Source organism: Aquarana catesbeiana, linkage group LG03 (assembly GCF_042186555.1).
Source record: "Aquarana catesbeiana isolate 2022-GZ linkage group LG03, ASM4218655v1, whole genome shotgun sequence".
NCBI lineage: Eukaryota > Metazoa > Chordata > Amphibia > Anura > Ranidae > Aquarana > Aquarana catesbeiana.
This window is the reverse complement of record NC_133326.1, coordinates 345,914,871-346,059,049: the sequence shown is the minus strand read 5'-3', so window position 1 is coordinate 346,059,049 and position 144,179 is coordinate 345,914,871.

Here is a 144,179-nt window from a genome sequence, read left to right as displayed (position 1 = left end):
ATGAATAAATCAAAAGTGCCTTTCTTCTTTCTTTATCTTTCATTACTTTAGGTAAATGTGAACCGCTCACCCATAAACATTTGTTCATTAGTCATTTAACATTAATTTTAAAATAATGAACAATTTTAAATTAGAAAAGCAAGAATAAACTAAATATGGGAATATTAATTAATGCTTAATGAAAATGCACTTTCTATCCCAGTATAATTTGAAAACATTTTGTAATATTTGAAAATCAGGACAAAAATGAGAGAGAAACTAAAACTACATTAGTTGTTAAAAACAAATGAAAAAAATAAAACTGTCAAGATACCTATCCTCCCCTCTCACTTACTGGCCAGGAGAGGGTGCTGCACTGTAATGACACCAAAGAGACACACTGTGGCTCTGACCCCCTCCACCCATTTCCTCTCCATGATTTAAGAGGTGAGCACTAGGCTCTAGCCACCACAGTTGTTCCCAACGAGACCATTACTCCGGGTTGCCTCTTTTACCCATGCAATGCTGGTAAATATTTGATTTTTTTTCTTTTTTTTTTCAGTTTTGTTTTTGGTACCACTCTGGGAAATTTGGCTACTGCTTGGGGAGTCAATTGCCTAAACAAGGAAACATTTCTCTTATAGTGGATTATATTTGAGATATATATTGCTCACAAGTTGTTTACCTCTAATATGATTCAAAATCCATATTTCCTGGACCTCCTCATGTCAGCTTACAATGGGTCAGCTCCCTTTGACCCCTCTAGGACAACCTCTAAACGAAGCTATAAAGTATGGCTTTCTCCCATAAGAAATTTTTTTTTTTTCGTCCTCGCTCCAGACAACTCAAAAAAGAAAAGGAAAAAAGTTTTTGTTTCAAGCATTACCTTTCCTTATTACCTTCCCAGATTCAGCCTCTCCTGGGCAAGAAGACAAGACCCCCTGTTTTGGGCTGTAAATCTCCCTTGATGGTGGGTACCCTTGGTGCTGGTGTGGATGGCAGTGCAGTATATATTACTGCGTTTGATTCTGAAGCCATCAGTTGACATGTAAACTCTGCCGTAGTTGCTGCTTTTCAATGGGGGTTCTTTCCTGGTTGTTTGTATAGTATACATGATTGTATTGAAGCTGGCTGGTGCTTTAGTTTAACAGGCTCGCTGGCACTTGTAGTCCGCTGGTGATGGCAGTTCCACGTGCTCCGGCATGGGGGTGGGGAACTGGTGTGAAGCAGGTGACGTGTCACGGCCAGATTGGCTGGCAGAGAGGAATAGCCAGCTCGGGATTTCCCTGGTTGCTGTGGAGCCGTTGGGATGCTTGTGATCAGTGGAAGCCACCTCTGGGTTTGTTAGGCTGGCCTTCTTCTCCCTCTACTGCAACTGCACTGTATTCAACCCAGGTCTCTGCCGTTGCCCTCTGAGTATATGCCCAGTCTTTTCTACTAGAAAAAGGAGAGGCTCCCATCATATCACATAGAGCATGGTGGTCCCATCCCCGTCAATAGGAACAAAGAAAATAACCCCCTCAAATGGGACTTTAACAGACCACCCACTCAAAAATATATAAAAAAAGCAATCTTTAATGATATAGAATAAAAAACATATAAAATCTGCATATGACGACAAAGATGCACAACGTATATTACATGGAAAATAAAACAAATGCTGTACACATGATTATCATAAAATGTACATGCCCAAATGCCCGACGCATTTCCAGTATGAAATGTTCAAATACCTTCCTCAGGGGCCGAGGGTTCAAAAAGTTTTTTTACATACATATAGATTCTAGAATTACAAAAAGATATGACAGACAATACATACAGTCAGAGCGTAAATATGTCAGATAATGCATACAATCAGAACATAGAGGGTCATGCACGAAGGACTGTAGTTGGATAAAAAATATACAAGCACAAAAAAGGCACTGACCAGCAAGGAAATAAACAAAGAATACAAAGGCAGACTACGAACATACCCAGTGTGATGATTCCATGTATAGACAGGCACTGAGGACAGAAGAGTCCATACTGGTATTACATTACTCGTAAACTGTAAATATTGGGCACATTCTCAAGGTGCATAATATCTGCAATATCTGCATAACGGAGAGAAAAAATATTATAAATTTCCTTGGTAAAAAATATAATGTATGATGTATAAATGTGTAAGATCTGGGCAGGTGTGTTGGTAATAACCAGACCGTGAACGGACGGACAAAAGTCAGAAAATGAATAACGGGTCCTAGCTCTCCAAGTTATCCAACAGAGAAAAAGGGACTAAATGGAATGGGTAATATGAATATGACAGGGGCCACCAAAAACCTTAAAAAGAGGGGATACTATAATTAGATAAAGATCCCCTTCAAAGAAGATGAGCCCAAGTGAGCCCGCAGGTTAGACATGCTCCACACGAATCCCAAATGGGGGGAGGGAATGGGAGAATGCCTACCCATCCTGTGATGTATGCCCATATAGTTCACATCCAGGTATGTGGGACAAACAGTTACTGGAGCCTGTAGTGTTGGCTGAATAACCAAGGGATAAATGTCCAAATGTCCCACCGCAGATGAGTCCTAGGTATATAAATGTAAAATTGTGAACAATCAGTCTCATGGGGGATATGGAGGTATTTAGATAAGAATCAATTCCCTGGGTATACAGAACCTACTTACGGGTATAGCAGTCTGACGTGTGACGTGTGGTGGCTGGATAAATGCCTGGAAAAAAATGGCCCACTCATCGTCTATATATGCCGGTGTAAAACGCTGGTGCATGCGTCCTACTGCACGCAGCGGTGATTGATATGAGAAGGGAGATCACCGCCGATGCATGCCTGCATCACTCCCCCTGACGTGTGGGAAGGGAGATCACCGTCAGTGCGTGCCTGCGTCACTCCCCCTGACGTTGTCAGTAATGAGCCGCAACGTCAGTGGGATGTGTACAGTCAACAAGGGTGAAATGAAAGTGGGAGGGGACAAAGGCAGTGGTGAGTCACACCGTGTATAGGGTAAACAAAACAACATAATCAGAGTAGAAATCAGAAGATCCGTACTCATGCGGCTGCTTAAAAAAGGGTGAAAAGGACGCCTGTGAAACAAAATGCTAAAAATGAATACATAAGAACGTCTGTGGCATGAATTTAAAAAAATGCAGATGCAAATAGAATTATGCAACAAAAGAATGTAGAGATGGTTAGACAACATCTAGTGGAAATTAATGAGTAACTACACCCACATTCATTCATATGGAATCACCCATAAGCTGGATATATTCCCTGAGACATAAATCTAGCGAAGCTATATAATAGACAAAAGTAAGTAGTAAGTATCAGTGTGTAGTTGTTGCTGATAAATCCTGTATATACCTGGTATATACTCAATTAGCAGTGACACAAAAAATAGATAGTGAACCCTGCAGGTATATAGCTTCAGATGTATGTGGGCACTAAGATGTATGTGTTCGTAGAACTCTAAGTTACTATTTATTCCTTACTCTCCTTTAAGTTGTCCATCCCTCATTTAAATGATGGTGTGGTTTATCAGTTGGAGACCTACAAGGGATCATACCTGGAAATCTAAAGGATGGCAAAAAAAGGAGGGGGGTAGTGTTTATCCCTGACCCTCCCATGTTCCCGATGTGAATCCCTCCAGGAACGGTCGGTAGCTAATGCAATCCTTCAGGCCAGGTGGTAATGTGGCTTGTAGGGCCACTATCCACCTGGTCTCCTTTTGTAGTAGGATCTTATCCCAAACACCCCCCCTCCTACTGGGATGTATCCGGTCAAGTACCAAAAATGTAATTTGGTACATCGTGGGCATGTCGACCCAGGGGTAGATCGGGATTGCAAGTGCGGATGCTCGTTATGTGTCTACCCATCCGCATGTGGAGTTCAAGTTTCATTTTACCCACATAGAAACACCCACATGGGCATGTCAACAGATAGATAACCCCAAAGGTGCAACAATTTGTAAAATGGGATGGTTTATATCTCTGTCTATTCGGTAATATGACATTTTTGTCCGTATTCATAAATTGACATCTAGGACAACCTCCGCATGTGAAAGTTCCCAGACGGTTACATGGATCCCTCTAAATTCACCCGTGTATTCACTGGTAACCAGTTTATCCCTGAGGGATCTTGTGCGTCTAAACGTAACAAGAGGATCCTCAGGAACAAACTGATTAAGTATAGGATCAATACGGAGAATGTGCCAATGTTTACGCAAAATCTTTTTAATTGGTGCGTCTTGGAGAGTGTTGGGTACTTTTTTTGGGTTATCCAAAAGTAAATTTTGTCTGTTATTTTCTCTCGCTCTTCTAAAAGCTTTCTTTAGACAAGTGGGAGAGTATCCATGTTGGAACAATCTCCTCTGGAGTTTTTTTGCTTCCATGAGGAACATGTTTTCATCAGAGCAATTTCTCCGAATGCGGAGATATTGTGTGTAGGGGATTGATTTAATCAATGGTGCTAGGTGGAAGCTGGTTGCATGCAAGATGGTATTTCCAGCTGTTTCTTTATGATATAGTGTACTAGCTAGTTGGCCATCTGGACCCTTGTAGATGGTGACATCAAGAAGTGTAATTCTTTGGGGGTCACATGTCATGGTGAATTTCAAGTTGAAATCATTCTTTCCCATGATCAACATACAATCGTTGAGATTGTTTAGTGACCCATTCCATATGAAAAAAATGTTGTCTATAAACCTATACTATACTAGTATCTGGTCTGTATATGGGGCCTCTGGGGATAAAAAAGTGTTCTCCCATTCCCCCAGATACAGGTTGGTGTAGGATGGGGCACAACATGTCCCCATCGCCACCCCCTGTATCTGGAGGAAATGGGAACCATTAAATGCAAATGCATTATGCAACAGGATGAAGTGTAGCGCTCGCAAGATGAACAGATGTAAAGGTTTATCGTCTTTATCTGACTGTGAAATGAAGTGTCCCACAGTTTCGACTCCCTTATGGTGTGGGATAGAACAATATAGTGCCTCCACATCCACTGTGACCAAAATCGAATTTGGTGGGATCCATACATTTTCTAAGTTCTTTAACAGCTGAGAAGTATCCCTGATGTAGGAGGGTAGACTGGTGACTAATGGGCGTAATTGTTCGTCAATATCGTCTTTTCTACTATGCCTGTGTCTCCTGCTTTGCTGTTCTGCTAATACTATGCAGGTTCTATGCAGAAGCATTGGGTGGAGATTTTATAGGGAGGGCTCCTGTTTATGAGTTTCTTTTAGGATAATCTAAAGCCCTGCCACCAGACTCAAAGCACTGAAGATTTATAGGAAAGGAATTTATGTTTTGATTTATTTATTATTCATTTTATTTAAAAAAAAAAAAAAGTGCTGCATGTGTAAGAGACCAAGACAGAATACATTTTGGTCAGCTGGTTGCTCTGAATAGACCTCTTGTGTCATCCATGAGAATCGGCTTGGTCAAGGTCGTGTCACCTAGAGATTTGCCAAAAGGCTTGATCGGCTCATGATCATACCAAAAGGTCATCTGGGTCTGCAAGAGATTTGTTCCTGTGCCAGCTTAAGGTGGCTGCTAGTGGGACCTGTTCGGCTCTATCTTGCTTGGAATATTGATGTGTGGTGGCCAGAGGAGTGTGTTAGAGCTGGCCTAAAGCACTGCGCAAACTGTTGGCGCTATATAAATCCTGTATTATAATAATAATATTAAAAAAAAGAGGAAGACAGAGGATCTCCCTCTCATTACGCTATATATATATATATATATGTATGTATATATATATATATATATATATATATATATATATATACAGTGGGGACAAAATGATAAACGTTGGTGGACAGCCATTTTTAGGTCTCTCCAGAGATGCTCAATTGGGTTTAAATCAGGGCTCTGGCTGGGCCATTCAACACAGTCACGGAGTTGTTGTGAAGCCAATCCTTCATTATTTTAGCTATGTGCTTAGGGTCATTGTCTTGTTGGAAGGTAAACCTTCGGCCGAGTCTGAGGTCCTGAGCACTCTGGAGAAGGTTTTCGTCCAGGATATCCCTGTACTTGGCCGCATTCATCTTTCCCTTGATTGCAACCAGTTGTCCTGTCCCTGCAGCTGAAAAACACACCCACAGCATGCTGCCACCATCATGCTTCACTGTTGAGACTGTATTGGACAGGTGATGAGCAGTGCCTGGTTTTCTCCACACATACCATTTGAATTAAGGCCAAAAAGTTCTATCTTGGTCTCATCAGACCAAAGAATCTTATTTCTCACCATCTTGGCGTCCTTCAGGTGTTTTTTAGCAAACTCCATGCGGGCTTTCATGTGTCTTGCACTGAGGAGAGGCTTCCGTCGGGCCACTCTGCCATAAAGCCCTGACTGGTGGAGGGCTGCAGTGATGGTTGACTTTCTACAACTTTCTCCCATATCCCGACTGCATCTCTGGAGCTCAGCCACAGTGATCTTTGGGTTCTTCTTTACCTCTCTCACCAAGGCTCTTCTCTCCTGATAGCTCAGTTTGGCCGGACGACCAGCTCTAGGAAGGGTTCTGGTCATCCCGAACGTCTTCCATTTAAGGATGATGGAGGCCACTGTGCTCTTAGGAACCTTGGGTGCAGCAGAAATGTGTTTGTAACCTTGGACAGATCTGTGCCTTGCCACAATTCTGTCTCTGAGCTCTTCAGGCATTTCCTTTGACTTCATGATTCTCATTTTCTCTGACATGCACTGTGAGTTGTAAGGTCTTATATAGACAGATGTGTGGCTTTCCTAATCAAGTCCAATCAGTATAATCAAACACAGCTGGACTCAAATGAAGTTGTAGAACCATCTCAAGGATTATCAGAAGAAATGGACAGCACCTGAGTTAAATATATGAGTGTCACAGCAAAGGGTCTAAATACTTAAGACCATGTCATATTTCCGTTTTTCTTTTGTAATAAAAATGTCAACAATTCTGTGTTTTCATGTCAATATGGGGTGCTGTGTGTACATTAATGAAGGAAAAAAATGAACTTAAATGATTTTAGCAAATGGCTGCAATATAACAGAGTGAAAAATTTAAGGGGGTCTGAATACTTTCCATCCCCGTTGTGTGTGTGTGTATATATATATATATATATATATATATATATACATATATTCTCTCAAATACACTGCTGCCACTAACTAACCTACCTGCCTAATCTAGCTTAATCTATCTCCATCCACACACTATACATGACTGCTATGTAAGCAGCCTTATATAGTGTGGGGCGTGGACTTAGTCCCCCTTAGCCATGATTGGCCAAAGGCACCCTGCTTTGGCCAATTATGCCTCTCTCAGCAGAGTGCACTGTGATTGGCCAAAGCATGCAGGTCAGGTGCATGCTTTGGCTAATCATCATACAGCAATGCACTGCGATCTCCCAGTGCATTATGGGGTGTTCCGCGGTGCTCAAATTTCCTGCGAAGGCCCCTTATGTTCGGCTTGTTTTAGAACAAACGAACACCCGATGTTCGAGTCGAACGTAAACCACAGGCTCATCCCTACACAAGATGAATGACACTTCAGAAATTTGAAATATATAAATGTATTCATTTTTAAACATATAATTAACTAATTCATTTAGACTTAATTTACACACAAAGTACACTTAGTACATTTCAATTCAGAAGTGATATAACAATAGATATAGAAAATCAATTTATAAAAAACAAAAAACAAGCAAACAAAAATGGTAGGTCAGGTCAACAATTAGCTAGCATATTAAAAGTGATAGCTAAAAGAAGTAATCTTCCTGTAGTCTTCATTTTTGCAGCAAATTTGGCAGGATTTTGGGGCTCATGCACACAAAGCTTATTTCTTTTTTTCAGCTTGTAAAAGCACCTCTGTGTAAACATAGGTGCCTATGCACACATAGACATTTACAGGTGTATTCGAAGAGGCGCATATACAGGCCAGAAGAAAAAAAAAAACATCAAAGGCGCGTTTATGAGAGGAGTTTAAAGTGGTTTTAAAAGCAGAAAGTTTTTTTATCATAATGCATTAACCACTTCAGCCCCAGAACGATTTACCCCCTTAATGACCAGGCCATTTTTTGCGATACGGCACTGCGTCACTTTAACTGACAAGTGTGTGGTCGTGCGGCATTGTACCCAAATACAGTGGGACAAAAAAGTATTTAGTCAGCCACCAATTGTGCAAGTTCTCCCACTTAAAAAGATGAGAGAGGCCTGTAATTGTCATCATAGGTATACCTCAACTATGAGAGACAAAATGTGGAAACAAATCCAGACAATCACATTATCTGTCTGATTTTTGAAAGAATTTATTTGCAAATTATGGTGGAAAATAAGTATTTGGTCACCTACAAAAAGCAGGATTTCTGGCTCTCACAGACCTGTATCCTCTTCTTTAAGAGGCTTCTCTGTCCTCCACTCATACCTGTATTAATGGCACCTGTTTGAACTTGTTATAGGTATAAAAGACACCTGTCCACAACCTCAAACCGTCACACTCCAAACTCCACTATGGTGAAGACCAAAGAGCTGTTGAAGGACACCAGAAACAAAATTGTAGACCTGCACCAGGCTGGGAAGACTGAATCTGCAATAGGCAAGCAGCTTGGTGTGAAGAAATCAACTGTGGGAGCAATAATTAGAAAATGGAAGACATGCAAGAGCACTGATAATCTCCCTCGATCTGGGGCTTCAGGGAAGATCTCACCCCATAGGGTCGAAATGATCACAAGAACGGTGAGAAAAAATCCCAGAACCACACGGGGGGACCTAGTGAATGACCTGCAGAGAGCTGTGACCAACGTAACAAAGGCTACCATCAGTAACACACTACGCCGCCAGGGACTCAGATCCTGCAGTGCCAGACGTGTCTCCCTGCTTAAGCCAGTACATGTCCGGGCCCATCTGAGGTTTGCTAGAGAGCATTTTGATGATCCAGAAGAGGATTGGGAGAATGTCATATGGTCAGATGAAACCAAAGTAGAACTGTTTGGTAGAAACACAACTCGTCATGTTTGGATAAGAGAGAATGCTGAGTTGCAACCAAAGAACACCGTACCTACTGTGAATCATGGGGGCGGCAATATCATGCTTTGGGGCTGTTTCTCTGCAAAGGGAACAGGATGACTGATCCGTGTACATGAAAGAATGAATGGGGCCATGTATCATGAGATTTTGAGTGCAAACCAAGGGCCAATGCAAGGGCATTAAAGAGGAAACGTGGCTGGGTCTTTCAGCATGACAATGATCCCAAACACACCACCCGGGCAATGAAGAAGTGGCTTCGTAAGAAGCATTTCAAGGTCCTGGAGGGGCCTAGCCAGTCTCCAGATCTCAACCCCATAGAAAACCTTTGAAGGGAGTTGAAAGTCTGTGTTGCCCAGCGACAGACCTAAAACATCACTGCTCTAGAGGAGATCTGCATGGAGGAATGGGCCAACATACCAGCAACAGTGTGTGACAACCTTGTGAAGACTTACAGAAAACGTTTGACCTCTGTCATTGCCAACAAAGGATATATAACAAAGTATTGAGATGAACTTATGATATTGACCAAATACTTATTTTCCACCATAATTTGCAAATAAATTATTTCAAAAATCAGACAATGTGATTGTCTGGATTTGTTTCCACATTTTGTCTCTCATAGTTGAGGTATACCTATGATGACAATTACAGGCCTCTCTCATCTTTTTAAGTGGGAGAACTTGCACAATTGGTGGCTGACTAAATACTTTTTTGCCTCACTGTATATTGATGTCTTTTTTTTTTTTTCCACAAATGGAGCTCTGAATCTAGAGTCAACTTAAAACCCAACTATATAATAGAATGGGAAAGGGACCTATCACAAGAGTGGGACATAGCGGAATGGTACACTGCGATATCTAGGGTTTATCGAGGAATCCTGAACGTTTTGTTAATTGAACCACACCTCAAGGTAATAACGCAATGGTACTTAGTACCTACCAGGTTGGCTAAATTCTACCATACCTCCTCCCCCCTTTGCTTTCGCGAATGTTCCCATATAAGCTTCCTGATTCACATCTGGTGGGAATGCCCAAAAATAAGAAGCTTCTGAAACAAAATATTTGCCCTGGTACGTAAATTTACAGGCATACAAGTGGCCAAATCCACACACATAGCTTTACTGAATTTCACCATAGCAGAGACCTCTAGAAATGCGGGGCGACTTATCCATTTCATCTTTCTTGGGGATAAATTAACAATAGCCAGAGCCTGGAAGCGACCCTGTGTATCCCTTGCCATGACGAGAAGAGTGATTTTGTGGATCATGGCTCAGGAAAAAATGGTCAGCATACTACAGGAAAAAGTAAGGAAGTTTGAAGACACATGGGAACCCTGGGCTAACTATATTTGCAACCCCCCCTCTGATCTTTCCACCCCCCCCAAGTCTTTTCCTCCCCCCTACTCTTTATCTCCGACCTCTATGGTTATGTTTTCACGAGCAATCACCCATGTATGTTACAGTTATGGTTCACTTTGGATTATACTCTGACAGTGATTTACGCATTTAGTTGATCAGAACTGGGGAGACGAGGGTTGACCAAACTGCCCTGGACACAGTTTGATGCCATTAGGGATGTCGGGGGGGGGGGGGTAGGGTCATCTCCGATTCCTCCCGTTACCACAACAATCAATATCCAAAGGGTTTTTATGATCCAAACCTAGTTAATCTAATGTTTTATGTCATTCTACATTATAAATTCTGGAATGATTACATGTTTATGTATACCTTGTTCTTTCTTATGATAAACCCAATACAAAATTATTGAAAGAAGAAAAAAATTGGCCAGTTGAGTGGTCCTGCAAGGAAAAAGCTTGACATTGTCAGAGTAGAGAATCCTTGCACAGGGAGAGTAACAGACTCCTTTAAAGTGTTGTGACTACCCATAGCAACCTGTTGGTCACTGTCATCTTGCTCCCTGGATGCCTGAACAAAGCAGGACAGTTGTTTGTTTGCCAGGTGAGAAAAAAATAAAAAAGAGGGGTTAACTACTGCTAAAGGAATACTGAAACTGCAGGTTCTCACATTAGAGCATCACTACACAGGTGATTCATTAAACAGAGCCTCCAACAGAGAAAGAAAAAATGTGCTTAAACAAACAGATAATTATTCAGGACAGAAGGCAACTGCACCAAACTTTGATAAAATGCTGCAATGCACATCAGAGCATAGACATTTCCCATATGCTTTCATTTTGGTCATTATTTCTTTATTTTTTAACATGAGTGAAGTTACTCCCTAGCAGCCCGCATGGCGTCTGGTCCCTTCTGCTGACCTCAAGCCAAAAATACTCGCGTATACTGGACCTCTTCCACATCAATGCATCCGTAGGGTGACCTGGATCCCAGAGGTAGGAACAGCAGAGCACGCCACCATGCTGGGCACACTTTAGAGGTCACCCGCTGTAAGCAGGGCATCTGACCTAGCGCAAATGCTCGCTGTTGGCAGAGCTTCTATTATTAAAGTTGTCAGTCTTCTGAGCATGTGTGCCATTCACCATCCCGCTGTTAGCTGGGGACTCGGTGACTACTGGAGCCATCCTGGAAACTTCTGGACACCACGGGATGCTCCCAATACCCCCACAGACCCAGTCGCTGCATCTTACAAAAGGTAGGAGACTTCTTACAAAACGGTCCTATGAGTGATGAGGAAAAAAAGTAACGCAGCCTCTGGCTCAGCCTGAAAATTTATGGGAGTGGATTCCTATGGGGTAGGAGCAAGGGTGGGGCTACCCAAGCGTATGCTGCCATATAGCCTTTCAGGAAAATACAATTTATGCATGTTTGGATGGTTGCAGGTCCCACCAATCTTTACAAGACACAAAGTAAAACAACATTATATTCCAAACTCCATTAATCCTTGCATACCTAGCCAATTAATTAGTTTATATATACTGTACATACTGTATATCCAGTTTACCTACTAGGGTAAACTATAGTTCAATAAGGGGTTAAATAGAAATAAATTGTCATTAAGTATTACATACTATATTACAGATAATAAGTATTACAAAAAACAACACCCTTATTTTTTTTTTTTTTTACTTATGAGGTTGCATTAATTGACATCATCTGCAGATCACTCATCCCTTTGAGCTACAGTAGAGTAGATATAAAAGTAACAATGTACTTTGTATACCTCTCTTTCTGAAAGGTGTTGATAAGAGTCAAACCATTTTATTTTACAGCATCAGCTGCTAGAGCTGCTGTATTCACACAGCAACTCACAACTCTGATTAACCAGAGCAGAGAATCACCAAGGAGTGGTGAGGGGGTAGTGGCAGCAGGCCAGTAACATACCTCCCAACCGTCCCGGATTCCGTGGGACCTTCCCGTGATTTGAAGTAAGTCCCGGGGTCCCGCGGATCAGGGCTGGAGTCTCGGAACCCAGGGCTGGAACAAGCTCTCACACACAGCACCATGTGAGGATTTTTGGGAGAATATCTGGCCAGCAATCTCTGCTCTTCCCTCCTCCTCAATGCAGTCACTGGTTGTTAGGACTGCCGGCGTCCCAGCAACCGATGACATCATTTGCAGGTCACCTCTCAGCTCTGCCCCCTTTCGGCTCTCAATCCCACCTCTCAGCACTCTCCATGCCGCCTCTCAGTGCCCCAATCCCGCCTCTCAGCTCTCCCCATGCCGGCTCTCAGTGACCCAGACCCCGCCTCTCAACAGCCCCGATTCTGCCTGTCAGTGCTCATGAAAGGAAAGAGGAACTGAACTCTTTTTCACACAGAAGCGCTCCACCTGCTTCTGTGTGTTAGCGCCAAGCACCAAGGGGGGGACATGGCCCACATTTTCTGGTGGGTGGCCTGGGTCCCAGCGCCACAACTGCCCACATTGCTGCCCTCACATTGGAGATGCCGGATGTGTCTTTCCCCATTTGTCAGAACAGTAGCATGGAGCCGGTGAAGTGCTGTGAAACTCCTCATGGGCTCCATGCTTCAGTCCTGACACTCAGAGCTGTCAGAAGCAGTGTGCTTAAAAAAGCACAGGGATTCACATTAATCTGCATTTTTGAGAGCTGGGGGGGCATTAGTAGGAGAGGGAGGGTTGGTCAGAGAGCTGGGGGGGGCGTTAGTAAGAGAGGAGGGGGGGGATTTGTGAGAGGGGGGGCATTAGTAAGAAAGAATGGGAGATTGCTGAGAGAATTGGGGGGAATTAGTAAGAGAGGTGGTGGAATTGGTGAGAGAGCTGAGGAGCATTAGTGACAGGGCTGGGGGGGCATTAGTGAGAACTAAGGGCATTAGGGAGAGCTGGGGGCATTGGTGAGATAGCTGGGTTTTGTTTAACCACACCCCTTAGGCCCCTCCCACAATTAAGACTTTGGCCACACCCACATTTTGCCGTTACGCGCTTTGCAGATCACTTACTCCCTCAATTGTCCCTCATTCTGAAGTTCAAAAGTTGGGAGGTGTGCAGTAGGACTAGGCACACTACACATGCCATGTGTACTTTAACCACTTTAATACCAGGCACTTTGGCCCCTTCCTGCCCAGGACAATTTTCAGCTTTCAGTGCTGTCGCACTTTGAATGACATTTGCGCGGTCATGCAACACTGTAACAAAACTAAATTTTTATCATTTTCTTCCCACAAATAGAGCTTTCTTTTGGTGGTATTTGATAACTAACCACTAGGGTTTTTATTTTTTGCTAAACAAACTAAAAAAGACTGACATTTTTGAAAAAAAAAAAAAAAAAAAGTTTTTCTTTGTTTTGGTTATAAAATTTTGTTTTCTCCTTCACTGGGCACTGATGAAGCGGCACTGATGGGCACTGATGAGGCAGCAATGATGGGCACTGATAGGTGGCACTGATAGGCGGCTGTGATGAGCACTGACAGGCGGCACTGATTGACACTGACAGGTGGCACTGATGGGCAGCACTGATGAGGTACTGATGAGGTTCTGACAGGAGCTGTAGGGCAGGGGTCTCAAACTCAAATTACCTGAGGGTTCACATGACAAATTTTCATATTCCATGGGGGCCGCATGCAAACTTTCAATCTTCAAAAACAATAAACTATATACAGTTGTAGTTGCTGCTTGCTACCAGTCACTGCTTACTGCCAGATGCTTGGCAGTGTTTGCTCTGTGTTAGATGAGCCAAGTTTGCTCTTAGTGATGGGTGGGCTGAGAATCACGGGTGGGCTGAGAGAGAGAGGTAGGAGGGAGGGCTGAGAGAGAGGGGGGTTAAGAGAGGGGGGCTGAGAGAGGGAGGGCTAAGAGAGGGGGGCTGATAGAGATGGGTGGGCTGATAGAGACAGGTGGGCTGAGAGAAAAGGGAGGGCTGAGAGAGAAGAGAGGGGGCTTAGAGAAAGGGGGCTGAGAGAACAGGGTGGGCTGAGAGAGGGGGGCTGAGAGAAAAGGGAGGGCTAGGAGAGAAGGGAGGGGGCTTAGCAAGAGGGGGGCTGAGAGAATAGGGAGGGCTGAGAGAGGGGGGGATGGCTGAGAGAGACGGGTGGGTGAGAAAGGAGGGGGCTTAGAGAGAGGGGGATGGCTGAGAGAGCGAGGGGGGCTGAAAGTATAGGGATGGCTAAGAGAGAAGGGAGGGGGAGGACTGAGAGGGGGTGAGAGGGGAGGGGCTGAGAGAGAGGGGAGGGTGCTTAGAGAGAGGGGGATGAAAGAGAAGGGAGGGGGGCTGAGAGAGAAGGGAGGGGCCTTGGAGAGAGGAAGGGCTGAGGGAGAAGTGAGGTGGGCTTGGAGAGAGGGGGCTGAGAAAGGGGGAGCTGAGAGAGAAGGGAGGGGAGCTGAGAGAGAAGGGAGGGGGGCTGTGAGAGAGGGGGGCTGAGAGAGGGAGAAGGGCTGAGAGAGAAGGAAGGGGGCTTGGAAAGAGGGGGGCTGAGGGAGAAGTGAGGTAGGGTTGGAGAGAGGGGGCTGAGAGAGGGGGAGCTGAGAGAGAAGGGAGGGGGGCTGAGAGAGAGGGGGGCTGAGAGAGAAGGGAGGGGGGCTTAGAGAGAGGGGGCTGATAGAGAAGGGAGGGGGGCTTAGAGAGAGGGGGCTGAGAGAGAAGGGAAGGATGCTAAGAGAGGGGGGAGGGGGGCTTAGAGAGAGGGAGGGGGGAGTTGGGGGGAGATGAGAGACCCCTAGCCCTGTTCCTGCAGTCCCACCTCTGTCCCAGTCTCTGTCTGCAGGTGTGTATGATGATGACAGACAGTACCTTCCATACCATGATGCTAGTCTCCTGCTTTGATCCGTCCAATTCCAGCAGCCTGCGCCTCCTGTCCTCTGTGACAGCTCTGTGCCCCCAGTGAGCGGCGAGCCTGTCCTCCAGCTTCGGGCCTCACATCAGAGCGCGCAGAGGAACTTGAAGCATGGGGTACGCTGCGCCCGCTTACCTCCTAGGGAAGGGGGGGAGGTCAAGGAGGGGGCGGTGCCACGGTGGAGCTCTTCACCCGAGTCCCGGGCTCTTGGGCTTATCTGCCCTCGGCCGGCCCCTCGCTGTTCACTGCTATGTAGCGATGGATGCCCGGCCGCCCACACCTCCCCAACTTCACACATCAGAGAGCACCCTGGGGGTTGCTGGACAAGTGACACTCGCTGGCTGATATCATGATAGGAGAGCAGAGAGGGGGGATTACTGTCTGGACTGGAAACACATTAGAGCGGAGAGCCAGGATGGGGGGGCAGGGGCGCTGCTTGACATGGCTCTGTGGAGGACAGTGCAGGAGTAAAATAGCCAGCAGCCGGGTGCCCTGCTCGGCAGGCCATTTATAACCAGTCCGCGGGCCGCAAATGGCCCGCGGGCCGGTACTTTGAGACCACTGCTGTAGGGCATTGATTGGCACTGATTTGGGCACTGATTGGCACTGTGATGGCACCTAGAGATGTTTCTGATGGGACACTGAATGGCAGCTGATGGGCACCTTTTTGGCAGCTGTGCTGGCACATCTGATGGGGCTCTGCTGATAATCAATGTGCTAATTATCAGCACAGATCCCCCCCTCTCTGACAAGGAGAGCTGCCGCTTGGCCTTTCCTGTCAGCGCGAACTGAGGAATATGACGCCCAGTCAGGATAACAGAACCACTTCCCGGCCGTCATTCTGCTATAGGCTGGGCGGGAAGTGGTTAATGACATTTTTGGGGGTTTGTGTGGCACACCCATTGTCCTCAACTAGGCAGGCATGTTATTTAAAGACAGTTTGCATTTTTGATGTTGACTCTCAAGCATTATTCATTTGCTGCATCTCGACAAATAAAATGTAAACAAACAAATATATATATATATATATATATATATATATATATATATATATATATATATATAAAATTTGCTTTGCTACTTGTTAATCAAGGCAGTGCCACAATCCTTGCCTATTAGCCTAGAAAATGGCCATTAATGTTTTTAAACATTTGACTTCAATAGGATTCAGATTTGGCACCCTAACTTTAGTAATGTTCTGTGAATCTGCCTTGAACTGAACATAGGTACGTTCGGCTCATCCCTACTAGTTACACATAGGGGGTTATTTACGAAAGGCAACTCCACTTTGCACTACAAGTGTACTTGGAAGTGCAGTTGCTGTAATTCTGAGAGGTAGATCTGAAATGAGTGGAAGCTCTGCTGATTTTATCATCCAATCATGTGCAAGCTAAAATGCTGTTTTTTATTTTTCTTGCATGTCCCCCTCGGATCTACAGCGACTGCACTTCCAAGTGCATTTGCAGTGCACTTGTAGTGCAAAGTGGATTTGTCTTTCGTAAATAACCCCCATAGTGTGTGTTTCTGCACATTCAGAGTTCATTATTCCACCCTCACTGCGGTGAAGCTCTTAAACTTGTTTTTCTTCTATTTATTTCAACTTTTATAGGAAAACCCACCCATTTTTTCTTCCTTATCTAATTGATATTAAATTGATTTTCCAATTGTTCTACTGGCTTTCACGAGAAAAAATGAGTTATCTTGTTTTTCACACAGCTCCTAGTAGACACATTCAGCAATTTTAGCTTTCAGTACAACTTCCTTTTTGTGCAGTGTGACTCATTCATTACAATACAGTGAGTACCTTGACCTCATTATCGCATGTCTTCTTTCTGTACCCCCCTGTTATCTCGTTTTTTATGATTTCAAATGTACAAGTAGAGAATGTCTTAAAAAGTTTAATTCAAAAGTAAAAACAGCACATCAATTTCCTTTAAAATGAAGGCGAACAGCTGAAGTCACAGATGAAATATGTAAATTACCTGCTCAAAATAAATACAAATTTTGCTCAGTTTTCTAATACAGATGTCCTTGGGGGTGATAAAAAAATGAACCTGGGTTTTAAAAGTAGTTGTGAGTTGCTGTAACCTAGAATTGAATGATCATAACCAAGTGGCACCACTCCAAGAATCAAACCCCTCCTTCCCTGTGGATATATTGGGTGCCAGCAAAATAGCCCATCCATGCCCCTGGTGCAGAGAATATGATAGAAAGTGAGCTGTATGCCAAGGACATCACCGATTCATAAAACTCTATTGTGTCACAACAGTACACAACATGTTTGCACCATTTACCTGGCTGCCACCTAGAGGTGCAGTAATCTGCAGCAGCCTCTCAAACCTTCCTGTCGCTAAATGCTAGGGCTTTGTATAGGGCAAAATTGACACTTCCAGCTCATATCAGAGCATGCCTGCTAAGCCACACCTCCATAATATCCTATCGGCCAATCGCTATGATGTCTCACTAGCTAAAATAAATGTGTAGGAGGCAGGAAAGGTAGCCAAGCTTCAGAAAGTGCTAAGCTTTGCTTATCAGAATAGCCTAAAACTTGCTTGAGACAGAAAAGTTTGGGAGCCTGCTACAGGTGCCTACAATTCCTTCCTGTGGTAGTTTTTCATCTGTCTCATTGATGTTTTTTTTTAATAAATATGGACCATTTTATATTTTCCTACGCTTTGCTTAAAGACACTAAAAAGTTCTGCATTTACAAATTGAAGAAATATGAAGGTATTTCAGTCGGCCTGGTTTTGTTTATTTTATGTCCACTGCTGCCTTATTTTGCTGTTAATTTCTGACAAGAGTGGAACCCACCATCTCCCAAGTTTGGCTTGTTGTGCATTAAAGATTCCCTTTTGCCTACCAGTGTTGTAAAAGTCGTTACTTGAGCAGTTGTGGTCCTTTTGTCAGTTTGGACAAGTAATCCATTCTACCCAGTGATCTTTCATTAGGTGTTATCACCTTCCAGAAATAATGCTTACTTCTCTGCAAACTCTGTAGACTAATACAGGATAATGCCAGGAGGCCAGTCTCATTTTCAGTGAGTCTGACCAAACTGGTAAAATGGCTATGCACCTTATGATCTCATGGAACAATTATCTACATGTAGTCTGAATAATACAATGTTAATTTAAAGAAAGAGAGATCTTAAGCGAGGTGGTGGTGGTGGTGGTGGTGGTGGTGGGGGGGGGGGGTGATGTGTGTGTATTGCATGCTTTTTTTGCTGCCTTTTCTCTACAATTAACTCCTCTGTACTGCTTATCCCCACCATCAACTGCCTTCTCTGTACTGCCTATCCCCACCATCAACTTTCCCCTTTGTATTGCCTGTTCCCACCATCAACTGTCCCCCTCTATAATGCTTGTCTGCACCATCCATTGCCCCCTCTGTAATGCCTATCCCCATCTTCAACAGTCCCCCCCTCCTTTGTACTTTTTGTATTTTTTGCTTCCACTGACATTGATGCAGGGACATTTTTTCATTACACTGATGCCAAGCATTTTTTCCTTCCCTGCTAATAGCAATATCTTGTGGGTACACCAAAGACAGCATATGTGGGCAGTGTACCGTATAAAGTGAATCATTCCCCTTTAAGGCACTCCAACATTACACACAATATTGCCATACCCACTATTCACTATGGAACTCCAAGCATGCTGCAGAATATGTTTCTGTTTTCTATCCCTGGGTGCCCCAAATCATTCATAACCTTAGTCATGTGTTGTCACACTCTTTTGACTTTTCAACCATAAAGGCAGGCAGACTACCCCTATAGGGAATGTTCACATTTACATATTGTTTATACTGTTTAAATATTAATTAAAATGGGGGCATGATTTTTTATATTTGCCTAGAAAGGGGGTGTGGTTTTGATGGGTGTGGTTAAAAGTGCACGTGGTATGTTAGAGTGCCCCAAGATTAGTTTTGAAAATCTAGTTACCTTATTGTATAGGCTATATATATTCTTGTTAGTATAACATAGTTGCCAACATTCTCAAAAAAATTATAGGGGCACTTTTTTTTTGTCTGTAGGTGGAGTTCTATTATAATTAGGAGGTGGGGCATTCATTTTTAGACATGGTGTAATGTGGGGGAAAAAGGTGCCGCAGCTAAAAAATGGGTGTGGTTTAAACTAAATATTGGGCATGAGGTGTGGTTAGAGTCTGAGATGAAAGAGGGATGGAGGGAAAAGGAAGAGAGGGGTGGAGGGAGAAAGAGGAACAGAGAAAGAGATAGGGAGAGAAGGAAGAAAAGAAAGAGGGATGGAGGAACAGCAGGCCTAGATCCTACACCTCAAATAGCAATATGTGTTTTCCAGAAAGTTTAACAATCAGTAGATAAATATACTCCAAACACCTGGTGTTAGCACTTCAAATATCAGGGCACCATGGTTGATATGGTGTCAGGATGATTAAAGTGCATTATTTTTATTATTACATTGTAAAATAAATTGAAATAGTTCAACTCACCATAACGCAGAATAAGTGGGAGCCCTGAGCGTATCACTTGCTACCGTCGCCTGCCACTAGATGCAGCTTTGTCACTTGCAACTGTCGCTTGCCTCCAGATGCAGCATGTCACTTGCCATGGTCGCCTGCCACCAGATGCAGCATGTTACTTGTCACCATCGTCTGCCACCAGATGCAGCGCTCATTTGTCACCAGATGCAGCTTGGCTCACTTGTCACCAGATGCAGTTTGTGTAACTTGTCACCACAGATGCAGCTTGTCACTTGTCACAACAGATGCAGCGTTCTCTTGTCACCACAGATGCAGTGCTCACTTGTCACCACAGATGCAGCACTTACTTGTCACCAGATGATAAGACATCACCTCCATGCTGCTCTATCAGTGATTTAGCCTCCGCGCCATTTAGAGAAGACCAGCTCTCGTGGAGGCTGAAGGGAAGAAACAAGAGGCAGAGCCTGGGTGGCAATGAAAGTGGCTGCCAATAGAAATGGAGCTGCCACCAACCCCCTGCCCCGCGGCCTGGCCTACAACAGGTCACGGATGGCAGCAGGCTGCGGGGCGGGAGGTTGGCAGCAGCTCCATTTCTATTGGCAGCCACCAACCTCCAAGTCACCAGTGCCAGCCCAGGACCTCTAACGGCTGCTTTGGTGATGTAACTGGACAAAGCCAATTTCCCGGGAAAAATCGGGACTGCTGGCAGCCATGATATAATATTATTAGTGATGAGTGAAAAGGCCTGGCTTTAGTTCACTGGATGATCAGGAAACCCAGCCTGAAATTCCAAAATCCAAACAAGGCACTTCCACCCCACTAAAGTCTAAATCTAGGAGCCAAATCTTGTTTTTTTTTTTTTTTTTGGTTGTTTTTTTTTTCTGGCTCCTTGCAAAGCCAATTTGTAATATGTTAAAAAAAAGTTTCAATGTTTTCTTGTCTTGCTGGTTAATAAATGTGTTCAATGACATGTTTGTGATTATCATGCATCAGTTGCACTGATGGATTGATTCATATATACAGTACATGCTTTCTTGAGTAAGACATGGCTACATCCATTGGAATGGTTCAGGGGACACTAAGGGTCTGGTATGGATTTTTAGGGGGACCCTACACCTCAAAATACATATCAGACCATTAGAAAGGATAAGGTGCTGGCAGGAATTCTATGTAGGGGGGAGGGGGCTGTCTTTATTTTTTTGTTGTTATGCATGGGATCCCTCATAAAATCCATACCAGACCTTTATCCAGGTGTTTTTATTGTTTTGCTTTGTTTATTTTTCATCAGAGCATGTGGCCTGGTATGGTTCAAGAGTGGGGCTGGGGGAAACATGCTCACCCCCCCCCCCCCCAGCCTGAATGCTTGGATAAGGGTCTGGTATGAGAGGGACTCGATGCAAAAAAAACAAACACAAAAAAAAATCCACATGGGTCTCCCCCAGAATCCATATCGGACCCTTATCCTTGATGAGAGCCTGGTACAAATAACAGAAAAAACAGCATAGGATGCCCTAAAATTGTATACCAGACCCTTCTGCACTCCTGAACCATATAAGGCCCCATGCACTCAGTATGAAAATGGTAGCTTGCCAAGGGGGGCCCCTATGAAGATGGAATGTACCTGCCAACTTCCCAACAGGTACAATAATCTGTCACAAGTCCCAACATTTGTTATGTAGAGGTGCAAGGGGATTCTAAAGAGGACCTATGACAGTGTTTATGAATTCCAATAGAAACTAGAAATTATTATTATTATTATACAGGATTTATATAGCGCCAACAGTTTACGCAGCACTTTACAATATAAAAGGAAGACAATACAATAAAATACAAGAGGATTAAGAGGGCCCTGCTCAGAAGAGCTTACAATCTAATAGGGTGGGGCAGGTGGTACAAAAGGTTGTAACTGTGGGGAATGAGCTGTTGGAAGTGGTAGGAGATTAGTTGGAGACGTGATAGGCTTTTTTGAAGAGATGAGTTTTCAGGGATCGCCTGAAGGTAGCAAGAGTAGGGGATAGCCGGATAGATGGAGGTAGCGAGTTCCAGAAGATGGGGGAGGCTCTGGAGAAATCCTGGAGACGAGCATGGGAGGAGGAGATGAGAGAGCTTGAAAGCAGGAGGTCTTGAGAAGAGTGGAGAGGTCGATTTGGGTGATATCTGGAGACAAGATTGGTGATGTAGCTCGGGGCAGAGTTGTGAATGACTTTGTATGTTGTGGTTAGTATTTTGAATTTAATTCGCTGGGTGATTGGGAGCCAGTGTAGGGATTGGAGTAGAGGGTTGGCAGACACTGAGCGGTTGGTAAGGTGGATAAGTCTGGCAGCAGCATTCATGATAGACTGAAGAGGGGATAGCCTATGGAGAGGTAGGCCAATGAGAAGGGAGTTGCAATAGTCAAGGCGAGAGATAACAAGGGAGTGAATGAGGAGCTTGGTGGTTTCATTTGTTAAAAAGGGGCAAATTTTAGAGATGTTATGGAGGTGAATTCTACAAACTTTTAACAACGATTGGATTTGAGGCTGAAATGACAAGTCAGAGTCTAGGATTACACCTAGTACCCTGGCGTTAGGGGAGGGACTGATGGTTGCATTGTTGATTTTGATGGAAAAGTCATGGAGGGGGGAACAGGCGAGGGGGGGGATATTAATAGCTCAGTTTTAGCGAGATTTAGTTTAAGGAAGTGGTACGACATCCATGCTGATATGTCAGTTAGTAAGTTAGTAATGCGAGAGGAGACTGAAGGAGTGAGGTGAGGAGTAGACATATAGATTTGGGTGTCATCAGCGTATAAGTGGTATTGGAAGCTGTGGGGGGTTATTATGTGACCAAGGGAGGAGGTGTAGATAGAGAAAAGAAGGGGTCTAAGAACAGGGCCTTGGGGGACCCCCACGGAAAGGGGCAATGGAGAGTTGTAGGTGACACTGAAGGAGCGCTGTGATAAATAGGCAGAGAACCATGACAGAGCAGAATCTCGGAGGCCAAGGGAATGTAGTTTATTGAGAAGGAGCGGGTGATCAACAGTATCAAAGGCCGCAGAGAGGTCAAGTAGTAGGAGTATGGAGTACTGGCTGTTAGTTTTAGCAGTTAGTAAATCGTTAGTGAGTTTTAGTAAGGCAGTTTCCGTGGAGTGCTGCGAGCGAAAGTCAGGCTGTAAGGGGTCAAGAAGGTTATTTTCACTGAGGTAGGAGCTAAGATGGTTGTAGAGGAAGCGTTCTAGAAGTTTAGAGGTGAATGGGAGCAATGAGATTGGTCTTAAATTGTTCAGGTTGGTAGGGTCCAGTGAGGGCTTTTTAAGAATGGGAGTGATCTGCGCATGTTTTAGAGGGGAGGGGAAGATGCCACTAGAGAGGGAGAGATTGAAGATGTCGGTGAGGGAGCTTAGGATAGAAGAAGAGGGTGACCGTAGTAGTTGTGAGGGAACAGGATCCAAGGAACAATTGGTTAGTTGGGCATCCGAGAAAAGTTTTGTAACCTCTTCAGTAGTAGCCAATTCAAAAGAGGAGAGTGTTGAATGTGCTGTTAGGCAAGGTATGTTGGGTAGGGAAGATGTACACACAGTGGAGGTGTCCTCACGAATTGCATCGATCTTGTCTTTGAAGTGATTGGAAATCTCTTGGGCAGTGAGTGAGTTAGTGGGTAGAGGGGGTGGGGGACGAAGCAGAGAGTTAAAGGTTGAGAAGAGCCGACGGGGACTGGATGACAAGGAATTAATAGAGAGACAAAGTAGGCTTGTTTGGCAGCATGGAGGCATGAATTGTATTTTAGAAGGGCAGATTTATATAGTGTGAAGTCTTGCAGGCATTTGGTTTTACGCCACAGTCGTTCAAGAGCACGGCAATGTCTCTTGAGATTTCTAGTGTTGTCAGTTTGCCAGGGTTGTAACGGTCGGGACCTGATTCTGTGTGTGGTTAGAGGAGCAAGTGCATCTAGCGATGATGAAAGTGAACTGTTGTAGACAGAGGTGGCCAGGTCAGGACAGGACAGGGGAGAGATTATGTCATATAGGTGGTCAGTAGCAGAATAGAGAAGAGAAGGGTTAAAGTGGCGAAGGTTTCTACAAGTAATTGTTTGCTGCTTGGAGGGATGGGTGGTTGGAGGCAAGGATACAGTGAAAGTAATGAGGTTGTGATCAGAGAGAGGAAAGGGGGTGTTGGTGAGGTTGCCAGGGTTGCAGAGATGGGAGAATACAAGGTCAAGGGTATTACCATTGGAGGGAGTGGAAGTATGTGTCCATTTGGTTAGGTCAAAAGATGAGGTTAAGTCGAGAAGTTTAGCTGTAGTTGGGATGTTAACATTGACGGGAATGTTGAAGTCACCAAGAATAATGGTGGGTATTTCAGAGGAGAGAAAGTAGGGTAGCCAGGCAGCAAAGTCATCAAGAAAGTGCGATACCGGTCCTGGAGGCCGATAAATTGCTGCAATCCTCAGAGAAATGGGAGAAAACAGACTAATACAGTGCATCTCGAAAGAAGAGAGGGATAGAGAGGGAGGGACAGGAAGGAGTTGGCTTTGTGGGGATAGAAGGAAGCCAACTCCATCTCCTTTCTGTCTGTTGGGTCTGGGGGAGTGAGTCCAATGGAGACCACCATGGGAGAGGGCAGCAGGAGATGCTGAGTCAAAATTTTGAAGCCAGGTTTCTGTTATGGCGAGTATGTTAAAGCCATGAGAGATGAAGCGGTCATGCACAGATGTTAGCTTGTTACAGATGGAGCGGGCGTTCCAAAGGGCGCATGAGATTGGTGGGCTGCTTTGAGGAAGCAAGGAGATAGAAATTAAACTGAGTGGATTGTGGTGGTTGCCAGAGGGGGAGGGGGAGGGGTATTGGATATGTGGCTTGCATTTGGAAAATGGCGGACCAGGATTAGGAGAAATGTCACCTGAGACTAGGAGAAGGAGGAGGGCGAGGAAGGCAAGATGGCAGTGGGATGTGCATGAGCGCACGTGTCTAGTGGCCCTGGTGTTTATGTCAGCATGTGGGTGCAGCAAATGCAGGAGATGATGGGTGCCATAGTAGGGAGAGGGTAGGAGTGAGGGTGATATGTGCATGCTGCAGGGAAGAGAGGAGGGGTAGAGTAAAGATAATTTTAGGATAGAAGACACCAATGTGAGAAGGAAGAGAATAAGGAGCATGTTAGTGGATAGAGAGAGGGAAACTAACTTAATACAAAATAAATGTCAAAAGCTGGTTTGCTTGTCGTCTTGTAGAGTGGAGCAGAGAAGAGAATAAGGAGCATGTTAGTGGATAGAGAGTGGGAAACTAACTTAATACAAAATAAATGTCAAAAGCTGGTTTGCTTGTCGTCTTGTAGAGTGGAGCAGAGTTCTTGTTGTTCATCCAGCTTTAGTTATCCTGCTTTCGTTAAACTGCATTGATGAAACTGCGCATCACTCATGACAGAGCCACTCAGGACAGAGCCATGATGTCTGCGCCTTGCCCCTGTCTGTGCCACCCCATAAGCTGCTTAAAATTTATAGGGAGACTAAGAAGGGATGCATTTCTCAGTTGGTCATTATTGGGTCTGATGTGAGACACCTGAATATGGGGAGGAGATGGCCGGGAATAGACCAGCTACAGACACAGGCTAGGGTCGTAAAGCTAATTACCTCTCTTGATCACTCAAGCCACATGGAGTTGAGAATCAATCACCAGTAATATTGCTATTGCAGTGTGTTTGTTATAGAGCTAGCATTAAATATAGAAGTTTAAAGATATGGAAGCAGGGGGCGTGGCCTGGACGGGCATGTGAGCGGACGCTGTACACGGAGCTCCCGCTACTGATCCTTCATAGATCCTGAACCCGCCACCGATCCGAACCCAGAACCGACCCACCAGCACAGCTTAACCTCGCAGGACGCCCCATACCGCCGGCGAGCTGTTTCGGAAGCCCAGAATGACCAGAAAGGGGGAGAAAGAAGCAGCAGCAGCGGCAGCCATGGATTGCCAAGATGGCGCCGGCTCTCCTCTACCCCAGCGTGCGGCTCGCAGCACAGACAAGACACAGGAACCGAGCGGTAAGGCAGCAAAGTCTGGCAAACAGTGGGGGAAAGAGCAGCCCAGGGACATGGTATACTATGCCCAAAAGATGCAGGGACAGAGCGGTGCTCCCCCCCCTGAATCAGCAGTCACTAGCAATGGAGACTGAGGGGCAAGAAGGCGCCATGACACTAGATGACACGCTGCCATTAGAGGGCTCCCTGATCCTTAATGCAGATGGCTCTGAATCCATGCAGGAAGAGGTGCAGCAGCCTACACTAAGTGATATTCTGCGGGCGGTGCAGAGCTGCACAGCGTCTGTAAATGGACTGAAAGTGCAATTTGGGAGCCTCACTGAGACTGTCTCTCTCCTGCGTCATGACATTCAAAAGATCAGGGAGAGAACCACAGCGGTGGAGGGAAGAATCAGTGAAGTGGAGGATATACTACCCCCCCTCACTAGGGATACTAGGAGTGCACTACAGCAAGCAGCACAGGCCAATGCCAAAAATGACGACATCGAGAATCATCTCAGGAGGAATAATGTACGCATAGTGGGGCTCCCGGAGAAGGTGGAGGGTAGGGACCCCACAGCGTTTACAGAAATGTGGTTACAGCACATATTCGGCAAAGATGCTTTTACCGCGCTTTTTACAGTGGAGCGAGCACACCGTACACCACTGAGACCCCTCCCTCCAGGCAATCCACCTAGATCCATGCTGGCCAGACTCCTGAACTATAAGGACAGAGAAATAATACTTCGACTGGCCAGGGAAAAGGGTGCAGTGCACTATAACGGAACGAAAATTTCATTCTATCCTGACTTCTCTGCAGAGGTACAGTGCAGAAGGGCCAAGTTTGCAGAGGTGAAGAAACGACTGCAGAAGATTCAAGTTACTTATGCCATGTTGTACCCAGCCAAACTACGCATTACAGCAAGAGGTCAGTCAACATTCTTTGAATCTGCAACCGAAGCGTCCGCCTGGTTGGATCGCAATGAACAGGATCTCAATTACAGCATGCAATTCAAGCACAAGGGGCTGCGACAGATTGGTCCCAATCCCCCACACCGGTTTTTCATATAATGCAGGAGGCGTCAGAGACTAAAGGTATAATTTCACAATGCTATAACATGCTATTAGCGTCATTGTTAGAGGGGTACCCCACAAAGGCGGCTGCTCAGTGGGAGGCGGATGTGGGCCCCTTGTCGGGGGAGGTGTGGGAAGAAGCTTTGCAAGCGTTTAACACCTGCTCACTAAATGTGGCGCAGAGGGTCTCCCAACTATATATCCTATTGAGAGTACATTATACCCCTGTAAGGTTACATAGAATGGGCAGAGCTCCAGACTCATTATGTGGCAGATGCAGGGCAACAGCTGGGGACCTGATTCACCTCCTTTGGCGTTGCCCCAAACTCCATAGGTACTGGACAGAGGTCCTGGCTACACTAAATCAGGTGTTCCAGGCCAATGTCCCTCTAGATCCATTGTGTTGTTTACTGGGAGTTCTGGAGGGGGTAATTGCAGAAGAGGTGACGAGGGTTGCCTTTGCACGGGCATTGTTTCAGGCTAGGAAGGTAATACCGATGGGATGGAAGTCTGCTACGCCACCTAGTAGTAAAACATGAATACGAAATATGGGAAAAACACTTATAATGGAAAAATATATATACCAGCACAGGGGTAGCCCTGGAAAATTTGACAGACTGTGGGACCCGTGGTTGGATGTGCCTGGAATAAGCCCCATGGAATTGGTACAGATGAGACTGCTAAGAAGTGTTTAAAGATATGACATGTAGATGCTGGGAGTGAGTATTGGAGGATGGAGGAGGAAGGTGTGTGTCTACTGGAGAATATATTGCCGGTTTAATCAGATGGGACACATAGTCCGAATGCTGACAGTTTTAAGTTGTTAACTATAACACCTAATAGATAGCTATATTACTACATGGAAAAAGATATGGCAGCAGGAGACAATTACCACAGATGTTACAGCAAAGTCAGTTCAGTAGAGATGTGCAGATGGATAGGAGACAATTACCAAAAATGTTACAGCAAAGTCTGTTCAGTAGAGATGTACAGATGGATAGGAGACAATTACCTGTAAAAGAGCAGAGAAGACATGATTAGACTTGATAACTGCGTCGGTCAAACTGCGCATCGCTCGTGACAGAGCCACTCAGGACAGAGCCATGATGTCTGCGCCTTGCCCCTGTCTGCGCCACCCCATAAGCTGCTTAAAATTTATAGGGAGACTAAGAAGGGATGCATTTCTCAGTTGGTCATTATTGGGTCTGATGTGAGACACCTGAATATGGGAAGGAGATGGCTGGGAACAGACCAGCTACAGACACAGGCTAGGGTCGTAAAGCTAATTACCTCTCTTGATCACTCAAGCCACATGGAGTTGAGAATCAATCACCAGTAATATTGCTATTGCAGTGTGTTTGTTATAGAGCTAGCATTAAATATAGAAGTTTAAAGATATGGCAGCAGGAGACAATTACAGCAAAGTCAGTTCAGTAGAGATGTACAGATGGATAGGAGACAATTACCTGTAAAAGAGCAGAGAAGACATGATCATAATTGATAACTGTGTCGGTGAAACTGCGCATCACTCGTGACAGAGCCACTCAGGACAGAGCCATCATGTCTGCGCCTTGCCCCTGTAAAATTTATGTAAAAACATTACCCCTGTCAAATTTATGTAAAAACATTACAATTTATATTTGAGAATTCTTTGTTTGTTGCAGACCTTGTGCATACAAGGCATGCCTAAAAAATAAATAAAAAAATAAATAAAAAAACATAGCTGTACCTTGTTCCTTCCATGCTGCAGCCACTATGCCCAATTAAATCATATGGCTGGTTGCCAGTTTAACAAAGGTGCCTGTACTTAGTTGCACATGCAAAGACAAGAGCTTGTGTATATGTAATGTTTTCAGTTCAAATAAGTGTTAAGAACATAACTCAGAATTTATATCCACAGAGTAATTCAGTCATCCTTATCCAATCATCAAGGAATGTGTCAAGGAAGATACTTGACTAACTAAGACCAGCTATACTAAGACCTCAGTAAATGAGGACGTTTAGATTTGTCATTCTTTTGTAGCATTATGTTAAAAAATACACCAAGAGTTTTTAAAAAAACCTTTACTTCAATTGTAAATAACATCATCATTCTTTGTTGTAGAAACTTAATATTATTTGTTATTATATATATCACAAATAAGAGCGTTTCCATGCTAGGACTCGGAGGAAGACTGGCTAATTAGGATTTGGTTATAGCAGCTGGGGCAGGCAGTGGAATAAGCCTCTGAGGCGACACAGAGAGATTTGAGGAATCTTGGTTGGTGAGGCAGTAGAAGTGGACAGGCAGATAGCTTCTGGCACCAGTGGCGGAGAGCTCAGGATGCCCACTCATTCAGTAAAGGTGAGAGTCTTCTAAAGGACAGAGGGAAGAAAATGCCTGATCCTCTCAAGTGCACCCTGTAAGCTCCCAGGTTGTGGCCCTCTGACTCACCCAAGCAGTAGTAAGTCTTAGATGAAGAGGTATTGGGTACTGGAAGCATGACCAGAGTAGAAATGTTTAACAATTGACAACAATTAAAAAGCAAGAACCATGTCATTGGTACATCAGTTTTGGCCACCTTGAAACAAGGGTTATACTATTATCACCATTCATGGAGAGTGAAGAATAAGGCCAAGACAAAGACAAAAACATGCCGGTATATGACAGGTGAGTCATCAGCCTACCACCTCTGGGGGGCTTGTTAAGGCGATTATGAAAATAGCGTAATTTTCAATAGGTAGAGGACCAGTATACGGTATCTCACAAAAAGTACCCCCCTCCCATTTTTGTAAATATTTTATTATATCTTTTCATGTGACAAGACTGAAGAAATAACACTTTACTACAATGTAAAGTAGTAAGTATACAGCTTGTATAAAAGTGTAAATTTGCTGTCCTCTCAAAATAACTCAACACACAGCCATTAATGTCTAAACCGCTAGCAACAAAAGTGAATACACCCCTAAGTGAAAATTTCCAAACTGGGCCAAAAGTGTCAATATTTTGTGTAGCCACAATTTTCTTCCAGCACTGCCTTAACCCTCTTGGGCATGGAGTTCACCAGAGCTTCACGGGATGCCACTGGAGTCCTCTTCCACTCCTCCATAATGACATCACAGAGCTGGTGGATGTTAGTGACCTTGCGCTCCTCCACCTTCAGTTTCAGGATGCTCCACAGATGCTCAATAGGGTTTAGGTCTGAAGACATGCTTGGCCAGTCCATCACCTTTACCCTCAGCTTCTTTAGCAACCCAGTGGTCGTCTTGGAGGTGTGTTTCAGGTTGTTTTGTTGGAATACTGCCCTGCAGCCCAGTCTCCGAAGGGAGGGGATCATGCTCTGCTTCAGTGCTTGACACCATGTGAACCAAATGATCTCATCAGACCACAGGACATGGTTCTAGTAATCCATGTTCTTAGTCTGCTTGTCTTCAGCAAACTGTTTGCGGGGTTTCTTATGCATCATCTTTAGAAGAGGCTTCCTACTGGGACAACAGCCATGCAGACCAATTTGATGCAGTGTATGGCCTGAGCACTGACAGGCTGACCCCCCACCCCTTCAACCTTTGCAGCAATGCTGGAAGCACTCATACGTCTATTTCCCAAAGACAACCTGGTTATGACGCTGAGCACATGCACTCAACTTCTTTGGTCGACCATGGCGAGGCCAGTTCTGAGTGGAACCTGTCCCGTTAAACCGCTGTATGGTCTTGGCCACCATGCTGCAGCTCAGTTTCAGGGTCTTGGCAATCTTCTTATAGCCTAGGCCATCTTTATGTAGAGAAACATTTCTTTTTTTCAGATCCTCAGAGCGTTCTTTGCCATGAGGTGCCATGTTGAGCTTCCAGTGACCAGTATGAGAGAGTGCGAGCGATAATACCAAATTTAACACACCTGCTCCCCATTCACACCTGAGACCTTGTAACACTAACGAATGACATGACACCAGGGAGGGAAAATGGCTAATTGGGCCCAATTTTGACATTTTCACTTGGGGGTGTGCTCACTTTTGTTTCCAGAGTTTTAGACATTAATGGCTCTGTGTTGCCTTATTCTGAGGGACAGAAAATTGACACTGTTCTACAAGCTGTACACTCATTACTTTACATTATAGCAAAGTGTCATTTCTTCTGTCTTGTCACATGAAAATATATAATAAATTATTTACAAAAATGTGAGGGGTGTAATCACTTTTGTGAAATACTGTATATACCAAATACCAGCATAAACAATTTTGATCAACCTGACCTGCACATGATATTTAAATAGAAAGAGAGAGAAGGAAAGAGGAAAAAGAGGGAGGGGCTGCATAAAAAGGAAATGGTAGAAGAAGGGTAGAAGAGGGGATACGGAGAAGGAAGGGTAGGATATGCAGGAAATGCTAGGTAGAGAAGAGAGGAATTGGATGCTCAAGCCCCCCCACAGATTCTGTGTTGCCTCATTTAGATAGCTGACTGTAGTAACCTAGTAGTCCCAATGTTTGTTAAATCCAGGCTGTTTGTTCCTTAAAATGCTGGCCAGTTTTTTCTATTGGAGCACGATCCAAGATATTTTATTTTTTGGTGGTAGCATAATTTATTACCAGAGTTTTCCACGCTCAGACGATAGTTATTGTGTCAGCCATAAGAATAAATAAAATGAGAGTTTGTGAATGTCTGAAAGGTCATTGAAAAGCAATTAAAATGTCTTATAATTTTTGGCTATATTGACACGTTGATTATGTTGGTTACTGAGTAAATAAGGCTAATACATCCAGAATCACTGGAACTTTGGACAGGAGCACCAAACATGATGACCTTCTCAAGTCTGCCAACATGCATAGGTACTGTCGAGAGTCACTTTGAAGATCCCCACCCCCACAGCAGTGGTACTTGCAATCCACGCTAATTTGCCTCTCACCCCGTATCACCAGCTGCAGGTGTCCACCTTGTTAAGTCCTGGTTTTGGAAAGTGTAAAAGCCTACTAGGGTGGATGACTTTACAGCCTATCCTGTACCCCGCACCCAAGTGCTCCCATATGGGGTAGGTTATATGCTACCTCTTATTACTAGAAAGCCTTGATCCTTTGCAGCAAAAGGCTCCTTCAGAACAGGGTGGCAGTAGGGAAGAACTGACTGAGGAATATTCCTTACTGAGGGTGTGAGGTCAGGGGTAGGCTATTAGAAGGCACTATCACTTTACCCTGAATGTGCAATGTGGAAATATTTGTTTGACACCAAGGAGAGTAGTTCTTTTACCATTGCCAAAGGCCAAAAATCTTTTTTACATACATATCTAAAAAAGCATAAAAATATACATTCCCATTAATTAAGAAGTGTGCTGTGTTCTCATATGTAATCTTATGTTTTTTGATTTTTCACAGACATCCAAAATAAATCATTATTGCAACCTGCAGGGTAACTATATAACAGCCCTTTCAGCAGTATCCATGCTCACATGGAGTGTTTTGATGACATCATGTTTATAGAGAAAATAAGCTGTCTGGCAAGTGATCATTGTATTGGCAGTTTGACCTATGCCCCAACACTTTTAAGTTTGAAAATAAATATTATAGTCTTTAAGTTAACTTCAATCTAAACGTTGGTAAGCAGCTGAACTGTCATCATGACACTTGAACTGAGTGATTGATGTATGCTTATAGCTTACCTAACAGGGTTTCTGTTTAGATGTAAAACTGAAGCATCTGTTATTATAAAAATAACACATTACTTAAACAAACACATAAAGTACTTTCCTACTTTTCTTCCACTATGAAACTTAACAGATTTGTTGACATCATTGTGCATTTTGTTTTCTCAATGTGTTCACGAGTACAGTGACTTCAGAAGTGTTCACATTTTTACATATATAAGTTTTGTATAGCTGTAGTTTGTTCCTGTGTTGGTATTACTTTACTTTATGTGAATGTAATTTCTGTGATTAGCCAACTATGATTGACGTAACAATGTACAGGCTTTACCATAAATGTCTTGTAAGGTATTTATGGCTCTATGGTGACACAGTGTCATCCTTGGTAACAGAACATTCAGTAATAATATGTGTCTAATGCTCTACTTATTTCTACTTATATTTTTCTGCTGTGTCCAGCTGATACTTACTGAAGAAGAACTACAACATGTTTTGTCTTAATCTCTTTTTACATTTAATATAACTGATACCTGCCAAAAAATGTCACTATACAAATGGCTTCTTTACTTCAATTAAGCAGGTGTCATACAATTTTCCCAGCATTTTCTATAGCAACCAATGAAAGCACCTTTGGAATCCAAATGTAAAATATGAAATCATGTTTATTCAAATGAAAGAGTGATGTGTGGCCTAATAAAAAATATTTATGTATTTTTGTGTGTATATATACAGTGCCTTAAATATATTCATAACCCTTGAAATTTTCCACATTTTCCACAAAAATGTAATTGTATTTTATTGGGAATTTATGTGATAGACCAACACAAAGTGGCACATAATTGTGAAGTGGAAGGAAAATGATAAATGGTTTTCCAAATGTTTTACAAATATGTGAAAAGTGTGGCGTGCATTTGTATTCAGCCCTCCTAAGTCAATACTTTGTAGAACCACCTTTCGCTGCAATTACACCTGCAAGTCTTTTTGGGGATGTCTCTACCAGCTTTGCACATCCAGAGTGACATTTTTGCCCATTGTTCTTTGCAACATAGCTCAAGCTCTGTCAGATTGGATGCAGAGCGTCTGTGAACAGCAATTGTCAAGTATTGTCACTGATTCTCAATTGGATTTAGGTCTGGACTTTGACTGGGCCATTCTAACACATGAATAGGGATGAGCCGAACACCCCCCTGTTCGGTTCGCACCAGAACATGCGAACAGGAAAAAAGTTAGATCGAACACACGAAGGCCGTGGGACACGAACATGAATAATCAAAAGTGCTAATTTTAAAGGCTTATATGCAAGTTATTGTCATAAAAAGTGTTTGGGGACCTGGGTCCTGCCCCAGGGGACATGGATCAATGCAAAAAAAAGTTTTAAAAACGGCTGTTTTTTCAGGAGCAGTGATTTTAATAGTGCTTAAAGTCAAACAATAAAAGTGTAATATCCCTTTAAATTTCGCAGCATGGATGCGGAGCGGCCCGGAGAAGAAAATAAAGAAGAAGACGAAGAAGAGAAGAAGATGAAGAGAAGAGTAGGAGCCTCCCCCCATGCCCTGGGTGCGGAGCGGCCCGAGGAGAAGAAGATAAAAGACGCCGCGGAGGAGATGCTGGACGAGAATGCCGGAGGAAGAACCAGAAGAGCCAGAAGAACCAGAAGAAGAAGATGAAGGAAGATAGAAAAAAGAAGAAAGAAGCATTTAAATAAAGGAATTGTCAAAAACCGTCTCTTGTCATTTTTAACACTTTTGACAGTTTTTTAGTTAAATGGTAGGGATACTTTTGTACCCCCTTACCAGTTCACACAGGGGGGGCCGGGATCTGGGGTTCCCCTTGTTAAAGGGGGCTTCCAGATTCTGATAAGCCTCCCGCCCGCAGACCCCCACAACCACCGGCCAGGGTTGTGGGGATGAGGCCCTTGTCCTCATCAACATGGGGACAAGGTGTTTTGGGGGGCTACCCCAAAGCACCCTCCCAATGTTGAGGGCATGTGGCCTGGTACGGTTCAGGAGGGGGGGCACTCTCTTGTCCCCCCCTCTTTTCCTGTGGCCTGCCAGGTTGCGTGCTTGGATAAGGGTCTGGTATGGATTTTTGGGGGGACCCCACGACGTTTTTTGTTTTTTTTTGGCGCGGGGTTCCCCTTAAAATTCATACCAGACCTGAAGGGCCTGGTATGGAATTTAGGGGGACCCCCACGTCATTTTTTTTTTTTAAATTTTGGTTCGGGGTTCCCCTGTGGGGAATTCCCATGCCGTTTTTATCAATGAACTTCTATGTGTATTGCCGGACCGACAATGCAATAGCCGCGAGTAGTTTTAAATGACTTTTTCCTTTGAAATGTCATTTTGCTGTCAGACTGTTCTAAACATGGGAAACATGCTCCCCTTTACAGGCATACTATAGACACCCCCCAGCTATGAAATTTAAAGGGATATTACACTTTTATTGTTTGACTTTAAGCATTATTAAAATCACTGCTCCTGAAAAAACGGCTATTTTTAAAACTTTTTTTTTGCATTGATCCATGTCCCCTGGGGCAGGACCCAGGTCCCCAAACACTTTTTATGACAATAACTTGCATATAAGCCTTTAAAATTAGCACTTTTGATTTCTCCCATAGACTTTTAAAGGGTGTTCCGTGGCATTCGAATTTGTCGCGAACACCCCAAATTGTTTGCTGTTCGGCGAACTTGTGAACAGCCGATGTTCGAGTCGAACATGAGTTCGACTCGAACTCGAAGCTCATCCCTACTGGTGACGCACAAAAGGGATAAAACTTTTTCATGGCCACTCATTAAAATTACAAGAAAATAGGTTGAACCTTAAACTATGTAGAGGATTCTTTACTGTAAGAGCGGCAAGGATGTGGAATTCCCTTCCACAGGCGGTTGTCTCAGCGGGGAGCATCGATAGTTTCAAAAAACTATTAGATAAGCACCTGAACGACCATAACATACAGGGATATACAAGGCAATACTGACATATAATCACACACATAGGTTGGACTTGATGGACTTGTGTCTTTTTTCGACCTCACCTACTATGCAACTATGTAACTATGTGTCCCAAGTACTTGCAGCCAATTTGCTAGCAGTACACCACCAATTGATTTTAGCAGGCAAATTTCTCTACCCCGTTGCTCAACCGTAAAAAGAAATTCAGTCCTAGTCATCCACACGCTCAGCGTCTAAATGCTAGCTTGGCCATATTACTAGCACCTAAACTACTGCCTTTTCAGCTGGTAGACTCTGCCCCTTTCGTGAATTTGTGGAATGTGCTGTACCTGAGTGGCAGGTTCCAAAACGCTATTTCTTTTCACGGAAGGCCATTCCGGCTCTCTACCGGCATGTGAAAGGCAATGTTTTGGCCTTGTTGGACAGGGCGGTCAGCAGTGAGGTTCATATTACCGCTGACTCACGGTCCAGCAGGGCAGGGATGTTACCTTTCCTTCACAGCACACTGGGTAACTGCTGGCAGCTGGGAAGGATGCAGGACAGGGTTCAGTGTTGTTGGAGCTTGTTCCGCTTCCAAGCCTCCAAAATGCTAGTGGCGATTCTGCCACAGCTCTCTCCTCCACCCCTCCTCTTCTTCTTCCTCCATGGACTCTTCTGCAGATTTGTCCTCTGAAGCGTTCAAGGGGCTACTCAAGCAGTCAGGCTAAAAGATGCCATGTGGTGCTTGAGTTGGTCTGCCTAGGGGACAGGAGCCACACTGGGGCAGAGATTCTGTCAGCTCTGCAGGGGCAGACTCAGAGGTGGTTGACGCCACGCCATCTTCAGCCAGTAATGGTTGTATGAGACAATGACACCAACCTTCTCTCCGCCCTCTGACAGGGACACTTGACCCATGTTCTGTGTTTGGCACACGTCCTGAATTTGGTGGTGCAGCAGTTCTTGAACAGGTACCCAGGCTTACAAGATCTCCTGAGGCAGGCCAGAAAAGTCTGTGGTCATTTCCGTCGGTAATACAATGCCAGTGCTCAGCTGGCTGACATTCAAAGGGACTGCAACCTGCCCACCAACCGCCTCATTTGTGACATGCCCACCAGGTGGAACTCAACTTTGGCAATGCTGCAGTGGCTGCACACACAGCAGAGGCTGAACAAAGCAGAACTTCCTTTCCTCTCAAGGACCCCTTTATCCAGATAACATTCCTGTGGGCCCACCAAACACAAAGGAAGAAGAGGAGGGGGAGGAGGATTGTGTCAGCATGGATGTAGAGGATAATACTCATGAGCAGTCTTCAAGGGATGGTTTTCAGTCCCCAGAAACCCAAGGAGTTGTACGTGGCTGGGACGAGGTAGTTACGGATAATATGATCCAGAGGACTCAGAATCGAACCTCTCTGCAAACTTACACTACATGGCCACTCTGATTCTGCAAAGCCTGAGAAAGGACCCTAGGATTTGTGGTATCAAGGAGAGGGCTCATTACAGGCTGGCAACCCTTCTTGTTTTACGTTACAAGGGTAAGGTTGCAGAACTCATCCTGCCTTTTCAGAGGGAGCAGAGGATGAAACATCTTCAGGAGGCCTTGAAGAAAGGTTTTTGCAACGCATTTCCAGACCCTGGGAGGTTACAATTTCTGAGTGCTGGACAACGTGTTGCTGAGGCTTCATTCAGTCAGAGGAAGAGCGGTGGAGAAGGTGGCCAGCTGACCGAAGTTTCAGTCCTCAGAGCCAAGGTCTGATTGGTTCAAGCAACCATCACCAGCATCTGCATTATATGGTACAGGAATATCTAGGGGCAAGAGCAGACTTGGGGACCTTTCCAACAGAGCATCCACTGGGTTACTGGTTCTTGAGGATGGACCACTCGCCAGAACTTGCTTAATATGCAATTGAGCTACTGGCCTGTCCTGCATCCAGCATGCTTTCTGAACACACATTTACTGCTGCTGAAGGGTTCAAAGAGTGTGCCTGTCCACAGACTCCGTTGATAGGTTCACATTCATAAAAAATGAATCAGTCTTGGATCAGCAGCCATCAAGCACCTGATGCTGATGTAACTGATTGAATTTGCTATGGATCTGGGATCCCTTGAAGACTGCCTAAGCTGACTATCCTATTCCTCCTCAATCTTGATGATGCTAGCTTCCAACAATATTTTTGGTTTAGGGCACCAGTACCACCACCCAAGACCCAATTTTTCTGTTAAACAGTGGCATGTAATTACAATTTTTGATATAACATTTCACAGCAGGGCTCGTTCCTGCGCCCAACAAGAGTACCTGTGAGGGGTTACAGTGTTGTGGCATCACCACCACCACCCAAGGCTCAATTTTTCTGCAGAGTATATAGGGCAGGTCGTATAGTATATATACTGCTGTTCAGAGTATGTAGTGCCTGGGGGCCTCACGGACCCCCATGCCATTTAAAAAAAAAAAATTGGGCGGGGTTCCCCTTAATATCCATACCAGACCTGAAGGACCTGGTATGGATTTTGGGGGGGGCATCCTCACCCTTTTTTTTGTTGGTATTTTTATCTATACCGCCGGGGTATGACAATACATTACAACAGTGAGCAGTTTTAAATGGCAGTTTTTCCTTTAGAATTTTAATTTTGCTGTGGCACTGTTATAAACATGGGAAAGATAAGCTACTTTACAGGTATACTAAGGACACCCCCCACGATATTTAACTGCTTGCCACCCGCTGGCTGTCGTATGACAACCAGGCGGCGCGGCTCTCGTTCTGGGAGGGCGTCATAAGACGCCGTCGCCTTCCCTGCCCACCAGGGGGCGCGCGTTCGCCACCGCCGGCAATCGCGCGCACGCGCCGTGTCACTGGGCACACGATGCGTGTGTCCAGCGGCCGCGATGTCCGCCGAGCACCTGTGATTGCTTGGTAACAAGGCAGGACCATGGATCTGTGTATGTAAACGCACAGATCCACGTCCTGTCAGAGAGGAGAGGAGACCAATGTGGGTTCTCAGTATAGAGCAACACCGATCGGTCTCCTCCCCTTGTGAGTCCCCTCCCCCTTCAGTTAGAAACACTCCCTAGGAATATAATTAACCCCTCGATCACCCCCTAGTGTTAACCCTTCACTGCCAGTCACATTTAGACAGTAATCAGTGCATTTTTATAGCACGGATTGCTGTATAAATGTGACTGGTCCCAAAAATGTGTCAAAAATGTCCGATATGTCCGCCACAATATCGCAGTCATGATAAAAATCGCAGATCGCCGCCATTACTAGTAAAAAAAAATAAATAAAAATGCTATAAATCTATCCGCTATTTTGTAGACGCTATAACTTTTACACAAACCAATCAATATACGCTTATGGAATTTTTTTATTTTTCTTTTACCAAAAATATGTAGAAGAATACATATTGGCCTAAACTGAGGAGAAAATGTGTTTAAAAAAAATGGATATTTATTATAGCAAAAAGTAAAAAATATTGTTTTTTTTCAAACTTGTCACTCTTCTTTTGTTTATAGCGCAAAAAATAAAAACCGCAGAGGTGATCAAATACCACTGAAAGAAAGCTCTATTTGTGGGGAAAAAAAATAAAAATTTCATTTGGGTACAGTGTTGCATGACCACCCAATTGTCATTCAAAGTGTGACAGCTCTGAAAGCTGAAAAATGGCTTGGGCAGGAAGGGGGTGAAAGTGCACTGTATTGAGAAGGTTAAAGGAATATTTAATTTTTATTGTTTCACTTTAAGCAGTATTAACATCACTGATCGTGAAAAAATGGCTGGTTTTACAACTTTTTTTGCATTGATACATGTCCCCTGGGCCCGGACCCGGGTCCCCAAACAATTTTTATTGCAATAACTTGCTTATAAGCCTTTAAAATGAGCCCTTTTGATTTTTCACCTTTGCGTCCCATAGACTTTAACGGTGTTCGCATGTTCATACATTTTTTGCCTGTTCGCATGTTCTACTGGGGGGTGTTCAGCTCATCCCTAGTCGTCACCATGTAGGCTGTTTCACTAGTATTGTATCCAGTAGAACTATTGATGACAGGGATGTGAGCAAAGCACAGATGTCTGCATACAGTGTCTATGGGATTGACTGAACTTATATCCAGTAGAACTATAAGTTTCAGGAATGCGAACAGAGACAATGATGTCTATATGCAGTGTCTATGGTATTAATGGGCAGGTGCCCGCTTACCCACAGCACAACAGATGTTACTGGTAGTGATTGTAAATGATGATAAAGGCTCTTTCAGGAACTCCCTCTGGGTCCTAGCTCGGGGGATGGCGTCTGACCCCTCTCACACTGTGCCGCAGCCTACCCGGATCTGAAATGCAGGTAATGCTGAGTGATCAGGAACAGCCTCGGGACTGTGGTAGATAGGAAGCAATGCTATCTGTAGATGTCCCTCTGTATTAATCTGTGGATAGCTCTCTCCTCTGCAGGCCATGGCTCAAGTGCAGCTCACACTGGCACAGAGCAGCTCCTGCTGACATATTCAGGCCAACGTCCCAAGAAAGCGACCTAGGCCGGAACCAGCCCTTTTATATCCTCTCAAGCATTCTGTTCTCTCCTACTCAGCCATCTGGTACAGGTCGTAGTTCAGGCCAGTCAGGCCAGTCCTACTGAAATTGAAACCCTAGCATTCTGAACTATACATCCCATGATGCTTTGCTCTGCTCTAAGTTCTGTTTTTAGGAAATGACACATAGCCAACACTAAAGGGAGACAGCTCCTCATTAATAACACTGCATACTGTCACTGAATTGCAGGCACAATAGCCAGCTCCTGGCTACATAATATTATCCGCTCCAGCCTGTATATTCAGAGGAATGTTGAAAGGCTGTGCTCCTAGAATTGCACCAAGTAAGTGTGCATCCTATATGAAAATGTATCAGCGCATGTATGCAAAAACCAGAAAGCAGCTGAACACCAGGGTCAAACGATCAAATCCCTCTAAACAGATAAATAAAATGGGTGCAGCGCTAAAACAAAAACCAAAAAATAAAATAATCCAGGGATGAAGAAAATAACACTAGGGTAATGTCCTTGAAAATATACAGAGCACAAAAAGTGTCCAGATATTATACATGAATCCACCAGGCAAACGTGATTTTCACAGCAATGATGTGTGACTGATAGAAGGACCCTTCACCATAAACCGAATGGCCTCTCACCTGGTAACCAGGACCCTTCAAAAAAGAGTCAAGCGAGCATTCCCATAGGGATCAACAAAGTGAAGGTAAGGTCCAATGACAAGAGACTCCTCCAGGTAGCCACGTAGCAGGGGGTCAGCGTGATTCATATAAACAGAAAGGGACAGACATAGTGCTCTCCGTACAACATACTTTATTAAAGGAATATAAAAAACACACTTACATAGCAGGCACTTCACAAGTGCCAGGACGCTGACAATGAATACACACAGCAGAGTGAGTGCAAGCGGTGGAGCATGCGCAGTAGCCACGGATGATGTCACGACGTCACGTTCTGGACGCGTTGCGTCCCAGTGGGCGGGGACTTCCTCAGCAGATGTCGTGACTACGTGGGCACCCGCGCTATAAAGAGGTGAGTTGTTATGGCAACACCAAACAACAGAGGATGACGTATATCTGATGGGGGCCGACTCCGGAAGTGTCTCCTCACACATCATTCGGAGTAAACGGAACCCAATCAGATTGTAAAGGCTCATATCTGCACATACTCTATTAAAATAGGATTTAAAATATATATATATGATCTGGTGATAAAGCATTAAGACACACAATGCAAAGTGTAATCTTGACAGAACAGACAAAAACACCTAGATCGCATAAAAAATAAATTTAATTTTAAAATAATCAATTTCCAAAATTAAAAATTATTATTATAACTATCCATCATCCGCGACCACCGACTGCTCCAAAAAAACAATATCAAAAAGATATATAAAAAATCAGATAAGATTATGATCATTTAATAAAAATATATAAAAATTCCTACCGATCAGAGATAAAGCAATTAGTGTCGAACTCTACATTTAACCCATCAGGGCACATTACTCTTGTTTCATAAATCCAATGGGATTCTCTCTTACTTGTCTGATGAAATTTCCCCCTCTCCAGTGCTTTGTGACCCTTTCAATGCCCCAGAATTTCAGACACTTAGGGTTTTGTTGATGAAAGGTCTTGAAATGTCTGGACACATTGTGGGTCTTAAGGCCTTTCTTAATATTGTTGACATGTTCGGCCAATCTAACATGTAAGGGTCTTGAGGTTCTACCAACATACTGGAGCCCACAACTGCACTCCAGCATGTAGACCACCCCAATAGTATCGCATGTGATTAGCTGTTTGATCTCGTACTCTTTATTAGTGGCCGAAGCTAAAAATTTTTTTCGTTTTTTAATATTTCCCTTGGAGTGCCTGCAGAGGACACATCTACCACAAGCATAGAAACCTCCCAAAAAAGAAAAAAGCCTATCTGAGGCAGGTACTGGAGGATTAAGAACACTCAGCGCTAAACGATCCCTTAGTGTGGGGGCTTTTTTGTAGATAAACTATCGAGGTCTATCCGGCAGTATAGGGCCTAAGACTCCGTCTTGCTTCAAAATAGCCCAATTTTTTTGAATAATTTTCTCAAATTTCCGGTATTGTATGTTGTAATCTAATACCATTTTAAAACTGTGACAATCGCTAGTAGGGACCTTGGAAGAATTAGCAATGAGTTCACTTCTCTCCAGTGACATGACTTTGGACACCTCTTCATCTAATATGGCCCGATTATATCCCTTCTGTTCAAACCTAGAAGTGAGGATTTTTGACTGGCTAACAAAATCCTCAACAGTGGTGCAATTGCGACGCAATCTAATATATTGACCCCTGGGGATGTTACACAACCAAGAGTTGTGATGGCAACTCCCCAGGGGGATATAAGAGTTGCGGTCAGTGGGCTTGAAATAATTAGTAAGGATGAACTGATCATGTGCAATACTAATAGATAAATCCAAAAAAACTACCTTTTCAGAACTGATGGTCCATGTAAGAGATATATTTTTGGAGTTGTTATTTAATGATTCAATGAAGTCATCCAACCTAGATCTTTCACCATTCCAGATTAAGATGAGATCATCAATGAATCTCCTGTAACACAGTAATTCAGGGGGACGACGGAGGAAAACCGCTTCATCCTCCCAGTGGGCCATAAAGATATTAGCCACACTGGGAGCAAAGCGGGCCCCCATAGCTACACCCCTGGTCTGCAAATAAAATTCTCTATTATACCAAAAATAATTCCTCTTGAGGCAAAAATCCAAGCAACTCAAGAGGAATTCCTGGTGTCCACCAGATAAGGTAGAGGAAGCCAAAGCCCATTCTACTGAGGACATGGCATCCTCGTGGCCAATAATGGTGTACAGGGAACCTACGTCCGCTGTCACCAGAAATGTAGAAGAAGAGCATTTCAAGGTTTCAAGAATCTGAATAATGTGATTTGTGTCCTTCAAATATGCTGGAGTTTGCATGACTAGGGGCTGCAAAAAAAAGTCGATATATTGTCCCAATCTAGCAGATACAGAGTCGATCCCATTAACAATGGGTCGTCCCGGAGGGTTAACAGTATCTTTATGAATTTTTGGTAGAAAATATATGACAGGTGTTCGACAAAACAAAGGATCTAAATATAGAGCCTCTTTCTTGTTAAGGATCCTTCGATCTTTACCATCCTCAACAATGCTATGCAACTCATCCTTAAAGGACAACATGGGGTCTTTATTCAAGATATGGTAAGTATCACGGTCTGATAAAAGACGGCACATTTCATTTTGGTAATATTCCTTGCTAAGAATAACCAACCCCTCACCTTTATCCGCCGAGCGGATCACTATGTCCCTTCGTTCAGTTAAGGACTTAATGCCCCGTTTGATAAACAGTGGGTCAGAAACTTTTTTAATATGTAACTTCTCCAAGTCATTAGAGACCATATTCTTGAAAACATCTAGGTGCTTATTATCTGAAATATAAGGGTTAAATGTAGATCTGTTACGTAAGGTAGAATAATTCTGTCCAGAAGGCCTGGACCCCTGAGTGGGATGGGATAAAAAATATTTTTTCATATTCAAAGTTCTTATGTATTTTTGAATACTAACATAGGCATTGAATTTATTGAGATTTTTTATAGGTGCAAATTTTAAACCACGATCAAGGACTTTAATTTCATCGTCATTGAGATCAACATGACTGAGATTATAGATCCCTATACCTGATGCGGCTTGGGTTTTTTGTACTCGCTTCCCCCCTCTGCTTCCTCTCTTTGTTTTCACTTTCGGGGGGGATCGGGGTTTGGGGGTGTATATGGTACCCGGTGTCTCCAAGGTTCCCCTTGGGCAGCCTGATATTGCGAAGGGGGGTATCTCTGTGCCCCCCGTTGCCCTAAAAAATCATCATTGTTTTGATATTGATTATATTCAGTTAATGGTGCATACCTGTTCTGTGTGGTAATGGGTCTATCATGTACAGGGTAGGGGTTATCTCTGACCTGACAATCCCTTCTACCATTTTGAGATGGATAACCATCTCGGTAAGGAGGGGGGTCATAATGAGATGGACCCCTCGAGTTATGTGACTGTTGGATATATGGCCTGGAGCTTCCTCCTCTCCCTTTTCCCCTCATGTTTCTCCCCCTTTTGTTGTTAACTTTCCTGAACCCATTCTGATTAGGGTGGGAGTGGGGCTCAGTAGAGCAAGGAAGGTCATATTCATAAACAGGGTTTAATCTAGGAGTATTAAAGGGAGCGGCTTCAGTACTCGATTGAGTGGTCTGAGTATTCGGAGCAATGTCCTCTGTAGTGGGAGTATTTTGCCATTTAAAAATCACCCCTCCATTAAAGTCATCAAAATCCCTAATGAATTGTGAAACAAGAGTAATGTGCCCCGATGGGTTAAATGTAGAGTTCGACACTAATTGCTTTATCTCTGATCGGTAGGAATTTTTATATATTTTTATTAAATTATCATAATCTTATCTGATTTTTTATATATCTTTTTGATATTGCTTTTTTGGAGCAGTCGGTGGTCGCGGATGACGGATAGTTATAATAATAATTTTTAATTTTGGAAATTGATTATTTTAAAATTAAATTTATTTTTTATGCGATCTAGGTGTTTTTGTCTGTTCTGTCAAGATTACACTTTGCATTGTGTGTCTTAATGCTTTATCACCAGATCATATATATATATTTTAAATCCTATTTTAATAGAGTATGTGCAGATATGAGCCTTTACAATCTGATTGGGTTCCGTTTACTCCGAATGATGTGTGAGGAGACACTTCCGGAGTCGGCCCCCATCAGATATACGTCATCCTCTGTTGTTTGGTGTTGCCATAACAACTCACCTCTTTATAGCGCGGGTGCCCACGTAGTCACGACATCTGCTGAGGAAGTCCCCGCCCACTGGGACGCAATACGTCCAGAACGTGACGTTGTGACGTCATCCGCGGCTACTGCGCATGCTCCACCGCTTGCACTCACTCTGCTGTGTGTATTCATTGTCAGCGTCCTGGCACTTGTGAAGTGCCTGCTATGTAAGTGTGTTTTTTATATTCCTTTAATAAAGTATGTTGTACAGAGAGCACTATGTCTGTCCCTTTCTGTTTATATGAATCACGCTGACCCCCTGCTACGTGGCTATCTGGAGGAGTCTCTTGTCATTGGACCTTACCTTCACTTTGTTGATCCCTATGGGAATGCTCGCTTGACTCTTTTTTGAAGGGTCCTGGTTACCAGGTGAGAGGCCATTCGGTTTATGGTGAAGGGTCCTTCTATCAGTCACACATCATTGCTGTGAAAATCACGTTTGCCTGGTGGATTCATGTATAATATCTGGACACTTTTTGTGCTCTGTATATTTTCAAGGACATTACCCTAGTGTTATTTTCTTCATCCCTGGATTATTTTATTTTTTGGTTTTTGTTTTAGCGCTGCACCCATTTTAATTATTTAAGTGTGCATCCTGACATGCACCAGAAGCCTGTGCGCCTTGTCTTGCACCAAAAAATTATAAGTTGGGGAGTGCACCAAAATTCTGTGCATTCTGTACCGCACCAAATGACTGAGCGCTAATAGGAGCACCCAGAGGTTGTGACCCCTGAGAAGCATCAACAGGTTGTGCGCCATTAAATGCATTAAGGGGCAAGCTCCTTGTGACACTAAATTAGAATGTGGGTCCAGCAACAAACAAATGCCCATGCATATGGGCTACCTGAGGGAGAATTAAGGGGAAAGGGGCCCATTCACTTGAGAAGAGCTAGCATTACCCTGAGACCTATCCTGCAGGCTAGGTAATGTATTACATAAACAGTTAAGTCTCCTGCCCACATCATTTACAGCAGATGCAGACATGTTCTCACCATTAAGAAGGGCTGGAACACTGCTGGGAGCTTCCGAGACATGTGGAGCTTGAGTAGGCTGAGAAGGGGCAGAGGGGGCGCTGCTCGACTTTCATGACTCCTGGAGTGAGACCAATGAATGCTTGTATCATGGACATAAGGTGAGGCAGTTGCTGCATTCTTCTGCCTTTCCTAACAGTCGGGGAAATGTTACCGGCGTCATCAGCATGCAAATCATCTCCTGAGGCTGACACAGACTGAGCTGGCATTGAGGTGGGCAGAGATGATACAGCAGTTGTGTTTTCTTCAAGGTACCATCCGAGCCCCCCCCCCCCGAGCTTTTGGCTCTTCCAATCAGCTTGCGGAGAAGAGATTCCATCCTGAAGCAAGGTGTGACTGGGGAGCACGGTTCGGTCCAGTTCAGGTGGCTGAGAGCCTGCCGCGAAATCCAGGTTTTATATAGGTCAGAGAATGGCCAATTTGGACCAATTAGCTGCTGTTGCTGGGGTTGAAGACCACAGGGGAAACCAATGGCAACCTGCAAAAGAAGGAGAAAAGAGAAGCCACATGCCCTTTGCCCTATCCCATGCGTGTCCCTGCACATTGCAGGGGAATTGTACATTCTGGCTGCTCCAGTCTCAGTAATTTCCCCTCAATGTATTTCTTCAAAATCACATGCCATTTATAAGCAAAAGATTTCCCAGCACACTTACCAGCCAGCTCATGTGCTAACAAAATCCTCTGTTTTTAACGCAAATTGTTAAGTAGGGTTAATTTGGTTGTTTTGCAGGCTGGCTGGTGTGCTTGGAAATCTTTTGTTTGTTTGTGATATGTGTTGTTTTTCCATGTGCACCAAACTGCAAAGGTTAGTTATAGGTTGGGGTGGTTGCCATTTTTTTTACAGTTGGTTGACTTGAATTGAGTGCGGGGATGCACTGGATGCCTTTGCTGCTATTGTGCTCTTGCTGGGTGTTACATGCATCCCTGTGCTTTTATGGAGGGATGGGCTCCCTCCAGGCACAACTGCCCTTAATCTATCCACTGCTATATGTGCTCCTATATAGGAGACTCTAAAAAATATAGAGTTAGGATTTCAGTATACAGGGGAGCATTGGCATGGGCACTGCAGCTTGCTCATATATTTGAAAATGTGTGCAAACAAAACCCTCTGTTTTTAAAGTAAATTGTAAGACAGGGTCAATTTGGTTGTTTTGCAGGCTGGCTGGTAAGTGTGCTAGGAAATCTTTTGTTTGTTTGTCATAGGCATTGCCCTTCTATGTGCACCTTACTGCAAAGGCTAGTTATAAGTTGGAGTGGTTGCTACTTTTTTGTACACATGCCGTTTATCTTTGGAGTTTTGGAGGAATTTCAAAAATATATAATTTCAGATTCCACCAGACTTCATTGGTTAAACTGCATCCCCATTTACCAATGGAACATCCAAAAAAAAAAAAAAATTATATTTTTACAGATAAAATAGAAAGAATATAGTATGCACTGCATGAGCGCACTTTTAATAAATGTCAAGGGAAATTTATTTGATAAAATACTTGCCTTATGTAGCTTTTGTGGGCAAAGACCAAACTAAATTTGTTATTTTTCACTGTTAAAAAGAAGGAATACGGTACATACTGTATAGACAGTATTTCAATAATTTCTTTTAGGCTGTATTTTGAAAACAACAGTCCACATGCAATTTTGCAGCCCAAAAATCCATGTCCTCATTTAAAGCGGCGTTCCAGGCAAAAATTGAACTCCTTAGAAAACGAAACCACACCCCTCCACCTTTCTTTTTATATTTTCTTGTATTTTTTTGGGGACTTCCGTCCCAAAGGGCCGTGGCGCCGAACGTCACTTCCGCATTTTTTTGGGGCCTCCTCCTTTCCCTCATCGCCTTTTACAATGGGGCCATTCGGGCTGGGTTCATACCTATGAAAATTGGATGTGGGTGTCTCCGCATCTGATTCTCATGCCTGGAGATTGTGACTGGCTCCCCATTAACATATCAGACGTTAAAGTATTAGTCCAGCAGAATTATACCTTTGAACATATGTTGGCCATTAACTCCCTCCATTGCGTGAAATTTGAGAAGTCATGGGAGATATGGATGAACAGAAATACCATGCTAAGATAGGCTTCCTTATATATACACTGGAGCATGTTATAATCTCCTTGATAATCTGTTGCATTGCCCTACATGTGTACCTATTACGTTTGTCTGTAATCTGTAAAATTCTTTAATAAAGAGTATTGAAATAAAAAAGTATATCTATTTCCCAGAAAAAAGACAAATTAAAGAAGAAATATATTCACGTTATAAAGAAATCAACCGCGCTTAGGATAAGGGTAGGAGAGATAGGTTGCTGCCTCCCCTAATAGGGCTCCCCTAGGGGAACTCTAAATGATGAAGGAACAAACAAATACATGGGGTATGTGGTGCTACCTAATAGCCAAGGGCACACAGATGTGTATAGGGGGGGTAAGAGGACTGCACCGTGGATGTATAGACCTCACCGGTGCACAGCTCCTAAAACCCCAGCCTGGGATAGAATGTCAGTGCCTCATATATGGGTATTCCTGTGAAGTGTGTATGGGTGTAGTGATAGAGGACATAAACCCTATAAAAAGTGTGAGTGAACTGCCGTGCAGGGTAGCCCCTAGTGTGGTATCTACAAAGTACAACCTAAAAGTACCTAATATATGTATATGTGCAAGCCTGTGAAGTAAATAGGTGGCATGTATGTCCTAGCAACTACATACCACAAGTGCATGAAAAGAGATATACACAGTGCAAATAAGTATGAGTGAGTATCTACTAATATTACATCCAGCTACTGAAATAGTAATAATACAAATAAAAAAGTGAAACACATCCAGAAAATATGTGTCCAAGAATCCCAAACATGATAGCCATATTATAGGGATGTGACAGAGTCCAAAGGGTTAAGCCACACTTCAAAGGCATATATAAGTCCATATATGTGATAAGGAATCAGTCCACATATAGATGAATAAATAACAGTTCATATAAGGTGTAAGTCTGGTAATGCTCAGGTGTATGGCAGAAACCTATAAGTGACTTGAGTGCTCGCAGTATCTTCAGGTGACTTTTGTGCTCCCCTCAAGGGTCCCCACCGGATCCAATCACCCCAAAAGGGGTAATGCGCATGTAGATATAATCAATACGATCAGTTCACCACGGTATCTGCTATGGCTGGTCCCAAAGCATTCCTTTGACTCCAGGTAGATTGGGCGTGATCCTTAAACCCCTTCACACATCCTCAACACCATATACTGGAGGCAGGGCTTTACTGGGCTGTCTAAACCTAAATCTGAGAATGTGTGAAGTAGTTTATTAAAGTGGGAGTCCGGCGACCAATCTTTTTTTTTTTTTTTTTTTTTTTTAGGTCATTGAGACACTTTGCTAACCCCAAAATAATACTCACAGTTTGGGTGTAATATTTCCGCCTCTGTCTGCTTTCATACTGAAGAATAACTTTAAAAATGTGATGCTGGCTGTTTCCATCTTGCTTGTGGGCAAGTGAAGCCCAAAAGCATTGATTTTCGGGATGCGGTGAATGCTGTTCATTCACAGCTTGTTCACGCGCATGATCATTGTTCCCGCACTGAATCTTGGGAAGCCTGACAGTAAGCTCCCAGGAGACAGTGCGGCGCCAGGGAAAGGCAATAAACATGCCTACTCCCATGGGAGGAGAGACAGGAAGTGCCACAATAAAGTACAATATAAAGGTAATTACAGCGATAAAAAACATTTTCGTGTGGCATTTGAACATCTATGCAATTAACTGAAGGGGGTAAGATTAAGTTAAAAATTTGAGTGGAACCCCGCTTTAAGGATCATGCATAATCTACCTGGAATCAGAGGAATGCTTTGGGAACAGCCATAGCAGATACCGTGGTGAACTGATCGTATTGATTATATCTACATGCGCATTACCCCTGTTGGGGTGATTGGATCCGGTGAGTGGGGACCCTTGAGGGGGAGCACAAAAGTCACCTGAAGATACTGCGAACAATCAAGTCACCTATAGGTTTCTGCCATACACTTGAGCATTACCAGACTTACACCTTATATGAACTGTTATTTATTCATCTATATGTGGACTGATTCCTTATCACATATATGGACGTATATATGCCTTTGAAGTGTGGTTTAACCCTTTGGACTCTGTCACATCCCTATAATATGGCTATCATGTTTGGGATTCTTTGACACATATTTTCTGAATGTGTTTCACTTTTTTATTTTTATTATTACTATTTTGGTAGCTTGATGTAATATTAGTAGATACTCATACTTATTTGCACTATGTACATCACTTTTCATGCCCTTGTGGTATGTAGTTGCTAGGACGTACATGCCACCTATTTACTTCACAGGCTTGCACATATACATATATTAGGTACTTTTAGGTTGTACTTTTTAGGTACCACACTAGGGGCTACTCAGCATGGCAGTTCACTCACACGTTTCATAGAGTGTATGTCCTCTATCACTACACCCATACACACTTTACAGGAATACCCATATATGAGGTACTGACATTCAATCCCAGGCTAGGGTTTTTGGAGTTGTGCACAGGTGAGGTCTATACATCCACGGTGCAGTCCTCTTACTCCCCCCATATACATCTGTGTGACTATGGCTATTAGGTAGCACCACATACCCCATTTATTTGTTTGTTCCTTAAAGAAGAAATATCACTGTAAATTTCTTTACATCTATCACTTCACCATGGGACTAAGCACTAATGCCCTGTACACACAAGCTGACTTTTCGACTGGACTGGTCCGACAGACCGAATCCGGCGGACAATCTGACCATGTGTGGGCTTCATCGGACCTTCAGCGGACTGTTTCTGTTGAAAATCTGACGGACTTTTGATTTGGAACATGTTTCAAATCTTTACGTCGGAACTCCGCCGGACCCAGTTCCTATCGAAAAATCCGCTCGTCTGTATGCTAGTCTGACGGATGAAAACCGACACTAGGGCAATTATTGGCTACAGGCTATGAACTTCCTTATTTTAGTCCGGTCATATGTCATCACGTACGAATCTGTCGGACTTTAGTGTGATCGTGTGTAGGCAAGTCCGTTCATTCGAAAGTCCATCGGAAGTCCGTCAAAAGTCTGACGAAAGTCCGTCGGACCTTTGTTACTGAAAAGTTTTCCCATGTGTACAGTGCATAAGAGGTAACCTGTAAGGCTAGCTGTGAAGTTGGTCTAGTGAGGAGATTGAGGCAAGCACTGGCAAGAGGAATGCAGAGGGAGGGGAGGCACCCCTCCCTCTGCATTCCTATTGCTGTGTCGGCCCTGCATTCCTATCACTGTGTTTTTCAGGGAAAATGCCACCGTCAAAGCTGCCTGTCTCTTTTTCCTTTTTGCTAGCTGTTGGCCGGCTGTGTGGGGACATCACAGCTAGTCTTAAAGGGTACCTAGAAAGTGATAGTAGTTAAAAAGTTTCAAGTGACTCTCTTAATTGAATGCACGAAGCCTGGCATGCCAGCTTAGTGCTCCGCTCCTGAATGGATGCTTCTGTCATATTCTGCCACATCCTGGCTCGGCTCCACTGTCAAAAATTTGCTGCCTGACCAATGATAAACCTCTTCTATCTCAGGTGATCGTTCTGAGATGTTTACACCTGAGAATGAAGCCCAAAAATGTCAAAGATGTGCTGGCCTGGGTTTCTGTCAAAATGGCGCTGGCTCAATCCTCTCCTCCTGGTACCTCACTATCTGTGAAACCCTCTCAGAGCTCGAAGGTAACAGCTGTAATACAGGAGGAATCTTACTCTGATTCATCAACACAAGCACAACAATTGACATCTTTTATAGACCCTGCTCATTCTACTGTACTTAGGCCATTTGAGAAAATGCTTCACAAAGCCCTTAAACAGACTTCAGATCATATCACAGACAGTCTGACCAACGAAATCAGGGAATTGGGCCAACGCATCGCTAACCTTGTGTTAAGGGTTGATGAACTGGAAAATAGCATTGTAGCTTTTATGACTGAAATGGAAAATCTCAAAGAGGAAAATTTAGTCCTCCAATCCCATTTGGAGGATTATGAAAATAGGGCCTGGCGTTCTAACATATGTATCCGTGGTATTCCGGAAACTGTCACTGATCTACAAGCTTCCATGCTGGTCCTATTTCAAGAACTGCAGCCATCTATACCAGTCAAACGCATGGAAATGGACATGGTTCATAGAGCCCTCACACCTCGTAAAGCTGATGGACCACCATGCAATATCATTTTCTAAATTTCACTATTTGCGCACCAAAGAACAACTTCTGGCTGCAGCTAGAGTGAAAGATACTCTGACCTTCCAGGGACATACTTATCAGCTATTTGCTGACCTCTCCCAGCTCACTATTTCTAAAAGACGGGCTTTGAAGCCGCTTCTACAAGTTCTACAGAGGCATCAAATCACATATCAATGGGGTTTCCCATTTTCAATTCATTTCATTCACCTAGGCTCTAAATATGTCTGCCGTTCTGCTGAAGAGCTTCAGTCTTCCTTACAGGACATGCAGCTTCTAGAACGTTCTCTCAACCAAAATAGCACACAAAGTCGATCTGCCTCCCGCTCTCTGCAAAAACCAGTGGCTAATGGAAGTGATAGAAGTCCCCAGGGGCAATCAAAGGGTGGTCATTTTGCTTCTCCTACACCAGTTCCTGAAGATTCAATGGACTGATCATCTTTATTTCTTGATCCAATGCTGGTTGTGAATATACCTGGCCCATCTAGTCATTCAGATGGCTTGAAAGTTATCCTGCTTTTTTTGTTTTATCTTGCTTTTTGCAAGTACATAACTGTTATTTGACTCATATATTTCAACTGCTGGTCTCCATTTTACTGATAATAGTATGTTACCAGCTTTACTTTAATATACAGCATTGTGCTAATATTTGTTTTTATTGTTATATTTGATGCTTTATGTTACGCGATTGCACCTTACCTTAATTTTTAAGCTCCCCTCTTGGGCTTTTATAGTGCATTTTAGGGTATAGAATATACCAAGACGATGTTATCAACTTTCTATATGTATTATATTTTTATTGTTGGCAGTTCTCCCTTTGGAGGTGTCTTTGCTCCCCCAGTTAGCTGCCCTCAGATCCCCATTAATATTATGTGGGTATCGGACCGTAGCCCATTGGCCTCTGGTGGACCGCTTGTTGCTCCTCCAGTACGCCCTTATGTTTCGTCCTTCACTCTCGATACCATATTGCAAATTTTATATACATTTGCTCTACGAGCGCTAGTTCTCTTTCTTTTCTTCAATTCTTTCCTTTTTCCCACTCCTTTTCTTGAGGTAATTGCGGTCCTGACCTTAAAATGTCCAAGGTCTTAATACACCACATAAACATACCAAGGCATTTCGCTCTTTTGCTGCAGCCAAAATTCATATTCTTTGTCTACAAGAGACTCATTTTACAGGTCACGCCACTCCTAAATGTTTTAGTACTTCTTATCCACAAGTATTTACAGCCTCAGCAGATACTAAACAATGAGGGGTTCTTATAGCATTTCACCATACATCCCTGTTTGTATTAACATCTGAAATTGAAGACCCCAAAGGTTGTTATCTCATACTTACTGGACACATTTCAGACATCGCAGTAACAATAGTATCATATTATGCTCCTAATAGACACCCAACTTCTTTTCTTTCCCATCTTTTCCATGTAATTGATATCCATAAATTAGGTACTGTAATACTATGTGGGGATTTGAACCAAGTCCTCTTTCCCTTTTTAGATAAATTCCCACCCTCTCCCTCTTCCAGTCCTTCTAAACTTTAATTTCAACAATTTGTTTGATTCCTGGGGTGAGTTTAACCCAGCTTGCAGATGCTTTACCTACTACTCTCATACACAAAAATCGTTCTCTAGGATTAATCATATTTTCCTAAATGTAGGTATGGCTAGAAATAGAAAAAGATTTTTCCCTCGGGGTGGGACTTTAAAGGCACAGATTGTGAAACATTATTTAAAATCACAGTATTTTAATAGTATCAAAGAACTTTACAAAAAGTAATGCAATATAAATGGCAAAATTAAATGTGAAATCCGCGCAACGGACTGCTGCCCTCACGCACGCAATCTCCACCGAAGTGGAGTGAGCGAAAGGATAAATGTAAAAATGAGGGGTGAGTGTGGCGCCATCCTAAAGTGCTATTACTAAAAACAAAAAACAAACTTCCCCAATAATTGTAAACATGAAAAAGGTGTTAAAGTGACATGTGCTATAATCCTTAAAAAAGAAAAAAGTAGTATATAAATCAATAAAATGTATCACTCGTGACATGCAACTTATGACAATGATATCATGAACTTTAAAAATAATATTATGTGATCACACATAAGTAATATAATAGGTGATGATTAAACAGTCTGTATAATTAGTGTTGTTGTGATCTTTTTATAATAAAGATGCTGGTTAGACCGTGCGTTCCACGGTGTTAAGATCATAGGGAAAATGGCCGCGGTCTCCGGCCTGTAATATCCTAGAGAATATGGCCGCTCGAGTAGTGTGGAACACAAGCACACACAGACAATATGGCCGCTGGAACGCAAGCACATTACATACTGCACAGTATAAAAGGGAGGGGAGATGACGCAAGGGTCACGCTACCGTAGACGTCCTCTGACGAAACGCACGTAGGGCATGGCCTATTCCGACGCCTTGCACCATCTCCTTGTATCTGACGCTTTTTTGGATAATTTACTGCTTATTTGAAACTACTACAATGTGAGTACTACTTATCATTTGACCCAAATAAAACTGTTAATGGTTTTACACTATGGAATTCTCCTCTCTCCTTCATGTTCAAAGGACATCCTGATCCTGACCCTGCCAAGCACTGCCGCACAGTGGCACACACTGTGACTGCACGTTACCCCTGAAGGGGATAAAAAGCTGGTGAGTGTCTGTACGATCACAGCGCGAGACACAAGCACTCGGTTACCACAATATAGCAGCAGACACAAGTGGAATACACCTGCCTTGGATTAAAGGGATACACCAGGAAATTTCATAGAGACTGTTGTGTTTCACTTACGGTGCACTGGGCACACATCACGGCTGGTCTAACCAGCATCTTTATTATAAAGAGATCACAACAACACTAATTATACAGACTGTTTAATCATCACCTATTATATTACTTATGTGTGATCACATAATATTATTTTTAAAGTTCATGATATCATTGTCATAAGTTGCATGTCACGTGTGATACATTTTATTGATTTATATACTACTTTTTTCTTTTTTAAGGATTATAGCACATGTCACTTTAACACCTTTTTCATGTTTACAATTATTGGGGAAGTTTGTTTTTTGTTTTTAGTAATAGCACTTTAGGACGGCGCCACACTCACCCCTCATTTTTACATTTAATGCAATATAAAAACATGAAATATTAGACCAATATGATTATGAGCAACATCACATGTAATTTGAAAAAATGATACGCATACGTGATGAAACTAGTAGATACTGTTTGCATCCGTAGTTCCTACGCGTTACGGAGTAATATAGACTCCTTCATCAGGGATAATTCTATATGCAAAGGTGAGTAACACTTATAATCTAAGACTACAAGAATATATGTTATACATCCATTCGATATTGAAGAATATAATGGCAAAGATAGGGAAAGAAGGGGAAAAAAAGGAGAAAAAAACATCCACTTGTTATCTGAATACTCACTTGCTCGTTGGAGAAGTCTATAGCCCAATGTGTACAGCAAGATATCAGAAAGCTGTCAGGGAATAGGGTGCAGAGGAGAATGTACTTGAGAGAAAATCAGATCAGAGAGGGCTTAGATGTAGAGCCACATATATGCACATCGGGACCAGATTGGGGTCACTGCGGGCAAAAGGAAGTATTGACAGTAAATCATATTCTAATGCATATATGTATATAAGTATCATTCTAAGGTGATTGTCCAGCTCTTACTAACGCACAAAAGGTGTATAAAGACATACCTTTATGCTAAGTGCATTCGCTGTCCTGGATACTGAATATGTTTTTCTCTAGGTTTTAGACTTCAAAGATATTTGTCCTTCATCATGAGAGTTGTAATTATAAAAGACTTCTTGATCCGGGACTTGCAAGTGTAGTGGCAGACGATCATAGGTAGTTGTAAACCTCCACACCATCAAAATAATCCTATTGCTGTGGAGCAGCAAACATGCAGCCACCTACAAATATGTAGAAAAGGGAGCAGAGAGGCAAGAGTGCTCATTCTCATACATCAACAATATAGGATATGATAGAGCTAAAAATTGTTTCCATTAACAATGGATAGCAAAAATGCAGCACGCCTACCTGTATGCCCAAGCTCCTAAGGGATTCAAATGGTTTCACCGTACATCCCTGTTTGTATTAACATCTGAAATTAAAGAGCCCAAAGGTCGTTACCTCATACTTATTGGACACATTTCAGACATCACAGTAACCATAGTTTCATATTATGCACCTAATAGACACCCAACCTCTTTTCTTTCCCATCTTTTCCATGTAATTGATACCCATAAATTAGGTACTGTAATACTATGTGGAGGTTCGAACCAAGTCCACTTTCCCTTTTTAGATAAATTCCCACCCTCTCCCTCTTCCAGTCCTCCTAAACTTTAATTTCAACAACTTGTTTGATTCATGGTGTGAGTTTAACCCTGCTTGCAGATGCTTTACCTACTACTCTCATCCACAAAAATCGTTCTCTAGGATTAATCATATTTTCCTAAATGTAGGTATGGCATCAGAAATTCTTTCATCGGTTATTATACCCTTTACCTGGTCTGATCAGTGCAGTTTGTACTACCATCTCCTCCCCTGTCCCAAAAGCACAAGATACATCCTGGTGTATAAACGATTCAATTGAAACTCACCCATCCCACTCGTTAGATATCTCTCACTATCTCACTAATAACACTTCCCCAGATTAGACAGGCATCATTTCTCAAATGTGAGCGCAAACTTATCCACCAAAAATTAGAAACTGATTTTAACTCTTGTCATGACACGTTTCAAAACTCTCCCTCCCCCTCCACTAAAGCTAAACTAGATAGGGCCCCTTTAGAGTTTGACTTGTTTCTTGCCGACTCTGCAGATAAACTTTTACGCAAATCACAACACCTCTATTATCTCAAGGCAAAGAAACCTGATACCCCATTAGCTCAAACCTTGCGTTCACTGCCTAAACCCTCAACATCTGTGCGACTTAAGCTAAATCAATATAATTAAACAGGTAATCCTGTCCAAATTGTACACACCTTTCGCTCAAATCTTGCTAAATTATACTCTTCTATCCATAACTTTGACCACACAGCTTCTGAAGCCCTTTTTTCTCATATCACACGTCCAACACTTTCCCATACACATCGTGAAAGACTTGAGTGCCCAATTTCTGCAGCGGAAGTTAGTAAGGCTACCAAAGCTTTAAAACCTAATAAACTACCTGGTCCAGATGGGTTTTCAGCATCTTATTACAAGAAGTTTTCTGATATTTTAACTCCTATCCTGACCGAAGCCTTTAATACATTGCTGAAGGGGCGCCCTTTTCACTCAGAATCCTTAATGGCTATAATCTCCATGGTACCTAAACCCAGATCTGACACAACCTCCTGGACAAATTATCCTCCTATTTCGCTCCTTAAAGTGGATGTAAACCCTCACATATACCCAGTGAAGTGAACAGCCTCAGATGATACACAGAGATTAAACAAATCTCCCTACATAAGTTTTACATGTATATCTGCTGTCTTCAGCTTGCTATATTCTTTAGAAAGTGCACATGGTGTTAGAATTTTTTCTTCCAGTTCAACACTGGGTGTGGATTCTTGGCATACACTGTGTGACAGCTGATTGGAGGAAAGGCACATGCCCCCACTTCAAATAGGCAGAGAAAGGAAGGAATGTGCAGAGCTGTACTGTGAATAGACCAGTTTGCTGCTAATTTATTTCAGGCTGGTTTTATCTCGGTTGTCAGAGAACTTGTCAGAAGTTATCATGCTGATAACAGAAGAACAGAGCAGCAGAAAGACACGGGACTTAGGGCTTTGGAGAGAGATAAGTAAACACTACAGATATATGTGCTTAGGTCAAATTTCATGAATCAGGTTTACATCCAATTTAATCTTGACACAAAACTTTTAGCCAAAATACTAGCGACTCATTTAAATAAGGTGATAGGTGAACTTATACATCGTGATCAAGTTGGGTTTATCCCCCCTACACCAAACAAATGACAATGTTCGCAGCGCTTCGTTACTTGCTCATGCAGCCAAATCTAGATGTTTATCAGCATGTTTTCTTGCCCTCGATATTAGAAAAGCTTTTGACACTGTCTCATGGTCCTATCTTCAGTACATTCTTCAAAAATGGGGGTTTGCACCCTATTTCTTGAAGTGGATTTCATCTCTTTATGATATATCAAATATGCCGGTTTTAAATCTGACCTATTCCCTATTGGAAGAGGCACTCGTCAAGGATGCCCTCTTTCCCCACTTCTATTTGCTCTCATCATCGAGCATCTTGCCCAATTGATTAGACCGGACCCAAACATTAAAAGTATTGAATTAGGCGGACATCATCATAAAGTCTGCCTTCTTACTGATGACAGATTACTCTTTATGACCTCTCCCCATATCACAGCACCTCCTCAGAGTAGTACACTATAGTAGGTCACATAAAGTAAAAAAAAAATGCAAAAAAAGAAAAAAACATAAAAAAACATACTGTCACCAGTCAGTATCCCTGATCACTGCCATACCATATGATGATGCTGTACTGCTCTGGTGACAGTATGTAAAAAATAAATGTTATTTGGGGGCAGGAGGCGGAGCCTAGCGGAGCAGACATGCATTGTTAGAGCTCCACACCGCTGAGGAGAGAAGAGAAGGACAAAGCGGAGCCTGCAGGCTCAAAAGGTATCCATTTGAACCTTTTTGCCCCAGGGAACAAACTGTGAAAGTTTGGGCAGGAAATATGGTACTGGGAGGAAACCGTGGCAGAAATAAAAATCACCTCACAAAGAGCTCACAGGCACTCACTGCAGCTGAAGCAGCTCCAGTCACCTCACAAGATACAGCATCAGGGCGCTCTCACAGACAGAAAATGTCACAGCAAGACTCTCCATTTGAGTCAGATACAGAACAAATCCTCTCACAAACTTCTCCACAAGCCTCCTCAGCATCCCCAGTAATATTATTACAATTTGAAAAGATGCTTCATAAGGCTTTAAAACAAACCTCAGACCAAATAACAAACAGCCTAACCAAAGAAATAAGAGAGCTGGGAAACCGCACCGCAACCTTAGAAATAAAAATGGATGAAATTGAAATTACAACCCAAGAAAATATAACAGAATTGGAACAATTAAAAAAAGAGAATTTAATACTTCAATCTAAGCTCGAAGATTACGAAAATAGAGCCAGACGTTCAAACTTGCGCATAAGGGGAATACCTGAAACTGTGACAGACCTGCAATCTACTATTACTGCTCTATTACAAGAACTAAAGCCAGATATCCCTATTGAACGTTTAGAACTGGACAGAGTACACAGAGCCCTCACAGCCAAAAAGAAAGATGGACCCCCACGTGATATAATCACAAAATTTCATTATTACAGAACGAAAGTACAAATACTAATTGCTGCAAGAGAAAAAAAGGAACTTAATTTTCAAGGACACAATTATCAAATTTTTGCTGACCTATCCCAACTTACTATTACTAAAAGACGATCCATGAAACCCCAACTAATGGAACTGCAACGCCACAACATTATGTATCAATGGGGCTTCCCCTTTTCAGTCAGATTTAACTACCAAGGTACAATTTACAGAAGCAGATCAGCAGATGAACTACAACAAACCCTTTTAAAATTAAATCTGACAGAACCCACAAGCAGCAACACTCCCACACGCAGAAGAATGACATCATCTTCACCTTCAGGCAGCACCCAGAAAATTTCAGAACAAAATGGGAATCATCATTCTCACAAAAGAGGCCGTTATGCCACATCATCCATGGACCAAGAAGATTCAATGGACTGACATCCTAATTCCTGATATCTCTTCATTTATTATACTAAGAGATGGTTCTCTATAAAAAACCTATATTTATGACTGAATGTAACTGCATTCTGATAGTCACACACTGTGTGGGATCATGTTACATTCCAGTTATATTTCTTATTACTTCTGATTCATATAGCCTTAGAATATATAAGTGAAATAAGGAAATTCTTGTTCAGTTATATATTTTCAGGTAATAACAATAGATTTATTACTTTTTAGGACAAATATGTTCAATAATCCAGAAGTAATAGAAGCTTTTTCTTTCTTTTCTTAAAACAAATATATTATTACCTAACTAGTTCCTAGAATTATGTTTTTGTTTATTCTAATCTGAAGCAATACAACCTCAATTTTATGAGTTAACATATCTAAACAGTTACATATGAATAAAATATGTAATTGTTTACTCTAAAAGGGTTAAAATCCCAAAATAATTCAAACTATCTTCATCAATACCAAAGTTATTAACAGTACCTTTCTAGCTGAATTATTTAGCCTAGGGCAAGACTAACCATATACAACCACCCTGGAATAAATAATTTCAACAAAAACTATATTCTGCACTCCAATTAATGAAAAATCATTTTGATGTCTTTTGACATAGCACTTCTCTCCTGTAAGCGGAAGATCCGTGTACCCCCATTAGCCCTCCTCATTCTCCCAACCATATTATGTGGGAGTGTGAGGAAGGCACTTATTCCCCTGAGAGAGATATTTATTCTCTTTCACGGGTAAATTGTGATTACTTGCAAAAAATAATTTATACAATGTATCATCTAATCTCATATGTTTTTTGTTTACTCTTTACTCCAGAATTCACTGGTTTCTTTTCTATCTATTCATCTCTTCAGTCCACACAGGTTGATCTGCACAGTCAGCTCTGCATAACAAAAAGTAAGTCAAAACTATTTGATCTATTGCCATGGCACCACTGAATATACTTTCCCTGAATGTTCAGGGAATAAATGTCCCTCAAAAAAGGACCAAAGCCTTCCGTACTTTCCATAACAAGAAGGCTCACATAGTATGCCTCCAAGAAACACACTTCACCAAAGATTCTACTCCAAAATATATTTCTCCTTTTTATCAACAAATTTACACGGCTTCTGCCTGTACCAAGCAAAGGGGAACTCTAATTGCATTTCACCGATCCACACCATTCACCTTATCATCAGAAATTAAAGACCCAGAAGGTAGATACCTGATACTCATGGGTTATATAATGGATACAGCAATCACGGTGATTTCCTACTACGCCCCTAACAAACAACCTACACCATTCCTCTCACATATATTACAAGTGATTAATACACACAAAATAGGAACAGTGATAATGTGTGGGGATTCGAACCAGGTCCTCCTCCCATTTCTAGATAAATCACCTTTTACACCATCCAAAATAACCTCTAGATTACCTTTTTTCTCAACTTCTTTCCAAATACAATCTGGTAGATTCATGGAGAGAAAGTAACCCAATGAAAAAGAAATTCACTTATTTCTCGCACCCTCATCAAACCTTCACCAGAATAGATCATATTTTTCTAACAATAGGAATGATACCAGAAATTATTGCATCAGATATAATTCCGATTCCGTGGTCTGACCATAATGCAGTATACACTACTATAGCCTCAGCCATACCAAAAGCGCATGACCCAACGTGGTACTTACCGGACATAATGCTCAAACACCCACTACATCAGATGGCCATTGAACAAGCTTTAAAGGAATACATATCAATTAATAATACAACAGACATCTCCCCAATAACACTGTGGGAAGCTCATAAGCCTGTCTTGCGTGGTACAATACAAAGACAAATGGCACTATTTAAACGGGAACGCAAAAATCTAGCAAAAAAACTAGAACTCAATTTTAATGCAGCCTACATATCATTTCAAGATAATCCATCTCAGAGTACAAAATCTCATCTGGAAAAATCTAGATTGGAATACGATCTATTTCTCACTGAGTCAGTTGATAAATCCCTCAAACGCTCCAAACACAATTTCTACATGAATACAAACAAACCAGGTACATATTTGGCTCGGGCATTAAATTCAACTAACAAATCTTTCAAACCAATACGTTTGAAATTATCAAAAAATGTTTACACTTGTAATCCAGTTAAAATAGTCCATAAATTTCACTCACATCTCGCAACTTTATACAAGACAAACAATGAATTTAATCCTACAGAGGCTGAATCCTTCTTCTCAAAAATAACCTTACCTGAGTTATCTCAGAATCAAAAAAGCAGTTTGGATGAGCCTATAACTATAGATGAAGTTGCTAACGCCATAAAAGACCTAAAACTTAACAAAAGACCAGGCCCAGACGGCTACTCGGCTTTATACTATAAAACATTCTCAGAAATACTCTCTCCCATTCTCACTGAAACTTTTAACAAACTTCTAGATGGACATTCTTTTCGGGAAGAAACACTAATGGCAATTGTTTGTATGATCCCAAAACCCCTTTCTGATGATACTTCCTGTGTGAATTATCGGCCTATCTCTCTGTTAAACCTCGATATTAAATTATTAGCAAAAATAATAGCAAAACGCCTCAATAGCATTATAGGAAAATTAATACATAGTGATCAAGTAGGCTTCATGCCAAATAGACAGGCAGGCGATAATATACGCAGGGCAGTGTTATTGGCACATATTGCTAAAAAACGGAAAATCCCTTTATGTTTTCTATCTCTCGATATTAAGAGGGCATTTGACACAGTATCCTGGCAATATATGCAATATTCATTACAAAAATGGGGTTTTGGACCCCACTTTTTAACATGGATCAAAGCATTATATAATAAACCCAAAGCCTATATAAAATATGCTGGATACAAATCTGAAGCCTTTAATATCGAAAGAGGTACCCGACAGGGTTGCCCATTATCTCCCTTATTATTTGCCCTTATACTCGAACCCATGGCCCAATACATCAGAACAAACCAAACTATAACTGGCATTGAAGTAGGAGGTTATTACACACAAATTATGTATATTTGCAGACGATATATTACTTTTTCTATCATCACCACAGGTCTCTGGTCCTAACTTAATACCAGCTCTTGATGGATTTGCCGCCCTATCCGGCCTTATGATTAATCCTAAGAAATGCCTAGTGCTTAATATTTCACTCACAAACATGGAATTGATCCCGGCTAGGGCTGCACTCCCATTCACATGGGCAGAAAAATCAATCCCATATCTTGGAATTTATTTAACAGCATCTCATTCTGACTTATTCTCAACCAATTATCCTCCTGTATTAAGACAGATCACAAATCTAATAAAACAATGGTCGCAACTTCCTTTATCCTGGATGGGGAAGATTAATGCAATCAAAATGACTATTCTACCCAAATTGCTTTATCTATTCAGAGTCCTCCCTATTCCAATTCCTTCCTATTTTTTGAGAATAGTACAAAAAAGAGCAACTTCGTTTATATGGGGCTCTTCTAAACCACGTATACCTATACACACACTACATCTTCCCAAAAATAAAGGAGGCCTGGGATACCCTAATTTTACTAACTACTACAGAGCAGCACATTTGGCCAGTCTGTCCAAATACCATGCAAAACAGGAAATCCCATTATGGGTATTTATAGAGGCTTCAGAAAATGACCCTCTATTAATATCAAATTTATTATGGCTTGATCCTAAAGACCGCTTTAAAATTCATAATCCCATAACTAAACACTTCTTATCTCTCTGGGATAAACTAAAAACCAAATATCAGTTACAATCTCCACACAATCCTCTCCTTTCTTTTATCAGAAATCCGGCCTTTTATCCGGCATGGATCTACCCAAATTCTTTTAAAGCTTGGACAACATCAGGCATTCAGACACTAAATGACTTCATAGCATCTAAATCATTCCTTTCATTCCCATCGCTTAGAGAAAAATATGATCTACCAAACTCTGAGATATTTAGATATCTCCAAATCAAAAATTTCTATACACCATTCCTAAAGGGGGATACACCATTATCCCAATTATTCATTTTTGAATCAATCTGTACAAAAGATCCATTTGCTAAAGGTACAATTTCATCACTTTATAATTAATTATATGGAGTAGCAAATCTTAATAGACCCTCTTACGTTCAGAGGTGGGAGGAGGACCTGGGACGAACTTTAGAAGACACGGACTGGTCTAACATATGGCTCACATCTAAATCATCTTCACCCAACATCTTAGCACTGGAGACAAATTATAAAGTCCTAACTCGCTGGTACCTTGTACCCGCTAGAGTGGCAAAATATTCACCTAATACCTCAGCTCTTTGTTTTCGAGGATGCCCAGAAATAGGCACATATTTACACATATGGTGGACGTGCCCAGTAATCCAAACCTTCTGGAAGGAAGTCTTCGTGATTGCATCTAAAATATTTAAAAAAATAATACAACCAGATCCATATTTAACTTTACTTAATCTAAAACCGGAATGGTTAACACTCTCTCAATTCAAACTTATGATCCAACTAATAACGGCTGCAAAACAAACAGTGGCCAAGGCATGGAAATCTCCTACATTGGTACTAGCAGAAACAATTCACAGAATGAATAATACAATGTCCCATGCTAAGATGGTAGCCATCGATCAAAATCAAATTCCAAAATTTGAAAAACTTTGCCATCCTTGGATAAAACAACAGTTCCTGTCAAACTTCAATGACTCTGTCCTGTTGCCATGGTAACAGATTAAATGACTTACAGAGACACCCATTCTAAGGCTTCAAAGAGAACTAAAAAGAATAATAAACTGATGAGCGGGACAACCTTGTGGACCATACCTCTACCTTTCAACCCTTTTTCTTCTTTCTCTTTCCTTTTCTCCACCTTACGATTAAAGCTTATTATCAGAATTTATTTGACTTATATACACTCTACTTGTAAACAATATGTATAGTAGGTATAAATCATTTAAATACCTACAAAAGTAACTAAGGAAATGATATATATCTTTAATTTAGGTTTACGTGAACCCAATGTTTAATATTTGAAATTTCATGATATTTACCTATATAAACCCTACTGTAAAACAATGAGCTTACTTTATAGATCCTTGTAAACTTACTTTATGTATCTTTATAACATTGTATACTCAATAAACTTCTTTTGACAAGGAAAAAATAAATGTTATTTAATTACTTACTGTATTTTCCCAAAAATTGTGACATAAGATTACAACTTCAAAAAATTCACCATGCCTCTTACCAAAAACATTGGACTGTCTACTTTTCAAAAATGGGTAATTTGGGTGTATTTTTTTTAATGTCCTGGCATTTTGGGGCCTCAAAAAATGAGATGGACAGTCAGCAAATCAGGATTGATGGATTTTCTAATATACTTTATAGACCATATTTTGTAGACTCTCACACTAAATAAGATACACTCATTTATTTTTTGTTTTTTACAAAAGAAATGTAGCAGAATACATTTTGGCCTACATTTATGAGGACAGATTATTTATTTTCAACATTTTATACCAGAAATTAAGAAAAATTAGTTTTTTTCATACTTTCTAGTATTTTTTTGTTTTTTATATATATATAAACCCAGTGGTGATTATATACCACCAAAATAAAGCTCTATCTGTCTAAAAAAAGATAAAAATTTCAGTTGGGTACAGTGTTGCATGCAGGGGTCAAGTCCTGGGAAAAAATGTGTGGTAACTCACCCAAGATCCCCCCACCTCAAAAATAAAAAAGTGTGTGTATAAATATATATATATATATATATATATATATATATATATATATATATATATATATATATATATATATATATATATATATATATATATTACATACTCCTTTTTAACCACTTTAGGAGTCTTTTTGAGATTTGTTGTTTACAAGTTTTTTTTGCTAGAAAATTACTTAATTATAGAATTATTGCTCTCACTCTACCGATCGCGGCGATACCTCACGTGTGTGGTGGGACGGGGCACGTTTACATTTTTTTTTTCTTATTTATTTTACCTTTTATTTTTTATTTTTACAGTTTTTTTTTTTAAAAGTGTCACTTTTATGTCTATTGCAAGTAATGTAAACATCCCTTGTAATAGAAAAAAAGCATGACAGGACCTTTTAAATATGAGATCTGGAATCAAAAAGACCTCAGATCTCTTTACACTAAAATGCAATAAAAAAAAAATAAAAAACATTTTTGTCATTTGAAAAAAAAAATGGCTCTTTTAGAGCTATGACGGAAGTGACGTTTTGATGTCGCTTCCGCCCTGCAATGGTATGGAGACGGGTGGGGGCTATCTTCCCCTCACTCGTCTCCATACCTAACACTGAGAAGGATCCGATTGCCTCTGCCAGCGACGGCTCCGGTAAGCAGCGGAGGGCACCGGAGAGCGGAGGGGGGGGCCTCTCCCGATGCCGTTAAAAGTTATCTCGCTGCAAATCTGCCGCAGAGACCACTATTATCGGAAACCGGACAGCCCGTCAAAGAAGAGGATACCGGGTTATGGCAGCTAGCTGCTGCCATAGTAACGATATTCCTCTTCAAAGTTAGGGCGTATATCAGCGTGTGGCGGTCCGGAAATGGTTAACATATAAAGTGCAACATTTAATGCAAAATTCACATGCATTAAACAAATAAATATAGAACAGATGCAACAACAAAATAATTTAACCTGTATGCTGTACTAACAAAAAACACCACAATGTGTGAAAATGGTTCCCTCGCAGGAAATTTCTAAAACAAGTTGCAATGACTGGGGGCCCCTTCTACACCATGTCTGTATCCAGAGTCTTTCTGATGTCCGGGAGCCCCTCCTGCACTATGTTTCTATGCATGCTCCAATATGTGTGGCCCCTCCTGCCCCAAGATGTCCGCACACATGTGTTGGTCTGTGCAGAGGAGTGAGGCCAGGAGTGCTGAGTGTGGGGCCCCTCTCCTCAAGCTGCCTGTACTGATTGTGCAAAGTGCCCAGCTATGCAGCCTTAACAGTGCCCAGCTATGCAGCCTCATCAGTGCCCGGCAATGCAGCCTCATCAGTGCCCGGCAATGCAGCCTTAACAGTGCCCAGCAATGCAGCCTCATCAGTGCCCAGCAATGCAGCCTTACCAGTTCCCAGCAATGCAGCCTGATCAGTGCCCAGCAAATGCAGCCTTATCGGTGCCCAGCAATGCATCCTTACCAGTGCCCATCACATGCATGCTTACCAATGCCCAGCAATGCATCCTTACCAGTGCTGAGCAAATGCATGCTTACCAGTGCTGAGCAAATACATCCTTACCAGTGCCCAGCAAATGCATCCTTACCAGTGCCCGGCAATGAATCCTTACCAGTGCCCAGCAAATGCATCTTTACCAGTGCCCAGCAATGGATTCTTACCAGTGCCCAGGAATGCATCCTTATCTGTGCCCAGCAAATACATCCTTACCAGTGTCCAGCAATGCATCCTTACCAGTGCCCAGCAAATGCATTCTTACCAGTGCCCAGCAATGCATCCTTACCAGTGCCCAGCAATGCAGCCTCACCAGTGCCCAGCAATGCATCCTAATTTTATTAGCAGTTATGACAATAGGGGGATTGAGAATGTGGTGTACAATTGGGTTATTTTAAACTGCACCTCCAATAGTATGTGTTAAAGTGTTGCTAACAAAGGGCAGCTTTGCCTGTGTAAGCAACGAGGGCCTATCAAAATTATATAGAAATAAAATAACCCTGTTAAAAGACTGTTGGGTCTATTTACTGTGAATACAATAAGTGATTCACACTGCAACACAATTCATGGTAATTTAGCACTAAACAGACCCGTGAATATGGGAGTGAGGGTACCTGCCACTCTGTGTTGCCCTTCACTGCACAATTCACTGTAATGTAAAGGTTCCTGACAAGGAGAGAAAGCGTAGGGCTTGCAACATCTCTGGACATCTTCCTGCAGACTGCATTCTGCCCCTCTAAACAGGAGCTGTCAGTTCTGCTGAAACCTGCTCTCTACATGCTGTTGTACCTGTGAGTGTCCCTGTTTGGGCTGTCATCCAACCGGATTTATTGTGAACTGTCTTTGCATTATTTCAATACAGGTTCTGTCATCACACTTTGACTGTCTGTGTTATTGTCACCACACTCCGCTGCACCCCACCTACACTGGCACTTCCTCACTATGCACAAGACCTCCAGGGTTGGCTACACATCATTGATCTGGCCTGACTTCTTGATAGTGAAAATGACAGAGCATAGTTGTGCAATGTGTGTCAGCACAGCTATTTATAGTCTCCATCAGTTGGTGACATTGCAGAAGAACAGCTGGGAGACAGTTGTTACCCTATATCAGGTATTGCCTGAACACGATTCTTTATAGCAGGATCACCAGTTATTTTTTATTGTAATCTGCAGATTTTAAAATATTGAAAAAAATGTTTGCATTTAAATTACGGGTTCATGAACACTAGGCTTAAAAACCTCTGCTTCTACAGGAGTTAAGTGTTTTGCCTATAGAAGCAACTTAGTGTCGGTTCACACTGAGGCAGCACGACTTGCAGCGCAACTGCCTCAGGTGACCTGGACACGACAGGAGCTGTGACTTGCAAAACGACTTCTGTATAGAAGTCAATGCAAGTCGCCTCAAGTCGCCCCCAAAGTCGTACAGGAACCTTTTTCTAAGTCGGAGCGACGATTAGAACCTGTCCATTGTACGGAACGGGACGCGACTTGTCGGGCGGCTAAGTCGCCTGACAAGTCGTCCCAGTGTGAAACGGCACTAAATGTTATCCTATCCTATGTTTTTTGGCTTCTAAACGCCTATACAAAAATGCTCTATATGAGCATTTTTTCTGCCAAAAGAACTGTTTTTTACGCACATTTTTCATGGACATTAAAATATTAGAGCTTACATAAGATTTTAATTGACGAGTTTATATCTATGTTAGTGACCCTATTTAAACAACATTTTATGTAGATTAATTGTACAATTTTAAATTATGAAAAAGACCAAAATTTGTAAGTATTAATGCAAATTATTATAATTTTGTTAATATTTACAAAAATGTACTAATTTTGGAAAGCACTGTGGCTTTGTGGTGGAAACAGTGGCCTTGCTATACTGGAGTCATTGATTAAGTTTATTATTTGTGTTATTATAATAATGATTTATTTACTATCATCATTTTAATTTTCACTGTGCATAATAGGTAAGAAGCAAGGGTAAGCAATACAGGTGATCCCCGGGTTATAAACATCTGACTTACAAACTACTCCTACTTTCAAACGGAGGAAGACAACAGGAAGTGAGATGAAATCTACCCATAGGAAGGGAAATTCACTCCTGTAAGAGTCATCATGGGAAAAATGTGTCTCCACTGAAGGTTTATCACCAATCCTTGTTTCCACAACAACCCAACATTTTCAAAATCCAATTGTCACATGGACAGAAAGTGAGGCAAAATCTTCTGAACAGGGACATGGATAGCAAAATAAATTGTACAGGGGTGTTAACCCTTCCCTGTGCTATCCAAAAAACTTAAATATTACTTTTTTGCCTGGAGCTACAATAAAAAAATGTACCTGTTCTGACTTACATACAAATTCAACTTAAGAACAAACCTACAGACTCTATCTTGTTTGTAACCTGGGGACTGCCTGTACAAATAATAATGCAAATGATACCAATACAAAGTATTTCCAGTGACACATTGCCCATCATGAGAACAGTTTATGCATGTTTTTATGTTTTTCCTCCGTTATTTAGCCTTCGCTGCAAAAAATAATTATGCTATGTGCAGGATTAAAATATGTAAAATTTTGTGCCATAAATGTATATGAAAACACATCATAGGAATAAATAAACAAAATTGTTTTTGCAAGGTATTTATTGGATGGGATGTATGTAAAACAGCAGTTGTGTCCCAAATGCCAGTTAAGCTTGCAGAACTCTTAAACCATATTATAATAGGATTTATACACTTTTATCTAATGTTCTCTCTGTTTAGAACAAATTTCCTAAAGTACTTCATCTGCAGGGGATACAAAATACAGATAGTACGGCTACTTGTGGTATTTGTCTGATTTCACTGATGTTTTACACTCTGCTGGCTCCATGGTGAGCACAAGACTATTTTGTATTTGTTACAATGCTGAAGCAAAATAGTCATATTTATTTTAAAGTGGCTTTAAAGGCATTAAAAGCAAAGGGATGAAATAACCTTCTTTTTTTTTGTCCATTTGTATTGACTTTAGCTGCAGTTTTAATGGCAAGGCATTAGAAACAGCAGTGATAAAGTGCCATGATTGTAGTCCACAGCAAACAGCCAATCAGATTTTAAACTATTGCTAGATCCATTTAGAAATAATTTCTTATATGTAGCTATGGGTTACTATATGCATGGTTACTGCGCTTCCAAAAAGTGGACTTTGCGATAAAAATCAACAAATAAACCCTTTGCCAAAATCTGTTTATTTCAAATACAAAGTCAAAGCAGAACTTATTTTACAACACGCCACCTCAGTTGCCAGTTGGCACAATAATTCTTCACTGTATAATGGACAGGGCAGGAAGGTATGGGCAGGGTGAAACGGCTGAAAAATAGCATTGTAGCATTGAGGTTTTTTGATTAGAAATGTTGATGCTAAACCATGCATGGACTACAAAAAGACTCAGTCACTTTAAAAACATTACGAGATGGTATTGGTGTGCCACTATCTTAGATAAAATAGATTCCTCTGTCTCGGAACTATGTTGCAGATGTTTATAGGCTCCTGGCACTATGACCCATATTTGGGATATTTTCCCTAAAATCACCCCATTCTGGCGAGATACTCCAATTGTATGACAGACTAGTGGGAGACAAAATCCCTAATGATCCCCACATTACTCTTTTATCAATGGTGCCAGCCTCCTATAAACGCATACAAAAAAATCGAATTTGACATTTGCTCACAGTGGCTCGCTCTGTTATTGCCAGACATTGGCGTTGATCGGTTATCCAGTCGTTAGCTGACTGGGCTTGTGAAATAGATAAGATTGAACATTTAGAACGAATGATTGTATGGGATAAAAATAAATCCCTATAAGTCCCATTCTCTCATGTAGACTATTTGGTCACATTTTCGATATTCTTCTGGTTTTGAGCCATTCATAGCTGATTCGCCTCACCAAAATTTTGTACCAGTGACCTCTCATGAATAGATGGTATCAGGTTCTCCCATCCTGCCTTATCCTGCTGTACATACAAAACTATTACAATATTAGGAATACAATTCAAGACTGACAGATATACCTATAACAAACAAAATGCCTAGCAATTAAACAGAAAGTATGGTCTATAGGTCTATACACAGTAAAAGTATGCTCAAAAGTTACTTAAAGCGGAGTTCCACCCAAAAGTGGAACTTCCGCTCATTTGTCTCCTCTCCCCCTCTGGTGCCACAATTGGCACCTTTCGGGGGGGAGGGGGGACAGGATACCTGTCTTTGACAGGCATCCTGTTCCCACTTCCGGGAGTCCGCGTCGTGATATATGACGTTACTGCGGGGCTCCCTCCTCCTCCTCCCCCTGTGGCCAGGCCAGTAGGAGAGATGAGCGGGGCCTTGCGCATGTGCAGTAGGGTTTCCAGTGTGAAGCTGTAAGGCTACACTGCCGGGTTCCCTTACACGCAATGGCGGGGGCAATGCCCGACAGCTGATGGAAACATCAGCTGCAGCGCCGACATCACTGAACTCCAAGACAGGAAAGTGTCCTTTTATTAAAAGCCAGCAGCTGCAGTTTTTGTAGCTGCTGGCTTTTATTTTTTTTTGGGTAGACCTCGGCTTTAACTCAGGTTACAGTGGGTTCATGGTTTGCATAGCAATGAGGGCCCCAGCTTCTTTAAGCAGTTGCTGGAGATCATACAAAAGTGTCTTTTTCTGGTCTGGCACAGACCTTGCTTGGTCTTAAGGCATTATGGAATCCCATCTATCAGTCTCTGCTGCTGGCTTTTATTAGAGAAGTTTCAGGTTGTCAAGCTTTTGTCGACAACAGTTACAAACTTGTGTACCTTAACAGACTGCTCCAACTGTAGTTTTCAATTAGAGAGGTATTCTCAAATTCTACCTCAAGATGGCACTCTAGTATCATAGATGCCATAGGTTATATATGTCAGGTTGTCAATCTATTGTTTACCACAGGTACACAACAATAGACTGAACAACAGTCAACTTAAATGCAACAATGGTATCTAAGTTCCCATTGTTTGAGGACAGCCGGTGTAATTGTTACCAAGGCATTTGTTTGCCAAGTATCCTCAAACAAACTCAATGGTGACCTGATTTCTGTTTCTATCTAAACAGATTGCATTTAACCAGTCTGATGGAGAAAATAATTATTAGCCACTTGCCGCCCACCATATAACAAAATAACGTTGGCAAAAAGGTTGCAATATCCTGTTGTCAGGATATCAAGTAGCTGCGGGGCCCCGGGGGCACATCGCGCGATCGTTGTTGCGGTGTCACACCGTAACTCCGATCTAGGTAAAGAGTCTCTAACATAGACTCTTTACCACATGATCAGCCATGTCCAATCATGGCTGATCACGATGTAAACAGTAAGAGCTGTTGATCGGCTTTTCCTCACTCACGTCTGACATATACGAGTAGAGGAGAGCCGATCGGCTGCTCTCCTGACGGGGGTCTGTTGTTGTTTATCAGCACAGCCCCTCCTCGGATGCCTGCCCAGGACCACCAGGATGCCGCCAGGACCACCAAGGATGGCCACCACACTGGAACACCAGGTATGCCATCCTACACCACAAGGGAAATGCCAATCAGTGCCCAGGCAGCTGCCAAACAGTGCCAATGAAAAATGCCTGCCAGTGCCAGTGATGCCTATCAATGAAATCCAGTGCCAGTGCCAGCCATCAGTGTCCATCAATGCCCACCAGTGCCACCTTTCAGTGCCCATCAGTGCCGCCTATCACTGCCCAGCAGTGCTGTCTATCAATGCCACCCATAAGTACCCATCATTGCAGCCTTTCAGTGCCCATCAGTGTCACCCATCAGTACCCATCAGTGCCCACCAGTCCAACCTATGAGTGCCCATCAGTGCCGCCTATCAATGCCCATCAGTGCCACATATCAGTGCCACCTATCAGTGCTGCCTATCAGTGCCCATCAGTGCCATCTCATTGTTGCCACCTCATCAGTGCCGCCTTATCAGTGCCCATCAGTGCCCATCAGTGCAGCTTATCAGTGCCCATCAGTGAATGTGAAAACTTACTTATTTACAAAACTTTCAACAAAAACAAAGAAAAACTTTTTTCTTTCAAAATTTTCGTTCTTTTTTATTTGTTTAGCAAAAAAATTAAAACCGCAGAGGTGATCAAATACCACCAAAAGAAAGCTCTATTTGTGGGAACAAAATGACAGGTCCATGCAATATGCAGGACCCAAATGGGAGAGCTCAAAGGGGAATGCATGTTTCCTTATGTTTTTTTGCAGGATTGCTATTGGTTACAGCTACAGCTTCTCCTGCGCAGCAACAAGAAGCTGATTGGAGGAATTTGGTGGTTTGCAAAGCCCGCGTTTCTGGAGGAGATAAAAGGGGCAGTCCGGCCGTTACAAACAGACCCTGTGGAACCGGACCGGGACTTGGAAGGATGAAGCGCCTTTCACCTGAGAGGAGGGAGAGCCTGCTCCGCCACCTCATTGAGAAGGCCGAAGGTTCCAGAGATGAGGAGTGGCTTCTGCAATGCCTGGAGGACGGTCATTCCGAGACTCTGCCCGGGCTGTCTGCTGTCACAGCCCAGAAAAAGATGGAGCAGCCAGAAGCAGGCATGCACAGTCCGCACCAGCAGCCAGTGAGAAGGAAGAAGAGACAGAGAATGGAGGCTTCTCCACAGCCCAAAGGAAAGGAGAGAGCTAGCAGCGTTCCTCCCAGGAATGCACCTCTATTGGAACAGAATACTGCTACTCAGCCTGCCGCTGCTGCGGCCAGAAGTGGGCAACCTAGGAGTCTGCCTGTTGGTGAGACACTCTCTGATGTTAATGGCACTGAATTTAATGTTCTTGTTAAATCCTTATCTAGTATGTTACATAAACTTAAAAGGGGCACACACAGTTGGTGCTTTTGTTGAGGAGGATGAAGGAGCACAGTATTTTGGTGCTTTGCATGATACTAATATCAGTAATGATTTAAAAGGGGCACAGTTACATGGTGCTTTTTTACAGCAGGATGACACCCCTTTTCAACATAATGAAATAGATGATATAAGTCCAATTTGGCATAATTTAACAGAGAACCCCCTGGGTGAGAATTTTAAAAATAGTACAGGTATCATGGCTCGCAATCCAGTTCAGATTCGCAAATCTGTTATCCCTTCTACACGCTCTGCTCATTCTATAGTTGTGGAGTCCTCCTTTAAGGCGCCTATGCCATGTGAAATATCACCGCTAAGTTTCCACTTAGCCACCTCTGTCAAAGAAAAAATTTGGGGGGGGGTAAGTTTATTGATCTGCTGTCAGCTTCCAAAGAATTTCTAGCTAAATCTGACAGGAATAGATGATAGAGAGAGAGATGTCACCGCTCTAGGAGTGTTTAACAGACAAGAAGTAGAATTCCTCTCCGTTCGGAAGCCATAGGTGCTGGCGATTGCTAATAGCAGCAAACAGGAACAAGTTCTGGACAGCCGCACTCTTGAAAAATTAGCCTTGTTTATTAGGAAAAATTCACATCAAAAACAGAAATAACAGCGGACAAAAGAGAACTGACGTTTCACACTAACGTTAGTGCTTACTCATAGCAAGGCTAATTTTTCAAGAGTGCGGCTGTCCAGAACTTGTTCCTGTTTTCTCCTTAAATCTGACAGGAAGTCGGAAGAAAGCACAGAAGAAGATAGACGGAGGGCTGTCCCCAAAACCTTTCAGAATTGGCTGCAGGCTTTCTGCATTTATGCAGCTGTGTTGGGAGAACAATTTCCTGAGAAATGTTCAGGCCTTTTTCAGCACGTAGATATAGTTTCTGAAGCCTTCCGTCATTTTGGCGGTACAGACTGGTTCACCTATGATGAGAATTTCAGGCAGAAAACCCTGAAATTGTACAGGAAAAAATCTCTAAGGAAGTTGCAGAAGGAAGAATAGCTGGCCCTTTTCCTCGCCCACCTTTTAAAAACTTCCGACTTTCCCCTTTGGGCATTGTTCCCAAAAGAGAACAGGGTAGTTTCAGGCTCATTCACCATTTGTCATATCCAGAGGACGCTTCACTTAACGATGAGGTTTCAGAGGTTATAGCTCCTGTTTCATACTCTTCCTTTGATGAAGCACTTGTGCTTTTACGGCGTTTTGGGCATGGTGCACTGTTAGCAAAAGCAGACAGCAAATCTACCTTTCGCCTGCTACCTGTGCATCCACAAGGATTCAATTCCCTGGGTTTCCATTTTCAGGACCAATTTTATTTCGATAAATATATGCCCATGGGTTTCTCGTTATTGTGTTTTTATTTTGGGGCCTTCTCAAAATTTTTGCATTGGGTTCTGTCTGAATGTTCTCCTAATGGAGGTATTCTACATTATTTAGACAATTTTTTATTTGTGGGCCCAGCAGACTTCCCCCTGTGTCTGGAGTCGCTGAACAAACTTTTTCATATTTGTGATTCCTTTGGTATTCCCATTGCGCATGAAAAGACGGTCCTTCCTGCATCCACTATAGAATTTTTGAGGATCACTATCGACTCATCCTAGATGGAGTTCGGATTGCCCCGGGGATAAATTGCATCGTATGAGAATAATGATCTCGTTATTCTTGTCCAAGCACAAAGTGTTGTTAAAAGAGGCCCAATCCCTATTGGGTCTGTTTGCATTCGCAGCTAGGGTTATTCCCATAGCTAGAATTTTTTCCAGGCATTTTGCTTTGGCTATTAGGGGTTTTAAGAACCCTTGTTCTCATGTTTGCATCTCTAAAAGCGTCAAAGAAGATTTGAAAATTTGGGATTTTTTTCTTTGCAACTTCAATGGGTCCACCATTTGGCAACAATCCTTTACAAAAGATTTTCAGTTAAATTTCTTTACAGACACCGTGGGTTCATCCGGTTTTGGAGCTTTTCTGGATGACCATTGGTGTGCCTCTAGATGGCACTCTAGTTGGTTGCAACAAGACATTTTGCACAACATAGTCCTCCTTGAGTTGTTTCTGGTTATAGTTTCGATTGTGATTTGGAAAGAGCAGTTTATGAATCGTAGGATTATTGTAAATACGGATAACAAAGGTGTACTCTTTGCTATCAATATGCTATCATCTAGATCAGAGCTAGTTATCAAACTTTTACGTTTTTTAGTGTTGCACTGCATGAGATTCAATATCTGTTTAAAAGCCCGACATATACCTGGGATTGATAATAACATAGCTGACGCTTGATCTCGTTTGCAGTTCCAGAGATTCCGGGAATTGGCTCCATCGGCGGATCAGTGTGGAACCCCTTGCCCGGATTTCCTCTGGGGCTTGATCTGGGACTGATCTCTGCTCATCTCCAGAACTCGTGGCACATAAGACATGGCTGGAATATAGTATGGCCTGGTCAAAATGGTGTTCTTTTTGCTCTAGTAGGCTTATAGATGTCTTGGAGGTGAACGCGTATGTCTCCTTAGCTTTTGTGTCTTTTCTTATTCAGTCTGGCCTTAGTCCTGCCTCCATTAGCAAGGTGTTGGCTGGTGTTTCATTTTTTCTAAAATTTGCAGGCATGCCAGCCTTGTCCTTCTTCTTTAAGGTTAGCCAGGTCCTCAAGGGATTCAAGAATTCACGCCCCACTCAGGATTCCAGACGTGCCATTTCAATTAATTTATTAATCAAACTGCTCTCTATATTAGAAGAGATTTGTTTTACTGAATTTGAACTCTTGCTTTTCATGGCAGCCTTTTCTGTTACCTTTTTTGGTGCCCTTAGAGTTGGAGAACTTACAGCTCAAAACAAATCATCTTCATCCTTCCTGCTGTTTTCTCATGTATCTATGGAATCGGATTGCCTACATTTGTTTATCTGCCGGTCAAAAACTTTTGGTTTAGGCGATGGTCAGTGGATATCTCTGGGTAAATCTCCCAATCCGTTGGTTTGCCCGGTGTCCCATACTGCCAGTTATATGTCAGTCAGGCCCTCCTCTGTTAGTTCCTTTTTTATCCACCAGGACTTGTCACCTTTAGGGATGAGCTTCGAGTTTGAGTCGAACTCATGTTCATGAACACCCTTTAAAAGTCTATGGGAGAAATCAAAAGTGCTAATTTTAAAGGTTTATATGCATGGTATTGTCATAAAAAGTGTTTGGGGACCTAGGTCCTGCCCCAGGGGACATGTATCAATGCAAAAAAAAGTTTAAAAAAAACGTCCGTTTTTTCGGGAGCAGTGATTTTAATAATACTTAAAGTGAAACAATAAAAGTGTAATATCCCTCTAAATTTCGTAGCTGGGGGGTGTCTATAGTATGCCTGTAAAGGGGTGCATGTTTCCCGTGTTTAGAACAGTCTGACAGCAAAATGACATTTCAAAGGAAAAAAGGTCATTTAAAACTACTCGCGGCTATTAATGCATTGCTGGTCCGGCAATACACATAAAAGTTCATTGATAAAAACGGCATGGGAATTCCCCACAGGGGAACCCCGAACCAAAAAAAAAAAAAAAAATGATGTGGGGGTCCCTCTAAATTCCATACCAGGCCCTTCAGGTCTGGTATGGATATTAAGGGGAACCCCGGCCAAAATGAAAAAAAAAATGACATGGGGGTCCCCCTAAATTCCATACCAGGCCCTTCAGGTCTGGATATTAACCACATGCCGACCGGGCCATAGCTGAAAGACGGCTACAGCGTGGTCGGGTTATCCTGGGTGGACGTCCGTGGGATGTCCTCCCAGAATCCTGCTCTCGCGCGCACCCGGGGACGCGCACCCGAGAACATCCGTGATCGCGGCCGTTTACCATGTGATCGCTCCGTTAAGCGGTCACATGTAAACAAACCGGCGTCATGTCATGACGCCGGTTCCTCCCTCCCCGCTGTGTACCAATCGGTACAGAGGGGGAGGATAGGGGGAGGGATCAGATGGTAGCAGCGTTGTGGGCTGCATCTGTAGTGCCCACAACGCTGCTCAGTGACAAATATAGTCACATGCAGCCATCCCTCCATACTATAATGCGATGCAATACCCAGGAATACCCTGCAATACTCTGCAATACCCCACAATACTCTGCAATACCCTGCAATACCCCACAATACTCTGCAATACCCCACAATACCCTGCAATACTCTGCAATACCCCACAATAGTCTGCAATACCCTGCAATACTCTGCAATACCCCACAATACTCTGCAATACCCCACAATACCCCGCAATACCCCACAATACCCTGCAATACTCTGCAATACCCCATAATACTCTGCAATACCCCACAATACTCTGCAATACCCGGCAATACTCTGCAATACCCCACAATACTCTGCAATACCCCGCAATACCCTGCACTACTCCGAAACACCCCGCAATACTCTGCACTCATCCAAAACACCCCGCAATACTCTGCAACACCCTGCAATACTCTGCACTACTCCGCAATACTCTGCAATACCCCGCAATACCCTGCACTACTCTGCACTACTCCGCAACACCCCGCAATACTCTGCAATACCCTGCACTACTCCGCAACACCCTGCAATATTCTGCACTACTCCGCAACACCCTGCAATACTCTGCACTACTCCGCAACACCCCGCAATACTCTTCAATACCCTGCACTACTCCACAACACCCCGCAATACTCTGCACTACTCTGCAACACCCCGCAATACTCTGCAACACCTTGCATTACTCTGCACTACTCCGCAACACCCCGCAATACTCTTCAATACCCTGCACTACTCCACAACACCCCGCAATACTCTGCACTACTCTGCAACACCCCGCAATACTCTGCAACACCTTGCATTACTCTGCACTACTCCGCAACACCCTGCAATATTCTGAAATACCCGCAATACTCTGCAATACCCCGCAACACCCCGCAATACTCTGCAACACCCCGCAGTACTCTGCAACACCCCGCAATACTCTGCAATACCCTGCAATATTCCGCAATACCCTGCACTACTCTGCAATACCCAGTCATACTCTGCAATACCCAGCCATACTCAGCCCAGTCATACCCAGCCATGTTCAGCCATACCCAGCCATGCTCAGCCATGTTCTGCCATGCCCAGCCATGCTCAGCCATACTCTGCCATGCTCAGCCATACTCGGCTGTACTCGGCCTCTGTATGTGGCCAGGATGTGGAAGTCTCACACATGTGATATCGCCGTACTCAGGAGGAGTAGGAGAATCTATTTTGGGGTGTCATTTTTGGTATGTATATGCTATGTGTTAGAAATATTGTATAAATGGACAACTTTGTGTTAAAAAAATATGTGTTTTAACCACTTCCCGCCCGCCGTCATAGGACGTCATTGACTTTGTGCGGGGATATCTGAATGATGCCCGCAGCTACAGGCATCATTCAGATATCAGTTTTTTCAGCCGGCAATTCTCTACACCATAAGAATGATCATAGCAGCTGTTCCACTGCTGGATCGTTCTTATGGGAGGTGGAATGGGACGTCCCCCCCTGCGATGCTTCTACCGACTCACCGCTAGGATCGAAGCCAGGATTGTTTTTTTTTTTTTTTAATTTCAGGCTTCCCAGCCTAGAGGTGAGATGTGGGGTCTTATTGACCCCATAACTCACTGTAAAGAGGACCTGTCATGCCATATTCCGATTACAAGGGATGTTTACATTCCTTGTAATAAGAATAAAAGTGATCAAAACTTTTTTTTTTTGGAAAAAAGTGTCAAACTAAAATAAATAAAGTAAAATGAACAATAAAAAGAAAAAAACATTTTTTAAAGTGCCCCTGTTTGTGTGCTCGCATGCAGAAGCGAATGCACACGTAAGTCCCACCCACATATGAAAACGGTGTTCAAACCACACATGTGAGGTATCGGTGCAATCGGTAGAGTGAGAGCAATAATTTTGGCCCTAGACCTCCTTTGTAACTCAAAACATGTAACCAGTAAAAAAATTTAAAGCGTCGCCTATGGGGATTTTTAAGTAGCGAAGTTTGGCGCCATTCCACGAGCATGTGCAATTTTGAAGGGTGACATGTTAGGTATCTATTTACTCGGCGTAACTTCATCTTTCACATTATGCAAAAACATTGGGCCAACTTTACTGTTTTTTTTTTTTTTTTAAAGCACAAAACTGTTTTTTCCCCAAAAAAAGCGTTCAAAAAATTGCTGCGCAAATACCGTGCGAGATAAAAAGTTGCAACAACCGCCATTGTATTCTCTAGGGTCTTTGCTAAAAAAAAATATATAATGTTTTGGGGTTCTATGTAATTTTCCAGCAAATAAATGATGATTTTTACATGTAGGAGAGAAATGTCAGAATTGGCCCGGGTGCTCCAGAATGCCTGGAGGTGCTCCGTGCATGTTGGGCCTCTGTATGTGGCCACGCTGTGTAAAAGTCTCACACATGTGGTATCTCCATACTCAGGAGTAATAGCAGAATGTGTTTTGGGGTGTAATTTGTGATATGCATATGCGGTGTGTGAGAAATAACCTGCTAATATGACAATTTTGTGAAAAAAAAATCTTGATTTTGCAAAGAATTGTGGGAAAAAATGACAACTTCAAAAAACTCACCATGCCTCTTACTAAATACCTCGGAATGTCTTCTTTCCAAAAAGGGGTCATTTGGGGGGTATTTGTACTTTTCTGGCATGTTAGGGTCTCAAGAATATAGATAGGCCATCAGTAATTCAGGTGTGATCAATTTTCAGATATTGGCACCATAGCTTTTGGACTCTCACAAAGACCAAATAATATACACAGATTTGTACTTATTTTTACCAAAGATATGTAGCAGTATAAATTGTGGCCAAAATTTACGAAGAAAAATTACTAATTTGCTAAATTTTATAACAGAAACAAAGAAAATTTATTTTTTTTTACCGAATTTTCAGTGTTTTTTCTTTTATAGCGCAAAAAATAAAAAACCCAACGGTGATTAAATACCACCAAAAGAAAGCTTTATTTGTGTGAAAAAAAGGACAAAAATTTCATATGGGTACAGTGTTGCATGACTGAGTAATTGTCATTCAAAATGTGAGAGCACCGAAAGCTGAAAATTGGACTGGTTAGGAAGGGGGTTTAAGTGCCCAGTTGTCAAGTGGTTAAGGGGAACCCGCGCCAAAATTTAAAAAAAAAACGGTGTGGGGTCCCCCCAAAAATCCATACCAGACCCTTATCCGAGCATGCAACCGGGCAGGCTGCAGGAAAAGAGGGGGGATGAGAGAGCGCCCCCCCTCCTGAACCGTACCAGGCCACATGCCCTCAACATGGGGAGGGTGCTTTGGGGTAGCCCCCCAAAACACCTTGTCCCCATGTTGATGAGGACAAGGGCCTCAGCCCCACAACCCTGGCCGGTGGTTGTGGGGGTCTGCGGGTGGGGGGCTTATCGGAATCTGGAAGCCCCCTTTAACAAGGGGACCCCCAGATCCCGACCCTCCCCCCTGTGTGAAATGGTACCTACCATTTCACTAAAAAACTGTCAAAAATGTTAAAAATGACAAGAGACAGTTTTTGACAATTCCTTTATTTAAATGCTTCTTCTTTCTTCTATCTTCCTTCATCTTCTTCTTCTTCTGGTTCTTCTGGTTCTTCCTCCAGTGTTCTCGTCCAGCATCTCCTCCGCGGCGTCTTCTTCCCTTCTTCTCTTCAGGCAACTCCGCATCCATGGCATGGAGGGAGGCTCCCGCTCTTCTCTTCATCTTCTTCTCTTCATCTTCTTCTCTTCATCTTCTTCTCTTCATCTTCTTTTCGGGACGCTCCGCATCCATGCTGGCAGGGAGGGAGGCTCCCACTGTGTGACGCTTCTTCTCTTCTGACATTCTTAAATAACGGGGGGGCGGGGCCACCCTCTGACGCACGGGGACATGACGGGACTTCCCTGTGGCATTCCCCGTGACGCCACAGGGAAGTCCCGTCAAGTCACCGTGCGTCAGAGGGGGGCGGGGTCACTGGGTGGCTCCACCCCCCGTTATTTAAGAACCATCAGAAGAGGAAAAGCGTCACACAGCGGGAGCCTCCCTCCATTCCAGCATGGATGCGGAGCGGCCCGAAAAGAAGATGAAGAGAAGAAGATGAAGACAAGAAGATGAAGACAAGAAGATGAAGAGAAGAAGATGAAGAGAAGAGCGGGAGCCTCCCTCCATGCCATGGATGCGGAGCGGCTCTAGGAGAAGAAGGGAAGAAGACACCGCAGAGGAGATGCTGGATGAGAACACCAGGGGAAGAACCAGAAGAACCAGAAGAACCAGAAGAAGAAGAAGATGAAGGAAGCTAGAAGAAAGAAGAAAGAAGAAAGAAAAAGCATTTAAATAAAGGAATTGTCAAAAACTGTCTCTTGTCATTTTTAACATTTTTGACAGTTTTTTAGTGAAATGGTAGGGTACCCCCTTACCATTTCATACAGGGGGGAGGGCCGGTATCTGGGGGTCCCTTTGTTAAAGGGGGCTTCCAGATTCCGATAAGCCCCCGCCCACAGACCCCCCACAACCACTGGCCAGGGTTGTGGGGCTGAGGCCCTTGTCCTCATCAACATGGGGACAAGGTGTTTTGAGGGGCTACCCAAAAGCACCCTCCCAATGTTGAAGGCCTGTGGCCTGGTACGGTTCAGGAGGGGGATGCTCTCTTGTCCCCCCTCTTTTCCTGCGGCCTGCCAGGTTGCGTGCTCGGATAAGGGTCTGGTATGGATTTTTGGGGGGACCCCACGCCGTTTTTTTTTATTTTGGCGCGGGGTTCCCCTTAATATCCATACCAGACCTGAAGGGCCTGGTATGGAATTTAGGGGGACCCCCCACATCATTTTTTTTTTAAATTTTGGCCGGGGTTCCCCTTAATATGCATACAAGACCTGAAGGGCCTGGTATGGAATTTAGGGGGACCCCCCACGTCATTTTTTTTTTAATTTTGGTTCTGGGTTCCCCTGTGGGGAATTCCTATGCCGTTTTTATCAATGAACTTCTATATGTATTGTCGGACCGGCAATGCATTAATAGCCGCAAGTAGTTTTAAATGACTTTTTTTCCTTTGAAATGTCATTTTGCTCTCAGACTGTTCTAAACATGGGAAACATGCGCCCCTTTACAGGCATACTATAAACACCCCCCAGGTACGAAATTTAAAGGGATATTACACTTTTATTGTTTCACTTTAAGCTTTATTAAAATCACTGCTCCCGAAAAAACGGCTGTTTTTAAAACTTTTTTTTGCATTGATCCATGTTCCCTGGGGCAGGACCCAGCTCCACAAACACTTTTTTTGACAATAACTTGCATATAAGCCTTTAAAATTAGCACTTTTGATTATTCATGTTTGTGTCCCATAGACTTTAACGGTGTTCGCGTGTTTGAACTCATTTTTTGCCTGTTCGCATGTTCTGGTGCAAACCGAACAGGGGGGGTGTTCGGCTCATCCCTAGTCACCTTTGACCCAATACCAGTTTTCTGCTGTGCTGTCCTCATGCCTTAAGCGCCTTAACCTCTCAGGTCTCAGATTCTCATCGCTTTCATTTAGGATTGGGGCCGCCACCACAGCCAATTTGTTGGGATTCTCTCCCGAAGGTCAAAAAAGGGTTGGTAGGTGGGCTAGTAGTAGATATAAAATTTATGTCCGCCCTGAGTTGTTAATTGTTTGATTTTTCTATTTTCAGATTCATCTAAATGCACAATCTGGATAGTAGGCCATTCCTACGTTTTCTGGGATGAAAAACAGGCTGCATCCAGGATTTATGCAAGCAATTTAGGTTTGGATAGTAATGACTTTACAGTTTTATGGTCTGACATTAGGGGACTAAGATGGCGTATGAAAAACAGGCTGCATCCAGGATTTATACAAGCAATTTAGGTTTGGATAGTAATGACTTTACAGTTTTATGCTCTGGCGTTAGGGGCCTAAGATGGCGTAATCTTAAAGACCACTTAATTCACTTATCCACAGTTTGGCCCTCTCCTCAGGTTCTAGTTCTTCACGTTGGAGCAAACGACATTGGTAAAGTTAGAACATGGGAGCTCCTTTGTGAAATGAAGCTGGATATTTATTCCATTAAACTTTTGTTTCCAAGTACCAATTTGGCCTTCTCTGAAATGATTCCTAGACCCCTTTGGTCCCCTTCATGGAATTTATTTTATGTGGATAGGATTCGGAGACAGCTGAATAGGACTACAGTATACATAATTTTTTTGTGTCCTCGGGCGGTGTGTCATTCCGCCACTTGGAGCTGGATGGTTTCGTACCTGGGTTATTTAGGAAGGATTTAGTTCACTTGTCGGACATAGGTCTGGACATATTAAATATGGGCCTGCAAAGTTTAATTGAAAGTGCCACGGTGTTGGGGGGACCTCAGCCAGCAGTTTCCCTTCTGGCCTCAGTCGGTGGGGAATAGTCGTCCAGCATTGTCTGGATGGACACAGTGTAAAATTTTGGGTTGATGTATTACAGCCAAGATGGCTTTATAATTATTTGAAGTTGCGTTATTTCATTATCAGGTTACCCCTTGAACAACATCATGGCCTAAATTTAATTTACAAAATAAATAAATTTGTTGAAAGAAAATAAATGGTTGTTAGTCTTTTATTGTATTAATATCTCCTTTGTGCTAGCCTATCACAGGTCCATGCAATATGCAGGACCCACATGGGAGAGCTCAAAGGGGAATGCATGTTTCCGTATGGTTTTTTGCAGGATTGCTATTGGTTACAGCTACAGCTTCTCCTGCGCAGCAACAAGCAGCTGATTGGAGGAATTTGGCGGTTTGCAAAGCCTGCGTTTCTGGAGGAGATAAAAGGGGCAGTCCGGCAGTTACAAACAGACCCTGTGGAACCGTACCGGGACTCCTACCCGCCCTCCCTAATTTCTTAAATCAGTCATGGTGTTGTTTAGTTGGGGAATAGTCATCCAGCATTGTCTGGGTGGACACAGTGTAAAATTTTGGGTTGATGTATTATAGCCAAGATGGCTTAATAATTATTTGAAGTTGCGTTATTTCATTATCAGGTTACCCCTTGAAAAACATTGTGGCCTAAATTTAATTTCCAAAATAAATACATTTGTTGAAAGAAAAAAAATGGTTGTTGGTCTTTTATTGTATTAATGTCCTTTGTGCTAGCCCATGATAACAATTTAGTTTGGGTACAGTATAGCATGACCACGCAATTGTCATTTAAAAAGTGACAGCACTGAAAGGTAAAAATTGGCCTGGGCAGGAACGTGCGAAGGTGCCCTGTATTGAAATGGTTAAAATCAAACACAACACACATGTTCATTAAAGTTACCCATGCTGTATATCAGAACTTTTTACAAGTTCAACTTGTACTTTGGATTTTTGCTGATTTGAGATATGCTATATCTGTTTTCTTTGTAACTTTGCCTACTGGTTGAATCTCAATGCATACTTTTTTACTTGTATGCTGTTTCATTTGAAAATTAATAAAAATAGATTCAACATAAAAACATTACAAGCTGCTGATAAGTATGGAGTGTAGCCACAGCTGCAGCATATTTCAGTATCTTCTGTTTTGAAGGAATGCTAGGGTTTCTAATTGGACAAAACTTTGGTCAACAAGGCAGCCCTTCATAGTGATGTGCCAATAAAAACATTTGGGGTCACCTGCCCTATTTGGAAGTTTTAGCTTTGTCTGGTTGTAATGCATGACAATAGTGCATATGATACTAAAAACAGGTATATACACTACACTTTAGACCTGTCGTCACCTTTCAATATTCTTAAAATGACAGTCTTTTTAGGAATCTCTTCTAGTAATTTAGCCTAATCCACATTGAGCTTCAATGCTAGTGAATCATTATTTAGCGATAGCCTATAAGGTATGTATGCCAACTTCATTTTGGATGCTGCAGGGGAGCAGACACATCTTAGAAAGGAGACTTCATCCTGAGGGCTTCTGAGGTGTGAAAAAAATGATACGTGATTCAACCTGTCAGTAATCATTGAAAAATATAACTTTTGAGCTAACTTGGCTTTATTAAAGCTGAGATAGGTATTTTTGGAATGCCATTATATCTTTACTAAGTGGTGATATCCTTTGCAACCAAACAATGGAATGATCCTTTAGTGGGTACGCAGTTTGAGCACAGTGTCATAAGATTACCTCACTTGAAAAAAATGCTCAAAGCGTTAGCTGACCAAACCACAAAGTGCTCCACAGGAAGGAAAACACTGTTATCTCTGCATTTGTTTTAGTGAACAGCTAAGTAAACTTAAGAGGGGAAAACTATAACTCTTCCAGATGCTTTGAAGGATTATACATTATAAAGCCATATATTAGAATTAGAATGCGAGAGGTTTAGGATTTGCTATTAGTTTTAAAATAACTGTTTAAAAATCATGACATTGTAAGTTATCATAGGTAGAGAAGAAACATATACCGTTTAAAGGATTCTGACTGCATGTTTTTTTTGTTTTATTTACCATGATTTGCCTGAAATGTATATTTAAGCATAACTGAATAAAATTCTTAGTTTTTTCAAAGGCTTAAGCCTATGTTCACATTGGTCTGATTTGGCATGCAATTTGACATGTAAAATCGCATGGCAAATTGGCAGCTATTGAATGTTAATTATCTTTTGTTTTCAATCTGCAGTGCTGTAATTTTCTGTGAAATGCAAGGCAATATGGCACAGATGGTTTACAGAACACTCCCCCCCCCCATATGTAATTTTCCAAATGTGATTGGCTTAATGATTTTCCCAGAAGTCTGCACTAAGCTGTGGGTCAGATTTTGGGCATCATCTGCAACAAAAATGTCCTATTTGGTCAGATACTCCTAAAGGGAAATCACACCTAAAGAGATACAGACCATGCCTCTTTCCTCATTAGAACCCTGCAAGTGCAAGCTGATTGATAATTATACAATCACTCCCATTATAATCACTTTCCACCTGAACACAGAGAAACAAGCAGCTATTTTTTTCTAGTGGGTCAACAGAGCCTACCGAGCCACCTGAAGAACCATACAACAGAAGCTGGTATTGTCAGTACTAGGATCCCTTTAGGACCCAGCACAACTCACCTGACACAGCCTTTCAGGACAGGTATCAACCCCAGAACCACCACCTTGTAAAACTAATGTGAACAGAAGACCAGGTGCCAGATTTGCATATCTGAAAAACAGATGCTGAAAAGTCCAAGAAGCACTAATTGATCTGGTGGAATGCGCTTTGATAGGGAAAAGAGGAACCTTGCCCTTGGAGTCATAGGCTTAAATGATGAGTTATAAAGAAACTGTTCAATACTGTCCATAACCTTTTTTTTTTTTTTTTTTTTTTTTTAACAGATACATTTTTAGACAAGCTTTTGGGGTATACCCTCTTCTTCCAAGGTCAAATCAGTAATGCTTGGACCTAAGAAGGGTATGGCCCAAAAGGTCATCCTAAAAAATGTAACAGTGCAAATAAAAAAATAAAAAAACAGTATTCAACTGCGTTGTTGCAAGTGCACTAATATGGCTACCATCACCTTAAGAATGATGAGTTGTCTAATCCATCTGACAATATTGAAAAATGAAGCAGGTTGTGTCCATATGGAGACTTTCAAGAATGAGGAACAAGAAAACGGAAAATTGTATACTCACCTTTCCGTAATTTTCCTTTCCTGTCGCATCTTCATGGCAGCATACACGTTGGGTTGTGACTCCGCCTCCACAACCTGATAGGACCACATAGCTATAAATTAGAGAGTAGACACCTGCCCCAGTATTCTCTGTAAATATATACACATGTCACCTTAGAGGGTGGGTGATTGTATGCTGCCATGAAGATGCGACAGGAAAGGAAAATTACGGAAAGGTGAGTATACAATTTTCCGTTTTCCTGTCGCATCATGGCAGCATACACGTTGGGGAGTAACTCGCCAAACTGGGTGGGAATGCAAAATCAAAATTTATTGACAAGAAACAGAAGAATTGGCCTGTATAACGGCCCTCCCAAACTCAACTGCTGCTAAGCGTGCAGCGTCTATTCTATAATGAGAAATGAAGGTGTTCCTCGAAGACCAAGTGGCCGCTCTACAAATGGTTTCCGCTGAAACTTTACAGTAAGCTGCCCATGAAGTAGCCATTGCCCTGGTGGAATGCGCTCTTAGATCTCCCGGAATCTGCAAGGTGCTTAAGGAGTAGGCCTTCTTGATAGCTTTCATGAGCCATGAGGCGATGGTACGGGCAGAAGCTGCCTGGCCCTTCCTGAACCCATGTGGGATGACTAAAAGGTTCTCGCATTTCAAGAATGGCTTGGTTACCGAAAGGTAATGGAGAATGTTGCCCTTGACATCCAGGGGATGAGGGACGCCCTGATCCGTGATCAAAGCCGGGAGGTCAATCTCCTGGTTAAAGTGGAACGCAGAGGAGACCTTTGGGATAAACCTGTCTGAAGGCTTCAGGGTTAGTCTGTCTGGGTAAACCATCAGATACGGTTCTTTGATCAGCAAGGCTTGCATTTCTGAGACCCTCTTCGCTGATGTGATGGCAATTAGGAATGATACCTTTAGAGTCAGGTCCCAGAGGGAGGTATCCTCAAGTGGGAAGAATGGTTCTCCGGATAAAACCTCTAGGACAGTCGATAGGTCCCATGTTGGAAATGAAGGTTTCCTGGGCGGTCTTAGCTTCAGGCAGGCTTTTTGAAATTGCACCACCAGAGGGTTAAGTGCCCACCTGACCCCTGTCAAGGCAGAGATGGCAGAGACTTGGACTTTCAGGGTGTTAGACCTAAGGCCTTTGTCTAGACCTGACTGAAGGAACTCAAGCACTTGTACTGCTGATGGGGAAGACGGGTCCCAACCTTGTTCCTGAGCAAAGGAAGAGAATCTTTCCCAGATTCTCTCATAGGTGCTATTCGTGGAGGATTTCCTGGCTTGAAGCAGGGTATCGACTACCTTCTGAGAACATCCTTGATCTAGGAACCTAGACCTTTCAGTCTCCAGGCCGCTAGGTGCAATCTCTCTGGATTCGGATGTAGTAGCTGGCCCTGGGTTAGTAGATCCGTTGTTACCGGGAGTGGAAGTGGATCCGCTGTGCTCAGTTGCAGGAGGGTGGTGAACCAAGGCCTCCGTGGCCAAAAGGGAATCACAGCCAGTACTAGAGCTGTTGAGTGTTTGAGCCTCAGAAGGAACTTGGCTATCAGTGGGGTTGGTGGAAAAATGTAGCCTAGGCGAAAGTTCCAGGCGTGCTGGAGACAATCCGTACCCTCCGCTGTGGGGAAGGGATTCCTCGACAGAAACCTCTGACACTTCTTGTTCTCTGGTGTTGCTGCGAGGTCTATGTCTGGATGACCCCATGTCTGGCATATGAGGGCAAAGGCCTGTGGGCTTAGACACCACTCGTTGTTGGAAACGAATGTTCTGCTGAGAGAGTCCGCCAGTAAGTTCTGAACCCCCGGAATATAGGTCGCCTTCAGGTCCCACAGGTTCAGTTGAGCCCATTGCATCACCGGGCCGACTTCCCGCATCATGGAGATGCTCTTGGTACCCCCCTGCCTGTTGATGTAGGCTACCGCCACTCGGTTATCCATTTGAATGAGGACTTGCTTCCCTCTCAGGAGTGAGCTGAATGCCAAGAGGGCTTGGAAGGCTGCCTTTATCTCTAGGACGTTCGATACTACATCCTTGGTCTTGAAGGGCCAGCGGCCCTGGGCTGCATAGTGTAGGTAGTGTGCCCCCCATCCTTCCAGACTGGCGTCTGAAGTTACTACCTCCTGGTGGAGGATGACTATCTGCTTGCTCCTGCTGAGGTTGTCGGGGTGGGTCCACCACCGTAAAGATAGCCTGGCTTCCTCTGGGATGCGAATCAATTGGGACATGGACCATCCGTCCCACTGGCGCAGAAAGGAGGCTTGTAGGGGTCTGGTATTCCATTGCGCCCATCTGACCATTGGAATGGTTGCTGATAGGGAACCTAGGAGGCTGAGGTATGCTCTGGCCGGTAGACATGACGCTGGGATAGCCTCTTTCACTTTCTGAATGAGTAGGGACAATTTCTCCCTTGGCAATTCCACTGTGTTTGCTCGGGTGTCCAGTTCGGCTCCCAGGAAGACCATCCTTTGGGTAGGTTGGGTGTTGCTTTTCTGCCAATTGATTATCCATCCTAAACTCATTAGGGTGGAAACCAGGATCTCGCGATGTTGGACGAGTGATTCCTGGCTGCTTGAGAGGAGGAGGATGTCGTCCAGGTAATGGTGGACCCTTAGACCTTTCTCCCTCAAAAAGGCTATTGCTGGTAGTAACACCTTTGTAAATGTTCTGGGGGCTGTTGAGATGCCAAAGGGAAGGCTTCGAAACTGGAAGTGCCCTTGACCCACCGAGAATCACAGGAATTTCTGGAATGCCCCGTGGATCGGAATATGCAGGTAGGCATCCTGGAGATCTATGGAGAGCATCCAGTCCCCCAGATTTATGGCCTGTAGGATAGACTGCAAGCTCTCCATCCTGAATGACTCCACTCTGATGGACCTGTTGAGGTTCTTTAGGTCTAGAACCGGACGAAAGTCCCCTGACTTCTTCTTGACGAGAAATAATGGAGAGTAGAATCCCCTGCCTCGTTGTGCCAGTGGAACCTCTACTATTGCTCGTTTTTGGAGAAGATCTTGGATGTAGTTCAGTAACGACAACCTTTTTTCCCGAGATGGGGGAATACGGGTTGGATAGAACTGATCCCCTGGGGGCCGGTTTTTGAAGGACCACCTGTGGCCGAAGGTGACAGTGGCCAGGGTCCAGGTATCCCTTATGGTTTCCGCCCAGACCAGCTTGAAACTGGAGAGTCTTGCTCCCACTACCGCTGGTCGGACGGGCGCACCTTCAAAAGGGCTTCTGGTCACTGGAAGCAGGTGCCTTAGGCTTCTGAAACTTCATAAAGGAGGTTTGAGGATTCTTCCAGCTCCTCCGATACTCCTTGCCTGGTCTGTATGCTCTCGCGTCCCTATACCTCTCTGGGAGGTTCCGCTTAAAGGGAGGAGGTCTCTGTTGCTTGGGCCTCCTGTCTGAGGGGATGAGCCCGGACTTTCCGCCGGTTACTTTGGAGATGGCTGTGTCCAATTTTGTTCCGAAGAGGTGCTCACCATCAAACGGAATACGACACCAGTTGGATTTGGAAGCTGGATCCGCCGTCCAGGGCTTCAGCCATAATGCTCTTCTGGCTGTTACTGAGGCCAGCATAGATTTAGATGCAGACCTGATGGTGTCGACTGAAGCTTCAGCCACAAAGTCGCCCGCCAGGCTTAATTCTTGCAACGCCTTTACTATTGTTTCTTGGTCTGCCCCCTCTGATACAAGCTTTTCCGCGCTTGTGGACCAGCTCGAGATGGCTCTTCCTACTGCAGCAAGTGCTATTGCAGGCCTGCAGGCGCCTCCAGCTGCAGGCGCCTACAGGTAAGCCCGCTTGAGATCCGTGTCGATCTTTCTGTCGAGGACATCTCTAAACATTACCGCGTCTTCTAACGGGAGGGTAACATGCCTGGCTAGGCGCATCAGGGATGCATCCACTACCGGAGGGGACACCAGAGGGTTCACCTTAGGCTCCTTGAGTGGGTATAGTTTCAGTAGCCTGTTATTCAGACTAGACTTCTTTTCTGGCCTCTGCCATTCTTCCTTGATCAGGTCCTCAAGTTCGTCAATGAACGGGAAGGATTCTGGATCCTTACTGAGCTGAGGAAAATACTTCCTCTGTTTCGGTTGGGCTTCCTGGGGTTCCTCCCATCCTATCGCCTCCTTAACCGATTTTATAAACGGCTCTACCAGACTGAAGTTGAATCCGGCGGATACCTCCAGACCCTCATTATCAGACAGGGAGTCTTGCTCCTTTGATGTGCTAGCCCGGGCTGGAGAGGTAGTAGTGGAGAAATCCACATCTGATACCGAGGCCTGGGGGGCTACAGCCCCAGCTGAATCTCCGACCTCCAAGATTCTCTCTCTTGTGACCTCTTCCCGGCATGTTTGACAGGCCAGTTTTCCCGGAAGAACCGCTGCGCCGCAAACCCAGCATGCGTTCCCGGCAGGACGGGAGTGGCGTGCGGGGGAACGATGCCTGCGTGAGGGCGATCTTCTGTGGCGGGATCGGCCGTGTCTAGAGCGCGACCGGGAGCGGCTTCTTCTGCGGCTTCCTCTCGAGCGGCTTCTTCTGTGATAGGAACGGCTCCTTCTGTGTCTGGAGCGACTTCTCCTGCGTGAGGACTCTCTTTGTCTTGAAGCAGACGTTCTTGAAGACCTGGTAGGGCTGACCAATTTAGGCAGCGTTAGTAGTGCTCTCTTTTTCAATCTTCAATACTTACATTTGTCTTCCCCCCCCTTACCTAATAGGCTGATGGTGATCTGCTGGGGCAGCGGTCTCCATGGAGAGAAAGCGGACTGGAAACCTGCAGGGAGAAAGAATAAACAGCGCTATGCAGAGGAGACTTCAGGGGGAACAGGAATCCTGACTTAAAGGCAGTGTAAAGGAAGGCCACTTACCTTTGTAGAGCGCTTTGGAGTCCAAACAAACAATCTGTCATGCATAGACAACCAGCAGCAGCAAATACAGCTACTGCTGGGCTTTTAAATCCGCCGCCATAAGCGTCGGACGCTCGCGCATGCGCAGTAGCGCCGCGGGACACCCGGCACCATCTTGGAAGCTGGAAAGCAGCCCAGCGGTGCCCAAACGACGCACCGCGCATGCGCGAGGACGCCGAGAACGCTCGGCGCTCCGGACAGCAGATCTGGAGAACCACAGAGCCCAGCAGACGGGCAGAGGTACTGGTAGGAGAGGGGGAAAGAGGGGGGGGGAGACCGCTGCACACAACTAAGCCTGTTTAAGGCTTATTTCATGAGGCCACAATGAAGTTTTCCTGGCCATTCCTCCAGCAAGCCTGTTTAAGGCTTTTGTGGGCTGCTGCACTTGAAGCCTGTTTAAGGCTTATATTTGTGGTCAGACAGCTGAATGAGATGAGAGTATGCCCCTGAGATCACCAGAGTGGGGCTCCTTCCATTTAGCTCGTTTAGAGGCTGTACAAGAAGGACTTCCATCCAGGAGAGGCTTAGAACCTGGCTGGGGCGAAGCGGTAAGGGGGTGTTGATCCGTGCGTCCTGACAGGTGAGGAAAAATAAGAGAATACTGGGGCAGGTGTCTACTCTCTAATTTATAGCTATGTGGTCCTATCAGGTTGTGGAGGCGGAGTCACAACCCAACGTGTATGCTGCCATGATGCGACAGGAAATCAGGCTGTCAGAGCTAAAGCTGAGAGATAAACTGAAGTATATCACATCCAGATAATGGAGAGAAAACTCCTTTAGGAGCAGGACAGAGAGATGGTAGAGCTACAGTGGATATAAAAAGTCTAAAAAGACATTGTATTCCATGCCACTGGTGTTCAAATATTACCCCAATGAAAAAAGAAGGGTTTTCGTAGAATAAACAACATAGAAAAAATAGAAGAACTTATTAGCATATCACAGGAAAAAATAACCAATTTCACTTCAACATGGTACAACTGGATAGAATTTAAACAATCCTCTGCCTATAAAGCAGTAGATGTATAAAAACAGAGCCCACTCCTTACAAATAAAATCCTTGAGCGTCTAGAGGGAACTATGAACACAACTTCACCCCACCCTTTCCTACCCTAATACCCAAGTTATATCAGTTTTTTTTATCCACCTGGTTTCTCCTCTTTTTCCCTTTTAATATTTACATTACATTACAAATTAATACAAACTCATATTAACCACTTCAGCCCCGGAAGGATTTACCCCCTTCCTGACCACTTTTTACAATTTGGCACTGCGTCGCTTTAACTGCTAATTGGCGGTCATGCAATGCTGTACCCAAACAAAATTTGCGTCCTTTTCTTCCCACAAATAGAGCTGTCTTTTGATGGTATTTGATCACCTCTGCCATTTTTATTTTTTGCGCTATACACAGAAAAAGGCCGAAAATTTTGAAAAAAATGATATTTTCTACTTTTTGTTATAAAAAAATTCCAATAAACTCAATTTTAGTCATACATTTAGGCCAAAATGTATTCGGCCACATGTCTTTGGTAAAAAAAAATGTCAATAAGTGTATATTTAATGGTTTGCGCAAAAGTTATAGCGCCTACAAACTAGGGTACATTTTCTGGAATTTACACAGCCTTTAATTTATGACTGCCTATGTCATTTCTTGAGGTGCTAAAATGGCAGGGCAGTACAAAACCCCCACAAATGACCCCATTTCGGATCAGATATTGATCCGTTCAGATACTATACCACTAAGGGAGGTGTACGGTGCGTGCGTGGGTGTTAGCGCTACTGGCACTAACCTGATGCTGCCTGGGTCTGGTGCTTGCCAGTTCACCAAAACGCTACCAAAAAAACTGTTAGCAATCGCAGGGATCAGGACTGACTCTGCGAACGCTGCAGGTATGCGTTTAGTGTTTTGTAAGTGACAGTGATCGATCGATACTGCACTTGGGTGGGCTGGGCTGGGCTGGGCTGGGCCGGGCGGAGGGGCAAAACGCAGGTGCTAGCAGGTAACTGGGCTGATCCCGCTAACACTGCATTTTTGGGAACCCTAAACTGCTGGGGACGCCAGTATAGATCTGATCGGATCAGATATTGATCCGTTCAGATACTATACCACTAAGGGAGGTGTACGGTGCTTGCGTGGGTGTTAAAGGTACTGGCACTAACCTGACGCTGCCTGGGGCTGGTACTTGCCAGTTCACCAAAACGCTACCAAAAAAACTGTTAGCGATCGCAGGGATCAGGCCTGATTCTGCAAACGCTGCAGTTATGCGTCTAGTGTTTTGTAAGTGACAGTGATCAATCAATACTGCACTTGGGTGGGCAGGGCTGGGCGGAGGGGCAAAACGCAGGTGCTAGCAGATATCTGGGCTGATCCCGCTAACACTGCGTTTTTGGGAACCCTAAACTGCTGGGGACGCTAGTATAGATCTGATCGGATCAGATATTGATCCGTTCAGATACTATACCACTAAGGGAGGCGTATGCTGCGCGTGTGGGTGTTAGTGGTACTGGCGCTAATCTAACGCTGCCTGGGGCGACGCATATCACCGCCGGGCGATCAGGGGGCTAAACCTTTATTAGGTAATAAACGGCGGGTGCCCTGACACTATAAAAAATAAACGAACTAACAAGTGTCACCCGTAACGGTTATACGGTGATCAGTGGTGAAAGGGTTAACTAGGGGGCAATCAAGGGGTTAAAACATTTATTAGGTAGTATATGGGGGTCCCTGACGCTATAAAACGCTGACGGCGAACCTAAATATTTACCTCCCTAACTAGCGTCACCAGCGACACTAATACAGCGATCAGAAAAATTATCGCTTAGCGACACTGGCGACGGGGGGTGATCAAGGGGTTAAAACTTTATTAGGGGGGGTTAGGGGGTATCCTAGACCTAAAGGGGGCTAATACTCACTGCCCTAACACACTAACTGTTACAAACTGACACCATGCAGTAATCAGAAAAAAAAAAAAAAACTGCTTGGTGTCAGTGTGATGGGGGGGAGGGGTGATTGGGGGGTGATTGGGGGGCAATTGGGGGGGGGGATCGGGGTGTAAAGTATGCCTGGCATGTTCTACTGTGAGGTGTAGTGTTGTGCAACTCACATTTCAGTCTTCTCTCCTTGGCGCCGGAACGGAAACTGCCGAGCCGAGGAGAGATGACATCACATCCTCTGCCTCTGTGTACTACACAGAGGCAGGGGATGATTCTCATTGGCTGGGAGCGATCGCGAGGGGGGGGGCAACGAATGGATGGCCTCCCCCTCATCTCTGATCGCTGCCAGACCAAAGCCGACTGCCTCGGGCACCGGGGGGGGGTCCAATCTGACCCCCCCTCCCGCAGGAAGGCAATCACGTACCAGGTACGTGATTTTGCCTGCCCGTGCCATTCTGCCGACGTATATCGTCGTTAGGCGGTCGGCAAGTGGTTAAAGTTCGGCACAAGCACACTGTTATGGACTTACTAAAACAAAGATCATAAACCTTGCAAGTAAGGGTAGACAGAGGAATATCCATAACAGGTTCATAGAGTGGTTTATGAAGAACCAATTAAACTAGATTTAGATCCCATGGAGTCAATTGGGAACATACAGGACAGAAAAGGTGAGCAGCTAAGGAGTGAGAGGCAAGCTGTCTCTGAGTGAGAACCATTAAGGCCGAGATTTGACCCTTTCTGGTACTCAAGGCCAACTGTTTATTCAGACCAGACTGGAGAAAAGCCAGGATTATTGCCGTAGAGAACCTCCTGGAACAGAACTTCCTTGTATCGCACCAAAAGAAATATGCCTTCCAGACGTGATGGTAGACTGTGCAGGAAGTTGATTTCCTAGCTTCTAGGAGAGTAGGGATAACCAAATCCAACAGGCACCTGCCCTTCAGGATCTGGGGTTTTTAAAGCCAGGCCATTTTTAGCCAATGACTAAGATGCATGGTGGTAAATTGCCCCTTGGGAGGACAGAGGATCTGAATGATCTGGGAGAGCCCCCAGAGAGTCTGCCCGGAGCCTCACAAGCTCCAACTACCATGTCTTCTTGGATCGGTTCGGTGTGATAACTCACCAGAATGCCCTGAAACTGATCCTATGGAGTCACAGGACCATCAACTGCTCGAGGATCGCTGAACATGGAGACAAACCTACCAGCCAGGAGGTCCAGTTGTGTCATCCCCCACCTGCGTCAGATGTCTTGAAGCACCTTGAGGTACACAGATCATTGTGCTGAGTCGAGTCCAATCTAGATTCAGAATCCCAGTTCAAGAGTTACAGTAGTTATATTCAGATTTACTGGTATATAAGTCAAGCCAGCAGTTGGCAGGCAACATTTGTTCACATAATTTCTGTCATTTTGCAACATCTAATCATCTAGTCCTAGACCAAAATTCAGCTGTACCAGACTTCTAAAATAATATTAGTATTTTGTCTTCTGTAACACCTTCTGTAGCAGTCTGCCTTTTGTCTTCTTTATTGTACTTATATTCCTCTGTTCTCCCACCTGGTTGGTAGTAAAAAGTACAGCTAAATTATATTAGGATAAAAAACCTTCTGTGTGCAGCTGCCGTCCTCAGCCCCCTAATACTTACCTGAACCCCATCTTGATCCAGCGATGTTGCATGACAACCTCGGCTTCCCTGGAGTCTCCCTCCTATTTGGCTGAGACACAGCAGCGGGCGCCATTGGCTCCCACTGCTGTCAATCGAAGTCGGTGAGGCAATGATGAGAGAGAGAGGGCAAGGCCAAGCCACGGCTCCATGTCTGAATGGACACACAGAGCAGTGGCTCAGCTTGGGTGCCCCCATAGCAAGCTGCTTGCTGAGGGGGCACTCGGCAGGAGGGAGGGGCTAGTAGCACCGGCGAGGGACCCAAGAAGAGGAGGATCTTGGGTGGTCTGTGCAAAACCACTGCACAGAGCAGGTAAGTATAACATGTTTGTTATTTTTAAACTAAAAAAACAAGACTTTAGTATCACTTTAAGCTTTGAAAATTAAAGATATAAGTTGATTGGTTGCCATGCACAGCTGCTCCACTTTCTGGCTGCCCAGTTGTGACAAATTCTGTTCTGTATCTTCTTATACTTCAAAAGACTGGAAAAAATATTCTCTGTATTTGTATAGTTTGATTCCATCCAAAGCAGAAGTTATCTGTAACCTGTGTGATCAGATGGGCCGGTAAGTTGACATTTAGTGCCAGGGATTTCGAGTAGTTAACCTTGAGTCCAGAGACTTTGCCAAAGTCATCAAGCACCCTGCAGATATTTGGTAATGAAGTTAGTGGCGAAGTAATAAAGAGTAAGATATCTGCGAAAAGAGAGCATTTGCGGGTTTGTGGCCCACATCTTAAACCTTGAATATCAGGGTCGTCTATAATGGTGATGGCTGTACAAGGGACACCCCTGCCTTGTACAGTTGAGGATTGGGAAGGATTCCGAGTAATATCTCTGCAGTTTAATTTTGGCTTCCGGGTTGGAGTAGAGGGTCCCTATTATGTTCAGAATGGATTGACCCCATCTTTGCAAAATTGGTACCAAATAAGACCAGGAGACGTAATCGAACACCTTCATGAGGTCTAAAGAGAGCAAGAACCCCTTCTGAGGTGGTCCCTTATCCCATCCAGACCTCAGTAGAGATACTGTCAATCGCTCTCCTGATCTGATCTGGGCCCTGTCTCCCAGGTATAAAGCCGACCTGGTCTTTGTGGACATATAGACTAATAAAATTGGATATTCTGTCTGCCATAATTTTCATCCAAATTTTAGGCCAATATTTATTAATGATATGGGCGATAATTAGCAGTACAAATAGGGTCCTTGCCTGGTTTAGCGATCACTGTGATAAAAGGCGAGTTCAATGCCTTATCAATTTGTGCTCCTGCGCAAAGTTGGTTGAAAAATCGAGCCAAATAGGGGGACAGTGAGGAGGAGAAGTGTTTATAATACGGGACTGAGAAGCCATCAGGGCCAGGGGCTGATTTATTCTTAAGATCTTTAATGACTTGTGAAACTTCTTCTGCCGAGATTGGTGACTCTAAGCTATCCCTGTTGTGGTTATCACTGATCTTAGGGATATTCAGTGAACCAAGAAAGGAGTCAATCGAGCTGGGTGGGGATTCTTTCCCTCCTGTACAGGTTCGGTAGAAGTCATGAAAATATTCCATGATTTTCTGGGGGTTTTGTGAGAGGGAGCCATTGCATAATTTTATTTTAGGTAAGGTATGAGACCTTGTTTTAGGGGTTAGCCTATTCGCTAGCAGAGAGCCCATCTTATCTTTTTGGTGGTAAAACCGACCACTCTCCCAATGCTAATTTTTTTTGGCTATGGCAGTGAGAGCCAGGTTTAAGGCTGTGCACGCAGCTTCTAGTCTTTCTGCAGAGCCGGAAGAAGGGTTACGTTTGTGTTGTTTGCTTAAAAATTAGAATTCCTTCTCCAGCCTGTCAATGTCTACTTTGCCAGCTTTATATAGTCTTGAAGTCAATTGGATCAGTTTTCCCCTAATGGAGGCTTTGTGTGCTGCCCATAGAGTGATTGGGGAAATGTTATTGACATCATTCAATATAAAATATTCCTGGATATCTTTTTCAATTTCACAGACATGGGTAGGGTTGCTAAGGATTGAGGCGTTCAGTCTCCAGTTGTATCCCTGCCATTGTGTTTATTATTAGGAGGAGAAAGGAGTGGTCCGACTAGGCAGAGTCTTTTATGATTGATTTAGTCACCAGCGGAATATTATTTGACAGTATAAAGAAGTGATCTATTCTAGCAAAGATATTGTGAGGGCTAGAATAGTGCGTATAGTCCCGTGCCTTCGGTAATTTCTCTCCAGATATTAACCAACCCATGATCGTAAATTTGTCTAGCCACATTAAGGCTCTGCCTACTGGGACAGATACGGTCCTGTCCCTGTATCAAAGGCAATATTAGAGTCTCCTCCGTAGATGACCAGGCCTTCGATAAGTGGGTCTAGAGTAAGAAAGAGGGTCTTCAAGAATTTAGATTGACCCCTATTTGTTACGTAGAACGAGACGAGGGAGTAGAGCTGGTTGTCACTGAGACCCTTCACGAGTAGGAATCTACCTTCTGGGTCTTTAAATTCAGAAGCAAACGAGAACTGAGATTTGCAGGAGAAAAACAAGCCTGGGAATATTAGGGTGAATGAAGGAGGGGGTATAAGATTTTGGGAAGTGTGTTTCTTAACTGCTTCAGCCCCGGAAGCTTTTACCCCCTTCCTGACCAGAGCACTTTTTGCGATTCGGCACTGCGTCGCTTTAACTGACAATTGCGCGGTCGTGCGACGTTGCACCCAAACAAAATCGACGTCCTTTTTTTCCCACAAATAGAGCTTTCTTTTGGGGGTATTTGATCACCTCTGCATTTTGTTTTTTTTTAGCGCTATAAACAAAAAAAGAGGGACAATTTTGAAAAAAAAGCAATATTTTTTACTTTTTGCTATAATAAATATCCCCCAAAAATCTCTAAAAAAAATTTTTTTTATTCCTCAGTTTAGGCCGATATGCATTCTACTACATATTTTTGGTAAAAAAAATCACAATAGGCTTATATTGATTGGTTTGTGCAAAAGTTATAGCATCTACAAAATAGGGAATAGCTTTATGGCATTTTTATTATTATTTTTTTATTTTATTAGTAATGGCGGCGATCTGTGATTTTTATCAAGACTGCGACATTATGGTGGACACATCGGACACTTTTGACACTATTTTGCGACCATTTTCATTTATACAGCAATCAGTGCTATAAAAATGCACTGATTACTGTGTAAACGACACTGGCAGGGAAGGGGTTAACCACTAGGGGGCGATGAAGTGGTTAAGTGTGTCCTAGGGAGTGATTCTAACTGTGGGGGAGATGGGCTTCAACTCACACGACAGCGATCACTGCTCCTGATGACAGGGAGCAGTGATCTCTGTCATGACACAAGGCAGAACGGGGAAATGCCTTGTTTACATAGGCACTTCTCTGTTCTGCGGCTCCGTGACATGATCGCGGGCACGGTCATGCTGTGCGCGGTGGGTGCGCGCCAGCTATCCCCGCCTCTTAAAGGGGATGTAGAGGTACGCCTATTTGCCCACCGCTGCTATTGTGCCGATGTATATCGGCGTGCAGTGGTTGGCAAGTGGTTAAAGAAACAATATGTGTATTTTTTGCTTATGGTAATACTGGAAGATTTTCTGGCGTTTAATGGGAGAGTTAATCCCCTGCACATTGTGTGAAACAATGCGTGGGGCAGATCTTGGAGTGGTAAGGTCAGCCATGGAGCAGCCTAGGGGGTAATGCCAATGATCCTCAATCACCTACCTTCCGCCTGGTGGACGGCCCAGAGTGCAGGAGTGCGAATAAGTCCATTGTAATTCCTTCCAGGATCCTGCAGAGGTGCGAGATCACATGCGTCACTGAAACAAAAGTAGAATTAGTAAAGGACAGAAGAGAACAGAAAGTAGACAAGTGAGATAAGGGGTAAGAGAAGGCTCCAAATGTAGGGAAGGAGTATATCCACCATACCCTGAGAGACAAACATGGTACCCCCCCAACCAGTGGGGGAGATTCCGACTAGGAGTGAGTAAATTCTGCACCTCCAAGTACAGGAGGAGGTGCATTAGTACTGCTCCGTCCACAGCACTCCCTGATATTTGGCTAAAATACAAACGTGAACAAACTAGGGTGCACCACCCTCAATAACTGTAACATGGTAACATTCAATGAAGGTTAAATTAGGGTAGGCGTGATAACTGCTGGGGATTCAGGAAGAGAGGGATAAGATGGTATGGGAACAGGAATGATCCCTCCGAAAGGGGATGTGGGGAGCAGACTTCCAGGGAAGGAAGAAGGGTGAAAACCAAGGGACTTCAGGGTACAGTGGTTATGGGGCCTAAAAAACAATCTACTGCCTGGTTACAGTTAGATGGGACAAGGACTGAGAGTGCCCCCTGGAAAATTGTGAGGACAACCAACAAGATTAGGAGAAGACCGGATCTAAGAGAGTTAAATAGTCTGCTAATTCCTTGAGATCCAGAACTATATAGAGGATAAGTTACGCCATGGTGATTGGTCCGAGGCTCAGTGCAGTAGATCCAGGTGGGTCTTGAGAAAGTCCTTGTCCGGGGTAGAAGAAAGTCAGTAGAGGAGCTAGTTATAACCAGACAGTATATTAGCAGTGTGATGAGTTATAAGAGACAGGCCTGAACAGAAGGGGATACAGGAGCTCCTTGAGGTCAAAGGTTTGTGACTCCAGGTGGGCATTAATGCCGAGGGGACCTAATGGGCCCCGTCCCAAAAAAAAAGGAGATGTTAGGAGGTAAATGAAAAAGTTCTCCAGATCAGGGGGTTTTTCCTCCTTTGGCTTTTTTATTTTTAGACTTCTGCTACAGAGAGGTGAGTGGGCTAGCTGGAGGAGGTTGTTTGGTCAGGCTGGAGGTGAAGGACTGCATTGGAGAAGGTGGGTCTTTGGGAATTATGCCCAGTTTCTGCAGTAGGTGCTCTCCTTCTGGAAATGTACAGAATCAGGTGCAAGCCCTCCTCATAACTTCCTCTTTAACATTTAAGTAGTGTGGCTTGACCACAATGTCACAAGACAGTCCATCAGGTTGGGGGGGGGGGTCCCAGGGCCCTGTGGGCCCAATCAAGCTCCAGTTTGTGGTCCCAGATGTCTGGAATGAGGCTTTCAATGAGGGAGTGTACTGCTTCTGGTATATCCGTGACGGTCTCGGGCAGTCTTCTGATTCTAAAGTTAAGCCTTCTTGACCTATTTTCAAGGTTGTCAATTTTGGCGATGGCCCCTTCTAACTGGCTATGCAAGTCTGGGAAGCGATCAGTGTTCTGGTTAACCTAATCTATTGTGACATCCACTCTATTTTCAATGGGCTCAATGCGAGATCCCAGAAGTTGGAGATCCGATTTAATGTCAGAAGTAATTCTGGCTGCAGTTTGAGCTAGGCCCCTTTCCAGCATCTCTGCAAATCTAGTGAACATGAGGCAAATGTCATGGGGCTATGAGGTGTGCTGCCCCATCTCCTGATAGGTCACATTGGTCCTCGGTGAGGCTGCAACTGAGGGGGAAATCCAGGGTCTGGTTCAGGAGGGACACCGTGGTGGCTGGTGATATCGGGCCCCCGATTGATGTGAGAATGGGGGCTCCTCCACATACCTCCTCTTGTAGTGTGTAGTGTAGGGAGATGAGACAGGGATCCTTGTGAGAGCTGCCTCGTGTGGCAGGTGTTCCACCGCCATCTTGGACTCCTCGGCTGCCCCTGGAAGAGCTGCAAATTGAGTCAGCAATCCTGGTTTAGGTGAGCCCTTCGGCATAAAACGATACCCGTGGGCTTCCTGGGTGTTCTGGTCCCAAGCTGGCTTCACTGGGGAGATGTCACCCGCTGCTGGGAGCGGGACGGAGCTCTGTGACCAGGCGTCCATTTCACAGAGTGCCACGCATGCGCCTCAAATAGATCCTTTTATAGCGCATTTCATGCTAAACGCTGCTTAATTATAAAGTAGTGTCTAAGCAATCCAGCTTACCTTTTAACTTTCTTTGCCCCTCCTTACTTGCACTAATTAAATACCTTCATCTGTATATAGTTCAGACAGATCTAGTTCTCTTCAAAAGTCTCTACCAACAAGGGGGCGGGGCGGACATTAGCCTGGACAGATGTGTGAGGGGAGAGCTCCTGCCATCCAGCTGAATGTAAAGCTCCTACCTCATCTACCTCGCCATCCTCATTCTCCGCGCGATCCCCAGAGCCTCCTGGTCTGTCGGGGCATTGCCAGACCACAGCATCGCGGCGTTCTCTGCCCCCATGACCACCTGACAGACGGGCCGCGGTTCCAACACAAGGTACATCTTGCTCTACCTGGGATCAGGGCTGACACCCACCCCTAGCCACAGTGCACCCCTTCCTCGACCGCTGGAGCTGCCCAGGCTGCCACACCGCTGTCTGGAGTGTGGGCACAGACACTCCTCTGTCCTTAAAGTGCCTGGAAAGACGGAGAACAGCTCCAGGCCTAAGAGCAGCGGCCATCTTGCTTCACCCGGACACTTACTAACATAAGGTATAGCGGCCATCTTGCTCCACCTGGACTCAGCGCTGATACTCACCCCTAGCCACAATCCGCCCCCCTTCGGCCACTGGAGCTCCCCAGACTGTCATACCGCTGCCCTGCAGCACATACACCTGCACTCCCTTGCTCTTACAGACACCTGGAAGGTAGACTGTAACCAGCTCCAGTCCTGGGAGTGGTGGCCATTTTGCTCCACCCGGACATTAGCAGTGCAACACAAGTTTATTTCCACCTGCAGCACAGGTCGCATTAGTTACCTTACTATTGCACCTATGGGGGCGCATGGCTGACGATGGACGGCTGACGACATGTACCGCTGAGCTCTGTGCTCTCCCAACAACTGCAGGCTGTGTTCCCAACTAATCATACCTGACCTGCTGATGGCGGCTTCCAGCTCTAACCCTGCTGACTTTGCTGAACTACAACAAGGCACTATCCAAAGATACCTACTACGTACAACCTTACAGGACTCCCGTACAGGGAAAGACAAACTTTCGACAAGCCAAACCCCAGGCAAACCAAAACCTCCTCCCCCGACTGCAGCGGCTTCCTCTACCAGCGGGGAACAACTCAGGTGCACACCCGGCTCCTCCGATGGACCCTCCAGATCCCCTAACCGGATTAGCTCTGTCCCCATCACAAACGTAGACGTCCCAGCAGAGATGCTTTCCCCAGCTTAGGGTGGTGCCCCGGGCTCCACATCCACTGCCCTACTCTCTGCCTTCCGGGCTGACTTTGACTCCTGGGCTTCCAAAATGGAAACTTCTCTCCACGTTGAACTGAATGCCCTCAAACAACGGGTTTTGGCATCAGAGGTCGCAGTATCTGCTATGGCTACCACCCAAGAAGACCATACAGCCCGTATAACGGCGCTTGAAACTGCATCTACGGCTCATCTCTCCAGGTTACAGCAACACCAGCTCCGAATAGAGGATAGTGAAAACCGGAGCCGCAGGAACAACATCCGGCTGCAAGGTGTCCCAGAGACAACCTCAGGTACTGATCTCAAACCCACTATCATCGCTATCCTCAATCAGGTCCTGGGCAGGGAAGTTACATCCCCTATCGAATTGGACAGAGTGCATAGAGTTGGGGGCATAGGGGGCGACCACAGAGACCGCCTTCATGACGTCCTCTGCTGGGTACATTACTATACCCTGAAGGAAGAGATCTTATGCAAGGCCTGGCACCTGGGCCCACTGGACTTCCACGGATCCTCCATACACCTATACCCGGATGTTTCCCACAACACGCTGTACATGCGGCGAGTGGTCCGCCCACTGCTGGAATTGATTCGCCAAGTAGGTGCAACATACACTTGGGGCCACCCCTTCAGCATCAAAGTGACCCGGGATGATGACCACAAATTTATCCTGTCAGATCCAGACCAGCTTCCTGCCTTCTTCCTCTTCCTGGACCAGGAACCTATCACCGTCCCGAACTGGTTGGACCCTCCAGATGACCGTCAGCGGCTACTGGACCCTCCCCTACAAAGTCTAGATCGGTATCCTCCGGTCCTAGAATACGGCGAGCCATGTCACCAGAAGACTGATCCGAACTCTTTCAAATGAGACCTGAATTGGTTCTTTTTTCCATGGCTTTTTTTTTTTCCCCAAGGAGGTTACAGTTCTTGTCCTGGACTCAGGCCAGGTTTGCCTTAACTATGTTTTCTCTGTTTTGTTTTTCCCCCCTTTTTACTTTTGTTCCCCTCCTATTGACTCCTGATCAGTGTGTCATTTGAATCTTATTATGGTTTAGCAGTCTTGCCTGGCTCGGGGACTCTTTTATTGCCCTCAGCTGGTACAGTTGTGCTTGCTGGGGCTCTGGAAGTGAAGACAATACTGCTGATGTTACCTATTAATTTGCAATGGACCCGTTTGGTGCCGGACCACCCTGGCCCTCATCATATTCCCACACCATCCTGATTACACTAATAACATCATGACTTCTACGTGTGTTTAGATACACTGGGAACCTTCTCTTATCAATTGGGTCCTTAATAGCTCTGATTCTTTTAGGGAGGACGCAGTCTGGGCCCAGGTGGAGCCACTTGTTGCTTCTCAAGGGATTGCTCCTACTCTCACATCATTTCTCTAGGCATTGGACCTGCGGATTGACTTGGTGTTTCCCGAATACGGTCCCCTGGCTTGTCCTGGGGCTTCCAAGTCTTTCCTCAGTACCAGACCTAAATGTCCCTGTAGCTCGGGACTAGTAGACCTTATCAATGGCAACTAATGTGCGTTTACACTGTTATATGAAGCTAAGCTATGACGACGATCATAGATAACGTTGCTATAAATGTAGTAATTGGGGTGTCCAACCTCTGCATGACCACATGGGAATACATGAGCCTTTATTATGTCCCCAGCCAGTTCATACCCTGTTCTTCACTGATGTTATTTTTCGTATACTTCTATATTGTTTATGATGCCCAAGGGTACCAATGGTATTAGTTATACACTCCGCTCTTTAATGACTAAAAAGTTGAGCATTAGATTCCATGGTCATTGGGTATGTTACATTTATGTTATATATGCTTGCTTAGTTGTCGGGATCACAACTCAGCTATCCTAACCTCGTTCTCTCTCCCTAAATAAGATTGGCACAGTTTGTGCCTACCACGTGATATTTCACGAAGTGTTACGTTTTCACAGACACTTTAGTATTTTTTGAGCCACCTTCCCCAGGTGCTCTATCTGACCAACCTCTTTCCCACCTCTATCCTCCTCCTTTCCCCCTCCCCATCTGTTTTTTGACCCCTTTCCCTTTACTCCAGTCCCCCTCTCTATTATATTTTTTTTTTTTGTGTGTCACTCTGTCATGGCCCATACGGTGATTTCTCAACCCAGACTACAATTTTGTTCCTACAATGTAAATGGCCTAAATACTGCCACCAAAAGAGGACAAATCCTTTATCAAATACACAAACGTCTAGTTAATGTGCTTCTTCTACAAGAGACACATTTTCACTCTGCCTCCACTCCTTCCTGTTCCAACGGATATTTCAACAGATGGTTCCATAGTACTAATCCAACCCAGAAAGCCAAGGGAGTATCTATTGCCTTTCATAAGACACTCCCTATAGAAGTGCTTGATCATCTCTCTGACCCTCAGGGAAGGTAAGTTTTTGTGAAATTCATGTTATGGGGCACCAAATTTACGGTAGCTAATATTTACCTTCCGAATGTTAATCAAGTGTCGTCTGCGTTGCAGTACTTGATGATTCTCTCAGGATTCATGGAGGGTAAGCTTGTCTTGGGAGGAGATTTTAACACACCTCTAAAACCACTTTTGGATTCCTCTACCTCGCGGTCGTGTATTTCATTCCCCAAACTGAGGGCACTGAAACGTGCATTATACGATCTGCGTCTTGTAGACGTGTGGAGGGTGCTGCACCCCACATCTCGTAATTATACCCACTTCTCTCATGTACATCACACTTATAGTCGCATAGACTACCTAATGACTGACCACAGCTGTCTAGATTGGTCTCCTGAATGCAACATAGACCCTATGGTCTGGTCTGACCACTCTCCTATACACATGACGTTCTCGCTCCCCTCCACTCCGATTAGGGAGTGAACATGGCGCTTGAACGCTTCGTTGCTTACAAATTGGGAGTGTGTGACGAGGGTTACGGATACAATATCTAACTTTTATGTTGACCACACCTCGGATACGACATGGCTGCCTTTCCAATGGGAGGCACTAAAAGCAGTTCTACATGGAACCTTTGTCCAAATGGGTGCACGTCTAAAAAAGGAACGAGGCTGCAATTCAAACACTTAGAAACATAGAAACTGAACACAAACGATCCCCGACAGTGACAACGCTGGTGGATGTTTCTAAGGCGCGGTCACAACTCAGAGAACTGTATGAGACTTCCGCACGCACATATGCAGATAAGCTCGCTTTCCATCAATATAAGTTTCGAGATAAATATGGCAGGTCATTGGCTCGCTCCTTACATTCGAAAGTATCTTCCACTTTTGGGCTCCCATATTCAGGGGGCACAGGGAGAGTTGGTCTCCTCACCCTCTAAGATGGCTGAGGAATTCAGGGACTTCTATCAATCCCTGCACAATATCCCTACGACTCGACTGACAGGTTCCCCCTCTACCGGGATGGAAGACAAATTATCCTATGTCTCAGAAACCGCGCTTCCTACATTAGATGGTGACACCATTGCTGATCTGGAAACCCCTATCACAGAGGATGAAGTTGCCAAAGCCATAGCGGGTACGCCAAGTGGAAAGAGCCCTGGCCCCGACGGCTTCACTCCTAAGTTTTATAAACTTTTCGCCACCCTTCTCACACCCTTTCTAACTAAGATGTTCAACTCTTTGACAGAGGGCTCCATGTTTCCTCCACAAACACTCGAGGCCCACATATCCCTCATCCCAAAGCCGGACAAAGATCCTACTCTTTACGCAAACTATAGGCCGATATCTTTGATTGGTGTCGATTTGAAAGTCTTTGCTAAAATCCTAGACTACAACCATTGTTACCTGGGATAATACACTTAGATCAGGTCGGCTTTGTGAGTGGCCGTGAGGCTAGGGACAATACCCTAAACACCCTTCTTCTAACTAACTATGCCCGATCCCATATTATCCCATTTCACCTCTTAACAGTCGATGCGGAGAAGGCATTCGACCGAGTAGACTGGCAGTTCCTTCAACTATCCCTGCAACAAATAGGCTTGGGAACTAATATGATAACGAGAATAATGTCCCTTTACTCCTCTCCATCTGCTAGGATTAGACTGAATGGTTCATTATCTCCAGCCTTTTCTATCTCTAACGGGACACGACAGGGATGCCCATTGTCCCCCCTCGTATATGTTCTAACTATGGAACATTTGGCTATTGCTCTGCGTAACAATTCCTCTATCCAAGGCATAACAGTCAGGCCCACTCATACTAAACTCACCCTCTTCGCAGATGATCTGCTCCTGTTCGTGACACACCCACACACATCCTTGCCCTCAATATTGCAGGAGTTCCAGAAATTTGGAGCAGTTAGCAACTTCAAAGTAAATTACAATAAATCGGAAATCCTTAACATATCCATGCCTAAGTCAGACTTTCAAAGACTCTCGACTACTTTTTCCTTCAAAACTGGTTCCACCTCCATCAGGTATCTCGGAATTCAAATACCGGCGGATGCATCCCAGCTCTTTTCCCAGAACTTTGCCCCCCTACTCCTTAGGACCCAAGCAGATTTATTTACGTATACGTCCAAACGGCTCTCATGGCTAGGTAGAGTGAACGCCCTGAAAATGGATGTTCTCCCTTGGTTCCTGTATTTGTTTCAAGTCATTCCTATACACATACCTAATTCGTACTTCAAGAAACTACGCCAACTGTTTTCCAGATTTATTTGGAATGCTGCCCGTCCCAGAATACAGTATGAAACATTATCTCTTCCAAAGGTTCGGGGGAGGCGGAGCCCCGGACGCCTCCCTGTACGATAAAGCAGCAGTGCTCACCCGCATATTAGATTCACCACTCTTCAACCAAACTTTGGGTTCAGTTGGAAAGTCACATGAACCCAATAGAAATCTCCGCTCTCCCATGACCCCCTCAATGACCTTATGCTGACCAGAAGGGGCTTATCAAACCACATGGGGCCTATGACTCCCTTCTTTGGGACCCTGGCCTTTCCACCAGCTATGTATGTAACAAGATTTGGTCCAAGTCCTTCGAGCAGACCCCAATTTAAGGACAGATAGGAGGTCTGACCTCCCGACACCCCATGCAGTGGCTTCAGAGACAACAGATTACTTTCTACATCCGGAATTTCCCATCCATTCCAAACATCCTTGCTGAACCGACAGGATTTGAGGAACTGCTCATGCAGGCGGAACCTCCAACACATGTGGTATCTCCTCCCCTGATCTCCCATCGTTTACGACACTCAACACTCTGTCTCCCTTCTTGACTGGCAAAAATGTTTTACCCTGACACACAAACTACCCCTAGCCATTAAGACCCAGGAAAAGGGATTCAAACTGGTAATGAATTAGTACAGATGCCCATCGACTATAAACCATTTCAACTCAGCAGTACCAGATACCTGCTGGCGGTGTCTTATCGCCCGGGGAACCATGTTCCACATTTGGTGGGAATGCCCTCCTGTGCAGGGGTAGTGGCAACAGATCTTCAAACTATACTGCAAACTGATGGCGACTTCTATTCACCCTTCACCTGTGGCTCTCTTATCTATACTCCCTGGAACGTTCAAATCCATCAAAAAAGATGTATTACGACACTTTCTGGCGGCGGCCAGAGTAGTGATTCCCCGTCATAGGAGATCGACAACCATGCCTTCCCTGGGGGATTGGGCTACTGAAGTGGACCGCATAAGGGACCTTGAACGTCTGTTGGCAGAGGAATACGGTAAAGACGAACAGTTTTCTCTCACCTGGAATTCATGGTCTGTGATCCGATACTCCTCTGAGTTTATCTCCTGGGCTGAACACGGCCTGGATGACGTCGCCCTGGGACCGTGATAGAGTGATCCTTGTCCCCTATCTTTCTGCCCCCTCTTGTCTGCCCCTGCTCCTTTTTCTTTTCTCTATATATACACCCTTAGGAATCCATCAAGCCAACGTACCATTGCTTCAACTTATCTATTGTTACTGATTTGATGTGTGACCCGTACGTCATATTTTTCATACAGATTTTTATATAATCTCTTCTGATGCACTACGTACGGGGCATCTGTGATCCCCTTAACTGAAATGAGGATGAAGGTTTCTTAAACTTGCTTTTTTTACAGGGATTGCTATCACAAAAGGTCTCCTGGTGGGCCATATACACATGCTTTCAATCCCTTTATTTGTAACCTAAACATGTATTTGTTCTGACACACACGATGCCTATTGTTGGTGTATCTTATCACTGTTTGTAATGTTAAAGATAATATCTGTCTTTCTTGGTTTCTATATTGAATAAAATAAGATTGAATTAAAAAACTCTACCAACAACATTTAAAACCTATATTTCTGAAAAACTGTTTACGTTATCTTTGGCCAGCCGTAATAAACAATTATTAGAATCATAAATAATTCCATACAAATGTCCCATAATTAAAAAATATTTATGCAATAGATTTTCACAGGATATTTTATTAAACAATAATATCTAAATATGTCTATATGACTAGTGCTGTTATAAACGATATTGATCATGAATAAAAATGAATCTTGGATGAATTTAAAATTAATTTTAGATTAATTTTGGAATGATGTAATCATACAATCACACTATTATGGGATATCCAATATTTATATATTGATACGAATATGAAATATACCAGTCATGGTTTAAACCATGTAGAATTCTGGTTTGGATCAGGAAAATACAATATCAATGCAGTACACATGCTTCTTATATATGGTAATTTAAGGAAGACATCTTCACCCCTTTAAAAAACCTTTATTTTTTCTATTCCTTGATTAATGATATTGTTCTTCTGTCATGATATTCATTAAAATCTCTAGCAACATTTGTTTGGTTGTCTTTTTAAAAAGGCATACAAATAATTACTGTGATTGTAAAGCTTTTTTTTTAAATTAAAATAACAAACATTTTATACATACCTGCTCTGTGCAGTTGGTTTTGCACAGAGCAGCCAGGATCCTCCTCTTCTCGGGTCCCTCTTCGGCTCTCCTTGCCCCCTCCCTCCTGTTGAGTGCCCCCACAGCAAGCAGCTTGCTATGGGGGCACTTGAGCCGAGCCACAGCTTCCTGTGTCCATTCAGACATGCCCAGCCCCATGACCCAGCCCCACCCCCTTTCTCTCCTCATTGGCTGACTGACTTTGACAGCAGCAGGAGCCAATGGCGCTGCTGCTGTGTCTGAGCCAATCAGTCACAGGACAGCCAAGGCACTCATGGACATCCCTGGACAGAGTTGGGGCTCAGGTAAGTATTAGGGGGGCTGCTGCACACATAAAGATTTTTATTGTATGCATATAATGCATTTAGATAAAACCTTCTGACTTCTGACTTTACAATCACTTAAAAGAGGAGCTTAACCCAAAAGGGGAAGTTCCGCATTAAGGGCTCCTCCCCCACCCCTGTTTGTAAAATGACACTTCTGTGTAGGGGGGAGTGGGTACTCTAGGCAATTGGAAGTTCTCCTCCCCTCCCTCCCCGCAGTCTTGGCTCTATTGCCAGGGGTGGCTCCAGAACAATTTTTTGGGGGGTGCTATGGTGGTGCCTGAGGAATGAGTGGGGGAGCTACTGCAGCACACAAAGCCTATCGCGCACCTATGAGTGTGGCCAAGCTGGGTGTGGACAGCAAGTGGATGTTGGTCTATGGCTTGTAGTGTAACCTTGTATAGACCAAATAAGCCCTGGGGGGAACTGAAGAGATGATGGGATTAAAATAAGCCCAGCTGGTGCAGGACATGAAAACCCACAGCTTGTGTCAGTTCAGCAATAACCCCCAGCACAGCAAAATAATTAACTCACAAAGCACCACAATATTCAACCCACAGTAGGACAGAAATTAACCCCTAGCACAGTAATTAACCAGGGCATGGTTCAATGCTAAATCCTAGGCATGGCACAGTAATTGATGCCCACCAGCACTGCACAACAAATAACCCTCAACATTGCACAATAATAAACCCGCAGCATATTACAACAATTAACCCCCAGCACAACACAGTAATAAACCTCCAGCACAACACAATATTAATTCCTAAACACAGCACAGTAATTAATCAGAAATACACATTAATTAACCCCCAACATCACACAATAAAAAAACCCCAGTAGTATAGCAATCAGTTGGCCCCATTCACTGTGCAACATAGCATACAGAGTGAAGAGGTTAGCACTATATAGCATATAGATTGTAAGGGTCAGGACTATGTACAACATGCGTTCCTCAGTGTGCCCTTTTACATTGATGGTCAATACTCAGAGTGCCCCCTTACATTAGTTGTCAGTGGTGTGCCCCCTGTACAGTGGTGATCAGTATGTCCTGACCTCTGTATATAAATAAAAAGCAAAACAAGTACAGCCCAACCCTACACTTAAAATTGTACAAACAGACTTATAAGTGCAATGGTAAAACGTATATACTGTAGGAATATAAGGAATATCCAGTGCAAATCAACCAATGTATTGCAATATAGTAGTGATGGTGTTCACCACTATTTGCACATTGCAATTTTGCAATTTATCAAAATATTTTTTGCAAAGAGGGCGGCACCATCACTACTATATAGCTCACATTGGTTATTCCTCTATTGGTTTTACCATTGTACTGATAAGTTCATTTGTACAATTTTATAGAGGAAGTGTAGGGCTGTGTTGCATTTTTTACTTTTTACTGATTCACGTTGGATGTGGGAACTGGCTCAAAAGGTTCTGTATTGCTTTTGAATTTTTTTTGGTTGGGTGGTAGTTGTTTAATTTGATTTGGTATGTCCTTTGTATACTGATGGTCAGTGTGGCCCTGCAAACTGGTGGTCAGTCTCCTTGTATGCTGGTGGTCAGTTCCCTTGTATACTGGTGGTCATTTCCCTTATTTACTTGTGGTCAGTCCCCTTTTACACTGGTGGTCAGTCCCCTTGTAGACTGCTGGTCAGGGCTTTTTTCTCAAAGAATAGGTGCAGCATCTCAACCACGCTTCCATCACAATACAAATGACCTCCTCTCCTCCACTAAGGGGGAGAGAATGACACATGAAATATTGAGACTGTACTAATAGTTGCAGGATCTTAAAGGGGCAATGGTAAATACCAGGACAGCATTACACACAGGGTGCAGAGTTCAAGAGTGTGTTACTTACAGAGTGCAGGGTTCAGCGGTGCGCTACATGCACAGTGCATGTTTCAGAACTACGCTACATACAGAGTCCAGAGTTCAGGAGTGCATTATGTACAGAGTACAGGGTTCAGGAGTGTGCAGACTTTGGGGTTGCGCTATTTACAAAGTGCAGGATTCAGGCTTGAGCTACACACAAAGTGCAGGATGCTGGTGTGCGCTACACACACAATACAGCGCTCAGGAGTGCACTACGCACACAATGCAGGGTTCAGGAGTGCACTACATACACAATGCATGGTTCAAGAGTGCGCTACACACACAATGCAGGGTTCAGGAGTGTGATGCGTACACAGTGCAGAGATCAGGAGTTCACTACGTACACAGTGCAGAGATCAGGAGTTCACCACGTACACAATGCAGAGATCTGGAGTGTGCTATATACACAATGCAGAGATCAGGAGTGCAATATGCACACAATGCAGAGATCAGGATTGCACTATGCACACAATGCAGAGATCAGGAGTATGCTACGCACACAATGCAGAGATCAGGAGTGCGCTACGCACACAATGCAGAGATCAGGAGTGCGCTATGCACACAATGCAGGGATCAGGAGTGTGCTATGTATACAATGAAGGGTTCAGGAGTGTGCTATGTACACAATGCAGGGTTCAGGAGTGCACTATGTGCACAATGCAGAGATCAGCAGTGCGCTATGTGCACAATGCAATGTTCAGCAGTGCGCTATATACAGAATGTAGGGTTCAGCAGTACGCTATGTACGCAATGCAGAGTTCAGCAGTGTGCTATGTACACAACGCAGGGTTGAGGAGTGCGCTTTGTACACAATGCAGGGTTCAGAAGTGCGCTATGTACACAATGCAGGGTTCAGGAGTGTGCTATGTACACAATGCAGGGTTCAGGAGTGCGCTTCCAGACCTGCAACAGGGCTCAGGCGCATCCCCACCAACAGGTTCCCAGCAACGAACAGGCGTGCGCCAATGCGCGTGCGCCGATCGTGGAGATCGCACGCACAGTGACGCGGCTTTGGCGCCCAGTGGCCTTTAAGAGGGGCTTCCACCATTAAGCTTTTGCTGTTTGATCTGCAGCTTCACCTGTGACCTGTTCCTGTAATCTGCATCCGATCACCTGACCTGGCTCTCTGACCACACTGCTGTCTCCAATCCTGAACCTTGGCTTTCCCTGACTCTGATCCTGTTTACCTGCCTGCCTGATCTCCTGTTACCAGAAACCAGCCTGAACTTGACCATTCCTTGCCTGCCGATTCTGTTGAACTGATCCACTGTGTATGACCCGGCTTGTCTGACTTTGCTTTTGCCTGCTGTGTGCATCCTGCTGACCTGCATCCAGCTTACCTGCATCCTGCTGACCTGCATCCAGCTTACCTGCAGCCTGCTGACCTGCATCCAGCTCACCTGCACCCTGCTGACCTGTATCCAGCTTACCTGCATCCTGCTGACCTGCATCCAGCTTACCTGCAGCCTGCTAACCTGCATCCAGCTCACCTGCATCCAGCTTACCTGCATCCTGCTTACCTGCATCCAGCTTGCCTGCAGCCTGCTGACCTGCATCCAGCTTACCTGCATCCTGCTGACCTGCATCCAGCTTACCTGCAGCCTGCTAACTTGTATCCAGCTTACCTGCACCTGGCACTCCAGCCAGTTCCAGTGTCTCCCAGTGGACATCATCTCCAGTTCCAGAGAATCCACCAGGCACTCATACCCCACTGTGCTCCTACGGTCACTGTCCTCAACTCCAGTGATCTGGGAACCAGGGCTGTACGAGAGGTCTCCCTCTGCACGTCAGGCTCACATACGAGGTACGTGTCAGTATCAAACAGCCATGCCTGAGCCTGCAAGAGGGACCTCCGCTACTGATGAAATCTGCCAATTACTCTCCGTCCTCACTCAAGAGGTGAAATCCCTTCAGGACAGCTATGAACATCTGGTGAGACAAGTGCAGTCCTGGACGAGTATTACAAACCTTTCTTCCAGTGGGTTGTCATCAGAGGCTTCCACCACATGCCCTGTAATGATGTTATCCCAGGGTCCCAATTCCGGAGAAGTTTTCTGGGGATCGAAGCAAGTTTCGGACTTTCCATAATGCATGTGAGCTGTACTTTTTCTTACTACCCTTAACCTTTTCGTGGGAAAACACCAAGGCGGGGTTTGTTGTCTCACTTCTGCTGGGAGAACCACAAGCCTGGGCTCATCACCTGCTGGAAGAACACCATGTTTCTCTGGACTCTTTGTCATCCTTCTTTGACGCAATGTCACTCTTATATGATGACCCCCAACGAACTTCCACTGCCGAAGCTGCTCTTAGCACGCTCCAGCAGGGCCACAGAGTGGTCGAAGGTTATATAATGGACTTTAGACGCTGGAGCGCGGATACCCAGTGGAACCATGCAGCTTTACGGCACCAGTTTTGCCTAGGCTTGTCAGAAGGTCTAAAGGATGAACTGGCTCGGGTCGATGTACCAAATTCCCTGGAATCCTTGATGACCCTAACTATTCAGATAGACCGTCGTCTTCGGGAACGCAGGATGGAGAGGGTGACCTAGCAGACTCAACCAACTTGGATGTTACCCCAAGTGCCTACGAGCTCTCGTCCTGTTCCCCTTAGACCGGTCACAGTTAATCCTGCACCAACCAAACTAATACTGGAATTTCATAAATCTGGGCAGGTCGGACTAATGAGACCCGCATTTCTGCCGAGAAACGTCTTCGTCGGCAACAGCTCAACCTGTGTTTGTACTGCGGGGGACCGGGCCATTATGTACATTTGTGTCCTGCCAAGTACCGTAGATCTCCATCCATCCCACCACACAGTCACCCAGCTCTCTCTACTCACCTGGCTATTCCTATCAACCTTCAGTTTTCTGGAAAGACTGTGTCTGTTACTGCAATAATAGACACTGGTGCATGCAGTTGTTTTATTGATTTGAACTTTGCCAACCAACAACGCATTCCACTCCAGCACAGGGCTCAAGGACTTTCCGTTTTCTTGGCAGATGGATCCCGTATTAAATCTGGCCAGGTGACTCAAGAGACTCCCCCACTGCCTGTAATTACTGTCTCGAACCACAAAGAACTGCTTAAGTTTGATGCTATTGCTTCCCCTCTGTTCCCGATCATCTTGGGTCTACCATGGCTTCAGGCCCACAACCCGCAAATCGACTGGAGCTCCGGAGAAATCAGGTTTCAGTCCCTCTACTGTCAAGAACATTGTCTGCCCTTACCTTCCAAGATATCTGGCCCTTTGCTGTGCCTGGAAGCTAACTCAGAATTACGCTCAGCAGTACCTGAACAGTATCACGAGTTCTTAGACGTTTTTAGTAAACGAGGGGCAGAGACACTTCCTCCTCATCGTTCCTACGATTGCCCGATTGAGTTACTGCCCGGAGCTGAATTCCCCTTTGGAAGAATTTTCCCTCTGTCTGAGCGGGAGTTGGAGGTTTTAAAGGAATATGTTGACGAAAACCTTAAGAGGGGGTTCATCCGGCCATCCACCTCTCCGTCTGGGGCAGGGATCTTTTTTGTGGAGAAGAAGGCCCACTCATTGCGTCCTTGTGTGGATTACCGGGAGCTGAACAAGGTCACGGTCAAGAATCGGTATCCCTTACCCCTGGTACCTGAGCTTTTTCAAAGATTAAGAACTACTGTTGTGTTCACCAAACTCGATCTTCGTGGGGCCTATAATTTGGTTCGCATTCGTGCAGGGGACGAGTGGAAAACGGCCTTCCGTACCAGGTTTGGCCACTACGAATATCTGGTGATGCCCTTCGGCCTGTGTAATGCCCCTGCTACCTTCCAGCACCTGATAAATGATATCTTCAGAGACTATCTGGACATTTTCGTCATAGCCTACTTAGATGATATCCTGATCTTTTCCTCATCCTTGGATCAGCACCGGAAACACGTCAATATGGTACTCTGCCGACTCCACCAGCATGGCTTATACGCCAAACCAGAAAAATGCGAATTCGAGCGGCAGAGTATCCAATTTCTGGGCCTGGTAATTTCCACAGAAGGGTTTAAGATGGACCCACAAAAGGTCACAGCTGTTCTGGACTGGCCTGCACCCTCAGATAAAAAGGGGGTGCAACGTTTTGTTGGCTTCGCCAATTTTTGCAGAAGTTTCATCAAAGGATTTTCTGCAATTATCTCTCCGATCACCCAGCTAACAAGATAAAACGTCCGATTCCAGTGGAATCCCCAGGCTCAAGCTGCCTTTTCTACCCTAAAGGGACTCTTTACCTCTGCCCCTATCTTGAGCCATCCGGATCCCTCTCTTCCTTACCTACTTGAGGTTGATGCCTCAGAAACAGCTGTGGGGGCAGTTATTTCTCAGCGCCAAGGACTCAAGGATCTCATGCACCCCATAGCTTTCTTCTCTCAGAAGCTTTCGCCTGCAGAGAAGAATTACGATGTGGGGGAACGTGAACTTTTGGCCATTAAAGCCGCACTCGAAGAATGGCGATACCTGCTAGAGGGAGCGGCACATCCCATACTTATCTACACGGATCATAAAAATCTGGAATATTTACAAACTGCCAAACATTTGAAGCCGCATCAGGCACGATGGGCGTTATTCTTTTCCAGATTTTCATTTCACATCACCTACCGGCCAGGATCAAAGAACATCAAGCCTGACGCTCTCTCTCGGATGTACGATGACCCCAAGGAAACTTCAGTTCCGGACACCATCTGAGGGCAACTTTCTGCTTTTCCAGACAGACCTGATGTCCGGTATAAAACAAGCCTCAGAGGGGGTGTCCGGTCCTCCAGGATCAATCTTGATACCCAGGGATGGGATGCTTTGGAAGGACAGCAAAATTTTTGTGGCAGAAAGTTGCTGGACAGAAGTGCTGAGCCTGTGTCCTGACCACCCGCTGGCCGGACATTTTGGGGTTCACAAGACTCGTGAACTAATCCAGCGCATGTTTTGGTGGCCGAAGCTTGAGGAAGATTGCAAGGACTATGTTAAGTCATGTGTCATCTGTACCCAAAGCAAGTCTGCCAGGACCAAGTCCTGGGGCCTCCTCAGACCACTACCAATTCCTGACAGACCCTGGAGCATGATTGCCATGGACTTTGTAGTGGAACTACCCCCTTCTGAAGGACATACAGCTATCTTTGTAGTGGTTGACGTCTGTCTAAGATGGCCCACTTCATACCCCTAAAGAGTACGCCGTCTGCTTTGGAAACCGCCCGGGTGTTCATCAGGGAGATCATAACGCTGCACGGGGTACCAACCAACATTGTATCTGACAGGGGAGTCCAGTTTACCTCCTGCTTCTGGAGGTCACTATGCCAAATTCTGAAAATTTAATTTTCCATGTCATCTGCTTTCCACCCCCGGACTAACGGACAAACTGAAAGGACGAACCAAACCCTGGAACAGTACATCCGTTGCTTTACCTCATTTGTCCAAGATGATTGGGTAGCACTTTTGCCTCTAGCGGAATTTGCTTTCAACAATGCCAGCCATTCAGCCACAGGTCAGTCACCGTTCTTTGCGAACTATGGGTTCTATCCTGTCTTCCTGCCTAACATTATTCCGGAATCTCCTGTTCCAGCAGTACAAAGCACTGTCGAGTTCCTGGGTTGCAACAAGTTGTTGCAAGAAGCTATGGCCAAGGCGCAGGCAACCAACAAGAGGCTTTATGACAGGAAGAGAAGAGACGAATTACGTCTCCAACCAGGTGATCAGGTGTGGTTATCTACCACCAACCTCAAGATGGCACCCAGATTCATTGGCCCTTTCCCAGTTAAAAGGAAATTGAATGAGGTCTCCTATGAACTTACCCTGCCTGAGTTGCTCAAAGTGCACCCAGTGTTTCATGTGTCTCTGCTTAAACCCACAGTACCCGACCCTTTCCCGGACAGAGGAATGTCATAAGGACGAGGAGTATGAGGTGGAGGTTGTTGTAGACTGCAGGAGGAGAGGTAACCAACTTCAATTTATAATCAAATGGAAGGGTTATGGACCAGAGGAGAACTCATGGGAACCTAAGCAAAATGTGCATGCTCAAGAACTGATCCAGGCCTTCTTCCGCAGACATCCTCAGAAAATAGCTCTTTTGGGCACCCGGAGGTTGCCCTTAAGGGGGGGGCAAAGTCATGGACATACTACTTCCAGACCTGCAACAGGGCTCAGGCGCATCCCCACAACAGGTTCCCAGTAACATACAGGCTTGCACCAATGCGCGTGCACTGATCGCGGAGATCGCACGCACAGTGACGCGGCTTTGGCGCCCAGTGGCCTTTAAGAGGGGCTTCCACCATTCAGTTCTTGCTGTTTGATCTGCAGCTTCACCTGTGACCTGTTCCTGTAATCTGCATCCGATCACCTGACCTGTCTCTCTCACCGCGCTGCTGTCTCCAATCCTGAACCTTGGCTTTCCCTGACTCTGATCCTGTTTATCTGCCTGCCTGATCTCCTGTTACCAGAAACCAGCCTGAACTTGACCATTCCTTGCCTGCTGATTCTGTTGAACTGATCCACTGTGTATGACCCGGCTTGTCTGACCTTGCTTCTGCCTGCTGTGTGCACCCTGCTGACCTGCATCCAGCTTACCTGCATCCTGCTGACCTGCATCCAGCTTACCTGCAGCCTGCTGACCTGCATCCAGCTCACCTGCACCCTGCTGACCTGGATCCAGCTTACCTGCATCCTGCTGACCTGCATCCAGCTTACCTGCATCCTGCTAACCTGCATCCAGCTCACCTGCACCCTGCTGACCTGCATCCAGCTTACCTGCAGCCTGCTGACCTGCATCCAGCTTACCTGCAGCCTGCTGACCTGCATCCAGCTCACCTGTACCCTGCTGACCTGCATCCAGCTTACCTGCATCCTGCTGACCTGCATCCAGCTTACCTGCAGCCTGCTAACTTGTATCCAGCTTACCTGCACCCGGCATTCCAGCCAGTTCCAGTGTCTCCCAGTGGACATCATCTCCAGTTCCAGAGAATCCACCAGGCACTCATACCCCACTGTGCTCCTACGGTCACTGTCCTCAACTCCAGTGATCTGGGAACCAGGGCTGTACGAGAGGTCTCCCTCTGCACGTCAGGCTCACATACGAGGTACGTGTCAGCGCTATGTACACATTACAGAGTTTAGCAGTGAGCTATGTACACAATGCAGGGTTCAGGAGTGTGCCATGTACACAATGCAGGGTTCAGGAGTGCGCTATGGACACAGTGCAGGGTTCAACAGTGCTCTATGTGCACAATGCAGAGTTCAGCAGTACACTATGTACACAATGCACCATAGAAAAAGAAATCCCCCTATGTTTGGGACTTTAACAGGCCACCAACTCTTTGAGTATAAAAATATAAATTTTATTAATATGGTTAAAAAAAGATGTAAAAGCGTCTATAACATACAGACTAGAAAATCATTCCATAGTATATACACAATCAAAACTGAGAATATGTATAGGGTGACAAAAAATAGATGTACTCTCACAAGGGTAATGTACCCCGATACCCAACGCGTTTCCGTTATTCTGGTACCTTCATCAGGGGATAGAGAGCTGTGGATATTCTGTACATATCTGAATTCCAAAAGGAATGACTCTGTGTTCAGATAGCACCCATAGCCCCTGGGGTTAAATACCGTGATTTTCATAAATGCCAGACCAGGGCTATGTAAAACTAGTGTATACGTAGTGTTACCAATATCTGGAGCTATAGGAGTTGAGCCAACTAGGGAACAAAAACGTTCAAAAAAAACAATTGCATGTCGGCTGTATGCCGGAAGGATCAATGTCCAAACAGCAATCCCATAGTGGTGGGCTCCTATGTAAGACCCTTAGGGTATGTGGGTCCTGTGAGGGGTGCCTTCCCCTGTCAGTGCTACCTGGACATTGATCCTTCTGGCATACAGCCGGCATGCAATTGGTTCGTTTGAATGTTTTTGTTCCCTAGTTGGCTCAACTCCTATAGCTCCTGATATCGGTAACTCTACGTATACACTAGTTTTACACAGCCCTGGTCTGGCATTTATGAAAATCACGGTATTTAACCCCAGGGGCTATGGGTGCTATCTGAACACAGAGTCATTCCTTTTGGAATTCATGTATGTACAGAATATCCACAGCTCTCTAACCCCTGATGAAGGTACCAGAATACCGGAAACGCGTCGGTATCAGGTTACATTACCCTTGTGAGAGTACATCTATTTTTTGTCACCCTATACATATTCTCATTTTTGATTGTGTATATACTATTGAATGATTTTCTAGTCTGTATGTTATAGACGCTTTCACGTCTTTTTTAACCATATTAATAAAATTTATATTTTTATACTCAAAGAGTCGGTGGCCTGTTAAAGTCCCAAACATAGGGGGATTTCTTTTTCTATGGTTCATTTTGATAGGGATGAGACCACCACACTCTGTATTTGCTATGATGGAAGCCCCTCATTTTGCCTATGTACACAATGCAGATTTCAGGAGTGCGCTACATATACAATGCAGGGTTCAGGAGTGTGCTATGTACACAATGCAGCATTCAGAAGCGTGCTATGTACACAACGCAGAGTTCAGGAGTGCGCTATGTACACAATGCAGGGTTCAGCGGTACACCTACAGCAATTTTTGCAGCCATGCCAACCTGCCACCGTATAGTGACGGTGGCTGGTCGGCAAGAGGTTATGTCCTCCAGCCACGCGCGATCGCGGGCACGAGAGCCAGAACGGGGATGCGTGTGTGTAAACACACACATCCCCATTCTGTCAGGAGAGGAGAGACAGATCGATCTGGCTCCTCCTCTAGTAGGTCACAATCCCCATACAGTTATAAACACCTAGTAGGGAACACAGTTCATTTCTTGATCGCCCCCTAGTGTTAACCCCTTCCTTACCAGTGACATTTACACAGTAATCAGTCCATTTTTATAGCACTGATCGCTGTATAAATGTCAATGGTCCCAAAAATGTGTCAAAAGTGTCCGATCTGTCGCAGTCCTGCTAAAAATCACAGATCGCCGCCATTACTAGTAAAAAAAATTAAAAATGCCATAAAAATGCCATAAATCTATTCCCTATTTTGTAGACGCTATAACTTTTGCGCAAACAAATCAATATACTTTTATTGCGATTTTTTTTTTTTACCAAATATATGTAGAAGAATATATATTGGCCTAAACTTAGGAAGAAATTAGTTTTTTTTATATTTTTTGGGGGGATATTTATTATAGCAAAAAGTAAAAAATATTGCTTTTTTTTCAAAATTGTCTCTTTTTTGTTTATAGTGCAAAAAAATAAAAACCGCAGAGGTGATTAAATACCACCAAAAGAAATCTCTATTTATGGGAAAAAAAAGGATGTCAATTTTGTTTGGGTACAACATCGAACGACCCACAATTGTCAGTTAAAGCGACGCAGTGGCTTATTGCAAAAAATGTCCTGGTCATTAACCGCTTCAGCCCTGGAAGATTTTACCCCCTTCCTGACCAGAGCGTTTTTTGCGATTCGGCACTGCATCGCTTCAACTGACAATTGCGCGGTCGTGTGACATGGCTCCCAAACAAAATTGACGTCCTTTTTTTCCCACAAATAGAGCTTGCTTTTGGTGGTATTTGATCGCCTCTGCAATTTTTATTTTTTGCGCTATAAACAATATAAGAGCCACAATTTTGAAAAAAAAGCATTATTTTTTACATTTTGCTATAATAAATATCCCCCAAAAATATATACAAAAACATTTTTTTCCCCCAGTTTAGGCCGATCGTATTCTTCTACATATTTTTGGTAAAAAAAATTGCAATAAGCGTTGATTGATTGGTTTGCGCAAAAGTTATAGCGTTTACTAAATAGGGGATAGTTTTATAGCATTTTTATTAAATTTTTTTTTTTTTACTAGTAATGGCGGCGATCAGCGATTTTTATTTTGACTGCGACGTTATGGCGGACATGTTGGACATTTTTGACACATTTTTGGGACCATTGTCATTTATACAGCGATCAATGCGATTAAAAATGCATTGATTACTGTGTAAATGACACTGGCAGTGAAGGGGTTAACCACTAGGGGGCGGGGAGGGGTTAAGTATGTCCTAGGGGAGTGATTTCTAACTGTCAGGGGGATGGGCTGGTGTGTGACATCACTGATCTCTGCTCTCAATGACAGGGAGCAGAGATCGAGTGACACTTGTCTCTAGGCAGAACGGGGAGATGCTGTTTACATCAGCATCTCCCTGTTCGTCCTCTCTGTGAGGCGATCGAGCGGAGTATCCCCGCGGCAATCGAGTCCGCGGGACCCGCGACCCAACTCACGGAGCTCCCGGCCGACGTGCACGCAATGGCACGGCGGGGAATTCAAATGGACGTACAGGTACGCCCATTTGCCCAGCCGTGCCATTCTGCCGACGTACATCGGCGTGCGCCGGTCGGGAACCGGTTAAGGGGGAAATTCTTCCTGTCCTTAAGTGGATAAAGAAAAAAAAAATGAAGTTTAGAATCACTTTAAAGATAGGTTCACCTTTAGGAACATGTTACATATTCCACCAATTTTTAGTATATGTAATATAATACCGATAGACTTTTCAGCTGTTGACTTGTAGTTTTCAATGAACTACCATGGCTGTGTTGAGCACTCTGGTAGTCCATTGTCTCTTCCTGTCAGTGTGTACCTGCCTGCCCATATGAGGTACGAGCAAAAAGATACACTGATGCCGTGTACACACGACCGGACTTTTCAACCGAACTTGTCCAACGGAACAAATCCGTCGGACAATTTGATCGTGTGTTGGCTTCATCTGACATTTTCTGTCGAAAAATCTGTCAGACTTTAGAAATAGAACATGTTTCAAATCTTTCCGATGGACTCGAGTCTGATCGAAAAATCCGTTCGTCTGTATGCTAGTCCAATGGACAAAAAAGAACGCAAGGGCAGCTATTGGCTACTGGCTATGAACTTCCTTATTCTAGTGCGGTCGTACGTCATCACGTTTGAAACGATCGGACTTTGGTGTGATCGTATGTAGGCAAGTCTGTTTCGTTGGAACTCAGTCGGAACTCCGTCAAAGTCCTTCGGAGTTCAGTCCGACGAAAAGTCTGGTCATGTGTACACGGCATGACAAGTCTGCAGAAGTCCTGCATGGCACCCGTGATCTGCTGAACACAGGTGCAACGCTTTCCAGGTTCCTAATAAAAAAATAATGCATGCAAAAAATGTGCATTTATTATTTTAATTTAAAGTGGTTGTAAACCCTTATGCCCCGTACACACGGTCGGATTTTCCGATGGACAATGTCCGATCGGAGCGTGTTGTCGGAAATTCCGACCGTGTGTGGGCGCCATCGGACATTTTCCATCGGATTTTCCGACACACAAAGTTGGACAGCAGGAGATAAAATTTTCCGACAACAAAATCCGATCGCGTCAATTCCGACCGTGTGTGGCCTGTTCCGACGCACAAAGTGCCACGCATGCTCAGAAGAAATTCCGACACGGGACAGCTCGTTCTGGTAAACTTAGCGTTCGCAATGGATACAGCACTTTCGTCACGCTGCAATGTTCAAAATGGTTTAATACAGCGCACTCTCTTCTTCTTTATAATGTGACAAGAATTAAGTCGTTTTGCTGCTCATATTCACACACACTTCTCACAAACTTTTATTTGTGTTTTTTTAGTGGGATTCCCTGAATATATTGTTATTAGTTGTCACATCTGACAGTTTTATATTTTTTAATTTTACTTTATTTTGGATTTTAAGCCTTTTTTTTTCTTTAATGTTTGGATTTTTTCCAAGGCAGATCTTTGTTCAATGTTATTTTTATTTTTACTCCAGAATATTTTTGTGTGTGTTTTGTGTGTCAAGTTACCCCAACACCGTTAATATCTTTTATTATTTAATCTCCAGGAGATTGTTTGGTGTTGGTGTCCCTTGTTCATTTCACATTGTATATTTGAAATGTACCTGAATCCTCACAAAAAAACTGTCCTTTTTGAAGTAAAACACATAGGAGAGTATAATTCAAAACAAAAATCCTTTATTAAGGGATCAGAACCAAACAAAGAGGAAGGCAACACTGGATCAACAGGAGAAATTAGCGAAGCCTGGGACCCCCACGGCAGACATCAATTCTTCAACATCAAAATTGGTGGCCTGAGGAGTCCATATGTAAGGGAGGGCAGTCTGGTCCGGGATTCGCAGAGATCTGGATAGCAGCAGATGACATCTATGTCCCCAGGTTGTGGTACCACAAGAGGCTGCATTTTTTGGCCGACCAGACTGAACCCAGGGCAATCACTGTCTGGTCTTCCTTCCACGCTTCCTTCCGGGCTGTGGCTGTGCAGTTGGAGATGTGGCAGGAGGAGGAGTAGGACCTGGAGGAGGACTGGGAGGACCTGGAGGAGGAGGAGGACTGGGGGGACCTGGAGGAGGACTGGGGGGGACCTGGAGGAGAGGGAGGAGGAGGAGGAGGACCTGCAGGAGGAGGAGGAGGACCATCCCAAAGATGTGTGTGAGGTGTAATTTGGCCCCTCATACCTTTCTCCAGAGCCTCCGATATGAGGGCCTCACACATGGCTTTTCGGCCCTTCTCCATCCTCTGCATTTTATATGCTATGAAGGCAGCAATGTTCTCCTGCATGGTGTGTTGTGCTCCCAGGACCTCTGTAGCCCTCCAAAAGAATGCTATAGCAGCCTCCTCTAGGGTACTCGTCCTACTGCCACTTTCTATTTTCAGGGGGGGTGGAGGGACCTTGATATCAGCCAGCCGGCTCGGCCCGGCCACCTCCTGGCTGAGACTTCCCTGTGTATGAAAAAGGGACATGGTTTTAGTTGTTGCTTCATCAATCCCAATCCTAAATTAGTACTCCCAACTAACATCTAGTTAACATCATTGATTGGACAAGCAGAAATATTTAGAGGAATGCTATACCTGGCTCAATCTGGGCTCCTCCACATGTGGCCTGGAAGGCCCAGGTTGGGCGTCAGAAGCCTCAGCCGGGGGGGAAGGAAGCGCGGAAGGAAGACTTGAGAGGGATGGCCTGGGTTCAGTCTGGCCTGCCAGAAAATGTAGCCTGTCGTAGTACAACATCCTGGGGACATAGATGTCATCTGCTGCTCCGGATCTCTGTGAATCCAGGACTTTCTTGCGCTCCCTCAGATATGTGCTCCTCAGGCCACCAATGAAAATCTTTAAATAGGTGATGTCTGCCGTGGGGATCACCTGCTTCACAATTTCACACAATTGCTCCAGTGCTGCCTTCCTCTTTGCTTGGTTCTTGAAATGGGGGTGGGTAATCTCCCTCAGACAGGGCAGCTCCCTTAGCATATCTATGAATACATGAATACTGACATGAAGTCATTGTCTTTCATTAAGATATCCATGTTCACTGCAAGACACAACACAAGACAAAGCCTAATGTCAGACAAAACTCTCATAATCTTGTTACAATATAGGCCTCAATCTAGAAGCAGTATAGGCACAAGTTTGTCTCTTACCTTCGTTCTTACGATCGGCACGTCCAATGCTCCTTCCTCCGCTCACAGATCGTACGTAATACGCACGCGTGTTACGCTTTATACACACTGCACATGCGTGTAACTCCGCCCGCCCCTGACGTTCTTTCTAGTGTATTCCCCGCCCCTTTTCGTTCGGCGCAGTGGGTGAAGAGCACATGGCGGAGTTACAGCAGGTGCGTGCTAATTCTAGCAACGAGGAGGAGGAGGAGGAAAGCCCGGATCCAGGCACGTCCCGATCCAGAAGGAGACGTTTTAAGGCCACAAATATGTCGTTTGGGGAGATGTTGGAGATGGTCGACATCATGAAGAAGTCCGACTATGATGGAAAACATGGGCCTTACCCCAACCCCAACATCAGAAAGGCCAAGATCATGGCGAAAGTGGTCAGGAGTCTTGAGAGGAATTTCGGGGTACGAAGATCTAAAGATCAGCTCAGGAAGCGGTGGTCGGACCTGAAGTTGAGAGAGCCAGAGCAGTACCGAAAGATCCGGAGAGTGCTGCAAAAAAGTAAGTAGTTGTGCTGTGTTCCTATTCTTTCTGTCTTTATTCCATTCGTTCTGCTCCATATGCTTGTATTAATTGTAACGTTTAAAAAGGTCAACTTTAATGTTCATGGGCCCATTATTCGTTCGTATCAAACATTTTTCTTTCGGCCTCTAGAACACCATTGTTTAGGCCATATGCATTTTCACACATTTTTGGGGGCCTACTTGGATGCCAAATATTTGTTTGTGTAGATGGGTTTGTTACTAGAATGAAATGCAAACTAGATTCTGTGTAAGGAGAGGACACTGAGCAGCTGTTTTCACATCTGGACACTGGAGCACTAGTGTGGGACCCCAGAACACCATTTTTATTAGGGGGGGCCACACAGGTGCTCCAGTGTATACTATAGGGGGGGCTACATCTGTGAAGCTTCTACCAAACAGGTAAAGTATTGCAGCTTGACAAAAAAAACTAAAAAATATACATCTTGGAACTCGGCTAAAATAGACAATTGTACCCCACTTCCAAGCAATGTTTCCTATTTCTAGTTCTGCCTTCAAATATCTGTGTGCTAAGTATACCATTTTTGTTTTACATAGGGGAGAAAAGACTCGGAGGACACCCCTCATCCGAGGAGACCAGAGACCCCCCCCCCCTCTGGAAGAAGGGGAAATACCAACCCAAGAAGCTGAGCAGGAGGAAGAAGAAGACGTGGTGGAGATTGGCACCACAACAGGTGAGTGTCTGCGACCACAGGCTCAGGTAAAAGAGATGGATGTTGGCAGATTTTTGAGACCTTTTTTTTTGTTCTTTATCTCTTTTTAGGTGATCGTGATCCAGAACGCTTTACATCTGAAAGTGCCCAGATATTCATCGGGGAGATCATGGGGTGTAATCTCCAATTGCAAAACATCCAGCAACAAATCAGTGATGTTATTAAAAAAAATAATAACATCATTGATGTTTTGGGGCAAATTTAAACCCCACAAAATCACCTGTTTTATCTTACGAAAATTTTTTCAATGTTTAGAAAAGCCAAATTTGGAGGATGCACACAGTGTGCCAACATGTGCTATCTGCCATCACGGGAGATCAATGGACGCGTTTTGGGGGTGCAACCCCTTCCTCAATTATAAAGTCGCATTGAGGAAGGGCTTGCTCCCCCAAAACACGTCCCTTGATCCCCCCTGATGGCAGATAGCACATGTTGACATTCGTAAATTGGTGTGCATCTTCCAAATTTGGCTTTTCCAGGGGTGATTTCCCCCCATCTGAACGCTATATCAAACACAGTTCCTAAATACTCATGTCTGATATAGCCTTCAGGTTTTACCATATGTGAACTTTGTAAGTTCAAGTTTTTTGGCTTTCTTGTTGGTTTTACACAGGCCTGTTTTATCTGAAATGGATATTTCGATTTTTGATAATGCTACTGCAAACATTGTTATACAACAAACATGTTGGTTTGTTTTAAAAACCTTTGGGAAATGCACATGTGATTGTGCAGGTATAAAAAAGTGCCTTACTCAAGAATGTGTGGATTATTGTCTCAACACTACAACACTTTTGGGGTGATGTAATTGCTGTTTTATGCAAAAATGGGGGTTATTTCCTAAGGGCAAATACACTTTGCACTACAAGTGCAGGTTCAGTGCAGTTGCAAGTGCACTTGTAGTGAAATGTGTTTTGGCATTTAGGAAGTAGGGATGAGCTTCGAGTTCGAGTCGAACTCATGTTCGACTCGAACATTGGCTGTTCGCAAGTTCGCCGAACAGCGAACAATTTGGGGTGTTCGCGGCAAATTCGAATGCCGTGGAACACCCTTTAAAAGTCTATGGGAGAAATCAATAGTGCTAATTTTAAAGGCTAATATGCAAGTTATTGTCATAAAAAGTGTTTGGGGACCCAGGTCCTGCCCCAGGGGACATGGATCAATACAAAAAAAAGTTTTAAAAACGGCCGTTTTTTCAGGAGCAGTGATTTTAATAATGCTTAAAGTCAAACAATAAAAGTGTAATATCCCTTTAAATTTCGTACCTGGGGGGTGTCTATAGTATGCCTGTAAAGGGGCGCATGTTTCCTGTGTTTGGAACAGTCTGACAGCAAAATGACATTTTGTAGGAAAAAACTCATTTAAAACTACCCGCGGCTATTGCATTGCCAACAATACACATAGAAGTTCATTGATAAAAACGGCATGGGAATTCCCCAAAGGGGAACCTCGAACCAAGATTAAAAAAAAAAAATGACGTGGGAGTCCCCCTAAATTCCATACCAGGCCCTTCAGGTCTGATATGGATATTAAGGGGAACCCCGGCCAAAATTTAAAAAAAAAAAATGACGTGGGGTTCCCCCTAAATTCCATACCAGACCCTTCAGGTCTGGTATGGATTTTAAGGGGACCCCCGCGCCAAAAAAAAAAAAAAAAAAAACGGCGTGGGGTCCCCCCAAAAATCCATACCATACCCTTATCCGATCACGCAACCTGGCAGGCCGCAGGAAAAGAGGGGAGGACGAGAGTGCGGCCCCCCCTCCTGAACCGTACCAGGCCACATGCCCTCAACATTGGGAGGGAATGCCACAGGGAAGTCCCGTCATGTCCCGTGCGTCAGAGGGGGGTGGGGTCACCGGGTGGCCCCGCCCCCCGTTATTTAAGAACTGTCAGACGAGGAGCGCCGTCACACAGCGGGAGCCTCCCTCCATGCCAGCATGGGTGCGGAGCGGCCCGGAGAAGAAAATGAAGAAGAGAAGAAGAGAAGAAGAGAAGAAAAGAAGAAGAGAAGAAGATGAAGAAGATGAAGAGAAGAGCCTCCCCCCCATGCCATGGGTGCGGAGCGGCCCGAGGAGAAGAAGATAGAAGACGCCGCGGAGGAGATGCTGGATGAGAACGCCGGAGGAAGAACCAGAAGAGCCAGAAGAACCAAAAGATGAAGGAAGATAGAAGAAAGAAGAAGTATTTAAATAAAGGAATTGTCAAAAACTGTCTCTTGTCATTTTTAACATTTTTGACAGTTTTTTAGTGAAATGGTAGGGGTACTTTTGTACCCCCTTACCATTTCACACAGGGGGGGGGCGGGATCTGGGGGTCCCCTTGTTAAAGGGGGCTTCCAGATTCCGATAAGCCCCCCGCCCGCAGACCCCCACAACCACCGGCCAGGGTTGTGGGGATGAGGCCCTTGTCCTCATCAACATGGGGACAAGGTGTTTTGGGGGGCTACCCCAAAGCACCCTCCCAATGTTGAGTGCATGTGGCCTGGTACGGTTCAGGAGGGGGGGGCCACACTCTTGTCCCCACCTCTTTTCCTGCGGCCTGCCAGGTTGCGTGCTCGGATAAGGGTCTGGTATGGAATTTAGGGGGAACCCCACGTCATTTTTTTTTTTTATTTTGGCCGGGGTTCTCCTTAATATCCATACCAGACCTGAAGGGCCTGGTATGGAATTTAGGGGGACTCCCACGTCATTTTTTTTTTAAATTTTGGTTCGGGGTTCCCCTTTGGGGAATTCCCATGCCGTTTTTATCAATGAACTTCTATGTGTATTGTCGGCAATGCAATAGCCGCGGGTAGTTTTAAATGAGTTTTTTCCTTCAAAATGTCATTTTGCTGTCAGACTGTTCTAAACACAGGAAACATGCGCCCCTTTACAGGCATACTATAGACACCCCCCAGGTACGAAATTTAAAGGGATATTACACTTTTATTGTTTGACTTTAAGCATTATTAAAATCACTGCTCCTGAAAAAACTTCCGTTTTTAAAACTTTTTTTTGCATTGATCCATGTCCCCTGGGGCAGGACCCAGGTCCCCAAACACTTTTTATGACAATAACTTGCATATTAGCCTTTAAAATTAGCACTTTTGATTATTCATGTTCGTGTCCCATAGACTTTAACGGTGTTCGCGCGTTCGAACGAACTTTTTTCCTGTTCGCATGTTCTGGTGCGAACCGAACAGGGGGGTGTTCGGCTCATCCCTATTAGGAAGTACCAGCCAACACTGTTTTTTATAAGGTTACCCAATCACGACATTTTCTGCACTGAACACATTTCTGTCAGGGTCAGCTAAAACAAACACAAGCAGTAAATGTCCACAAAGAATTTCTTTTGGTTGTTTTTTAGTTGAAAAAGGTGTCACAGATTGTCTGGCATATTGATAGCCCCCCTACCCGCAAAGAACTCCAGGTAGCGTAACCGGACATCACGGGCATTCAGGGAGGGCAAGCCAGGACGGCCACTTTCAAGCGCCGTCAGTGTTGATGGATTAGGGATTCCGGCCTCAGGCCCAACTGAGCCAGCATAGTTGGCTGAATGTTTTCTTAAAAAATTATGGAGAACACAGCAGGCAAGTATTATATGGTTCAGTTTATACTCCGCCATATGGATGGGTGTCAGAAATAATCGGAACCGGCTGGCCAGGATTCCAAATGTGTTCTCCACCACTCTTCGGGCTCTGGCCAGCCGGTAATTAAAAACCCTCTGTTCCGGGGTGAGGGTCCTCATCAGGAATGGCCGCATCAGATGGTCCCCCAGCGCAAATGCTTCATCAGCAACGAACACAAATGGGAGACCTTCAACATTGTCCTCTGGAGGTGGCAAGTCCAAGCTGCCATTCTGGAGACGCCTGTAGAACTCCGTCTGGGCGATCACTCCACCATCGGACATCCGGCCATTCTTCCCCACGTCCACATACAAGAACTCGTAATTAGCCGACACCACCGCCAACATCACTATACTATTAAACCCTTTGTAATTATAATAGTACGACCCCGAGTTGGGTGGTGGGACGATGTGGACGTGTTTGCCATCAATTGCCCCTCCGCAGTTAGGAAAGTCCCACCGCTGGGCAAAGTGGGAGGCCACAGTCTGCCATTCCTGTGGCGTTGAAGGAAACTGTTGAGGAAAAAACAATAAACATTACTATTTTTTCAAAGATACATGGCAAGCAGATTATACACAAACATTATGGGGCAACCTCCAGATAGCATTTACTAAGGGGAATTTAACAAGGCCAAAGTATAAGGTACACCTATCATATTCCCCCTCCCCCCCCCTCTTATGGGTCATTTCTAACATTATAGGGGGGGAACTCTTGGACAGGTAACCCTCTTCACTTCATTTAGAGATGAATGCCTAAATAATGGGTATTACTTGTAACAGACCCTCCTTAGTTACACTATTGGCAGCCCACTGGACAGGTAAGAAGTGTCATAATACAAAGATATAAATACACACTGTACACATTTGAGGACATTTGGACATTCTGCTATTACCTATCAAGATAATAATAGAATAACAAAACTTTAAACAGTACCATCGGAAAGTATACAGGCAGGCCCTTGCACTACATGCTTTGGGGAATTCATCCATAAATCTGACCAGTAAAGAGATGGGTATAGTGTGTATGGGTTTGGCAAAGTCAGCAGATAGATGATTGAGGATAGAGAATTGGGATCAGCTGACTTAGCAGTTGGGGGAGGGAGGGTTACAAAAAATTGGGGGACACCACAAAAAAAAACCCTCTGGCACTCTGCCTGAATTGAAATCAAAAATCACATTTCCAAACATTTTAGGGGGTGTTTGGGGTAAAGCACTACTATAGAGCTGATAAAATACATTGTTAAGTGACTACATGAGGTGAATATAGGGCAGGAGATACCATGCTGGGGAGGTTATTGAAGGGCAAATATGTATGAAGGACCTAAAATAATAATTACATAAAAATCCAGCATGCATGAGAACAAAGGGGACATTCACAGCATATTACAATCATGGTAATTAGGGAATGAGGAAAGAAATACAATATATTATCAAACATTCAATACAATAAAATGTGATATTAAAGCATAAAAATCTTACCTTCATATACTCCTTCTGCAGGACCTGTATGATGGCAGAACAGGTCTCTGGGATAATGATCCCCAGAGCCTGGGGGGAGATGCCTGTCGAGAACTTCAAGTCCTGCAGACTTCTCCCTGTGGCCAAATACCGCAAGGTAGCGACCAACCTCTGCTCCGGAGTGATGGCTTGCCTCATGCAGGTATCCTGCCTGCTGATATAGGGGGTCAGCGAAGCCAACAAACGGTGAAACACGGGGTCTGTCATCCTGAGAAAGTTCCTGAAATCATCAGGATTATTCTCACGAATCTCACGGAGCAAAGGCATATGAGAGAACTGGTCACGCTGAAGCAACCAATTCTTGGTCCATGAACTCCTCCCCACCCTGTTCATGGACTGGACTTGTGTCAAGGTCAGGACCCCAACACCAAGCCCCCGCACAGCACGAACTCTACGAGGAGTACGCATACGAAACATGGCTAGAAAACGGTCGGCTGCTCAGAACGAAGTAACAGAACGCACTGAAGAACAGCAAGGCCTGTGAAGAGCGACCTGAAAAACAGCAACGAGCGAGCAAGATCGCACAGAAAATTCTGATACGAACTGACTGCACGCACTGAAGAGCAGATACAAACCCACAAGCACAAACTGAACGGCAGAAAACGATCTGAAAGCCACGAGTCTGAAAAAGTGCAAATCGTCTCTCACCAAACTTTTACTAACACGAGATTAGCAAAAGGAGCCCAAAGGGTGCCGCGCTTGGTTCTGAACCGGACTTTTCTAGTCTCGTCGTACGTGGTGTACGTCACTGCGTTGTTGGCGATCGGAAATTCCGACAACTTTGTGTGACCGTGTGTATGCAAGACAAGTTTGAGCCAACATCCGTCGGAAAAAATCCTAGGATTTTGTTGTCGGAATGTCCGAACAAAGTCCGACCGTGTGTACGGGGCATTACAGACCACTTTGACCTACAGGTAAGCCTAGATTAAAGTGGTGTTCCGGCCGAAATTATACTTTTTAAATAAAAATACCCCTATAATACACAAGTTTAATGTATTCTAGTAAAGTTAGTCTGTAAACTAAGGTCTGTTTTGTTAGTTTATAGCAGTAGTTTGTTATTTTATAAATTTACAGCAGGCCGTGGCCATCTTAAGTGTGGGCATCTGAAGCCAGACTGTATTTCTTCCTGGATCTCATCCTTACATGCTCAGTGCAGCACAAGCAGTGTAATAGGTTTCAGGTCAGGTTTCCATAGCAACGGCAGTGTCAGAGGAAGTTGCCACCCCTTCCCAGAAGGCATTGCAAACAGGAAATGATGCGATGGGCCGCGGCCAGGGAGGAGGAAGTGAAAAATGAATACAGCTGATATACTGTAAGTGCTGAGAAAATAAATTTAAAAATATCCAATTCGTTTACAGTGCGCAGTTTAGTGAGGGATGCTGAAGAGTTGTAAAAGTGGGTGGAACTCCACTTTAAGGCTTACTTGTAGGTCCAAGAAATATCTCCTAAACCTACACGGTTTAGGAGATATTTGCAAAAAGATAGGCACCGCTGTCTACGGTGCATGCGCCGTAGACAGCAGCGCGCAGGTGCACTGAGCATGCCGCTGCTAACGGCGATATGCCGTTAGTGGCGGCTCTTGTGCACATGCGTGGGAGTGACGTCATCGCGGCTCCGGCCAATCACAGCGCCGGAGCCACGATACCCAGAAAGAAGATGGACGCTCCGTAGCAGAGGGGACAGCGGTGACATCGCAGGCTCCTGTGTCAGGTAAGTAACACATAATGGGCTACTATGCGATGCTTTAAGCTTTACCTTTGCAGGGAAACAAAGAGGAAGTAAACTCATCAGGGTTTACTTCCTCTTTAAAGGTGAACTTATTCTTTAAAGGATAAGTTCACCTTTATGGAATAACTAATAAATGCACATATTTTTGCAGATAAAAAAAAAATGTGCATTTATTTTCTTCTCCAGCAGGAGCATGGAAAGCATTGCATCCACAATCAGTAAATCATGGGTATGATGTGGACTTCTGCATGTAAACCAGCTTTCAGCCCATACATCTGTATTGTACATCTGTTTGTAAGTCGGAAGACATGTCAAAGGACCGCAGGAGCATTCATCAGCGTCCCTGCAGCCCATTGAAACTACAAGTCTGTCTGCCACATGGGAAGAAGATACTTGTAGGAACCTGTGAATGAATGTTGCGGTTGTGTGGGCTTTTTAAAATGTGGCAGCAGGTGCAGAAGAAGAGAAGAACCGCCACCTGCTGTCATGGAGGGAGAGGGATCGAGGGGGGAGGCTCCTGTTTACTTGTAATATGTTTATTTCCTTTCTGATGGGATGGCTTTCTGAATACCATACATGGATCCTGTAAAGTAATCCATATCAGACTAAGCAAAGGTGACATCAGAAACATTAGTCTGTGTCTGAAAAAGCAACATTATTTGCCCTTAAAGAGGAGTTCCACCCAAAAATGGAACTTCTGCTGTCCGGACCCCCCCCCTCCGGTGTCACATTTGGCACCTTTTGGGGGGAGCAGTTACCTGTGTAATACAATATCCGTGGCAATCACGGCCATGTCCGCCCCCTCCTCCACCCACCACTGCCCGCTGCCTTCTGGGAGACACACAGGTCTCAGAAGACAGCAGGGACCACTCAGAACGCGCAGCGTGACTCGCGCATGCGCAGTAGGGAACCAGGCTGTGAAGCCACAAGGCTTCACTTCCTGATTCCTTTACTGAAGATGACGGCGCCTCCACCCGGGAGCCGAGGGACAGGTCAGCTTCGGGTGAGGACATGGGCAGGTAAGGGTCCTTATTTTAAAAGTCAGCAGCTGCAGTACTTGTGCTGCTGACAATTTTTTTTTTTTTTTCAGCGGAACTGTTTTAAATTTCCTGTGTGGTTTCCTAAATCTCTGTTTTTTTCTTCTAAACAAAGGCATTTTTCTCATAATCAATTTTATCATGTAACATGTTTTCTTTTTTTTCTCCTATTACTTCTTTTTCCAAACTATCAAGTTTCTTATTTAATTGTGTGTCTAGCTTCATCTTGTCTTTCAGTGGAATAATCTCTTGTTGAATGACACTCATTTCTTTCTGCAGTTTGTCCAGTTCCGTTGTTTTAGAACCGATTATAATCCTCATTATATGAAATGAGCAAGCAGATAATGTGTGATTTCACTTATTTTTAAAATCATCATTCCCAAGTTCAAAGGTGAGGGATGTTTTAATTTTCAACCCCCTAGGAATTGCATTCCATTGTTAAATATTCAGTTAGCATGTTAGTATCCCGATAGGCTCTTATCTCTTTCCCCATGCAGCGTTCTAATTTTTGAAACAGCAGTGTCAACTGTCCTGAATCTCCATAAATAGTCTTTTATAGAAAACAATCATTGACTCTTAGGGGGATATCTATGGTCATTCCAAATAACCTATTAAATTATTCCTGTATATTACCTTCAGCCATCTTATCAAATTAACAATCTGCTCCACAGTATATGCAGTAAAATTCTTGGTTATACAGCAAAAGATATGCCAACTTGAAATCATTTTCCGGTGATGTGAAACACTTACCCAGCATGCACTAATAGAGAACAAGATCCTTATAATGCACAGTACTAGATGCTCCAGGTTGGCTCACATTCCAACTTTGTGAATCACCAGGTGCCTGTCCAGCTTGTCACTGATAATAATCCATAACTTAAAAGAGTGGTGATAAATGGGGAGTACTCGGAATGGTTAGGGGTGGAAAGTGGGGTCCCTCAGGGTTCTGTGCTGGGACCAATCCTATTTAATTTATTCATAAACGTCCTGGAGGAAGGCGTAAACAGCTCAATCTATGGATTTGTGGATGATACTAAGCTAAGCAGGGCAATAATTTCTCTGCAAGATGTGTAAACCTTGCAAGAAGATCTGAACAAATTAATAGGGTGGGCAACTACATGGCAAATGAGATTTAATGTGGAAAAAATTAAAATAATGCATTTGGGTCAAAAAATATAAATGCAATCTACTCACTGGGGGGAGAACCTCTGGGGGAATCAAGGATGGAAAAGGACCTGGAGGTCATAGTAGATGATAGGCTCAGCAATGGCATGCAATGCCAAGCTGCTGCTAACAAAGCAGAATATTGGCATGCATTAAAAAGGGGATTAACTCCAGAGATAAAACGATAATGCTCCCACTCTACAAGACTCTGGTCCGGCCGCACCTAGAGTATGCTGTCCAGTTCTGGGCACCAGTCCTCAGGAAGGATGTACTGGAAATGGAGTACAGAGAAGGGCAACAAAGCTAATAAAGGGTCTGGAGGATATTAGTACTGAACTTATTCTCTCTGGAGAAGAGACGCTTGAGAGGGGATATTATTTCAATGTACAAATACCATACTGCTGACCCCACAATAGGGATAAAACTTTTCTGTGGAAGGGAGTTTAACATCTTCAGCCCTGGAATATTTTACCCCCTTCCTGACCAGGGCACTTTTTGCGATTCGGCACTACGTCACTTTACCTGACAATTGCGTGGTCGTGCGACATTACACCCACACAAAATTTACGTCCTTTTTTTCCCACAAATAGAGCTTTCGTTTGGTGATATTTGATCACCTCTGTGATTTTTTTTTTTCACGCTATAAAAAACAGCGACAATTTTGAAAAAAACGCAATATTTTTTACTTTTTGCTATAATAAGGGGTTAACCACTAGGGGGCAATGAAGGGGTTAAGTGTGTCCCAGGGAGTGATTCCAACTGTAGAGGGTATGGGCTACAACTCACATGACAGATCACGGGGAGCATGATCTCTGTCATGTCACAAGGCAGAACTGGGAAATGCCTTGTTTACATAGGCACTTCCCTGTTCTGCAGCTCCGTGACATGATCGCCAGGGCGATCGCGGGCATGGTCATGCTGTACGCGGCGGGCACGCTAACCCCGCCAATTAAGGGGGATGTACGGGTACACCCATTTGCCCACCGCTGCCATTGTGCCGACGTATATCCGCATGCAGTGGTCGGCAAGTGGTTAACAAGACATGTGGCCACTCATTAAGATTAGAAGAAAAGAGGTTTAACCTTAGACTGCGTAGAGGGCTCTTTACTGTAAGAACGGCAAGGATGTGGAATTCACTTCCACAAGTGATTGTTTTCAGCGGGGAGCATTGATAGTTTCAAAAAACTATTTGAAAAGCACCTGAATGACCACCACATACAGGAATATACAATGTAATACTGGCATACAGTATAATCACACACATAGGTTGGACTTGATGGACTTGTGTCTTTTTTCAACCTCACCTACTATGTAACTATGTAAAAGAGAATGACAGTACTCCAATGTAAACTTGCAGCTATTTACCTACCCTTTATCTACCTTTACTTTTTGGAGAGGAGATATAATTTTTTTTTTATCCTCCATATTGGAGCTCCAGAAGAGCCCTTAGAGACCACATCAAGTTGGCTCCTTTGTTAATACCACTCATCCCCACTTACCTTGGAACACTGTTTTTGGGGGTGTTGGGAAGACGTCCTGTTGCTGCTTTACCTCTAGCTAAATTTTTTAATTTTTATTTAGGTTTTTCTTTTTATATAGGATAAGTACTATATAATTGCTTAAATATTTTTTTTTTGTGTGTCTTGGGATTAGGCCTTCTCTTTCCTCTTTTTTTTTGGATGGTGTTAGACAATGGCAGGGTGAGCGTCTTAACGCTCATTGGGTTTGTGTTATCTATTATATGTTTATACACGTTGAGCTTATTTAGTATTTTTTGGGTATGTTTGCTTTTCTTGAAATGCATTGTATCATATTGCAACTCTATGTCTCAATATCATATCTTACACTGTCTCGATGGTGTCATGTGAACATTCGTGGCCTTAATTTAAAATTTAAGAGTTGCTCTTTCATTAGACTCGAACTTACATTCGTCTCGAACATCGAGTTCATCCCTATTTATTTATAAATCACCAAAAGATTCATCCTCTTGTGCCTCCTATAGACCTATTGATCTTCTGAATGCAGATTTCAAGATTCTGACAAAACTCATCACCCAACGAGTACAGTCCATATTGCCTACAATTATTGACCAAACAGGGTTTATGGCTGGAAGGGCCACGGACGTGAATTTGCATAGATTATATACTAATATCCATGCCTCACATCTCAATATTAGTACCAGGGTTGTGGCCTTCTTGGATATAGACAAGGCCTTCAACACTGTCGAGTGGCCTTTTCTGTGGGAGGTACTCCATAAGGATGGGTTTCCCATTGGAATTTCCTTAAGTGGATACAGGTTCTGTATAGATATCCTACAGCTGCAGTGAGACTGGGGGAGGCTTGACATCTCATTTTTTCTTATATAGGGGTACTTGGCAGGGCTGCCCTCTATTCCAGCCCTTTTTGCCATTGCTATGGAGCCGGTGGCAGAGGTTCTTCGCATCACTCTGAATATTAAAGGGCTGCAAGTTAGCTGTCTGGAGGAGAGGGTAGCCCTATATGCGGATGACCTCTTACTTTTCTTAAATGGCGCTGCAGGGTGCTCTACAGATATTAAACTCCTTTTCGTCCATTACGGGGCTGAAGCTTAATTGGACTAAATCATTACTGTTTCCAATAGATATCAAAGCTCGAAATACAGCTCCTCCTAACATTCCATTACAGTGGGTAGCAAATTTTAAGTACCTAGGAGTAGTGATATCTCAAATAGAAAAAATGTGTCTGCGCTAGATAAAAATTATCGTTTCAATAATAAATACAAAAATAAATACGCAAAAAAAATGTTATAGCTAACCAATAAATCAAAAAATAACCATAAGTACATAAATTTGTAAAGTGCTCAGTGCTATATCAAACATGCAATAAAAGTGCTCAATCAGAAAATAGAATATCAAAAAATTCGATATAAGTGCTCAATCAAGAAATTGAATACAATATAAAAGGGAATATCTTCTTGTGAATCTAATAAAGTCCAAGACAATGTGCATCCAAAAATGTAAAAGTGCCCAAAGACATTGTCCATATTCAGTGAAATCCACACATCTTTCCTTCTGAAGGTGTATCACCATAAAACGTGCTAAAGTGTCTTCCAGTGTTCCCCACAAGCATATATGCTCACCTTCTTGCGTGTGACACAGTGGTTACACTCTGTCAAACCAAGCTTTGGAGACACTCCTGTGCTCTAATGGAAACCGCTGTGTAGATCTCCAATGCTCTCAATCAAGGTTATATATGCAAAAAGAAAAGAGACTCCATAGTGCAACATTGCATGATGTAATAAAACGTTTTATTGAGAAAAGACTAACTCCCCTTGTGGGGGTACTCACATACTGTGGGTGCGTTAGTGCACCATCCTAAACAGATTAAAAACGGCCGATCTCGTGGTATGGCGTGCGGTGCGGTGTGTCATACGAACTCTCCCTCTCTCTCTCTCTCTGCTGACAGCTCCGTCCAGGCCCCTCCCCTACGCGTGTTCGGCACCGGGATCACGTGCCTTCATCAGGGGGAATCTAAAGGGCACGTGATGCACTATGGAGTCTCTTTTCTTTTTGCATATATAACCTTGATTGAGAGCATTGGAGATCTACACAGCGGTTTCCATTAGAGCACAGGAGTGTCTCCAAAGCTTGGTTTGACAGAGTGTAACCACTGTGTCACACGCAAGAAGGTGAGCATATATGCTTGTGGGGAACACTGGAAGACACTTTAGCACATTTTATGGTGATACACCTTCAGAAGGAAAGATGTGTGGATTTCACTGAATATGGACAATGTCTTTGGGCACTTTTACATTTTTGGATGCACATTGTCTTGGACTTTATTAGATTCACAAGAAGATATTCCCTTTTTTATTGTATTCAATTTCTTGATTGAGCACTTATATCGAATTTTTTGATATTCTATTTTCTGATTGAGCACTTTTATTGCATGTTTGATATAGCACTGAGCACTTTACAAATTTATGTACTTATGGTTATTTTTTGATTTATTGGTTAGCTATAACATTTTTTTGCGTATTTATTTTTGTATTTATTATTGAAACGATAATTTTTATCTAGCGCAGACACATTTTTTCTATTTGTCACTTACACGATTATGAAACGTGATTGAGTGTTTGCAGCTGATTGGTTACACAGGATTGGTTATACACTATTTTGATATTTTTTTGGGCATTTATCCGTAAGTGGCTCGCAAGGTTCATCTATTATTACTTTGAGTAGTGATATCTCGTCAGGCTTCAGAATTTATTTCTTTGAATTTGACCTCAGTCTTGAGGGACATACGGCCGGAGTTGAAGGCATGGGAATCTCTACAGTTATCCCTATTTAGATGTATTATTTTTTGAAAACGAAAATGATTCCAAAATTTACATATTTCTTTAGACATTCTCCCCAGTGGATCCCTAGATAGTTTTTTGCAATACTCAATCAATTATTTTCTTCTTTTTTATGGGGCCCAAACAATTCTAAATATAAGTTGACCACCCTTATGCGTCCCTGTAATCAGGGTGGTCTAGCTTTCCCAGATCTTTATAAGTATTTTTTTAGCTACTCAGCTGGTGACGGCCGCATGGGGGTTATGTCCAAATCTATCCAACCCTTCCACTCGGTTGGAAGCTGCGGTGGAAGAATCTATAGAAGCTCTTAAGTTTATCTTATTTAGAGGCTCTCGGGCCCCCTACCCTGTTTCCCCGAAAATAAGACCTAGCGTGATTGTCAGTGATGGCTGCAATATAAGCCCTACCCCCCAAATAAGTCCTAGTTAAACTCCTTGTAGCTCTTATTTTCAGGGTAGGCCTTATTTTCGGGGGAAACAGGGTAGGGCTTATTTGGGGGGTAGGGCTTATATTGCAGCCATCACTGACAATCACGCTAGGTCTTATTTTCGGGGAAACAGGGTATCATCTGAACCCCCAATTCTCACTACTATTCAAGCTTGGGGAGCTGGCCTTAGAGGCGAGCACTACCCTAGAGGAGCAATTTCTCCAAATGCCCCCCTCTGATTGAATCCTACCTTACCTCAGTTTTATAAACTATCAGAACCTACTGTATGGACTAAATATAATGTTAGGTTGGTTTCTCAGGTTGTCACGAATCGGAAGTTATCTTTTTCTTTACTTACCTCAACCTTTAATTTACCCAGTTCCCATTTGTTTAGATATTAACAGCTTTCCCATGCCTTCCATGCCCAGTTCTCACAAGCTAATCCAATGATTGAACAATCAATTTTGGAAATGGTACTTTGGTCTGATTGCTCGGAGAAACCTACTTCCAGATTGTAATCTCATTTTATCACAGTTTCTCTCCCGGTGTTAGAGGGCCTTAGGGCTAGATGGGTGCAGGATAACCCTGATCTAGGCAATAATGACTGGGATGACGTGTGGGGCTTTCCTTTTCGATCTTTGGTCTCACTGAGGGATCGTTTGATTCAATTCAAATTGGTGCATAGATCCTATTTTATGCCATACCAACTTCATAAGATGAACTCGACGTGTTCCTCTGATTGTTGACGGTGTGGTGTGGCTTTGGGAGACTTCTCACACATCTTCTGGACCTGTCCCCATATTGTAGGTTTTTGGGTAGGGGGGGTGCCTTTGTTAAACTTAATTATATCCGCCCCTTTGCCGGTTTCTATGTCAGTATGTTGGGTTTGGTGGAGGATATTTGCCAATATTACATTGTTTTATGCCATTAAAGCTATTGCTCTGTATTGGAAGAAACCTTCCTCACCCACACTTTTATATTGGAAACAATTGGTCAATAATAGTTTACCATTACATAGATATACCTAGGTGAACAGAGGTTGTCCACGCAAATATGATAAAATCTGAAAATATGATAAAGTGGTTGGCCGAGCCTTGCACGGCATCGACTACCAATACCAATTTATGATATGATACTGATACATATACTGTCATATAGACTATATGGATTGCTGATGATATGATCTGCTATAGTTATATATGAAGTGGTTGTCATCGTGTTGACTGAAAGGACTTATACCTTAAACATAATTTTGCTATTTTTTTTTTTTGACTGCTGATTAATATATACTAGAGAGGAAATTGGTAATGTGATCCGGTGAGGATTTCAAATGGTACATATATATTTTGCTCAACGTGTATTGTAATTTTGTATTTTGTTTTTGTTTTGTATTTGTATTTTGTTTAAAAAACAATAAAGAGATTTCTAAAAAAAAAAAAAACTTGCAGATATTTAATGCATCTCAAATACATACATGGAAATACAGGATTACAGATTCATCTTAGAGGGGTCTGTATCCCTTTCAAATAAATGGATGGAAATAGAGAAACACAGATTCCTCTTAGCCGCTGTATAGCTTCCGCCTCCTTCCCAGGCTCTCCCGTCCCACCGGGGAAACCAGGATTACAGCCGGCAATTTTGCAGACTGACTGTAGATCTAATTGGGGGACAGAATGACCCCAATCATTTCAATGGTCTAAGAAACCGGAAGAGAGAAGTATTTTGTCACTTCCGGTTTCGCCAGTTGCAAACAAATCATTAGTGGTTTGTAAAAAGCATCATCAAATCATACCAATCTTGGCAGGATCCACAGGTTTCAAGGGCAGAGGAGACATTTGGGGTCTAATAGACCCCAGATGCCAAAAGTAAAGGGGACCTGTCTATTGCTATCACAAGGGTTTTTTTCATTCCTTGTGTTAACAGTAAAAGTGATAAAACATTTTTTAAAGGTACAGTGTAAAATAAACAATAAAATAAAACATTTTTAAAGCACCTCTTGTTCCCCCATGCTCGCATACAAAAAGCAAACTCATGTGTCCATACATAAACAGTGATTGCACCACACATGTGAGGTATCACTGCAAACATCAAATTGAGACCAACAATTCTAGCACCAGTCCTCATGTGAAAATCTAAAGTGGTAACCTGTAAAGGCTTTTAAAATGCCACCTATGAATAATATGCTTTACGTAATCTGTGGCCATTCCAATTTTAAAGCGTGACATGTTCAGTATGTATTTACTCAGCATAACATCATCTTTTGCCAAACAATTGGGTATTATATTGTGTTTTTCTGTATTAAAATTCATTAACCCTTTCATGACTAAGCCTATTTTTGAAATTTGGTGTTTACAAGTTAAAATCCGTATTTTTTGCTAGAAAATTACTTAGAACCCCCAAACATTATATATTTATTTTTTAGAAGAGAGTCTAAAGAATAAAATGGCGATTGTTGCAATATTTTTTATCACACGG